At 33.7% G+C, this 128,832-nt stretch overlaps 9 protein-coding genes across 15 annotated transcripts; 6 read left to right on the top strand and 3 right to left on the bottom strand.

Moving 5' to 3' along the window:
• Positions 1 to 4,071: 4,071 nt before the first annotated feature.
• On the top strand, positions 4,072 to 8,505 carry LOC128190110 (leucine-rich repeat-containing protein 47-like). The gene is made up of 6 exons (XM_052862020.1): positions 4,072 to 5,088; positions 5,194 to 5,310; positions 6,410 to 6,528; positions 7,533 to 7,635; positions 7,926 to 8,052; positions 8,295 to 8,505. Exons 1-6 carry the CDS (start codon positions 4,108 to 4,110, stop codon positions 8,444 to 8,446), a joined length of 1,599 nt encoding a protein of 532 aa, XP_052717980.1. The 5' UTR covers positions 4,072 to 4,107; the 3' UTR covers positions 8,447 to 8,505.
• A 3,534-nt stretch (positions 8,506 to 12,039) lies between these two features.
• LOC128190012 (TWiK family of potassium channels protein 7-like) lies at positions 12,040 to 34,204 on the top strand. Of its 2 annotated transcripts, none has more exons than XM_052861866.1 (3): positions 12,040 to 12,261; positions 25,733 to 27,092; positions 33,176 to 34,204. In XM_052861866.1, the coding sequence occupies exons 2-3, from the start codon at positions 26,327 to 26,329 to the stop codon at positions 33,856 to 33,858; spliced, it is 1,449 nt and encodes a 482-aa protein (XP_052717826.1). In that variant the 5' UTR covers positions 12,040 to 12,261; positions 25,733 to 26,326; the 3' UTR covers positions 33,859 to 34,204. The 2 variants fall into 2 exon arrangements, with proteins under 2 accessions (XP_052717826.1, XP_052717827.1); XM_052861867.1 differs by lacking the exon at positions 12,040 to 12,261 and adding an exon at positions 18,803 to 19,016.
• Positions 34,205 to 39,176: 4,972 nt separating this feature from the next.
• Positions 39,177 to 52,177, top strand: LOC128188868 (golgin subfamily A member 3-like). 2 transcript variants are annotated; one of them, XM_052860173.1, is made up of 13 exons: positions 39,177 to 39,277; positions 39,768 to 39,989; positions 41,301 to 41,554; positions 43,506 to 43,644; positions 43,991 to 44,283; positions 44,700 to 47,279; positions 47,487 to 47,718; positions 48,100 to 48,314; positions 48,653 to 48,931; positions 49,337 to 49,579; positions 49,965 to 50,116; positions 50,340 to 50,453; positions 50,949 to 52,177. In XM_052860173.1, exons 2-13 carry the CDS (start codon positions 39,812 to 39,814, stop codon positions 51,061 to 51,063), a joined length of 4,794 nt encoding a protein of 1,597 aa, XP_052716133.1. In that variant the 5' UTR covers positions 39,177 to 39,277; positions 39,768 to 39,811; the 3' UTR covers positions 51,064 to 52,177. The 2 variants fall into 2 exon arrangements, with proteins under 2 accessions (XP_052716133.1, XP_052716134.1); XM_052860174.1 differs by lacking the exon at positions 39,177 to 39,277 and adding an exon at positions 40,163 to 40,189 and having other exon boundaries at positions 39,849 to 39,989.
• An 879-nt stretch (positions 52,178 to 53,056) lies between these two features.
• On the bottom strand, positions 53,057 to 64,873 carry LOC128189882 (DIS3-like exonuclease 2). The gene is made up of 24 exons (XM_052861669.1): positions 64,766 to 64,873; positions 63,859 to 64,144; positions 62,850 to 63,630; positions 62,355 to 62,398; positions 61,913 to 61,981; positions 61,462 to 61,515; positions 61,109 to 61,210; positions 60,493 to 60,783; positions 60,097 to 60,244; positions 59,916 to 60,000; positions 59,576 to 59,675; positions 59,261 to 59,417; positions 58,996 to 59,108; positions 58,588 to 58,695; positions 58,243 to 58,419; positions 57,993 to 58,129; positions 57,407 to 57,530; positions 57,114 to 57,173; positions 56,892 to 56,978; positions 56,602 to 56,749; positions 56,188 to 56,318; positions 55,946 to 56,050; positions 55,503 to 55,670; positions 53,057 to 53,218 (listed from the first exon to the last, which is right to left on the bottom strand). Exons 2-24 carry the CDS (start codon positions 64,057 to 64,059, stop codon positions 53,132 to 53,134), a joined length of 3,477 nt encoding a protein of 1,158 aa, XP_052717629.1. The 5' UTR covers positions 64,060 to 64,144; positions 64,766 to 64,873; the 3' UTR covers positions 53,057 to 53,131.
• Positions 64,874 to 67,923: 3,050 nt separating this feature from the next.
• Positions 67,924 to 74,307, bottom strand: LOC128189778 (vacuole membrane protein 1-like). 4 transcript variants are annotated; one of them, XM_052861534.1, is made up of 12 exons: positions 74,226 to 74,307; positions 73,428 to 73,672; positions 73,212 to 73,302; positions 72,883 to 72,993; positions 72,586 to 72,665; positions 72,279 to 72,366; positions 71,746 to 71,886; positions 70,935 to 71,015; positions 70,558 to 70,674; positions 70,362 to 70,423; positions 70,069 to 70,171; positions 67,924 to 69,835 (listed from the first exon to the last, which is right to left on the bottom strand). In XM_052861534.1, exons 2-12 carry the CDS (start codon positions 73,634 to 73,636, stop codon positions 69,695 to 69,697), a joined length of 1,224 nt encoding a protein of 407 aa, XP_052717494.1. In that variant the 5' UTR covers positions 73,637 to 73,672; positions 74,226 to 74,307; the 3' UTR covers positions 67,924 to 69,694. The 4 variants fall into 4 exon arrangements, with proteins under 4 accessions (XP_052717494.1, XP_052717495.1, XP_052717493.1 ...); XM_052861535.1 differs by having other exon boundaries at positions 74,104 to 74,236; XM_052861533.1 differs by lacking the exon at positions 74,226 to 74,307 and adding an exon at positions 73,986 to 74,088.
• A 2,501-nt stretch (positions 74,308 to 76,808) lies between these two features.
• Positions 76,809 to 85,625, bottom strand: LOC128188871 (forkhead box protein J3-like). Its single transcript, XM_052860178.1, has 9 exons — positions 85,271 to 85,625; positions 83,747 to 83,821; positions 83,555 to 83,638; positions 83,077 to 83,199; positions 82,657 to 82,789; positions 81,845 to 81,967; positions 80,879 to 81,019; positions 80,350 to 80,468; positions 76,809 to 80,056 (listed from the first exon to the last, which is right to left on the bottom strand). The coding sequence occupies exons 1-9, from the start codon at positions 85,616 to 85,618 to the stop codon at positions 79,937 to 79,939; spliced, it is 1,266 nt and encodes a 421-aa protein (XP_052716138.1). The 5' UTR covers positions 85,619 to 85,625; the 3' UTR covers positions 76,809 to 79,936.
• Positions 85,626 to 92,809: 7,184 nt separating this feature from the next.
• LOC128189178 (uncharacterized) lies at positions 92,810 to 96,096 on the top strand. The gene is made up of 3 exons (XM_052860676.1): positions 92,810 to 92,920; positions 93,131 to 93,280; positions 94,849 to 96,096. The coding sequence occupies exons 2-3, from the start codon at positions 93,182 to 93,184 to the stop codon at positions 95,200 to 95,202; spliced, it is 453 nt and encodes a 150-aa protein (XP_052716636.1). The 5' UTR covers positions 92,810 to 92,920; positions 93,131 to 93,181; the 3' UTR covers positions 95,203 to 96,096.
• Positions 96,097 to 112,381: 16,285 nt separating this feature from the next.
• On the top strand, positions 112,382 to 116,625 carry LOC128189179 (uncharacterized). Of its 2 annotated transcripts, none has more exons than XM_052860677.1 (3): positions 112,382 to 112,494; positions 113,504 to 113,615; positions 114,671 to 116,625. In XM_052860677.1, exons 2-3 carry the CDS (start codon positions 113,523 to 113,525, stop codon positions 115,022 to 115,024), a joined length of 447 nt encoding a protein of 148 aa, XP_052716637.1. In that variant the 5' UTR covers positions 112,382 to 112,494; positions 113,504 to 113,522; the 3' UTR covers positions 115,025 to 116,625. The 2 variants fall into 2 exon arrangements, with proteins under 2 accessions (XP_052716637.1, XP_052716638.1); XM_052860678.1 differs by having other exon boundaries at positions 112,399 to 112,494; positions 113,474 to 113,615.
• Positions 116,626 to 120,272: 3,647 nt separating this feature from the next.
• Positions 120,273 to 121,106, top strand: LOC128187465 (uncharacterized). The gene is made up of 2 exons (XM_052857898.1): positions 120,273 to 120,303; positions 120,391 to 121,106. The coding sequence occupies exons 1-2, from the start codon at positions 120,273 to 120,275 to the stop codon at positions 121,104 to 121,106; spliced, it is 747 nt and encodes a 248-aa protein (XP_052713858.1).
• The last annotated feature ends 7,726 nt before the right edge of the window (positions 121,107 to 128,832 follow it).

The following is a 128,832-nucleotide window of genomic DNA, read 5'->3' on the forward strand; positions in this document are numbered from 1 at the left end:
CACTAACAGTTTCTGTTCATTTTCTTTGCAGAGGATGAACTTATTGAAATGAAATTTGGTATACAGGTTTATCATGATAATATCTAGGTCAAGTTCGATATTGGGTACGATCGAGCAATTTTCGGCAGAGTTATGGCCCTTGGACGTAGAAAAATTCCAGTTATTTGCAGTTTCTGCTCATTTTCTTCGCAGAAGATGAACATATTGAAATGAAATTTGGTATACAGATTTATCATGATAATATCTTGGTCAAGATCGATATTGGCTACGATCGAGCAATTTTTGACAGAGTTATGGCTCTTGGACGTAGACAAATTCCAGTTATTTGCAGTTTCCGCTCATTTTCTTTGCAAAGGATGAACTTATTGAAATGAAATTTGGTATACAGATTTATCATGATAATATCTAGGTCAAGTTCGATATTGGGAACGATCGAGCAATTTTCGACAGAGTTAGAGCCCTTGGACGTAGAAAAATTCCAGTTATTTGCAGTTTCTGCTCATTTTCTTCGCAAAGATAAACATATTGAAATAAAATTTGGTATACAGGTTTATCATGATAATATCTAGGTCAAGTTCGATATTGGCTACGATCGAGCAATTTTTGACAGAGTTATGGCTCTTGGACGTAGAAAAATTTCAGTTATTTGCAGTTTCCGCTCATTTTCTTCGCAGAGAGTGCACATATTATGAAATTCAGTATACAGGTTTATCTTAATAATATCCAGGTCAAGATTAATTTTGGGAATGATAGATCAACTTTCGACAGAGTTATGCCCCTTGGACTTCGAAAAATTCCAAATATTCGCAGTTTACGTTCATTTTCTTTGTGGATGTTCCAAGGGAGGGGGCATAAGTGTTTCACAAACATCTCTTGTTGTACTTGGTTGACATACCTATCGTAATTTTGTAGTTGATCTCGAATCCTCCACAGCCATCTCTCTTTCCACTTGTAATTTTTTTTTTCTGGTGGTGTTGCAAGAACGGCACGATAGCGTAAACACGCTTGCCAATCCATACAGTTTTTCGGAAAAATGTCCCGGATATGAAGCGATGTTCCACACTTTTGACATACCATTTGGTCAGTCATATGTTGAATTTCAAAGACACGACGGCCCAATGTGCATTTATTATTGTCGTTTATTTTTGTTTCCGAGTTGGCCACCAGAAAGTTCTCTTGAATTTTCTCTTCGTTTTCTAATTTATCTACGTGTTTTGAATAACTGTGATCTGTAATTTTATCTTTTTCCTGATTTTTAACGTTAAATGAATAAAATTTATGAAAGTCTTGAAGTTTCTTAGCCTTTTAGTAATGAATTTACCGTTTTTGTCACGTTGGATGACGTCTGCCATTATTCTAAGCGTCGGGCACGGACTGACGTAATAACGTGACGCATGAATAACGTTAGGCAGCGTGGTATGGATCATTACCTTAAATACCCATTGACATTAAGACTTTAAACATAGAACATATGTAGATGGTATTGAGAAGGAGTGCACGCAACCAAAATTTTTGACCTTGACCTAATTTCGTTCTTCAAGGTCAAGCGTTTTATAAAAAAAATTGTCCGAACCATAACACAAGACGCCTTCAACATACAGACTTTTAATTTGTATCGTAGATAGATGGTATATAATCTATCTGAATTCTAGCAAATTTTGGACCTTGACCTAAAATTTTTATTTCAAGGTCAAATTAGAAAAAACTTCGTTGTTCATCTCTTGAATATACTTTTACAGAATAACTTCAAACTTTAAACAAAAAACAATAATAATACACTGAGATGTACTATTGATTAATATTTGACCTTGACCTTGTTTTTACTCAATGTAGAATTATGAAAAAAATAATATTATTTTGTCACGTGTACAAAAACAAAACAAAAAACAATACCCACTTGTTTAATATTTGCGAAGTTTCAAGAAAGTCTACCATCTGGTTCTTTTTAGGGGCCATCTCAAAATACAGGTACATTTACTATAGGAATATCTTTAAGTTTTTTCCGCACTTCGAAGCAAATTCTAAAAAATACAATAGCGATTTTCCTGAAATTGCAACATGTGATTGGTAATATCATTTTCTACCTTATCTGTAAGAAATACTCAATTCTATCGTCTGGTTTTTAGTGGATACCATCTCAAACCATCGAAATGTGGCAATTTTTGCTATGTTTTCGGAGTTTTACAAATATATATAGGAACAATGTTAAAAAATTAAATACAATAACCCTAAGGATAGCATTTAATTTGTATATAAAATTTCAAAGGCGTACGATTTTAATTTTTATGTTATTTTTTTATAACGTATTCATACCATTAGTCATTAAAGCACAATTACAACGTTCGTGTATCGTACAACGGAAAAAACACATCGTTTGAAATATAAAATTTTCTTTTAAGAAATTAAAAAAGTGTTATCTGTATTTGGCTTTATATTGTGTTCAAGTTAATAAATGGTATTGAAAAAAAAATCATAAAAGGTGTAAATACAATTGTATTTTACTTGAATGTGCAAAGACAGAACGGTGTAACCAAGAACGCAGATTGACTGTTTAAAAAATGATATATTTAGCGTCTTGGCAAAAAGTGTAGGACGAGTTCATCGTGCATCGTGAGCAGATACCTTTGATCTAACATCTTCGGTTAATACAAAAGGTGAATAAATGGAATGGAACAATATGATGCGATTTTAGTTTTGATGTGAATAACTATCCGGAATGGGGTGCCAAGGAACGCGGTTTAACTATAATTTAACGTCATGGCGAAAATGTAGGGCGAATTTAATGAGATACTTTGGCTCTGGCAGCTTTTGCTTAAAATGTGCAAATAAATATATTTACATCTACCACGTATTATTTCCTCTATTTCTTACGGAAACTTATATAGTTCATTCATAGCTTTATAGAAACAGCCAGACTGAATTCTACACGCCCCTTTTATCGATTGGTCGAAATCTACAGCGGCTGAAACTGACAGGACTGAAATTGACACGCCCTTTTTATCGATTGGTCGAAACCTACAGAGACCTAAGAAAAATTCCGGACTGCACGAAATAATCATGATGATGTCAGACTCAAAGTCTCACATGAGACGATTTGACTGTTTCTTTTAGCCAACGTACTTATTAATATTAATTTAGTGAATTTTACTGACTTTTCATAATCAATTTGTTCGTTAGTTAAAAGAAAAATGTTGATATGCTTCCTATGATGATTCATGCGGGTTATGAAAGTAGCGATTATTGCAGAAAAAGAGCTTTACATAACCCGCTAACGTGGGTTATATGTATTTTTGTCTGCAATGATCGCCACCTTCATATCCCGAATGAATTATCAAAGAAAGCATTTTATTGTTTAAATGAATACACTAGCGCTTTTTAATTTCAAAAATTTACATTTTTAAACCACGACTGATTGGGTATAGTAAACTGTATACATTAATTTGTAAAAATGAATGTATATTAATTGTGCCCTGCGTCTATATATGAGTAAATGATGTATTAATGTATACATAAATGAAACTAGAAACAGTGATGTGGAATGGGGGCTGACAACCTTTTTACAAACAGTCTTTTATCTTTAAATCTTTAACATTTTTTGGAACAAATTACCAACTCACTGGTTTGAAGTAAAACAGTTTAATTCTTATATTTTCCCAGTCATTTGCAACCAAAAAAAATCAGGTCACTTACATGTATCATCCATTTCAGTTTAGATTTTTCAACTCTGTCCGCTGCTATGCAGTTGGATGTGGTTTTTTTTTTAGTTTTCAAGAATATGTTAAGAAAGCAATGCGAAAATACGGACAAAGCACATGTATATACAAAAATTAACAACAAATTGAAAAGTTTTTAAAAAAAATAGAAAATCACATTATCTAAGAAAAGACAAACAAGTCTTTCTACACAATTCTTTCAATATACATGTGCATGTATATATGCCGGCATATTTTTTGCATTCATTTTTTAAATTTTTTTTATTTTCACGAATTTTCCCCAGAAAATGTTTAAAAAAAAAAAATTAATGATTGAAATCGTGAACGACTTATCTCTCTTTCGACCATGCCTACTTTCGATTTATACGTACAAGCTAACAATTTAAAAAACAAGATGGAGGAAGTTCGGAAAGCTGCGGAGGAAAAAAGACGGGAATTGGTGATTAGTGGCCAAACGGCCAGTAAATTCATTGAGGAGAATGGATTAGACGATGAACTTTATCACTTGACTTGTCTAAATTATCTGAGTATATCAAAGACATGTTTAAGACAACTGTCGCCAAAATTAGGAAACCTGGTAAATTTGACCAACTTGGTATTGCACAACAACCAACTTACGGCACTACCTGGGGAGATACAGGCCTTGTCAAAGCTAAAGTTCTTTGATGTATCTAACAACCAAATAGAAGAGATGCCAGAATCTATCAGTAATCTCTCAGAATTGGAGTCTCTAAATGTTAGTGTGAATAAGCTTAGTTCTTTTCCACCTGTTGGGAACTTGAAATCTCTCCATATATTTAATGTTGCTCACAACAGTTTAACAGAATTACCAGAGGGAATATTCAATCCTAAACTTGTTCATCTTAGTCAGATTATTGCAGGAAATAATGAAATTGAATTGTTGTCCCCAAATGTAACGGAATTGCCGCATTTAAATATGTTGGATATGTCTAACAATAAACTAAAAGAAGTTCCCGCTGAGCTTAGTGAGTGTCCCAAGCTCAAAGAACTCAATTTAAAAGGAAACAAATTCTCAGATCGGAGATTTGGAAAACTGGTCGAGCAATGTGCCACCAAGTCTGTCATGGAATACCTAAGTAATAATTTGAAGAAAGAGAGAGCAAAGAATTCTGACAAGAAAGGCAAAGGAAAGAGTAAAGAGAAAAAAAAGAAAGGACAGAAGGCCGACGATGATGATGTAGAATTCTTGACGGACACCATTGATGTTTTGCACTTCCCCGATGACGACGATGGCTTGGTTGTATCAATTACCCCTGCAGTTCTGTCTGTGAGACCATACATTGTGTGCTGTATTGTCAAAAATCTAGACTTGCAGAAAACGGCCAATAGTTTCAAGCAATTCATCACATTGCAGGTTTCAAAACCATTTGATACTATTTCTCTTTTTCTTTATTTGCCATTTATGTTTATGTTAATACTTTAATATGATTGTCTATTAATGTTTATTTTTTTTTGGCAGACCAAACTTCATGACACTCTTTGTAATAAAAGACAAGCAGCGACCATTGCTACGCATGATTTGAGCAGTGTGAAGGGTCCATTGAAGTTTGATGCCCAATTCCCTCCTCTACTGATGGTATGTACATTGAACGTTGATCAATTGTACAAGTCCTTGAAAAATATGCGGCAACCAACTTATTTATTAATCAAAAGCATTAGATCATTAAAGAATTCAATACTCAGAGATAAACAATGAGCAGAATAAGAGGTAGAAAAACATTGAGATAGAATCGAAATACTAACAATGTCTTACAACTAGGCAGTCCCAAACCTTTAGGTTGTTTTGCACCGAAAAATATTGAATGCTTGGTATCAGGCCTATGGTATACATACATTTATAAAAACATTTTAAAAATCGGCTTATGTTAAATAGACAACGATTGAAAAGCCTAAGATATTGGTTCTGGAAGGAATGTAGCATGTATAGATTAATTACTTTGGGTGCAGATGAACTTTAAATCTCGTTCTCATTATAATCCTGTATTGATTGCTAGACAAATTTATTGCCAATAAATCAACCATGAATGGGTGAAGGTCTTTGAATATTGCCTTTATACTTCAAAATAATGATGCTTTTTAGAGAGATCAGAAGCTACCAGTATATGCTGTTATCAATTTTTTTCATGAACGACCTCTTAAATAGATCCAAAAAACATATTGTCAAACTGATAAAATGTACATAATAAAGTATTAAAAAATTATTTTTTGCTTTTATGTTTTCATTAAAGTAATGTCATGAAATAATTTTTTTCTTTCAATGGTTTACTCAGTTGAAGCAAGGCATCGGTTCTCTCTTTCAACCATTCTTTGAAGTGGATGATAATTTGATATTAGAAGTGTAATAATTTAAAAGTATGGTATGACAGGCTCTTATCAATAGTTGCAATTAGAAGATGAATGGGTAATCAAATGTAATCACAAACAGTTATTAACTTTCATGTCTATTGTATTTACCTGTATCTATCATATAAGCGTTTAAGTTTTGATTACTTATCAAGCTGGAAGTAATTGAACTAGTAATAATTACAGGTTAAGTTATGTAGGCATCTCAAGAATTAATCTGTTTTGTAATAAGATAAGCACTTTATAATATGAACCTTTAGATTTTATTTGGCATCATAAACAGTAAAATCATTGATTAGTTAGACACTAGTGTGATTTTTTGTACTATTCAGATTGTACCACTGTCCAAACAAAAGGAGGTATCAGGAGAAACACTTGTGGACGATCTGATGAAAGAGGCAGAGCAGATACGCAGGGAGAAGAAACGGAATGCTGTATCAGGGATACACAAGTAAGTCCGTGCCTCAACCCCGCCAACTCGGGCAGGAACTTAAAATAATGATCACTTCTGTTTAGGGAAAATACCTATCTCGCTAGATATTTGGCTTGGCTGGATATTTGAACTATCACTTTTGCTTTAACTGATACAATCAACTGAAGATTGGGCTGAGTGTCCAGACAGATTTGTGATCCAGAAAGACTGTCCTAAGATTTGGTGAAGGGTTCTGTCCAAATATCAAGCCGGGCTGAATCTCTGTTGAGAAAAATACAATGTGCCAGTGACATAATTCTCAAACCTTTAGAATATCAATACACAAAACTTCAAATTTTATATTTAATTTCAATTGTTTGTTTTTATATATGACATTTTATAATATTATCTATTTTGATGAATATCAAGTAAAATTTAAATGAATTCAATACTTGGACACTGTCTTTGTATTAAATACATATAGTCTTTCCAGTGGACAGTGTTGATGCAAGGATTTACCACACACTTTGCAATTCAGTGTTCAATTAATGCATATTAACACACCAGTGTATTAAAGACATATTAAAGTGTAAAATGATGCATTAGTCTGAGATGAAATGCTTCAAACTTAAGATTAATAAATAAGAATTCCAAATGATATGCCAGCCGGACCAGTGGTCTGCCTGACACATGTGGCCCCCAAACAAATTTATTGGCCCCTTTTCTTATATGAATTTTATAAAGCACATGTCAAGTGCTAACATGAAAAGTGTTGCATGAAAAATACAATTGCAATGATATTCTTTCTTATTTTAGTTTCAAGAATCAAACATTTACTTCTATTGAAAAATTTTGTAATAAAGTTAAGGTTAAAACACAATAAAAAATATTTTTCAATATATTACAAATGTGTGACTTTGAAAGTATGTACAATTCCACCAGACTTCCTGATATTTTATTTTCACTGACATGGCCTTGTTGCTGGCCTCAGTTTTCAGACCACCGAGTTTTCATGAAGACTGTGAAATGTTTTATTTCTCTAGGTATCTCGACTTGCTGAAGGACAAGACACAGTACCCCTGCCTAATAGACTCAGCAGGAACTGTTATTTCTTTCCCACCCATAACCAACAGCAATAACACCAAGGTACTAAATATATCAGATCAACTATACAGGGAGATAACGATAACTAACAATGGAGAGAGAGAGAGAGAGAGAGAGAGGAGAGATTCTAATCAATATTAAACTCAAATCCACTTCTCTATTACATACTTTACAATTCTAAAGCATAGTGGAGAGAAGCTAATTTAAAAGTTTTTTGGGGGGGGGGGGGAGAAAGTGGGAGGAGGAAGAGGTTTTGAATTTGATTTAATTTTATACTTTGTTACATTTGTACCTTTAATTCCGAAATCCCTAAAATTTCCCATTTTCCCTAGATATCCAAGGAAACTAGTTCCATCTTGATTGAGGTGACCAGTTCTACTAGTCTAGATGTCTGCAAGAAGGTTTGTGATGAACTCCTGGTGAAAATGCTGGAGATGGGTCTAGGCAAAGATTCTGCAGGTAAATAGAAAGAAACCTTACAAAAATAAATGAAGAAAAAAACCTTCTCGAAAAGAGTTAATGTTGAAAGTTGAAAATCAATAATGGAATCCTGTCCGTTCAAAAGATGAATAAAAAAGATAACAGATTTAAGAGAGACAGCTGTTGCATTTTGAAACAATTTTGTACAAAAAAAAACAGAAGGGGGGAAACTGACAAATTTTAATATACATGTACATGTATGTGATATTTTGAACCTATAGATGAGGCGTCACCACCTGCTGGACAGAAGACCTTGACTGTGGAACAGGTCAAGGTCACAGATGAGGAGGGAAATCTCAGAGTTGTCTACCCTTCAAGAACCGACCTGTCTGTGAGCAATCCTGGAATAACTGTCAACAGAAATTATGAATAACATTAAATTGTTAGGGACTTTCTAAATTATGAAGACATGTATTAGATATTTTGGTCTCAGTGTTTTTTTTTTTTAATTTTTTTTTATTGTACAATAGTAGAAGATACTGAGAGGTTTAACATAAGATGTGAATGGACAACAAAAGGGACAAACTTACAACGTCACAGTTTATAAAACTAACACTATCCCAAATCCCTTTGTACATGTATTCTATAAACTTGGTTGCTATCAATATGATTATTTTGATTGAACCTAAACATCGTTTTAGGGCCGTTTCGCTGGTTTGGTGTATAACAGTAATAAGGTATTTTATTTAAGAACTGAAGATAAGCTAGTGTAAATTCGAGGAGTGTTCCAGAATAATGTCATTTTACCTTCGCGTAAAGATGGTGTAAATATCGTACTGAAACCACTTTGACACGATTGATTGCTGACCCGTAGCCAAAGAAAATGTCGTGGTTCACAATTTCACTGAGCTAAAGTATACATTGCTTTATAGTGCAATATTGACATTTTTTCAGTGTCTTTGTGATAACACTACGAATCGATTTTGTAATGTACAGTCCAATAAATTCAAATAATGTATGGTTGGCGTACAAGAGAGGTTTGCATAATTAAAAGAATTGAAAATCACATAAATAATTCAATATTGTAATAATTAATCGTTCAATTGTTGAAAGTTATATATGTAACAAGAAGTCATTCTTTGAATATATTGAAGTGATAATTTCAGTCGGGGCGTGATCAAATCTATCATAAAGCCTTCCGGGCTTTATTGAATTTGACTACGCCCCGACAAAAATTATCACCTTATCACCTTACAATACTCAAAGAATCCTTAATCCTTTATTACAAACACCTCAAAGATGCTGTTCGCCAAGGTTGCCCTGCAACAGTTACAACCAAAAATAACATCGTAAAAATTCACCAATTCTTACAGAAAGACGCAAAATATGCCCTGAGACAATTGGCTAGGATGACAAACTTGTGTTGATATTTTGAGAAAAAAAAAATCTGATGCTTAGAAAGATAAACGCTAGGTGGATACTTCATTTGCTTAGCGTTGAATAAAAGAGATGCCGTGTTGTAAAGAATCTTTCCTAGAAAAAAATATGTTTTAAAATTGTATCCAAAATATACTAAAGAGACTTTTGATATTTAGTTACTGGCGATGAGACCTGGGTACTAGTATACTATATTGAGCCAAAACGCTATAACAGGAATCTGGGCGTCAAAGAATGCAAAACGTCTTTGCATTGCTAAAAGTTTACAAACCATGGAAAAGGTTTGATAATTTTATGATATGCTATTTTTCTTTGACAATCAAGACTCTGTCATGCAAATTCCTGTGCCAAAGGGCAAAACTTCTATAAAATGTTATTATTAGAAAACTGAAGATACATGTATATTACGAAGCCGTCGCCCCAATTCAAAACGGGTATGAAGTACCCCCCATACCCTGTTTTCTCCAGATTTAAGCCCCGTGCGACTTCATTGTGTTCCCCCAAACTTAAATTCCACCTATCTGAAAAAAAAATACAAATTGCGAAATGCTTTTGAGTCTGCAATTTAACAGTATACGATGGATGTCCCTATTGAGGATACGAAAAATGTTTCCAGAAGTGTATTGATCGTCTAAAACAGTGTATCCAGGCCAATGGTGGGTGCTTTGAAGGACAGGGACGAAAAAAAGGATCAAATATTAATGAATGTGGGTGATAAAAGGCAAGTGTCATTATTTTTGGAACATCCCTCATTTCAATGCTAATTGGACATAATGGTTTCACCCTTCTGCTGTTTGGTACTAGTATTCCATATTATCTCTTAGTCTCTACAAATATGATTTGAAGTATGAAATTTAAATTATAAAAAAAAAAAAAATTCTATATTTAGGGGATAAATTTTGTTATATTTATTATAAGCACGCCAATATTTAGTTTGCTTCTTTCTTTTTTTTTTACTGTTGATTAAATATTCAGTTCATATGGTTGACAAATTTGTTGCATGATCGCACGTTATATTGAAAAGAATATATGGAATATTTTTTTCAAACTCGTGCACATTTACCAAATGCCATAAATCAAGGAAATTCTGCAGCAAACTATGCCTATTTCATCCCTTGGGCTGGATGCGGAAACTTCAAGTAAAGGAAAGCATTATTCACTTCTGATCCAGGTAACAGGAAAACATGTTGCATAATCATTTAGAAGAGTGATCAAAAGACAATTAATAAGTATGCTGTATTTAATTGATTTTTGTTTAATTCATATAAATATCATACATTTGTCACTTTAAAAAAGTTCCCTTTAAAAACTTGAATCGTGAAACACTTTCAATTAAACATGTAACATGGGTGAGTATTTATTTGTATGTCCATAAAACTTTTTTTACTCTTTCGTAATGATCAAATCGATAATAAAAGTCTAGTACAAGTATCATTTCTTTGCCCTGCACAATTCATCTCGAACGGAATCAGTTGAGTGCAAATGAAAACTCTTTGCAACGTATAACTAAAAAAATAAAAATTCTAACCGCACAATCATATTAAACTAAGCGTAAATACTGTAAATTTGGTTATTAACGCCTCGAATTTATTTCGCCACCATGTCAACTCTTTAGCCTTTTAATTTCGCACAGACCAAGTTATGAGGTTTGTTCACCAACAAGGATTAATCAAAGTACTGAAGTACTGACGGGAGTAGATTTTATCGATTATCATTTATTCAAAATCAACGATATGTGATTTTGCATGACAAGAAGTATCAGTAATCGAAATATTTCTGAGAGATTGTATGGATCCAGGCAAGATTGAACTCTTGTCTTGTTCAACCAAACACTCGGCTGTCTCCGTTCATCTCCGACAAGCAAGAGAGACTCTGTTTTGTTGGATATTAACGGAGACAGCCAAGCATCTGGTTGAACGAGACTTCATTGAACTCTAGCGTAGGAATACATACGACTTTAAAAAATATCTAAACTGTTTGTACAATTTATAATCTTACTATTTATATGGTATTAATAGATAAGTTTTCTTGAAAACAATGCTTCAGAATACATAGCATCGAATTTATCGATTATTTTCAAGAACTAAGTGTTGTCAGCGGTATTGATTTGTGCTTAGGTCCAAACACTGTTTCACTTTCGCTTTGCCCGAGTAACTGCATAGGAGAGTTGATTAAAACCAACTCCCAATAAATGGAATGCTATATGTAAATACTGGTATTTCCAAGTGTACGTTAGAGTATGGACAACGATTTGATGACCGAATCAAATTTGAATATTTGATATGCCCCAGCAAACTTACTACATAATGTATATGATGTAACAGTAGTACATGTTTTCGAGTCCATATATATAATATACATTATGATACAATATACTTCTGAATAGTAAAATACCCATCAAACTAATGATATCTGACAACCTTACTAAAAATAGCTTACACCAATACGCATAACTATCAAACAAGAATTTGACAATCAAATAACGCACGTGAGTGCCACTTTATTGGTAGCCATGGGGGTGGACTGACATTAAAAGAGCACGACTCGCCCTCACCCTCACAACAAGACAGCCAAGCACACAGACTCGGTAGCACCGAGCGTCGTGAACGCGGAAGCGCATTCTTGGCAGGATCTAAGAGCGCCTGGTATGCAACTGTTTATTGGATGCGCACAGAGATCTCTTGAAAGTTTTTTTTATATTATTAATAAGCTATTGATTTAATGCAATTATATGGTGAAGAACTTTATATATGTGTATAGACCATTTTGAAAAACCTCGACTTCAAGCTGTGGCATTGAAAAATCGTTCTGGTAAGTTATCTTGTTTATGTTTTTTTGGATTTTCGTAAATAAAGGTATAAATATAATTTTTTTACCCAAAGTCAAGAACCGTTTAATAAAAAAAATTAATAATAAAATGACAATATTAAAAATAGAAATAGGCACTGAAACTTGCGTTTTCGATATAATTATTGTTTCAGATCTCCGGAGTTAAATTTTGCTATTTCAACGTAACATACGTAATTGTATATGATGTCCAGATAAAAGTCATTATAAATATACTGGCATAGGCTAATAACAATTTCTCACCAGTGCATTGTAACACAACTATTACTCATAAAATAACGTGCTGGAGTGAACCTATACAACCTAAATACAAACAAAAACTAACTGTACATGTAACCATGTGGTATAAGATCAGTCTGATCCCCTTCTCCTACATGCGACTATACATGTATAGGTGAAGGACTGATCCAAGGCCAGTATATAGTTTTAAAAAGTATGCTTCGAGATCGTAAAAATAATATAGAATTAGTAAACATAGCTTAATCAAAGCTCACGTTGTAAGTAACAGCATTCATTTAAAATGAAATGCATAGTCAAGACGGCAATGAATGCACTGTGCAAAACATGACAGATATCATATAACTTATAAGCAACATTACAAATTACATGTGAATCGCGTAAATTGAGGTGGGATAACATACATCTTATATATTATTTCAAAAGCAAATAATAAGAAAAGATGTTATTTTATTGATTGCGCGTTGGATTTCACGCTAATAATACATAAAACAATTATGTGTAACTTATCTTTTTGCGTTTGGGACTTCAAAGAAATTTCCCTGTTTATAAATTACTTCTCCCCTAATCGAACTTTCGGTTTCAGAATACCGGTCTTGCGCAGTGTTCACTTTATAGCAGTTCGAGCACGGATAATGGCTGCATGACGAGTTAGTTTTTATAAACTAATAAACATGTGGAAATTGTTTAGGAATAGTGTCGGAAACACTTCTTACTTACTTTGTATCGTATTCGGGTGCTGCAACTATACTCGCTATCTTCTGTATCGCCAGGAATCCACTCAATGTACTTTCTTCTATAATTCGTCTATACCTGTGAACGTACGCGACCGTGTTCGAAAGAAAGAGAAATGGCCAGTGTATCTCTTTATATACACTATGTCTGCACGAAATTCATGTTATTTTGTGGATAAGAGTGGTACTTGTTTATTTTTTTTGCTATTCAGTTCGGAATTCCCGTTTCTTTACTTTTGACACGTACTCCCCGAGATGTTTACATCTCGACCACACTCGCCTAAAATCAGTCACGCATAGCGAACCTTTAGAGTAACCCCCGATTTTAGGACTCTAAGCGGTATTGAATGTTCTAACTGGCTATTTAAATCGCGGCGCTTCAGCTTTAAGACATTGATATTTTGTTTCACAAAAGTATATTGTAACAAATATGTTCGACAATTACAGGTATTTGCAATGTTTGTAGTATGGTGAGGATGATGATGATTGTGGTGGTATTGATGATGATGATGATGATGATGATGATGATGATGATGATGATGATGATGATGATGATTATATTATTATTATTACATGTATTATTATTATTGTTGTGGTGGTATTGATGATGATGATGATGATGATGATGATGATGATGATGATGATGATGATGATGGTAATCGTCCTGATCATCATCGTCGTCGTCATCAGCATCATCGCACTGTTGGGGTTTTCTTAATGGCTGTTGATAGGTCAATACTGATGATGATGATGATGATGATGATGATGATCACATGTTTGCTCTCCCAAACCAGACAAAACTGGAATAGAAAAAATATTCCTTCCCCATACCGTGGTTCGGGAATTGGCATGATGGTAATACACGAAATTGCAAAAGGTCATTTACTTGTCTCGATCACAGTTTGGTTATAGTTGTTCGAACTAATATCAAATGCTGTCTTTCATCAGACTTTCTCAAACTTCTATCTTGCAAAAAAATAACCTACCATGATATATGCATATACTTGTAATTTTGAACTAATTATTTAAAATTTAAGGGCAACAAAGCAAGTTCTGAAACCTTATCATCTGATAAACTTCTTAGGTTTGCTAAAATTCAAACTTATTGTAAATATCAAATATCCTTTTGCGCACCATCCCAAAAATGCCATCTGTTCGATCCACATTGCGAATATTAATTACCACGCCAGCTTCCTATTGAGATGACATTTTTGCATCACAAGGGTGCTAGAATATTGCAAGTTTATGCCGCTCGCACAGACACAAGTAAATTGATGAGACAATAGCACGTGATTTGATAATCCAACATTAGAGTACAAATATTGATGAGATAATGAGGGGTGAAATTATAGAGGATCATCCCTGACGACCTCCAGAGAGTGCCTCGGAGTGCGTTTTTATTACGTTATAAAAAGATATGACTCCCATTAGGAAACGTAATCTTAATTTCATTACTCCATTTTAAAAGCTTTGTCCATTTTTATTTTCGCCCCCTTAAAATTTCCTTCCAGACGAAAATTAGCGAATTTCGCTGACTAAGAACAGCACCAATTTTCTAACATTTTCTTTCCAAATGTTTACAAGCCTTTTTATTTTATATAAATTTCGCGCATTATTCATTATTGTTTAAAGGCATTTCAAGATAAGTTATCGGTTATGCCTGCATGTTAGAAACCCAGAATAATGGAAACTGCATAAATCAAAGTAAATGGTACAAAAATTGGAAAAAGAATATTAAAAATGAGAAAATGTGTTATTTTAAAAGAAATAAGTACACTCTCATTTATTATGCAATGAAAACTTTGACAAAATATATAGCTGTTCTGGGATTTTCAATGACGTAACAGGGTGTATTTCATTACCGTTTCCTGTATTCTAGTAATTTGGATGTCGTAATATGTGGAAATGTTCTGTAACCAGAAAACAGCGATCATTTACTGTATCATTTTTTGACCCGATTTTTCCTGCAAATTTTGTAGATCATGTTTTTTTTTTCTCCGGAATGTCGAGGGGAAAAAAATCGGTCATTCAACGTGCGGAAATAGCTAAACTTATTCACCATTATAAACAACAAAGAACCCATTACAAATGTCCTGTCCTTGGCAATACGAATTAATTCAAATGAATTTTTTATCTCTTAGCTTTGTGCTATCCTGATCTATAGGAAATGAACCCTCTTTTTTTTGTCAAGGGGTTAAGTTTGGAATTCACATTGCAAACCATTATTATCCACACCGACCGCAAGACGAGGGGAGAGGGCTTCTTCAAATTTATTTTGGGGGTTTTCGCCAGTGTTTATCTTTGTGAAGGAGATTTTCCACACCACGGCCAATTACTCAAAAACAAAAACCTGTAAAAGTGTTTCATCCATCGATCAGCGCACGATAAAACCAGACAGAACAGTGTCTAATTATAAAAGGACCTGTCCCGCAATCTTAAAGAGCAGACCAACCTGCAAAGTTAGCAAAACGTATTGAATGTTTCTTTTGATAAGCAGAAAGGAGATAAAATTCAACATGCAATTACCCCATCATCATCATCATATCAACGTGTATTTCTTTGTCATCATTTTCATTTTTCTGTTATTGGTTTAGTTATAATCTTTATCAGAAAAAAAATCCTAGCTGTAGATGTTATTGTCATTACGTCGCCGTCTTCTTCATGTCATTAACATTACGTCGCCGTCTTCTTCATGTCATTAACATTACGTCGCCGTCTTCTTCTTGTCATTAACATTACGTCGCCGTCTTCTTCATGTCATTAACATCACATCGCCGTCTTCTTTATGTCATTAACATTACGTCGCCGTCTTCTTCATGTCATTAACATCACGTCGCCGTCTTCTTTATGTCATTAACATTACGTCACCGTCTTCTTTATGTCATTAACATTACGTTGCCTTGTCATCTTCATTATTTTGAAAATTTCCTCCTCCTCGTCGTTTTAGTTGTTATCGTCACCGTATTCATAATCATTTTCTTTACTAGTTTTCATTTTCATCATCTCCACCAACATTATCATCTTCATCATCAACGTCATCATCATCATTTCTTCTTCTTATACCGCCCGCCCTATTCTATTCCAGTTTCAGATAATTATCTGACCATCTTATCAAGTAGAAGTGCTAACCCGTGTCCACAGATATTACCCACATTCTTTGGGAATCGCCATAAGACGATAGTTATGTCTGCACATTGCCTTCCTATCTGGTCTAAAATAAATCAGCAATTTTCATCATTACAGATGGTCCGCGTTGGAATCAATGAAATTGCTTTGATTTACATCTACGCAGTATATTTCCCCAAGAAAGAAAATAAATAAGCCTACCAAATTGTGTCTGTTTTTAGAAAATGTGGTAGGTAAATTAAATACACGTAGACTTGTATTTCCCACTTTCTGATTTATTAGATTATCTGTTACTGTATTATGGGAGGAATATTTCTGAAACTTATCCTATCGAACAACATGTATGGGTCTTTGATATTTTCGTATAAGTACCAATTCAATGGATAATTATCTCACTTTGCTATAATCTAGATAACAATAATTTCGTATAGTTCACGTTTCAATTTCGAGTATTACTTCAATGAATATAGGACAGCAAATGAAGTGCCCATTTGAGCCCAATTCAACTATTATTTCATAGAGGCTACTCGTCTATCGAATTCTAATGAAGTAAAACTTCATGTACACAGAACCAAAAAAAATGTCAAATTTTCTGACAGTGAAAGGGCGCAAAGAATTCTTGTCCAACTTTTATTTCAGTTGGAAAATTATTTTAATTAGTCACAAAGATTTAAGAACCGTAAAATTTAAAAAAAAAAAAAAAAAAAACCATGCGGTCCAATCAGAAATTGCTCTTGTATGGTAAGTTTGGCTTTCAGCAACAGCCTTTTTAAAGCAGTAAATAATCCGTTTTAACAATTCACACTCCAAAAGTCTATTATATTTCGTGCAGCAAGCTGGTCTTTTTTTTTTTTTTTTGTTTAAATATTATCCTTTCATCATTGCAGGTTATAAATATTGTTATTAGCAAGAGAGGCGCGAACCGCACTTTTCTGCATTCCATTCAATAGTCAACAAACAATGTTTCTTAATCGTGCTTCATCAAGCCGTCTTATAGAAATAATCACATAATTGCATTTATTCGCCATTATTGTCAGTTCGTAGATTATTTTATAGAAAGTGATTCATGCACATCCTCTTCTATCCATTAATCTCCTTGTTCTCGCTGCTGTTTCTACTGCCGATGGCTGGTATTCGTTGTTTGTGCTTTTTCCAATTGCCCATGTCATCCTCGTCCTTTATTTTTTTTTTCTCTCTCTCAATCTCCCTTATTTATCTTTCTAATCAATAGTATACTACCGTCTGCACCCAATGTAACTGAATTCAAAGTAGACTGAAGTCTTTAAAGTTAAATACGCATGGATTCGGTAAATCATAAAGAGTGTCATTGGCAATTCACAATTTAAAAAAAAAAGGAAGCAATGAAATTCGGATAAGTGGTATGGAGACAGAATTAGTAATCATTTGCATTTTATTTATTTATTTTTTGTGTAATATTAGATTGATTATTTTTCTCGTTGTAAATTCAGACACCGTATGTTTGATCAATGATGTACATTTAAATAATTGTGAATTTGCATAACAATACACATCCTGATTTCAAAGGTACCTACAAGTCAACTCTGAACGCATATTTATATCGAAAGCAAGGTTAATTTTGCCCTGTTTACGAAAAAAAATTATATCATAGATGCGTTTTCTAAAACTAAATTTATTACAACAACAAATATAAATGGCTTTTTTGATATTATGGTCTTATTATCTGTCTAATATTTGAGAACATTTTACGTGTTCATTTGAAAAGATTAATGTCCTTAAAATTGCATCATATTTTGCTGTCGTCCCAGATCTTAACACATCTTATTAATGCAAATAGTAAGAATTTGTTCGTCATTTTTTTAAAAGAAATATTTGTCAATGAGTCATAACTATTTAGTGTAGGCATGAGCTCGACCGTTTCAAAAAATACTTAGTATTATATTTCGAATATCTTTACGTCGCGCGCCACTGAAATAGAACGTTAGGCATCATTTGCAAACATTCAGATGCAGGTTATAAATGAATATTGTGTCATATAACCAAAAACCATATATTGTAAATATATTTCTATTCATAATATAAACATATTTATTTTCCCGTAAACATTTCACAACCGGTTTCTGAAGGGGTTCTTCTTTTAAAAATTGGCTAAGTGAGAAGTTTATCAAAAAAAAATCTTGGCTGATTAAAACGTTAAGATAAAGTTGAATACAGGAAATTACCAAAAAAAAAAAACCAAGACTTTCGGTAGATTTGACGGAACCGGAAAAATTTCTCACCACATGTAGGTCACCTGATAAATAAAACAGAACCCCATTTATTTCCAAAGTTTTAATTTTATGACCCTCTATCAAGTATCCGATTACCAAAAATTAGATAAACTTACTTTTTCTCGATTTACTAGTTTTTACCTATATATTTGGCGGAAGCTCTGTCTATATGTAGTGATAAAAATAACTTGATAAAAATTGATCGAGTAATTTTTAAACTGCAACGACGGTGAGAAAATCTTGATTGTGATGAGTAAATTGGCAAGATTATGACGGTACACATCAATGCACTGTGAGAGTTGGAGGAGGGCGAACTCTTTTAGTGATTATAATTAATTTTTCCTATCGGCATTATTGTTTAATCTTCAGACAGGTAAGTGGGCAAAATCATATTTATGCATCGAAGAAATGCAGGTATTCGTGCACCGTGAGATGGAATTTTTGATTCGATTGTATTGCGGTCTTTCGGTGCCCTCCTTTATACACCAAATGGGTTGTTTATAAAACTTATATGATGTAACAAAAACTAACAAAAACATTATGCAGAAATGCCCTGCTTGCACTATTGCAACGAGCGAATTTTGCAGGAAAATCAAACTATTTTGTTTACCGATAAGTTTCTATAAAGAAACCCTCAATCTTAAACTAAATTTTTCACCATCTTTGCAATTATCTTCTTTTTAAGATCTATTTTGTTTCTTGATCTTGTAAGAAATGAAAAATGAGTCAAGGTAATGATAATGTCATAATTTTAAACCCTGCGTAATGGAAATAGCCGTTTCTCCAGACAAGGGTCTCACCCGGGTGTGTCGTCAAAATAAATTTGAATATTTTTAGATTTTGATTGTAAGTTTATTGCTTTGCACTACTTGATTAACTTTTGGCAAATGCAAATGATATTTACACCCCTCAACGCAGATTTCTATATCGGTTGTATATCGAGAGCAAGAATGCTGTAATAATCTAAAAAATTAAGTCATAAAGCTGCACTGTTTTATACCATATGTCTGTTCTTTTGAAGCAGGGAAATGAGTATATTCTAATTAAATAAGGCATTTTTTCTTTTATCGAATATATCTTTTTTATCTTACCAAAAGAAATAAATGCTAGCATCTGATTTGATTTTTATTTGATCGGAAGAATAAATTATATGTAAACATCATTAAGATGATTGTGGCTGTTTGAATTTCAAGTATCGTTCGCTTAATTAGTCAGTTAATTGACAACCAGAGGATAGCCAACAAAACAATTCTCTTGGGTGTCTGCAAGGAAAGACTCATCCAGCGAGAGGACGGATGCCCCTGCTATTTGATACCTTTTTCTGTTTCCTTTCTCAGCATTTCTTGAAGGGGGGTCTTGAAATACTACGCTCACTGGCGCTGCAGGTTGCTCGCATACACTTTAAACACCCGGCGAAGATGTGATGGATACATGTATTCAACTTCAAGTAATTCGGTAAACAGAGTTGCTAAAACAATCGTGAGTCACCTTTAGCAAGCGGAGAATTCCCAATAATAACAAGACTTCCAGGAACTGGCCGAAATTAAATTTTGCAGAAACTTTCTCCATCGACTATATGTAGGAGGGCTCCTAAATAGAAAGTGTCAGTAGAATGTAGTAACGCGTACCGCAGTAGAGTGTTGGGGCTTACTCTTGGGTGGAATGACCATTGAGAAACAAGAGAGTGCGTGAATAATATTTTGAATACTAGTAATGTTTGGTCATAATTGAATTGAAATCTTAATCGACTAAAAGGTCTGAACATTCTGTCATGTTGTAAATTTTGAATTTACTGGGTGGCAGTGAATACAAAATTTACAACATGACAACTTGTCATGTTGTAAATTTTGTATTTACTGCCACCCAGTAGTATTTACTGCCACCCGGCAAATTCAAAATATAAAACAAGACAATTCTTAAGTAATTTACGTAAGATAGCATAGAACATATAATCAATCAATGTTAATCATAATGAGAGAGATATATATTACTGTAGTACAATGTATAAGGTTACAAACATAGATTAGTGTTCTCTATATTAAATCAATTGGCTAAGCGTAATATAGTGCATAATGTGCCCAGTTTTTATGTGTGATTTTGTATCACATACTGTTCAATATTCATTGAAATTTTCTTCGTTTTTTTCTTAAGAAAATCCAATCTGATTAAAATCAGCCGTTCTGATACGCTATCGCTCTCGAAGAGTGGTGGCGTATCAAAACGGCAGATAGAAGAAAATCAGTTGTCGTTTATAATGGCCATAATATATATCAGTAAAACTGGTACCATACAACTGAACTTGAGTTCTCTGCAAATTCTAAATAAAAAGCAAAATTAAGTTCATGTGTTTATTGCGTCCATAGTCTTAATGAGAGAGAGAGAGAGAGAGAGAGAGAGAGAGAGAGAGAGAGAGAGAGAGAGAGAGAGAGAGAGAGAGATTTCAGTTGAGAAAAAATAAGTATACGAATTAAACTTCACAAACACAGTATATCAATCTTTAAATTAAACATCACAAACAGTGTATAATACTTCATTGTAAAGAGTGCTTCCTTTCTCTTTACTTGAAATCAAAATTCACAAACAGTGTAGAATACATGTACTTCATTGTTAGACATACTTTTTTTCTCTTTACTAGAAATCAAAACATCACAAACAGTGTAGAATACTTTATTGTTAGGTATACTTCGGTTTTCCTTACTTGAAATGAAAACTTAGAACGACCCTTTTTACGTAAAATTACGCCTAAAACGCTCTCTCTCTCTCTCTCTCTCTCTCTCTCTCTCTCTCTCAAATATCTGGATCGACGACACTCATTAATCAAGAAACCCCTTCTTCAAGATAGAAAAGGAAGGGGGGGGGGGTGGTGTTGTACAGTTAGACAAAGTAGTTTGCAATTTAGAGGTTATCTTTTGTCTTGAACAGGTGTGGAAACCTCTTGGATATGCCGTTTTCTACCTTGGGTTTGCAAATCACTATACACAGGAAATAATATCAACTTAAACTAAATATACACAAGAAAAGAAATGTGTAAATAGTTTGCATTGTATTTTTCGAGTTCGAGTTGTATGCATTTAATAACATGTACAGTTTCCCATGTTTTGTTATGCAAAATAATTTCCTCCTTCCTTTTTTATAAAGAATAAACACATTTAAGTAGTAATATATTAACAAGCTTAAAAGGTTAAGATAAGAGAACAACACTAATTATTTTAATATTATCTACCTAACTCTGATGTTAACCTGAAAAATATCCTCGCGACCTTAAATTGCCATGATAAGCGGTAAGCGCGCTGTTTTTCCTTAAATAAAAAAAGTCATATATTGTCATTAGTTTAATTTCCTCCAAAATGATGCCTCCGTCTATCAGTACTTTCAGTATTTTGATTAAGTATCATTAACGATACGGAGTGCACGAAATGACATCAAAGAGTTCTAAGTTTAGTTGATGTAAATTCGATATGGAAAAAATTGCTCGAGATCTTCTTTCCATATAACGTACCGATCTGCAATGTCGAAAATTAAAGAACATTTACTTAGTTTATAATGCTGTCAACAAAACCCACCAAATACTTATTTCATAATGCTGCCAAGTTAATGATTTAAGCAAAGAAAATATTTTATTGCTGAATTAACGGGACAGAAATGTGCTCATATATGATTTTCCATTTTCTAAGAACGTTTATATCCAAAAATATCACTTTATAATAGTATTTCTTATAGAGCAGCATGTATTTATTCTGTATGGTAGGAGTATACAAGCATCGCAGTAAAAAAAACCACCTTAGGCATACGAAGTTTTAATGGATGTTCAGAATGACAAACAATATTCAGAGTTTGTTAAAAAAGGGCGTAACTGACATTTGAATATAATTATTCAGTTGGAACATTGTATTGCAAGTATACACTATGTTCGTTATTCATGCAATTAAAAGCATTCCGTTGTTCAGACTGAATAATCAGGCTCTGCTTCAATGAAAGCCATCTATGGTTTGAATCATTTTCGGATTTTTTTTTCCATAAAAATACGGGACAGCTTTTGAAGTTCGAAATATTAAGTGAAAATGTTTTCTATTCGTAAGGAAATATCTGATTTGAATGATTAGCCATTAATTGATTTTTCAGAGTGACGAATTCACTCTAATTCAATGGGAATTCAAAGAGTTTGCGAAGGATTTATCTGTTTTCTATGGGCATCTTTTTGTCCTTAATGCAAGTTGTTTTCTACAGCATCAAAACGTATACATATTAACAAGCAAATTAACCTAAAAATCTAACGCATTTGAAATATATCGGGTTTTATCAACTTAATTGAAGTTAAAAACACACTGCTTGCAAAAATAAATATCGGAGAAGAATTCGCTAAAACATGTCCAAATCTTATATTTTGATCTCTTAATAAGCAAGCTGCTTTTAGAGGCTGTTATATAATTACGTCATATGCGCAGAGGTTTTATTTTTAGAAAGAAACAGAAGGTACATCTTTGTTCTCTTTTCTTTCCTCCGTCCAAACAATCGTTTTTTCCTCCAACTGTTTAAAAAATATAATTCTTTTCCTCCGTCATTTATCTCTCGTCATGCAATATTTGTATGCAGTTTAGCTTGATACAGATGCTTAAAGTTCATGCATACCGATAATTTACCTAATCTAGATAGATGAACGGCTTAGTATTACAAACAAACATTACGTGATGACGCACGTTACGTTGGTGTCAAATGGTGATTGTTTTCAGTATGATGCCTAATCACGAGATCGTCTGCTTCTGTGATCAAACGTAAAGATGGCGCGAAAGTGTCGCCGTTGCAAAGAGTTCGTGAACGTTCAACTTTTTGTACAAATTCCCATGGTGCCCCACTAATACTGAGCCTTTTTTCCCTTTTCTTTCATTCCATTCTCTTTCTCTTTTATTTTTCAATTACAATGTGATCGATATATATGTATATGCAGATAATGATCGAGTGTAATGCATGACCGACGGAAATGATGATGATGATGATGATGAAATACAGTGTGAATTATAAATGATGAATTTATTACGGTCATGCATTCGCTAACATCGTAAAATATGTATTATATTACAGAACTAAAATATTTGTTTATATATTCCGTTTACGGTTTCTGAACAATTGAATTTTCCATAAGAATTTACGACGTTTGAATTTTGACAATATTCTGTGAAATATGATATCCCAGAGTTTTGTTTTGATAGTGATAAAACATAATGTTGAATTGTTTTTGCTCAAAGTGCGTAACACACAACCTCTTATTACTACAGAAGCGTTGCTTTTTATGCGTGGTATAAAGTATCATATGAAGCCAATAGAGGAAAAACTTCAAAAGTTACAGAGATAATAAAGACAAGAGATGTGTAAATATTTCATATTTATATTGAATTTCAGAAGGTTGCATGGTGTGATAACACTGCCTATCTTTTCATTCGAAATCATAAATTGTTCTTTATTATCGTCAGAATAGGACACAAGCATGTATATGAAGCAGATCAATATGTGATGAAAACTGAAATAACGAGATGTTAACGTTACGCGAGAGGTTTTCAAACTCTCATGCAACGTTATTCAATTAAGGTATCTTTCATGTTTAGAATGTATGAAATACTGCGATTTAATTGATACCGCTCAACAGTGATCAGGTCAGTTTTATTGGCGATTGGCAAGAGAAGTCAAATCACATAAAACTTCGTTCTTGCTGTCGGAATTTGAAAAGCTGGCGAAGGTGTTTGTTTAAAAAAAATTGTTAATCTATAAACCGATTGAGAGTTGGCCAAAACAATTAAGTAATTAATGAGTGTTCGTTGACTTGTTGTCCCACAGATATTGAACCTAGCTCTTTGAGATTGTAGTGTTTTTCTTTAATGATCGAGTTCCTGGCTGGGTTCTAGACCGTGAAGGCTTGGTTACACCGTATAGCCTGTTTACGGCTTCGATCTGTAGATCACTGCTGTCTCTTGTTTACATCGATACGCTTCTAAACTCAATAAATGCAAAAAAATTATTGCAGAAATACTTTAGATTAGATTCATCCTTGGTCAACGCTTTTCAAATTGCTGCTATACATGTAGTATGAATATTTGAGCATTTTGACCATATATACATGTACATGTTTGTCCCAGCGATCTTCTGTGTTGCAATTTACTCTATTCTTTGTGTCCCAACTCAAGAATCCTATCCATATAAAACTAATGTAATGATGATTTTTTTTAGGGGGGGGGGGGGGGTGGGAGGGTGGTGAGGGCGACTTCATTTAATTGGCATAGAAGACGTAATATTAATATGTAGATTCGAAGTCAAACAATTCTATCGTTCTCAACTTTAAACACTTCTTCAATTTATATGTGTGTAGGGTACGTAGTAATTATATAAAAAGAATGGGTAGCCGAAATAAAGGAATTACACACATTGTGCCATCTCCTTCCTAACCCTTGCGAAATATGTACGTTAATTGATATAACATTGTTTCTGTTCCATATTCATTAAACATACTGGAACCTATAACTGCATTTCTCATTTATTAATATTGCATGTTAATCTGGTGCTGTCTGTCATCAAAACCGATTTTGTTTTTTGTGTCTGTGAATAATAGATAAAAAAAATCCTTTAATTACTGCACAATTAAGCATTCAATCAGTCATATAGGCATGTAATGTATCTATACATTAATGACGCAGGCATCTGCTGGGGCTAATGAGCCATGTGCCTAAATAATTTGTACGATATACTTTAAGTCCTCTGATCATGCCAATAAAATTGATGGATTTTCGTCAGAAAATGCATTAGATAAACAATCTACAATGATTAAGCCCTTAAATATATAATCCCATTCTGCTAACTGTGTATTCATATAAATAAAAATACATGCCTCCGAAGTTGATCGCATTTCGTTCATGGGAGGCATTTATGAAGAAAATAAACTATGACCATTACTCATAATTCAACGACATTCTAGATCTGTAATTGACCATACGTCGTAAATATTATCATTATTTTCTTGTTTTGCATCTCTGGATTTCAATATTTTATTGCTATCAATAAAATGTCTACTTAACTTTTATTTCCATCTCTCACATTTTTCAGATATCTATCTGAGGGGCTCGGGGATATGCAGGCACATGCTTGTGAACATCCATCAGTGTATTTACCACGCTCAGCACCATCAGTCCATTTCAACGATAAAAACTTTTTAACTTCTACTAAAGCTCAAGGCAATCTTCTGCTTTAACTTACTCATAAATCAGTTGGCTTAATTGGCGGTGCTATTTAAGCGCGCATCCCATGTCATGAGCGGGTTAAAGTTCCTTGCTCCATTCTTCAGTGTCGGAGGGAATTAAAGATTACTCTTCAAGAAGTAGTGGTCGAGGCGGCGAGGATCTGAAACTATCGGAACGACCCGTACAGTCAGTTATTGGAGGTTTATTGAAATAGTTTTCATTACTGGTATATTTACCGAGTACTGGGCCACCATCGATCATCCGAGGTACGGAATTCAAATAAAGTAGTTGTCACAATTACAATAAATGGTTAATTGGAATTGAAAATGAAAGGTTCTACTGATGTCTGAACAGCGTTACACTCGGAGCATGCGGAGATTAGGGTCCCAGGAAGTGGCTTGTGTATAGTTTGAGTTTAGTGTATCGACGAGATTTTTGGTGTGGCCCCGCAGTGGGAAGTATGGCGGGAACCAGCGATGAGAACGAGCGAAGACTGTCAGCGGACGAAGAGGAAGAGAAAGAAGTGGGAGAGGAGGAGGATGACAACTCAGACGACATTGTCGATGACGTCGAATCAGTGAAATTCAACAATGGTGGGAGATATTCTATTGGCGGGGAAGCCGAAATAATTCTGGTGGGTGATCATGATGAAAAGACGAACAATGAAGAAAAAACTGAGAGACGTCGTCGCCCCTCTTGTCATTGTTGTCTGTTTTGCTATAACTGTTGCAGATGTAAGAAAGGAAAAGATGGTAACGATAAAAGTAAAAAGTCGAAGAATGACAAGAAAGTTAAAAAACAGCCTTCACAAGTCCGAAATATGTCTAAAAGCCAGCGGCGGAAGGAATTGTGCTGGATGTGTTGCAAGAAGTTCACGGCTTTCCTCTTCTCCCACATCGGACTCTGTGGACTTGTGATCGCCTATTCCATTATGGGTGGCTTCATTTTCATGTCTCTGGAATCAAGTCAGGAAATGCTGGAACGAAAGAGTGTGGATCTCTCTCGAAAACTGCAGCTGGAAAGAATGTGGAACATTACCGTGGACACTCTAATTCTTGGAAAGCAAAACTGGACTTACGAAATGGAGCGGGTTTTGAAAGAGTTCCAGACAGAGATTTATGAGGCGACCAAACTGAGGGGTTGGGACGGGCAAAGCGACACTGCTGAGGCTCAGTGGTCATTCCCCAATTCCCTTCTGTATTCCATCACCGTCATTACCACAATAGGTAAGCCGTTTTCATGATCTAGTTTATTTCTATAAAGAATCTTTTTTTTTTTTGGTTTCTTTCAATCAATCAACTCTAAGCATAATAAAATATCATCTATATTTGAATACTTATAATGCGTTTTTTCTAAAGTAAAAAAAAAATACTTGAGGCTTTATTTGTTTCATCCGAAAGTTTTATGTCTTGGACGATGTGCATGTACATGTATTCGACTAGGTTTCTTGTGCGTTATGTATCATTCTGCAAGTGTACTGTATATAAAGACACGTGTTAGCTGTAAAGTAAGACATGCATTAATCTTTGTAAAAATTTGACAATATAATTAGCGATTCAAGCCTTCAAAAGCTGTTTGTTATCAGTGACCCATTCCATGTGTTCTAATCCAGTTAGAGATCAATCTGTCAGTAGCATCACGATCGGGAGTTAATGTCTAAGGCGAGGAGGAACCATTTCAAAGAACGCTTTTACTTCACGTAACGCTTTTTAAAAAGAAATCTGAAATGAAATTGACACGCCTAATTTTCTGCTTAGCACGAGGGAAAAATTATCGTGGGTAGAAATCAGTTTTGTTTACATTAGAAAATAATTATACGTATATCTAAAGAGTGGCTTATCTTTCGAATTTCCTCTGTAACTGATATATCTGATAGCTTGTCAAAAATGGCACACAGTCTGCTTGGTTCAAATAGTGTACGAGTTAGGTATAGGTATAAGGAACAAAGGCGGAGTATAAGAAAATCATTCTTCTAAGAGATCGCCCTGGCTGCATTATCGTGGAAAGAAAATCAAGTGGTGATTGACAAGTTGTAATTAACAGATAATTATCGCTCTTGTCAGACCAGAGATCACACGTTAAAATCATTTAAACAATGCTGTAACCGAAGTTATAAAATCCTTGTTACAATTCACGTTTCAGACAAGGATGGAACATTTCTAATTAAAACTTAACCACCGTGCTCACTTTTAATTAAAAATGAAAACTTTTTTCTGAAAATATTTCTTTGAAAAAAATAAAAGCACACAGGACTTTTTGAAGTGTGTAGAACAAATATGAAACGGAAAGTCATAATACAATATGTTATGTCTAATCTGTTGTTATGCTCATGACCTAAATTTCAATTTAGAATCGAATTGTAGAAATAAAGTTAACCCTCGTAATTATGAGAAACGTTTGAAGAATTTATATTTTTTTTCTACAGGACGAGGTTACCTTTATCAATGTATTTGGAGAGTTAAAATGCGTTTCCACTTCGATTGAAATGCACATCAATCAAGATTTTCATTGTCAATAATGGAATATGCCAAGAAAAACAGTATCTGAGGCTTTTTAATTTTTTAAGTTCCCAAGCTTAGATATTTTTTCCCTATGAGCTAGAGAACAAGTTCACATTTCCAGGCGATTTACACCGATATTAGGTCAGTTAAAGATCTTTCTAGTTAAGACATCCCCCCGCCATATTTATTAAGAAACGTTAACCTGATTGTGTTCATACAGCAAAAAACGAATCAGGAGAGAATAGTTTATTAATAAGTAAATCTTTTCGCTTGAATTCCTTCAAACGCAATGCTGTTTTAATAGTGACAACGATTGTTGGGTAGGCTTATGATATGTTTGTTGTTGTAACTTTACTTCTACGGAAGAATGTCATTTCAAAATTATTACAACAATTACAACAACGTAGTGATAACAGCTATAACATAGTTACATGTATCAAAATAACAGCAAATATTCCATGATAGTAATTCCATGTTCAATAACAACATTGGCTATAACAATAAAGTAGTTACAACAACAGCAATTAACAAATACAGCAATACAGTAGCTATAACAACAACACTGTTATAACAATATAGTAACTGCTACAACGACTAGATCAAAGAACATCAACGATCAAAACAAGTTAGAGAACAACAATGATTACTACAAGACAGTTTTAATGACCACTTTTTCAACAAAATACTAATTTCAACTACGACATTAATTGCGTAAAAGTAGCAATTTCAATAAAAACTCCGTTTATTACAATCTAGTGAAAGTAACAACGTAACAGCAGTAATTACAGCAAGCTATGAATTATAACAACATTGTTAACAAATACATTGACTATTACAATTGCAACAGCGATTACAAATTATTAATAATGATTACAATAACAACAACCGTTTTAACAACAACAATAACAATTTTAACGATGAAATAATAACAAACTCAAATGATTGAAAGGGCAATTTCGAGTACAACAAATTACAAGATGCTTTGATTAAGTCCTTTTTCTCTAAAAACCCGCTACGTTTGTTACCGTCCTTGATTAACTTTTTTTACTGATATGGTGCACAAAACAATATTTATCACGTTTGGGTCTTTATTATGAATTTTTAACATCGCACGGGTCTTATTCATTCGCATGTGGCGAATTATTGCCGAGCTTGATGATACTCAATTGTGTTACGATGAATGATGAAAAGTTCAAAGAAACTGATACTTATTTATTATTCAACGAGTTATTTGATGCTTTCTGTGTATTTTACACAAATTTTCAATGAAGCGAATCAAGCGATCAAGCCAAAGGCTCAAGTGAGCTTTTCTGATCACAATTTTTCCGTTGTCTGTCGTTGTCGTAGTCATCGTCGTCGTCGTTGTAAACTTTTCACATTTTCATCTTCTTCTCAGGAACCACAGGGCAGATTTCAACCAAATTTGGCACAAAGCACCACTAGGTGAAGTGGATTCAAGTTTGTTCAAATGAAGGGCCACGCCCTCTTTTAAGGGGAGATAATTGAGAATCATTAAAAATTTGTTGGTATTTTTCAAAAATCTTCTTCTCAAAAACTATTCGGCCTGAAAAGCTTAAACTTGTGTGGAGGCATCCTTAGGTAGTGTAGATTCAAGTTTTTTCAAATCATGGTCCCCGGGGGTAGGGAGGGGCCATAAGAGGGGTATCAAGTTTTACATAGGAATATATAGAGAAAATCTTTAAAAATCTTCTTCTCAAAAACTATCAGGCCAGAAAAGCTCAAATTAAAATCGGAGCATCCTCAGATAGTGAAGATTCAAGTTTTTTCAAATCATGGTCCCCGGGGGTAGGGTGGGGCCACAATTGGGGGATCAAGTTTTACATAGGAATATATAGAGAAAATCTTTAAAAGTCTTCTTCTCAAAAACTATTAGGCCAAAAAAGCTCAAATTAAAGTGGAAGCATTCTCAGGTAGTGTAGATTCAAGTTTGTTCAAATCATAGTCCCTAGTGATATGGTGGGGCCACAATTAGGGAATGGATTTTTTAATAGGAATATATAGAAGAAATCTTTAAAAATCTTTAAAAATCTTCTTCTCAAAAACTATTAGGGCAGAAAAGCTCAAATTAAAGTGAAGGCATTCTCAGGTAGTGTAGATTCAAGTTTGTTCAAATCATAGTCCCTGGTGGTATGGTGGAGCCACAATTAGGGAATGGATATTTACATAGGAATATATAGAGAAAATCTTTAAAAATCTTCTTCTCAAAAAAATATTAGGCCAAAAAAGCTCAAATTAAAGTGGAAGCATTCTCAGGTAGTGTAGATTCAAGTTTGTTCAAATCATAGTCCCTAGTGGTATGGTGGGGCCACAATTAGGGAATGGATTTTTTAATAGGAATATATAGAAGAAATCTTTAAAAATCTTTAAAAATCTTCTTCTCAAAAACTATTAGGGCAGAAAAGCTCAAATTAAAGTGAAGGCATTCTCAGGTAGTGTAGATTCAAGTTTGTTCAAATCATAGTCCCTGGTGGTATGGTGGGGCCACAATTAGGGAATGGATATTTACATAGGAATATATAGAGAAAATATTTAAAAATCTTCTCAAAAACTATTAGGCCAGAAAAGCTCAAATTTGAGTGGAAGCATCCTCAGGTAGTGTAGATTCAAGTTTGTTCAAATCATGGTCCCTGGGGGTAGGGTGGGGCTACAATAGGGGGATCAAGTTTTACATAGGAATATATATAGAAAATCTAAAAAAAATCTTCTTCTCAAAAAGTATTAGGCCAGGAAAGCTCAAATTTAAGTGGAATCATCCTCAGATAGTGTAGATTCAAGTTTGTTCAAATCATAGTCCCTGGGCGTAGGGTGGGGCCACAATTGGGGGATAAATTTTTATACAGGAATATATAGAGAAAATCTTTAAAAAAAATTCTTTTAAAAACTATTTGGCCAAGAAAGCTCAAATTGGTGTGTAACTATCCTCAAATAATGTAGATTCAAGTTTGTTCAAATCTTGGTCCCTGGGGGTAGGGTGGGGCCACAATGGGGGATAAATTTTTATAAAGAGAGAAAATCTTTAAAAATCTTCTTCTCAAAACTGTTAGGCCAGGAAAGCCGAAATTTGAGTAGAAGCATCCCCAAATCGTATAGATTCAATTTTGTTTAAATAATAGTCCAGGGTAGGGTGATATTTAAGATATTTTGATACTGTAATGCTAATTTGATCAGAATTGAGGCAATTGTTGCTCAGGTGAGCGATGTGGCCCCTGGGCCTCTTGTTTTTCCTTTTTTTCACTTTGCTCCACAAGACTTCTTACCATTTGCAAAAAAAATGTCACTTGTTTCAAAATTAAGATGTACATAAGTGTTATCTTTGATTTTTATGCTTAAAATCTTACCCTAATGTGTGCTTCATTATAATTATTTACAGGGTTTTTTTTTTCACTCTCTCCATTTACGAACAATATCAATAAATAGATATAAAATTGGACAATTTCAACATAGTATATATATATTGCGTTATTTATAATTCAGTATTAGTATATCTGTAAGTGTTTCAAATTTAGCACGAAGCTTTTTAAGTGAAACTTGCTCGTACAATATAGTACATATATGTAAGACCATTTACAAAAGTTCCACCTCAGCGTTATTGCGTTAACTCGATATGTTGTACAAACATCGCTATGTCAGCTAGATCTTTATCTTCCTATCTCCAGACTTTTACAGAGTAAGAACCCCCAAAGATCTCAATTTCAGGAAGCGTCTTGAGATTTTTTTTTTTTTTTGCCGAAGCGAGCTAACTTTGATAAATGAGTTGGGGGGTCTCTGATATTAGGTTATGGACTAAAGGGATTTCTGGATAATTCAAGTCATCACCAATTATCGCCGGGAGCGCTGGCTTGTTGAAGCAATTTCTCTTGCATTTTCTTAAATTTCAAAACCGTACTTATTTGCTGTATCAAATCTCAAGTTTTTAATTGAGGAAATTCTCATGTAGATCTTGGTCGTAAATCATTAGGTTTTTTTTTATATTTGAGTATTTCCAAGTGTTTTGGCTAGCCATATTCTTTTGAGGAAATGATTGTAAAATATTGTTTTACATTGAAAACCCTATTTCATGGATTACGTATTGCAGACTTAGTACACGTACGTACGTAGGTGAAACTGTAACTGAAGCGTTGAATTTTGACTTTCATACTGAAACATATGTATTTTGAAATTGTTTTGATATTTTTAAGTCCGACACGATGTACCAGTCAGTCGCGAAAATAGTCCAACAAGTGTAAACATTACTGAGTATTTTTACTTAAAAAAAAAACATTTCGCAATTCGTATTAATTTAATAATAGTTTTGTGAAGTATTATAAAGAGTTGAGTTTATAAGCATTCATATTTGACCCGATAAATTTAAATACTTCATAGTTAAAATGTTGTTGTATTACAGCTACATGTATATAGAAATTTTTTCAATAAGAAATATAGACAGTGTTGTCATGTTGTAAATTTTGTATTTACACTCACCCTTTAAATTCATAGTTTAAAAAATGACAATGATATTCCTTTTCGTGTATGTAGTAAAACTCGTTTAGTATGGACACAGCTATTATAAAATAACGAATATAGCAAAATTATCGAAGTAAGTAAAAGTTCTCTTTCATAATCAACTCGAATATTACGAATTCCTATCATTTTTTGTCCCAAGGATAATAGGAAATTGTTCATACAATTCATTTCATTCATACATGTATGTATACAGGTCAATCATTGCGATATCAATGTAGCCTACCCTTTTATAGTGTTTTTAAAGTTAGCAAATATTTAATGTGATTTTTTTTTATAATCGTCAGGATATGGTCACATCGCCCCGAAGACCGACCAAGGAAAATTTGTAACGATAGTCTACGCTCTGGTGGGAATTCCAATAACACTGCTGTGTCTGACAAATCTCGGGGGTTTTCTCGGAGACTGTTTCCGGTGGTTTTACAAACACGTCTGCCTGTTGACGATATGGCTGTGTTGTCCGTCACAGGCAAAATGGACGTCGGAAAGAAAGCGCATGAGCCGAACTTTGACCAAAGGTTCTCACCTTCCCCAAACACTACCAAAAAAGGGAAAAAATGACGAGAGTTTGGAGAAAGGAGAGCTGACAGGAAGCCATGAGGACATAACAATGGCTATGAACGCCAAACTTCCCAAAGAACAAGTGCGTGTTCCGATTTTTGTCAGTTTAATGCTGATCGCACTGTATATTTTCGGAGGCGCCATTTTGTTCTCGGAATGGGAGAATTGGCCATGGTTGGATGGCGCCTATTTCTGCTTTATTACACTCAGTACGATTGGGTTCGGAGATCTGGTTCCCGGAATGAGGTCCGATTCCGTGGCAAATCAAGAAAAACTTATCCTATGCTCATTTTACTTGATCTTTGGACTTGCTATAATCGCCATGTGTTTTGACTTGATGCAGGAGGAGGTACGAGCCAAATTCAGGTGGTTAGGTCAAAAACTTGGTCTGATCGAATCCAAAAAGTAATTCCAAATATACACGAACATGTACTTGAATTTTATAGATATTAGTTCATCAAATATCGATTTGTCGTTTTACTATCACTGTGTCTGACAATAATCATCAACACTTTAGAAATAAGATATTTTTTTTCGACTGTGCACATTATTTAATGAATGTTATTGTCACTGGCACTTGGTATATCTCAGAAAAGAAGAGAGGTCATGAACTTTTACAATCATTTCTATGATATTGTAATATCACTGCACAATTACCACTACATATATTTATTTATCATAATAGTTGTACCTATTGCCTCACTGATAAAAAAGATCACATGTTTTATCCAATGTTCAATAAATTCCAACATAGAGATTTCTTCCATTCTTCCAAGAATAGATGTTCCCGGCATCGTGTGTATTGACGTTATTCTTCAATATTTTACACTATATACATTCTACATGGTACATTGGATTACCTGGACATAAGTCTATCAGTTTTATAACGTTTTCGTTTTTATAGAAGTCTCGATTCATTAGGAATAATAAAAAAGCACAGATGTATTTTTGTTCAAATTGGAATGTATTTGATATAGCAAAAACATTGCTTCAAAAAAGTGGAACACGTGACACTGATTCGAATTTTACGACTGACTATATGTAATTTACACGGGAGAGGTAGTGTTAGTCATCATATTTCCTCCTCTTGGCCACGTATCTTACCGTGCATACGTGCACGTTGGATGGTTTATGTAGGTTTACAGAATGAATTTAGAAATGAACTACCAGTATATCAATTTATATATACATCTACCGAGTATGATTCCCTCTATTTCTAACGGAAACCTATAGTTAATTCATTTAAACAATAAAATGCTTTCTTTGATGATTCATTCGGGATATGAAGGTAGCGACATTGCAGAAAAAATACATAACCCACATTAGCGGATTACTAGTATGTAATTTTTTCTTGCAATGATCGCTACCTTCATAACCCGCATGAATCAACAAAGAAAGCAGTTTATTGTTTATATTAACATCTTTCTTTTAACTAATAAATAAATTGATTACGAAAAGTAAGTAAAATTCACTAAATTACTGTTGATGTACATAAAAAAAACAGCCAAATCGTCTCCTGTGAGACTTTGAGTCTGACATCATCATGATTATTTCGTGCAGTGCGTGATATTTCTGAGGTCGCTGTAGGTTTTGATCAATCGATAAACAGGGCGTGTCAATTTCAGTCCTGTTAGTTTCTCGTCAATTTCAACCGCTATAAGATTTCGACCAATCGATAAACGGGGCGTGTAGATATACGTCTGGCTGTATAGAGCTATGAATTGACTATAAGTTTCCGTAAGAAATAGAGGGAATTATACTTGGTAGATGTAAATATAGCTCTATAGAAGCCTGCAGGACTGAAATCTACACGCCCCGTTTATCGATTGGTCAAAACCTACAGCGGCCTAAGAAAAATCACGAACTGCACGAAATAATCATGATGACTTTATACTCAAATTCTGGCCTATAGGAGACGATTTGGCTGATTCTGATAGCTAACGTACTGGTGTACATTAACAGCAATTTAAGTTGGTGAATATTACTTACTTTTTAGAATTAATTTATTAATTTCTTATTAGAAAAGTGTAAATATAAACAATAAAATGATTTCTTTGATAATTTATGCGGGTTATGAAGGTAGCGATCATTGCAGAAAAAAAATACATAACCCGCTTATGCAGATTGTGTATTTTTTTCTGCAATGTCGCTACCTTCATAACCTGCAGGAATCACCAAAGAAAGCATTTTATTGATTAAATATTTATATTTATCGGGCATTTTCTATACTTGTTAAAAAACGATTCTGATTCAAACCTTTATAGAAAATCTACACGATCTAGTTTCAACCAGTTTATCGATCGGTTGAAACTTTATAGCTACATACAAAATCAAGGAATGCACGAAATGACGTCAGACTCAAATTCCCATAGATGAAGAGTTCGGTATTTCTTTTATCTAACGTACCGACATTAACATTAATTTAGTTACTTTTACTTACTCTTTATGATTAATTCAATAATTTACAAAAGGAAAAATGTACGGGTTATGGTTTTTTTTTTCTTTTCTTAAATGCCTTCATACCCAATGAATAACCAAAGAAAGTATTTCTAAGTACCCTAATGTAGCAGTGGTAATTAATGCACTATTTATGCTTATCTTCTTGATTTTTTATCCTAAAGCAGATTAGTTAAATAGATATAGATATTTTTTCAATAAACAATGAAAGTCATATATGAGAGAGAGAGAGAGAGACAGAGAGACAGAGAGAAAAAATTTGTGTTTAGATCCATCTATATGTATATGACAACTCAAAAAATTTATGTATGGTAATATAAATGGCTCCAAGTCCATTTGATGTGAGTCCTTAAAAATTGATGACAAATTAATTCACAGAGTCAAATTGAAGACGCCTCCACTTTGAACTGGGAAAACTCAACAAATCTTCAGGTCTTCAAAAAGGATTTGAAACAAAAATATACTTGAATTGCGTAAAACCAACAAAAAATATACTTGAATTGCGTAAAATCAACAAAACTTCTCAGAAAGGAATGAAAAATTTGGATTGGATAAAATTAAGTGCATTTGGAAAGTCTATGCCAACTCTTTGCAAAATCAACCGTCTTTAGGCCATCATGACTTTCAATGGCTTCATTAAGTAAGACAAAATGAATTGATACTTCGAATCAATCTTACCATAAATCAACCGATGAATAGTTTGTTGACGAAGCCCTGCCAAGTGTTCGAATGAATCGATATCGATGTTTGTGTAATGATGGCTTATAGACAGATATAAATGGGTCAACATGAGCAATATACATAGGCAATTTCGCCACATATGATTCTCATATGTATTGCCTTTCATATGAGAATCATATGATAATCATATGTGCATCATATGCATATTGAATGATATGAGTATCATATGTGGCAGATCATATGAGAATCATATGAACACTCATATGTGGATCATATGAAACAATATCCATATGATTCACATATGAAAATTCCTTCATATGTGAATCATTTGTGGCGAAGTTGCCTGTATATTGCTATTATTTTCGATTTAGAAATATATTGCTATTATTTTCGATTGAGAAAAATGATAACAATCAATATGTCCATGAACATTCTTCCAATGCATGCGGCCAATCAGTGCTAGTTGTACAACTAATGTTGTTTGGGGTAATATGTTTGATGCTTTATACTTGTATTTAGTGATTTGGAAGAGGTTGTTAAGTTCAGTATCATATAAAATTGGGAGGGTAAACAAGTAATAGATTTGAAACAGGCGCGGATATAGTACTATCAACGGTAAACTTAAAATGATACAATGTGAATCTACAACTATGTGTGGCAATTGCAATTATGTTTTTAATTCATTAACAATTTTTAATTGTCAAAATGTTCCTAAACTCAGTGGAAACCGTTCATTAGTAAACGACAGTTATGACATTAAGGTGGCTGAATGGTCGTGGCTACCTTAGTAAATTGATTTCATTGAGAAGAGGAGCTCTGTAATAAAATGTAGAATATTTTTCAAATTTTAAAGCAAAAATATATGAAATTTTCTTTCTTAAATGAAAGTAAATGGCCAAAATATCATGTATAAAGGTTGAAGGCAAAGGTGGTCAATTTGTTGACCATTCAGCATCCTTAAGGGGGATGTGCGGTCATCTTGTACATTTGAAGATAAAAATGTAAACAGTTCTTGATCTGGCTTGTGTCTGCCCACAAATGGCCAAAACTGTTGTCAAAAACCAATAAATAAAAGGTTCTACATGTTGTTTTGTATGCAAATTACGCATACAAGAACAGAACAACGCCTTTTTAAACACTTAGAACAGCTGTAGAACTGCGCATATGCAAACTTAATCTGGAAAAAAAAAATACGAAAGGACTTGGTCCGGTTTTATGTCAAATTTTGTGTACGCTTTTAAACGATGATTATGCTAAGTATGTGTATAATAATAGACATTGCAGTAGTTCATACATTTTATATAAAGAGAATAATCAATGAAACGCGCCATTTCAAATAGATCTTTTCTCGTATTAACGAGAAAGTTAACTCGTTATAACGAGAAAAGATCTCGTTATTTCGAGATCTTTTCTTGCAGTTACGAGATATTTTCTCGTTATTACGAGATCTTTTCTCGTAATTACGACATATTAGAAACTCGTAATAATGAGATCTTTTCTCGTAATAACGAGACCTTTTCTCGTAATTACGAGATACCTAACTCGTAGTAACGAGATCTTTTCTCGTTATTACGAGATAATTAACTCGTAATAACGAGATCTTTTTTCGTAATTACGAGATACTTAACTCGTAACCTTCTAACCTTTTTTTTTGCTTATCAAGATTTTTTGGATGAGTCTGCCCCCCTCCCTCCCCCACTTTAAAAAACGAGGCTACGTGCCTGATGTAGATCGCCATATTTATTGCATTTTTATCCTTTGACAACAGTATTATATAGTTAGTTTTGGGCAGAAACAAGCTAGTTCAAGAAATGTTGACATTTTCATTCTAAAATGTAGAAGATGGCCGCACACCCCCTTAACTAATATTACTTGCCTCTAAATTATTGAGCAGAGTGGTATATTTACTATTTGTCAATAAATTCACAAGGGTTTTATCGCATACATAGAAGAGGTACTCAATAATTTTTAGATAGTACAATAATTCAAATCTCATAAGTCATTGAAATATTCAGTGTAGTAGGGTATGTTTTTTTTGTACTTTGAGCTGAGAGAAAGTTTAGTCTCAGCGAAAGGTCTTATAAATTAAGTTTATTTTATTTTGATTTCTAATAGTTCACGTATCACACAAGATTTGTTTAACCAACTTTAAATGAAACATAAATGCTAACCATTTTAGTCTCAATTTTACATAAGGAATTTATAATGGCTGAAAAGTGATACTGAGGTCAAAAGTAAGCTCGTCTAACTTTTATGGCAGCGTGGCCAGCTGTACCCTCAAGTGCAATTTGTAATCAGGGGTATTTCCACAATTTTACCAAGTCAAATACATGGTTGAATAGTAAATCACTATCTTATCCAACTGTTCTGCACAGTACATAATTTGCATGATATGGCAAGAGGCAAAAAACTAACGTTACATTCATACCTTTTTATCAATACCCTCCCATTGAAATATTCCAATTATATTAACATTATTACATTACATAAATTTGTGAGACTCATCCTAACTATTTAAAACTGCTCATTAGTCGCACATTTTATCATTTATAGAACGTCCCGAATATTCTACAGATTAAACTAACAAGTATCCTTCACACCGGAAGTTAGATGCATGTCAACATTCTAACACGTCGTCAGGATGTGACTTGCCGATAAATGCTCCTCTGTAAAGAAACCAGCGCATAATGGTTTGTTTCTCGTGCAAAAATATAAAATACAATTACTCTACTCGCTGAATTGTCAGACCAAAACAATAAATTGTCATTATAAATTTTCAACATCAAAATGTGTAAAAGCCCATATTCACGAGTGAATAAACAGGATACACATATATTGAATATTTATTATTATCATTAGATATCATGTTCTCTGTATATATGATTTTTATGTTTTGAGTTATGTTGTTGCAGTTGTTGTTGCAGTTCGAATGTCCTCGATTGTGTTGAAGGCATTGCAAAACTGCATTTTGAATACCTACTTGCTTCAAGTGATGCAACCGATCCTTACTTACAGCTGGAAAATCAGTCGTTCATATTGTCATGATTTTAAGTGCTTTGTCATTTGAAGAGTTTTGGGCTTGAAAAATCCTGGTATTTTGTACCATGACATAAAAATATGAAATATGATATGTACTGAGGAATAGCAGTTCTTTATTTTTCCATGAAATTTCATTTTCAGTTGTGGATGGCCTTGGATACAGAGGAAAAATTATCTGATCTTAGATGGAGCCCTTTGACCTCACCCTCCATCAAGTAACCTACGAAGAAGGTTCTGATTCACCCGATGAATTGGATTCATTCGGCACTGTTGTCAACTACGACTCTCACTTCAGTCAAGTAGACACTGTGCCCACAACTTGCTCAACCCCTCTTACGTTTACTGCAGCTACTGAAAACAGAGGTAAATAAATTCTATTTAATTCAACCATTTCAGACACATATGTTAAGGGATGATACATACAATTTAACAAGCTTGATGTAGAATTTAAAACATTTTTTTTCTTTCCCAATTTTCCCCTAGTTATGGTATTTGACTTTACAGCATGTAAACTCTGAAGTTTGCTTTCTCTACAGAGACTGGTTGATAACAAATGGTAAATGGTGTGTGTGACACTTACTATATATGTGTATCTGTATTGTGTACTATTTTTCATACACTGTGTAGGCTCTATTACCTAGAAAAATTAACATCTTATATAAATCCCCAGGGAACATTTCTTATTTCAATTTCTCAATAATTACGGATAGACTTAGTACTTTAATTTTAGGTTTCTTTTAAATTAAGATTTTACATTAATATTTTAGTTTAATTAACAATTGTATGTATCCAGTCATATTTTGTGACACATATAGGTAGTGATAGAGAAAATGAAAACTAGTAACATTATTTGCTTACTTATGTTTCAATGTTTTTTGTTATTTTCTTTCATTCAATTATTTTTATGTATAATACTCTTGAATTGATTTTTTTTTTTTTTGCAACTTTATACAACAAATCACCATTTTAAGATTTTTTCAATACCTTATTCATTATACATACTAACCTGAAAAGGGAGAGGGTTTCAGCACCATGCAAATATATGTACTTGATACATGCAATGTATATCTCTACCAATCTAATTAAAATTAGACGTTCTGAATCAGCTATCGATTCAGTAAGTCTAATTTTAATTAGATTGCATATCTACATGTTTAAGTTCCCTTCCCATGTACTAGTATGTGTAGGTGAAAGTTTTTTTGAAACTCTGCCTAAAAATGACCAAAATGCAAACTAACAGAAACAGTTTTGCTTCTAAGTAATGCTTCAAATATACGGTAATCACATATACATGTAAATAGTAGTAGAGTTAAAAATCATTATTTGTGAACCATGTGTATGAAGCCAATTCAGAATATTTAGAGTTTTTATGCAGGGATTTTTATTTTTACATCTTTAAGTACAAATTTTAAGAGTATACAGAATTGTGACCAGAAATTAGAAAAATATAGTAACTGGTATGCAGAGACAATACCAAACTGAAAGAATTATTATAATAGATGTCTAGAAAATTCAGAATAAATTTTGTTAGAAGAATTAAGATATCATAAGTTTTAACAAAATGTTTGTCAGATAATGGTTTTATGAGAAGAAATTTCCAATATTTAAATTTTTTTTACCATTTTTGAATCTAGAACTCTAAACAAAAAATGATTCCCTTGTTTTTTCTCTCAGTTAAACCAAGAAAACTAAGGAAACTACCACAGGGATTTGCCCAGCCTAGCCGTCTGAAATCCACACAGATTTATTCCAAATCTATCTCTTCCGTATCTCCTCCAAAGGGTCACTTGGAGTCTGGATCTTTTGCATACAGCACTCCTCAAGACTCGCTCATCAACCCGCAATATAGCCTTATTGAATCACAAAGTTTCTTCACTCGCCGAGAACCTGTGCACATCTCCCAAACAGACATACGCACACTTTTTCAGGTAAAGGTGTATGGTGTTGACAGACTTCAATAGAGAAATTAAAAGCTTGTTTGATAAAAATCATATCCCATCAAAAATCAAGGAAAGCTAAATTTAGTACATGTAATATGTATAAATAAATTTTTCTGTGCCTCTTTATTGTACTGATACATTTATTTATCCATCTTTTGAAAATTTTAAATCTGTTTGTTATATGTGTACTTACAATGATTCTGTTTTTCGATGATTCGTATCAAAGGGTAACAAAATAAAGATTAGGCCAAAAAAAATTAATCATTAGTTTCTCGGGCCAAAATTTTGAAATTTTGATGAGGCAGGCAGGTTTTTTTTTTTTTTTTTTTTTTTTTTTTTTTTTGTTGTTGGAGACAAAATTTACAATGACTGTAACCCATACTTTATGATTTATTTGTGTACTCATCAGCAGATATTCATCAAGCTCATACATTGGCAAAGTTTTTAAACATTTTTTTTAATTTGTTCTTTTTAGTTTAAACTGTTTCTGTTTCCTTTTCAAAGGTTGAGTTTTTGCAGATGAACAAAAATGACTAATGGTTTGTGCCCCTGCTTCATTTTGCGCCCATTTTTTCCCTTCACAGTAATAACAGAAGTCTAAACTGAAATAGGGGACTTCTTATGGCATTTTAAAGTTGAATTTGCCATATAAAAATTTATCAAATAAAGCATTCATTTGGGGTGTTTTCTTATCAATCGTCAGTGCCTTGAGGACAGAAATCAAGAAAAAGTAAATTAGTCATCATAAAATTCTCAAATAATACAATTGTCCTTTAATCCTGCTTCTATGCAATATCACAGAGGCTTCAATTTCTGAAGATTACAGAGGAATCTCAGTGGTTGTGTTAACAGGGACCAAGAGCAAACTTAGTTTAGGGAGACTTCACTTCTGAAGTTCTCCCTCAAAGAAATATAGGGAGAAATTTGAGAAATCAGGTAGACTTCCATTCTTTGACAATGGCATAATGCTAATGATGATACATTTATACACAGATTCAACCTTAATTTGAATTTGATTAGAAGCAAGTCAATTAGAAATAAAACAACTCCTAAAAAATTTAAAATCTTATCCAATTTTTAAAATTTAATTTATTATGTGTATTCATATATTTTGTAGCTTAAATTTTTCGTATTTGTGTTGGTTAAATGACAAATAAAATCAGTCTATGTGTTTAAGTGTATTTTGGAGGTATTAGTCCGACCCTTTGACCCAATTCCTACTGTCATACAGTGGGTTGTACAGAATAGATAACTGTTGACAAACGGTTTTATGATTATTTTAGCACTAACTAGGAAGAGTTATTTATTAATTACAAGTTACCAACTAATAGTAATACCAACACCTAAAGTTATAACGTTAAACATCAGTTGTAATTTCCAGTGCACAGTATGTGGTTGCATCAACCGAATCTATAACCTCTAAAGATAAGACAGTTGCTAGTTATTAATCAAAACAGGGGTTAACTAAGGCTATGAAATGTCTTTTGAATTAGATTATTATCATTTTATTGCACTTGGGGTTAAGTTTCACGATCGTGAACTCAGAATACAGTGCAACTTCAACCTCTCTTTCTGAGGAAATTCTGGCGAAGTTACCGACCACAAAGCGAGTAATTACAATTACATTAACTTGTATTAAGCCCAGGTAGCCCCCTAGGTTGGTCACTGGGTAGATGTTTCAGATAAAATAACGTTTTTCACTGACAGAGACAAGCATTTGTTCTGAGCGTTTGTTTACATGGATTCCATAACAGAGAAAACCGACAATGATAAGATATGAAAAATCCGGAAAAATAACGATAAAAAAGTTTGATGCGGCGATGATTTTACTGATGCGGCGGTGCCTGAGAAACAAATCATTAATTTTTTTTGGCCTTATTAAAATTTTTGAGAATTTAATGTGTAAAAAAAATTTTCAATTGGCATTTGTGTTTGTCAGGTTACCTCTAACAGTTCTTCCACTAAGAAGTTTCCCAGAAAACCAACCATGTCTGAACAACAGAAACCTGACAAAGTTGATGGAGCTGTAGCATTTCAAACAATGGCTGATGCACTTCATCTTCAGAAGTCTGTCATTGGTAAGAGAGTACTGAAAAACATAAATTTTGATTTTTGTGTAAACAGTTACCATTTTAATTATTCATTATTATAAATATAATGTAATCTAAAGGATTTGGAATGTGACCATTTCATTTACCTGTCAAATTAAAACACAAAGACAATAACCATTTCATTTACTCATCAATTTAAAACACAAATACACTAACCATTTCATTCACCCATCAATTTAAAACATACCCGGTAAATACAATTACTATTCAGATCTTTCACATATCTTGGAGACCATTCCATTGTTGGTATGCATCATGTAATTAAGAGAAATGTTTATCAGAAAAGTGATAAAGGGATCTTAATCTGTTTAAGGTGAAAAGAAAATAACACCAGCCTCACCAGAGGAGGTTGCTCGGATTATAGCGGAGACTCAAAAGAAACTGAGTCAATCCTCTGCCAGTGAAGGTTCACCAACTGTTCCTATGGCATCGCCAGAGGCAATAGCAAAAGCCATAGCAGAGACTCAGAAGAAGATGCAGAGCCAGACCACAAGCACTGCTGCTAGTTATCTTCCCAGTGAATTCACAGTGCCTATGGCAAGTCCTGAGGAAATCAATCAAGTGATTGCAGCAACACAAAGGAAGTTAAAAGAACAATCAATGAAGGTGATTTACATCAACTATTTCTATATTCTTGATCCTTATGAATTAATGATTCTGAATGCAGAAGCTATAGAATGATACTTTTCTTAGTTACTTTAAGGCAAATTAATTGAAATTCAGAAATTGAGATACTATAGATCTGCTCTACATTGATTAAATTTTGGAGGCATTTGTTAGACTATGTTTAAAAAAAAGTAAAGAAGGATTAAGTAGAAGAAAATGTGGATTTTGAAACTCATATTTTAAAACGGACTTTAAATCATGATATTTTATGCAGATGTTTGTTTATAAGCATGTTTATTTGTAAATATAATTGAGTACGATTTGAAGCTAAATGAAGATACAAGTTGGTGATTTTACCTTTTTTCATTTGATAAATAAAAAATTTAATCAATTGCTGATATTTCATTTATGAACAGAGTCCAGGTTCTGCCTCAGATAGTTCCCTCCCTATCTCATACCCCAGCAGTGTTCATTATCCGGCTCACACACCGGACATATCCGCAAGAGAACTCGTCAGGATTCCCGCAGCAGATCTCCAAACCTCCACGGAAAAATCAACATCCTGGTTCAAAGGTCAATCAGCTCCTGACCTACAGTTATCTGCCCCTGACTTGAACAAATCGGAGAGTATGGTTAGTGAGGCTACTACAGCCAGCGACACAGCTTCTGTAGCATCCACAGACTCATTCTCACAGTCGGACATGGACAAATTTCTCAGTACATTGCCGCCATCCAAGACCATTGATATCAGTGAGGTTATACCGAAAACGTCCAGTAATTATTCAGGTTTCATGGCAGCCAAGAGAGACACATCATATAAACCAGTTCTGGATCAGTTCATACCTTTCCGAAGTATTGAGAGTGAGAGGCCAGTAGTAGAGAGGCAGGCTAATTCTCTGCCGCAAATGGCTGATTCAGGGATTAGTGTAGATTTTGAAAATTCCAAGCCACAAATGTTGTCCCCAGAGCGATCAAGCACACCCAAGTCTTATTTACCAGCAGAGACGAGGGCATCACAAGCAACCAACATACATATATCAAGTAAAGCTACCTCTGATATGCAATTTAATTCAGCACAGAAGTTGAACGAAGCACTGAGAGAGAAGGCAAAATTGGAAGGGCAGTTAGAAATGTTGACTTATGAGGCCAAAAACTCTTTGACCGAAAGAAGTGAACTACAGTCCCAGATTGCAATGTTAAAACAGAAATTGAAATCACAGCGTGATCAAGCAAATGATGCAGAGAAAGTTGAGTTGAAGTCAGAGGTGGAGAAAATGCAGCGCAATCGCTCAGTACTAGAGAAATCCTTAGTGTCTGCTCAGAAAATTCTAGAGGAGAAGCTAGCAGAAGTGAAGGCCATTGAGGCAGATTTACAGCTTACTCAGGAGGAGAACACCAAGCTACAAATCCGCCTGAAGGGGATCCGGGACGACACAAGAACAAAAGACATGACAATACAAGCTCTCAAGAACAAGATTGCTGAACTGTATGTGGAAGTCCAGACTCAGATGCAGGCCAAGATAGATTCTGATAATGAGCACCGAGCAGCTAAGACAGACATGTCTTCTTTGATCAGTGCCAAGCAGTGGTACCAGCAGCAACTGAGGCTGGCAAACGACAGCAAGTTACAGTTGCAGCAGGAATTGACTACTCTCCAGGGTCAGGCCTTGTCCCAGGGGGAAATCATCGAGAGGATGAAGACTGAGAGCAACAAACTCCGACATCAGATGAAGGAAATCCAGCAGAAGGCTCTGAGAGACAAGGAGCAGCTAGCCCGACAGTTGGAGAGAATCGAGAAAGACATGATGGATAGGGAAGTCGCGTTCCAGGAGGTTCAAAGGGAGAGAACTCTGTTGGAGGGGACTTTTGATTCAAAGCTTCAGTCAGTTGAAGATGAGAGGGAGAGGTACCAGTCTCTTGTGAGAATTACCAATGATCTGGAGTCTCGCCTTGATAAAGCTCATGGTGATTTGCAGAAAAAGCAATCTCAAATTATTCTTTTAGAAAATGAGCAAATTGAGCTCAACAAGCAACTCGCTCTTTCTCAGGAGATGGTTATAGAAAAGGATCAAGTGGTAGAGGAACTGCAACAAAAGTTATTAAGTGTGGAGGCAGAACTGAAACAGTTCCAGAAGAGAGTGTCGCAAATGGATTCAGAAATCTGGAAATTGAAAGAGGAAAAGGCAGCCACTGAAATATCTTTACAATCTGCCATGGAAGAAAAGAAGTGTGTTGATTCTGCTTTAGACGATCTCAAGAGGAACATGGGGAAAGTAGAGAAGACATTCAAACAAATGAAGCAAGATCTGACCAGCAAGTCGTCTGAATGTAACCAAGCACTGCAGGAGAAGTCTGAACTACAGGACAGGCTGGAGAAATGTATCACAGAGTTTGAAAAGGAGAAACGAGAAATGTTAACCACTGGGGTTCAGTCTGATGAAAAACAACAGATAATTGATGAGCTTCAACAGGCAAAGGTCAAATTGGAGTCCGAAGTCAAGTGTTTGCAAAATGAAATAGCAGTTCTTGGTTCAACTAACAGTTCAACTGTAAAAGAAAACCAAGAACTGCAGCAGCAGTTAATGGAGTTGAAATCGAAGTTGAATGAGGTTGAGACCAAACTTAGTGAGGCAAAGGTTCAGGTTCAAGAAGTGCACCAACAAACTGCAGCAGTTCCACAGGAAACAGGTGAAAGTGAAATCAGAGAGGAAAATGAAAACCTGAAGGTGAAAATCTCTTCCATGGAGAAACAGCATCAGAAAGATTTGATGAAGCAGAAGGCTAGAGCAACAAAGCTGAGTTCTGATGTGAAGGTTCTACAGGGTGAGTTAACCGAGAGACAGACTACTTTTGATTCCAATGTGGAGTTACTGACCAATAAGATTAGAGAGATTTCTGATGAGAAGACTCGTTTGGAGACTGAGCTGGATTCAGCACAGAGAAAGTTTGAAGTTGGAGTGGTTGAACAACAGGACCAAATGAAAACCATGCTTCAGGTAAGGAAACTACCTTAATGACAATGGTATAGTGTAAAATCTTATTCAATTTTTCTATATATCAGGTAGGATTTTTTTTATCAATTGAATGATTTTATTAAAACAAAATGAACATTTGGTCGAAAGATTTTTTTTTTAATGCTTAAAAATGAGACTTTAGAGGTGAAAGATACATGGAAGATAAAGTCTTTCTCTCATTGTTGACAGCAAATGATTGATGAAGTGGAGGCACTTAAGATGGAGAAGCAATCCCTGGAGAGCCAGCTTTATCATTTACAACATGAAAAGGATCTTGAGATACAGGAGTACCAGCAAAGGTTGTCTGCCCTTGATTCACAGATCAGCCAGCTCCTAGAGGTCGCTGCTCTAGCAGAGCAAAGGGAAGAAGTCAACCAACAACTGGCCTTTGAATTGGAAAAAGAGAAAGGAAAAGTTGAAGGTCAATATCTGCAAGAAAATTAAAGTCGTGTAAAGCAAGAAATTACCATTATATATGTATCGCTACATTGAATTTGGGCTTGAATACATGTATATTACCAGTTAGCTTAATTTCATCAAAGCTACAAAGCAGTTACTGTTCCATCTGTAGCATATGATATAAATTGTTGTAATCATAATAGATATTGCTAAATCTTTTTAGATATATTCCTCAGTCACAAAATTAAGTCCCTTCATCAAAAATCTGCCATAGAAGTCAGTAAATATCATCATGAAGTCAAACAATATAAGCTATATATACACAGTATATTCAAAGGACATGGAATTTTTAATTTGTAAAATGTCTTCATGAATATTTGTAAAAAGTATGCTGTTATTACAGGTCTGATTCAGACCAACAGTTCCCTGAAGAATCACGTTCAACAACTGGAGGGATCATTGGTCGAAAAGGAAACCAGCCTGGAGGATGTGGAGTCAGAGATGGAGAGCCTGAAGAGAGAATCTGGGGAGAAAGAGAGGGAGTTTGTAGTCAAGATTCAACAGCTGGAGGAGGAGCAGACGACAGAAAAAGATGCTCAAAGAGAGCTCAGAAAACAGGTCAGTCATGGGGTACCTCTCAAAAGCTTTAAAAAAATGTATAGGTTCTTATTTCTGATATAATGTTAGATTTATTTTTTCATTAATGATTTATCTTTTACTATGAAGTTCATATGAAATATAAGCAAGTTTAACAGTAGTAGAAGTGTAACTAGTGTGTGTGTCTGTACATAAAGGAAACAGAAGGTACAATGTACATGTACCATATACATGTAGATGTACATGTAACTTACCATTGCATAAACACTGTATTAGCTACAGTATGTTATGTGTCCATAATTGGTGTTCTAATGAGATACAAGATTGGGATGATTAATATGATTTGTAAAAATTTTCAGATTGGATTAAAAATCACAGAAAACAAAAGGCTGAAGAGAAACCTCGATTCCCTGAAAAATGAAAAGGAGCTGTTGCAGCAGGACTTGGAGCACAAGACTCGGGAATCTGAGGACATCCAGTCCAAGTTGGACAGCAGCAACAACCTCCAGCTCGCCAAGTCCAACCAGATCAACCAGCTGGAAGCAGAAAACAAAAACCTACACCGGGATCTGGAAAAAGCCAAACTAGAACTTGCCGACAATCTTGCCAAAGAACCAATTCTTCAAGAGCAAATTCAGGTAAAGGTTGCTCAAGGCCTCATTTTCCTTGGAGTTTCTGTCATGAATTTTGAATGGGTGAAAATTGACAAATTTTATGAATAAGATCATTGTCCATGAATTTTTGTAACCTCAGAACATTGATCTATGAACACGAAAACTATGAAAACCGATGCCAAAGAATATCAATGCAACAAAATGTGTGTAATTTCACTTTTTCTCTCCAATAGATTTTTAAAACAGAAGGAACAAACCCAGTTGCCTTACTTAACATCTTCAATACTAAGGGAAAAGATTGTCTTTTTGTGTTTTGTAGTTATTTTTGCCATTTTAGATCAAACCCAGATAACAGGACCTACATATGTACATATTCCAGATAATTTTTAAGGTTTTTTTTTCTGATAAAATGACTATTTCCATTTGTAGAGTTTACAGTGGCAGATCAGCCAAAAGAATAAAGAAGTGGCAGCCATTCAACAGAAGATGGAGCTATCAGAACAGAGACAGCAAGGCGAGATTGATGATTTAAAGAGGACAATCGAAGAAAACCAGGCGGAGCTAGAGGGTCTGAGGGAGGAACTCGGAACGGCCCTCAAGGAGAAGGCGGAACAGCAGACACAGGTCACAGAACTTAGGACCACACTGAAAGCCTCAGTACAGCATCACAAGGTAGCAACTAATGAATATTCTAACTAATTAGCATAATGTGCAATCTGATAAAATACTTAGTACAGCATCATTTCAACGTACCTGTAAAAATATATGTACATTGTTTATTTAAATTTCAAATACCATATTTGAATTAGCAAGTTCACTTAAAAACATTATACAGGACAAAGTTTGACAGAAATTACTCATTCAAATTAATGAGAGGGAATGGTTTAAACTCACAATTCTATCCAAAATGCTACTAAATGGTGTTTTTTTGTCAATGGATACTGACCCTCTATTTAACGGTATATGCTCTAAACACTCCCGATACTTAATATTTTAAGTGATGGAGGTACAGAATTACAAAGTATATCGTTTTTACCAGAATGCTGTTCTCTTGCAGCTAACAAAGAGAATCAATGAAAATTCTGATCCCACAAAGGATACTGGAACGCAAGTTGAGAACCGTGACATCATTATCCCACCTTTGCCCTTTGACCTTGAAGCAGTAGAAAGGCTCCTTCAGGAAACATCGGCGAGAGCTTTAGCTAGCAAGTAAGTGCCAATTCTTTATTTGATCAAATGAATGCTATCAATTTTAAAATCTAGCTGTCAGTTATGAAACTTCTTTTAACAAGTGTTATTCAGTGCAATTAGATAAGTTTCACCCTCTTTTAAACTCTGATAAAATGTTAACCAATTTATTTGGAGGAAGTTTGAATCCTGTTGCATCTGTTGCATTCCAGTTCAATTTGATAAATTGGTATTTGTCTTTCAGGCCATTAGACAATCTACAAAACTGTTTAAGTTCCCTGAGGTCAGAGATCAGCGGTCTCCAGAAACAAATAGAGATCCACACCACTACAGTGGCTGAATCAGCACAGAACTGGGGGTAAGAGAGAGAGAGAGAGAGAGAGAGAGAGAGAGAGAGAGAGAGAGATTGATTGCTAAAATAGGTAAAACTACTACAAAACTACCGGTATGTGTACTAAGTACAACATCTCGTAATAATACTTTATACATGTACATGTACCTGGTACATGTATGCGTGATACTCTTGCTGAAATAATGTCACTTTCTTCTATTCCTTGTTTGATTGTTTGCAAAACAGTGACTTCATGGTGGGCCAATGATCGAAGAATCAGGTCATGGCCACACTTAGCATGGTTAAGAACAAATCTAGGCTTTTGAAAGAAAATGTTTACAATTTATTTGTACATGTAAATGTACACAGTTTACATGTACACAGTATTTACACTGTGCTACATATTGAATCTGCAGGCAGTCAGATGCTAATTTTTGTAAATAACAATTGCTTCTATGAGTGTGAATTTTAAATAGAGGTGGAATGGCTGTTTTCTTTAAATTTACTTTTCTTATTTAACAGCTCGGTGGAGGTGACAGTCAATGAGGTCCTACATGCAGTCAAAACAATGAGCTCCACTCAGAATGGATCTGTGGGCATCAACTCCATTTCTGCAGCTGGGGTCATGGACATTTAAATCCAAGAGCCGATTATATGCAATGACCTTGACCTTCATCAAGGACGAAAACTATTATTCAGTGATGCCTTCATCATTGGCCATGGACATTACTACAGTGATATCATGCAACCATTAAGAATTTTATAACACCTTATAAAAATCCAAGATGTGATGTGAACACTTTGATTTATTTATGCTTAATGTATATCCTTCAAAAGGATATTAACTTTGTCTTGAATTTGCTAGTCTTTCATCTAGTGTGGTAAAATGGGTGTCAAACCTAATGAGAAGTTTTTGCATCTTTTATTTTTGTTTGTTGAACACTGTATTTATAATTTTCCAAGTACATGTACATACATGTAAATGAATTTTGTTAGCGGTCAAATTAGGAGTGATGCAATATCAAGTAAATGATATGTTTGTGTGCTTGCTTATGATTTACAAAACTGCTATTTTTCTATAAAATATCTGTTTTATTTTACTGATGACAAAAAAAATCCTTTCCCTTTGTACTACATGTTTAAGTATCAGCATTTGTGTTCCAATTCATTGCCATAAATATTCAGATCTGACGGACAAGTTTACATAATGATCTTATTGTGAATTCTAAGTATTTACATGTACCCTGGCTCTCAGTATACTTGAATGCATGTGTACAACACGTAAAACTGCTGTCTCAGTTAACATGTGGTACATGTGTACACTTGTTAGACATTTTAAAAGAGTAATCCAAATATTTTACATAATTAAGTTTCAGTTTGGACAATTCTACGTCATCCTCACAACTTCGGGGTCCTGAGTCCACTTGTGGCTGTGGGGCATTGTGAGAACCATTCTATGAATGATTTTAAGTTTAAAGTTGTGCAATATAAATGAAGACAAAAAATATTTTGTTTCAACATACCCTTCATGTCATTCATGGTGAATTTGTCATGATTTTTTTGGAGAAATTAATGCTTTGAATGACTATCATTTTATTCTGTCATAATAATTTAATGTATCTGCACTATTTATTTATTTGCTGTATTGACAGTACTGTAATAAGTATTAATTCTTTTGTTGTTGGTTTTCAATGTACATGTCAGAAAGGCAATCAACTATGAATTACAAATAAACCAGACTTACACTTGTTGGATATCACTTTTTTTGATGGTTACTGTAAGGCTTATATTTCCGTTTAAATAATTATACAATTATATTCAGCGTCAATAAACTCTTGAATATCACTTGGCTAGTTTCTGAAAAAAAAGTTTCATCTACCATCTATTATGATACCAATGCAAAATTATATTGGTCTTAGAAACATCAAGTTTCACAGAAAGGCAGCTTGCTCACATTATATGCCATACTGCAGTGTTTACATACCCCTGTGTTTGTGTGGCAATAAAGCAAAAGGGTAACTCAATATCTATGTGTTGGCCCAATGAATAATTCCGTTTTCTTTTTTTAAATCTGATAATTTACTATTGAACGCTGTAGTTTTTCAAAAGTTCATCTTTTCATATGATATGATATGTGAACATTGTGTAAAAATTGGATATTTGGTAAATCATGGGTTTGTGTGTCACTAAATTGTGTGTCTTTTTAAATACTCAAAGGGCTACGTAATATATACTAAATTTGTATTTAACTTTAAGTACACTGCAATAGAATTTTTCAGTATGATTAAAATCAAACATTCCACTAGCTCCTTTGTTTTGATGGTCGCGTGGAAGCTCCTTCCACGCGACCATTAAAATAAAGGAGCTAGTAGAATGTTTGATTTTAATCAGACTAGAATTTTTTCATCTTAAAAAAAAAAAAAAAATTTAGTTAAAATTCATAAAATGATTTAGATTTTATTCACACATTTAAATGTCATATAAATAGCAATAAATATGTACCTTGTACAAATATATTTTATCACATTCACAGTATTCAATGTTCATCTGAATTCCTAGAATGACACACACACACACACACATATATATATATATATATATATATATATATATATATATATATATATATATATATATATATATATATATATATATATATATATATATTCATGGTTCAGTTACATTGCACTATGTCTGTTTAAAGATTAGCTGAGATCCAGATTGTCCATTTGAGTACTTAATTCTGCTTCTGGCTGCTGCTTCTTTCTCTTGTGGGGTGGTTTGATTGTGACCTAAAACAGGAAAAATTAAGAGGGTTCAATGTCTATTACATGTACACATAGTTTCAGACTAATCCTTAAATAAGTACTGTACATAAAATACAGTAACATATTACATGTACAGTCATGTACATGTGTACATGTACTTCATATTTTTGTCTTTTCATCTGTAAAACTAATACCGTATATAAGGTCAATATTCTTGTATTCATCCACTTGCACTTTCCATTGTTAGGCCAAAAAAAATTAATGATTTGTTTCTCAGGCACCGCCGCATCAGTAAAATCATCGCCGCATCAAACTTTTTTATCGTTATTTTTCCGGATTTTTCATATCTTATCAATATCGGTTTTCTCTTTTATAAAATCAATGTAAACAAACGCTCAGAATAAAGGCTTGACTATGTCAGTAAAAACGTTATTTTATCTGACACATCTACCTATTGACCAACCTAGGGGGCTACTTGGGCTAAATACAAGTTTATGTAAATATAAGTACTCGTTTTGTGGTCGGTAACTTCGCCAGAATTTCCTCAGAAAGAGAGGTTGAAGTTGCCCTGTATTCTGAGTTTACGATCGTGAAAGTTAACCCCAAAAGCAATAAAATGATAATCATCTAATTCAAAAGACATTTTCATAGCCTAATTTAAATCTTGTTGTGATTAATAACTAGCGACTGGCTTATTTTTAGAGGTTATAACTACGGTTGATGCATTCTCATACTGTGCACTGAAAATTACAACCGATGTTTATAACTTTAGGTGCTGATATTACAATTAGTTAGTAACATGTAATTAGTTAATAACTCTGCCAAGCTCGTGCTAAAATAATCTTAAAACCGTTTGTCTACAGTTATCTTTAAAATAAAACAGATCAAACTATATGACGGTTGTAATTGGGTCAAAGGGTTGGACTAATACCTCCAAAATACACTGAAACACATAGACTGATTTCGTTTGTCATTTAGCCAACACAATTACGAAACATTTCATCTACAAAATGTATGAATACATATAATGAATTAAATTTTAAAAAATGGATAAGATTTTAATTTTTTAAGGGGTTGTTTTATTTTTAATTGACTTGCTTTTAATCCAATTTAAATTAAGGTTGAATCTGTATATTCTATACATGTATTATCATTAGCATTATGCCATTTTCAAAGAATGGAAGTCTACCTGATTTCTCAAATTCCTCCCTACTTTTCTGTGAGGGAGAATTTCAGAAATGAAGTCTTCCTAAACTAAGTTTGCTCTAGGTAAATTGGTCCCTGTTAACACTACCACTGAAATTTCTCTGTTATCTTAAGAAATTGAAGCCTCTGTGATATTGCCTAATAGCAGGAATAAAGGACAATTGTATTGTTTGAGAATTTTATGATGACTAATTTACTTTTGCTTGATTTCTGGCCTCAAGGCACTGGAGATTGAAAAGAAAACACCCCAAATGAATGCTTTACTTGATAAATTTTTATATGGCAAATTCAACTAGTGAAATGCCATAGAAATTCCCCTATTTCAGTTCAGACTTGTGTTGTTATGTGGAGGGGAAAGATGGGCTGCAAAATGAAGCAGGGGCACAAACCATTTGTCATGTTTGTTCAATTGCAAAAACTCAACCTTTGATAAGGAAACAGAAACAGCTAAAAAGAACAAATTAAAACAAATATTTAAACTTTGCCAATGTATCAGCTTGATGAATATCTGCTGATGAGTACACAAATAAATCATAAAATATGGGTTAACGTCATTGTAAATTTTGTCTTTAAAAAAAAAAAAAAAAAAAAAAAAAAACCCTGCCTGCCTCATCAAATTTTCAAAATTTTGGCCCGAGAAACTAATGATTAATTTTTTTTGGCCTTACATAAAAGTCGGTTTTGAAATACATCTATGTTATGAATTTACCAGTACCCAGTTTCAAAATCTACCTTGGAGGGTAAAGGGAAATGGAGCAAACCAATCCAAATTGCATGTGTAGGGGAAGTTCATATTCTCAAAGACTTAAGTTTCATGGAAAAGTAATATTCCTTGTTTTAGGGATTTATTATAATTATAGACTTACCATGCACTGTAACTAAAAAATTCATAAAGACATTAAAACCTCTTAGTCAAGTACCTTCTGTAGGGCTATCAGTAACTGTTATAAACTCAAGACTTACAGCTGTGAAAATCTCTTGTAGGTCCAGTACCTATAGACTTACCATCCACTGAAGTGGAAGCTCTCTTAGGCCTAATATCTATAGACTTACTATTCACTGTAGTGTAGATCTCTTGTGAGCCTAATACCTATAGACTTACCATCCACTGTAGTGGGAGTTCCCCTGCTGCCATCACACAGTCGACCAGAGAGAAGATGGTGACCTGTTCCTGCACACTTTCCCCGCCCTCCTTCTCCGGATTCCAGATTAAGGTCAACACTGACTCCTTCTGTTCTTTTAAAAAGGTCTTGTCCTTTATGTCCAGTTTCTGAAGGGGAGAAAAAGGATATAGCAATTATGGCATGTTTGTCTTGCATTTTTCATTTCAGTCTTGGGTGTGAAAGAGTATATCTAGATCATTTTTCAAACATACACGTACATGTGAAGTTGCTTATTATGCATAAAAATGCAAATAGAAACATTTTCCATCAGTTGGTTCCAGAATCAAGTTAATGGTTGTGTATCAAATTGATATGCATATACATATGTATTTAAATGTGAAACCATGTAGCAAGACAAGTGCATATTTGAATAAAAACTTACATCAGTGTAAACTCTTTTACTGACTCCAAATTTCAGAATGAAGATGTCAAATGACTTGTCATATACACCCATCACCATAGCTCTCTCTTCAAAGGGACCAGCTTCCTGCAACAGTGATTCAAATTATTCACTCAAAAACATAATATTCTTTGGATTCATAAACCTCTCAAATCTTCACCATAGTGTAAATATCCATATTACATGGTTTACCTTAATGACACATTTGGATTGAAAAGAATTACCTTGACAAACACCGAGAAGTAGAGGTCCACAGACATTTCTTGGACTCGCTTGGAGTTGGTCTTTTTCTCATTACACTGCAGGGCCTGTTTGTTTATCTCTACTGGAGAAAGTTTGATTTCTGGAGTATACCCTGCAAACAAACAGAAAAGCCCTGTTGAGCTACATGTACCATGGTACATAAATAATGTTTAAATGCTGGAATAATTACTGATCAGTACAATATCATACGATGCATTACATTTATTTCCAAATGAGGTCTTCCAATTTCTGTTTTCACATGTTTATATACCAAATTCTCCCCAATGAAATTTAAATGTATGATCATATTTGCAAAATATGGACAAGGACAACTTCCTGTTCAGATTATTTCCTTGGCTAACCTCTGCTACAACAATTAAAAATGCACAAAGTACCTAGGACAGCTGAAAGTGTTCTGTGTACCAGGACATCGGCGTATCGTCGGATGGGGCTGGTGAAGTGGGTGTACAGAGGGACGTTCAGGGCATAATGTCTGTATAGTTCCTCATCCTCCAGGCAACCGGTGCAAAAATACAGAGCGTTCTGAAACAGACACATCCTCTTATCTCTGTTTTACTGATAAGCATATTAACCAATAGTAGCAGACCAAGTGCCATCTCAATCATATAATAAATTCTTCTGTCAGTAAGATTTGAAATTCAGTAGATTTATCCAAATGTCTTACCTGCATTGGTTTGGAGCACATACTGACAAGCACCTGCATCCTGGCCCCTGAGAATTCATCATTCCCTAAGTAACTCCATAAAGACCTCTGTCAATATTGAAACAACAATGAATAAATACATGTACATGTACATGCAAAATGTCATTATCTGTCTAACATATGATACATGTACAATGTGTAAATACATATTGTCCGATGAACAAAAGATTTCAATTGTTTTACCTGAAGAGTCTGTGAGCTGGTGATGTCAATGGGGACCCCAAGGCATTTACAAAGGTCTCTCTACAAGAAATGCATTATTAAATGAATTATAGTTCAAGCAGAGTATTTCTGAAAAAGTTTAGTCGAGAACGATACAGATGCCTGTTCAGCAGAGCAGGTACTTGAAAGCACTTGCCAAAATTCTATATTTCTGTTACACAAATTTTGGCAAGCGCTCATAAGCAGCCGCTTTTTTAAACAAGCTTTGGGATACATAAAGAAGAAATCAATTCTTTGATTGTGAAACTATTTACCAGATCCTCCATCATCTTGGATTTGGGGGGAGGGTGACGCCTCAGTAAAGCCTTCTGGGGGAAAGTTTTGTATGTCTTGTGGGCCACTGCCATGTTGGCCAGCAACATGAATTCTTCCACCAGTCTGTAAAGAAACAGTATACAATGTGAAGGGGTAAAGAGATTGAAATGAGTTGGAAGTCTCATCCATCCTTTCCTTAATAATGTGTTTTAACCTTGATTCCTGGAATATTTCAATGTTTTGACTTGGTCCAATGAAGTTAAAGATAATAAGGTTTGACTAAATTTACCTGTATAACCATCAGCTCATGGTACTTTGATTTCAATATTTTAAATACAAGAAGCTCTGAAACTTGTACATGTACATGTAACTGTTGGTAAGTTTGATGTAATTTATAAATCAAACATACAATTCAAGTGATCTTACCATCTTCTACAGGAGTCAAATTATGGTTCAGCAGAAGATACAAAATGTTTTATAAGTTACAACATCACTTAATTCTCATTTACAGTGTTTTTTGTAGTTACATGTACCAAGTACATGCACAATAAATATGTACTGACTACAGCCACAATGAGATCAGACCTGTTGCTGTCCTTCTGCTGGTAGATACTGTAGCCATTGGGAAGCCCTGTCTCATCGTTCAGACAAAACTGTAGCTTGACCTGATCCAGCCTCAGAGCCCCACTGTCTGCTCGATTCTTCCTTAATTTCTGTGCGATCTATTTTAAAGGGAACAAAAATTCAATGGTAAAATCTAATATTTTTTTAAACATATACAGTATCAGTATGGTATATGAATCTAGTTTTTGGGGGGAAACTAATGAAGGCATACCTTGTGTAGATTTAGAGTTCTCTCCTTAATCTGCTGCACAGAGAACTTTTCGGATATGGGTGGTAACTCTTCAATAGTCCATTCCTTGTCTGGCTGCTCTATGAATCCCTGAGCATGCTCGTAAGCCAATTTACAACAAGACTTTATCACAGAACGACCGAACCACTCCTCATAAATCTATACCATACAGAAACAAAATACTGTAACTGAGAAATAAAGCTACTTATTGTCATTTTCTTGAATTTTTTTATGATATTAAAACCAAACAAATTTTAATTAAAGTAATGTAACATAGCTTGTTTACATCTTAAATAACTTCTAATTAATTTATTTTCAGTGACCTACCTCCCCTTTCTCTGACATTTTCCAAACTACAGAAAATGTTAGTCGATCTTCATCAGGATTCAAACTGCATAGTTCCTCACAAAGAATTCTGGGTAACATGGGAATTACCTGAAAATGATATCAATTTCAATTTCTCTGTAAAATTATCCCCATATATCTGTTTCCAATGTATGTACAGTAAAACTCGTTTAGTACGAACACAGATATTGCAAATTCACTGATATGCGAAGTCATCATGGATCCCCAGCTATGTAAATTTAATGAATTTCTTATACGGTTATAACAAATTACGGATATAACGAAGTAATTTCTTAGGTCCCAGTGATTTCGTTATAACCGAGTTTTGCTGTACATGTTTATGCATGTGTAGTATTCCTAAAACAAAGATTTACAATCATTATCACAAACCTTTTGTACTAAGTAGACACTAGTGGCTCTGTGACCTGCAATTTTATCCAAAATTGTTCCTTCCTTCAAGAAGTAACTAACATCAGCAATGTGGACACCAACCTCAAAATTACCTGGTGAGTACAGAGTAAAGAGATCATAACATAAGCCTTTGATTTGTTTATAACTGAAGGAGCTAAAAATACATGTTTACATACAGAAAATCAGAGAGAATGACACAGATTACTCAAATCAAGAAATATTTAAATTCATAATGCCTCCTTACCATCAGGTAACTGTTCACATGAGAGAGCATCGTCCAAATCCCTTGCTGTGGAGGGATCAATGGTAAATACACATTGGGATCGGAAATCCCGTCTGTATTCATATTCTTCCGCTGGAATTCTCCAAGGTAATTGCTGGACAGGCAGACTGTCTATGGCCTGATTAAGTAGAAATATATATTACATTCTTAACTCAGTGCACAAGTAAGTGTTAAATGAGTTATATATTAGTTCCAGCACAGTAATAATTAGATGCTTTCTCATTCTACTTTGATGCCTATAATATGTAGCATCTCTAGAAATCTACAAAAATGTACCTCCTGTGGAAATTCTGAAAAGTCCACATCATTTTCGATCAGCATTCCTTCTGTCTCTGGCTCTATCTCTCCTGCCTCTCCCAGGCTCTTCATCAGGGACCTAAAACAATCAAGAAACAGGTTTCCAAATGTAAAAATTGTGTATATATTTATTTGAAACTTATTTTTGTAAATTTAATCTGAATATCACTATCAAATACTTAACATGAAATAAACTGTGATGAATGTCACTTTCAAATTTGTGATATTTATTTCACAAAGAGAGATATAAAAACAGTCTTCCATTGTAAACTGCATGTGTACATAAAAGTCATTTTCTCTTTCTATCTAATGAACCTACCCAAAAGCCTGCATATTGTCCTTCCAATCTACAATCCTACAGATGAACAGAGTGTTCTTGTGGTCATCCGGCCGTTCATAAAAATCTGCAGAAAACAGTCAGTAAAGATGGAAACGTACATAATTTCAAAACATTGCATTCTAAAAAATATATATGTAAGAAAATGTAGGTTTTTAGCGACCTTTGGGACACTCCGACATTGGTACCCTCATGCGAGGCATTCTGGAGTCGATGGGTCTGAAGAACGCCCAGTCCCTGCTTTTGTCTGTCATCAGCATTATGTTTCCTGTGCATGCTCGATTGTTTCTCTTCTCTATAATTGCTACAACCTGCAAAAAATTTACATGTTTCAAGATGAAAATTTTTAAAAAGAAAGGGTCGGAGAGAAAAAAACTCTTTGAGATATTCGAAGATTCAAGATGGCACATTTAAATACATTGAAATAACTATTTCTTAGGTCGCCCAACTCTACGTGTGATCCCACAGTATACGAGATATCAATTATCTAAACTGTACATATAATTGCATCTAAAAATGATTAAATTACAGGTGATTCCAAATCAAGCTCCTCTCTTACCCTGGCTGTTGGTTGCAAAAGCTTGTTTTCCAGGTCATCATCTTTTTCTTCAGAGTGAAACAGAGATTTGACCACAGGGCTGTTGTTGGTGAGAGCTCCCTGCACGGACAAGTACTTTTTCTTGGGGGTGTTCATTTTGCTGTCAGATTTTCTGCCATCATTGTTTACATTTGTGCTGTTCCCAGTCGCACCTGTGGCAACGTCACCTGATTTCATGGAGCTTGACACTTCTTCCTCACCGTTCCTTTGTCGATGTTCTTCATCTAGATCCGTCAGATGTTTCTCATGAACCTTTAAAATACACAGGTAAAATGTGCTTTGAAAATACATACCAGAATAATGCAGGTTTCACCATACTGATACAGAAATATTTCGATGTAAATTCTTTTTTTATGAACCTTATAATTCCAATACAAAAAATGCTTTCATATCAGTAACATTTGTGATTAGCTGCACTGATACATAAATACAAGGAAGTGAATTCAATTCTTACTTCATTAACCTTAAAATTCCTGAGGAGAAAAACTTTACATTGTTTACCACACTGATACAAGGGTGTGTACAATTCTTTTTTTTATGAAATCGCATAGCAGAAGATTAAAGTAGGTAGATTTACCCTCCACTCCATCTTATCCTTCAGCTGGATGGCCACAATATCTCCGTGAAAGGCTCTGTTCCTGTCTTTGGTCCCATGAATAAGGACATCCCTGGTACCATCCTACACAAGACAACAAAATATAAATCAAAACATCAAAAACATCATAAAGTGTGACTTCAGTCAAAAAGCTTGACATTCTATAAACTTAATAAAAAACGACAATTAACCAGATTTTATCATTAGTAAGTTCCTACATTAAAGTTGTATTGATAATTAATTTACAAATAATTGGTCAAAATGAAAGATTAATTTAGATGAAAAAACATTGTCTTTAAACTTTAACCTTGGAGTTCTACAGATCTATGACTCACTGGGTGATCAATGAAGCACTCTTCATAATTCTTCACATTAATCCTAAATTGTCCCTGTAAAATACACAATGATAAATAGTAATCCAAATTCCTATGCAAGCCAAACCAAAAAAATATGAATTTAAAGTGGCTAACTTGTTTTCATTACACATGTTTTTGCACAATCTAGTAAAATTAGTGTATTTATACCTACTAAGAAATTGTTTTTAAAATACAATAATATTTATGATATTGAACACAATAAACAAAATACAGATAAAGATATTTAGAATTCATAAGGAAAATCTAATTTTTTAAACAATTTTTATGCAAAAAAATCATAAAATCGGCCTCTTTAAGTAAAATCATTGATAAAAAGCATACATAGAGTAGGCCTATTAGTAATTAAAATATCTTTTATATAATCCTATTAAAATTAAGTTAGAGTTTTTAGAGCTGAACTGATTTTCACCTGTAGCAGTTCTCCTCGCTTGAGTCCAGCAGAAACCTCCTCTTTTGACCAGTATGGTTCAAACGCTGGCTAAAAACAATCAATAAATATATTGATAGTATAAATCAATACTTATATATTATTATATACATACAATAAATGCATACACATATACAATGTACATATTTAAATAAATTCTTGGGGTTTTTTCTCACTTAGTTTGATTGGCTAAAATTCATTATGCATCTACATGTAGTATTTAGTGGGTACATGTATTTTACAATGCATATTACATATGCATGTATAAATCAGTTCTTATTTGATGTAAAACACAATTTGGCTGGTTGAGGCAATAACTTTATATTATTTACAGCATATGAAACGAGCTGCAAATGCCACATTGATATCAATAAAAGTCAAATTTTTAAAGAGAACAATCTGCATGCTATAAGTCTGTATATACCTGGAATTTGGAGGATTGTCCTCTGTTGTTGTTTTGCTGCTGGCCTAAAGTAATTAAGACATTTTGGTTAAAATCCATGTACCCAAACATATACAGATTTTTTTAACACAAGTTTCAGAATCTTCAGGGTCTGATTTTTGTCACTAATACATGTAAATATGAATCCATGTCCTTGCAATGAAGTTCAAAGCAAGAAGTTTAGTTCTATAACAATAACTTCACATAAAAGTGAAACAGTGAAATTATGCATTCATCAAATTTGTAACAATTAAAAATTTCCGTTCTCCTTTCACTTGCAAGTAAAGATAAGGGGTGGTTTTTATAGTAAAATTACAATGTACATGTACTTTTACATAAGAATAATCTTTTTGAGTTAGCTTTCCAAATCTATATTTAGTAATTCTTATTTTTATTCAGATGTATAAATTTCAAAATATTTTCTGAAGATTACATAGGTTAACTCATAAAAATAAAAAATACATTTTAAAAACAAACCTTTCATGTTCTGTTTCCCTCTATTATGTCCCCTTCTCTGTGAATTGTTGTCCAGTTTCTCACTTAATTCTTTCTTAGGACCTCCTTGTGGATTTCTGCCCTTAGTGGACTTTCCACTTCTTGGTCTACAGTCTCCACTTTTCTCTGCTTCTGGCTCATTGTGTTTACTTTCATTTTCATTTCCACTTGTAGATCTACTTTCACTTTCCTTTCCATCTTGTTTATATTTGTTTCTTTTCATTTTCTTTCCACTGGATTCTTCCTCTCTACTTTCTAATACATTGTCTACGAATTCTTCATTCCTTCTATTATTTTGTCTACTTTTCCCACTTTTGGGCCTATCAGTTTTGTCCAGCAGTTCTTTCCTTTTATCTCCTTTCATGCCTCCCTTTTCATTTTTCTGCCTCTCCCCTGAGCTTTCAGCACCTTGAGGATTCTGTTTAGATTTTCCACTATCTGGCCTTTTCTCCGACTTACTTTTGGCACTCTTTTCTCCATCTTTGAATTCAGCCTGTGATCCAGCAACCAAATGGCTGTCATTTTTGCCAACATTTACACTTAATGAACTTAGTTCACTTTTTACATCTGGGTATGTTTCATTAGAAGATTTAGAACCATCACTTATGGGAGTACTAGAGGCAATGTTTCCTGTCGGAGTGGTATCGTCCATTCCACTACATTTTCGTCCCTCGTTCTCTACAGATCTCTGTGTGGATTCCACAATCATCTCACAAACCTTTTTCTTCGCTGCTTTTGAAGACTTCTTCTGTTCTGGATCCTCCTGCAAAACATAACGTCTTAACATATCTTTTTACAAAACTATAACATTGAGGGGAAAAGCCCTCCAAGAAGACACATTCTTTGAGGATTTCATGTGCAAAACTGAAATGCATTTCAATGCATGTTTTTGGGGGGGTCTTAAGCTTTTTTCAAAAGAAAGCAATTTGACAAAACATGTATATATTCATGGCGTCAGGATTCAGGACTTGTTTTATATCAGAATACATACCATATTTCTTGGTGATTTCTTCTGATGCTGTCTTAACAACTGTGTATAACTGCCTACTTTCTCCTTGGGTTTGCTGGTTTTTGCTTTTGTATTATCTGCAGATGGGGCAACTGTCTTTGCATTGTTCTGGGAATCTACTACTCTGCAGTTATCAATTTCATCTTTTCCAAGAAGTTGACTATTTGTATCCTTGGATGCCATTTTCTTTCTTTTCTTTTGACCTGAGTAAGAATACTCGGCACTTAATGTTGCTTTAACACCAGAATTCAACCCTAAAAAAATCAACCTGAAAAATAGTCCATTAAATTTTTGAACAGGAATGCATAACTAAATTCATTACTGTGAACCAACTTTTATTCATGTCAACTTTTTTATTTTTTGGCTTGCTGTGTTTTATTATGAATCGTAAAGTCTTGTCTATACCTGTGTTGTTATATACATTGACACACCAAGGACTGGTTTGCGGCAAAAAATATTTGCAACAATGAGGCTGCCGAGAACCCAACAAAAATTTCTCGCACACAAATTAAAGATGGTTTACAGCATACTTGTATGAAGTGCTTACATTGTAGTCAAAAAACTAATATAAAAATGTTTGGGTGCATTGGTAATATAATATTAGAGTTTAAATCAATATCAATTTTGATGAAATGGATATCCTCACATTTTTGTTGATGTATTGACCCTAACAAAGTGAACAGGTCATGCGGAGCTACATTACTATATGTTAGGGGGAACCTTAAATTATTGACAATGTGGGGAAAAGTGACTTAGAGTGTTGATTGTAGGCTTTTCAAATTCAATGATGACAACGGTCATTTGTCAGAATGCAACAATTTAAATGTTTCGAAGTTCAACACGCTAATAATATAGAAATAAAAATCAAAATTATCAATTTTATAACTACCTGTTATTGGATTACGGTGATTGTGTATGGAATACACGGCACAAAATGCTGCCTTACACAACGTTGCAACATCTGATTTATCAAACCATATTGTAGCAGACGAGCACCTCGAACCCGATCTTAATTGAACACCCCCCCCCCCCCAAAAAAAAATAAACAGCCCAATAACGGCAAAAAACAACTTCATGCTTCATAAACCGTATCAAGAGAGAGAGAAAGACAGAGAGAGAGAGAGAGAGAGAGAGAGAGAGAGAGAGAGAGAGAGAGAGAGAGAGAGAGAGAGAGAGAGAGAGAGAGAGAGCCTGAGAGAGAGTACATATATAATTTTTGGGTTTGTTTTCTCGTGTAAATGACAACCAGACATGCTACCAAACAAGGATCCCCCCCCCCCCCCCCAAAAAAAAAAAAAATTGTGTTATTCTCGGGGAGTGTTTTGGTATTGATCACGTACATGTACACCCACGCACCAAAATGTTTATCTTTTTTTTTTCTTTTTTCTTTTTTCCCTTCATATCTTATTGAAAACAACAGGCACGTAGCATCGGGGGGGGGGGGGGCCCACTTTTTCTCGCAGCAACAAATTTTTTGAAATTTACATATAAAAAATGGAATTATCATTGAGTTGGCCCCCCCACTTTTTTGGGAGTATGTAAAAAATTGATATGAAAATAAGGAAATGAGTAGTGAAATTGAAGTTATATAGTAAGCCAGCCCCCCCCCCCCCCCCCCCCCCCCCGGATTAGGATTTTGAAGATTTTGGGAAACATAGCATTTTCCTTTTTTTTTTTTTTTTTTTTTTTTTTGCTTGTCAAGATTTTTTGGATGAGTCTGGCCCCCCCACTTTCAAAAACGATGCTACGTGCCTGAACAAGACTTAGTTTTAAAGGTTTCTTTTCAGTTCTGATGTTTTTTTGGGTTTCGTTTTGGGAGGGGGGGTTGTGGTCCGATTTTGAAGAAATTGATATCAAAGTAGATTTTGACATACATTGAAAAAGTTTTTTGATCTCTCATTTTTATTAGAATTTAGATTATTTAGAATTTAATTCATTATAATTTGATATTTCAAACACAACAGTAAGATATTTTTAAGAGCTCAACTATTTATCTTTTGAAATATGCGAGCCGAAAAATCTTACTTTGGATTGTTAATATCAACTTTCAGGAACAAGAAGGTTGGAAAAATATATAGTAAATATGATGCTTAAAATCGAGAGAAATTCTAAATTTATCAAGCCAGGTCTTTTAAAAATTGGTCAAGGGGTTACTTTCCTGAGTTAATGTACAAACCATTAACTGTGGAAAGTAAATTGAGTCATGCCATCGGATTAAAAGAAGAATTTGATAGAATTACTCATATACACGTGACGTAATGAACTTTTTTTTAAATCAAGATATTCAATAAATATAATTCAAGTGAATTTGAAAACAAAGTTTTTCTCACGACAAAATAAAATGTTAATTAGTAAGGGACAATTTTTAATAATTCATTCAAAAAATATTGGTTTTCAATGAAATATATAGTGAACAGAACAAAAAATGACATACTTTTGGCACCCGAGGGTATACATGTATGTTTTCATGGTAACCACACGCAATGATAAGGGTTGTTGTAAATATTTCCTTGCATTCATATATGTACATGCATTGTGATAGTATTTTAATTATGCAAAGACTGTATGTGTATATAGTTTGTAGTTATGAAAGCATTGTTTTGACATCTCAATTTTCATCATATCGTGTTCTGTACCGCCACGATCCGGATTTTTTTTTTTTTTTTTGGACAGAATATCCTGAAAAAGCTCGGTCTACTTCTTTTTATAAAATGAAATTTGATTTTCTTTGATATTTTGAGCAGTGCTATCGGTATATTGTTAAAGTTGTACTTTAGAGATGTTTTCTTTAAGACTGCTTTTTAAATTGACCGACCACGGTGCACTATGTAGGAGCCCAGAATTTGGAATCCATTAGTGTGTTTGATGTAGAAACAAAAGCTCATATAAGCGCATCTCTTAAATTCTACTACTTGTCACTCATCAATGGCACCTGACTAATTTTGTTTAGAGTTCCGTGTTTGCTCTGCTCCTGTTTTTGTATTTCTCCTTAAGACTTTTGATTTTGAATACTATTCGTTAACACCACATGTCAATTTTTTTTTTACAGAAATTTCTTTATCTTCGCTAGCCAGTGTCTAGTTTATATGATAATGCATGCAACAGTTTCATAGCTACACCGAAGCATTGTAAATCTATTCTTATACATGTAGTACATGTAATACACTTTTCGAAATATTGACTGCGCTTCAATCCGTATCAAAGTGAAAGAAGCAAAACTGCGTTTGGGTAAGCATCTCTCCTCCAGTTTTGGAGAGAGAAAATCCAACTCCCAAAAACGGAGTTTAGCCAGACCTGATAATTGTTAAAGTAGATTGCCATAATGCTATGAATTTAAAAACTGACACTAAATACGTTTGTGTTGTCATATGGTAAACGTAAATTACAACTTTTATTCCCTTATTATACAAGTATACCAAATATGTAAAATGCTTAAGAAATAATGCAACTAGTAATCTAAAAAAAATATAGACTCAGGTCGATCGTTAGTCCCGCATTTACCGTCAGTCGTGGTTGTCTCAAATAATAACTTTGACATATTTTTTTTTAATGTATTTTCTTGAATCTTTGGTATCTGTTGGTGTGTGTTTTTCAGTTTCTTAGATTTTTGCAGTATTAAATATATTTGATATTATGTAGACAAAAGAGAAAAAGAACAAAATGAGTATCTAAATGAGCCCTTTCTCTGAGAAAATTTAAAATATCATGGCTGAAGTATTAAATCTTAAAACATTCTTTTAGAATAAAAATACTGCCACCGTATTTTAAAAATGGGCCTACCTTCTGATATTCTTTCATCAAGAGAGAAAAAATATATAACGCCAGGTGCATGTGTGTGCAGAGTACCTACAGCTATGAGCAGAAAACCTTTACTTTAAATAGAGTTTCAAAACATCAGATTAAGAAAATGGTCTATGAATGAATTACATTCTCATTGACTTATCATTTTGCATCTCAATCCATATTTGAAATTAAATATGATCTATGAATATTTCAATATTTTTTGTTGGGGGGGGGGGGGGTTAAAGATGAAAATCAAACAACCTCTACTCACAGATGAAATTTATTTGTATATATTCTGATAAATGTACAAATTATTTAAAACTTAAAATAAATGCTTCCCAACACAATTTTTTTATTTAAAAAAAAACAAAACAATACAGACTTTACAAAGGCCTTTGAAATCACCCCAGTGAAGCACCATACACATAAGGACACCACAGTACATACACAAAGCATATGTTTACCTCCCTACACTGCCAGTTCACATGTACTGAGAATCAGAATCGCTGGTACCTTAGCCTTCCCTTTAATTTATTTACCCTGTGCAGGATTTTTACATACATCAAATTAATTGCATACAATACTTCCTAAGTATGTACTATATCTTCGTTGGATTTCAAAACAAAAATTTGTAAAAAAAAAAAAAAAAAAAAAAAAATGTGTTTTTCTGATTACATAGTATCTGCAATTCAATAATGCAATTTTTGTTGTGTTCTTGGATGTATCAAATAGAAATAACTAGAAAGTATAAAATACTTATCAATAAATGTGTTATTATCAAAATCTTTATTTTGTTCCCCCACAAGTTCAAACTTTCACAAAACCATATTAAGATGCAAGAAGCACACAAACAATTATAAAAAATATGACTTACATGTAACACATATTCATATTATTATTTCAGAGACTAAGTGAATATCATGATACTTTCAGGGATGGCAGATAATATGAATTTAATACAATGCATTAAACAGCACTGCAATTGTGTCCAAAAAGTGTTATTTCAAAGTACATGTATCATTAATTTGAAATAAAAATAAAATACCTCGATATAACAAAACTCACTGAAATTGTTAAAATATACATCATACATGTTTTATCTACACTGAAAAGACTGTTATCTTTGAACATCTATTGAAAAATACAAATTAGACAGGTGAAGCTTAATCTTGGTGTTATACAACCTGCATTATAAAAAAAACTTTCTTTATACCATAGATTCACACACTAACTTTAACCTGGATAACTATAGACTACAGCATTTACATGTAATACTCAGCGTTCATTTGAAATGTAAAAATTTTGCAGACGACAGAAACATGAAGTACCTGGTAACATGAACTTTTAAAATTTGATTTCTATGTATCTATCTGATTTCAATCACAACCTAGGTGTATGTTGCCAGTTAAACTGGTTTATATGTCTTATAAACTATTAACACTGGTCTACCGATCTGAACTTTACAGTTTTGGGAACACATAAATGACAGTGACTTACATTTATTGTTAGTACATTTAATTCAAAATAGCTGAGTGAACTTGTTTTCGCAGGTTGCGATCATGAAGACAATCAAATGAACTATTGAGTATAGCAGATATACAAAAATCTACAGTACTTTTGTATTTAATATCTGTTTAAACTGCGACATGATATTGCAATTTCCAAGTTTTTGGTCCACATATTTCTTCAATATAAACACACATCAAAATACCATTTAAAAAGAAATCTAAATCAAACTTGATACAAAGGAAAAGTATATTGCATGAACTTTTTTTTAAATAATACATCAAACTTAAACTATATGAAAATACATGTACACCCCACATATACACATATATGTATATACATATATGTATAACTAATAACATAATATTACATTTACCTGAGACAAAAAACATGAGCAGCAATTAAAAAAAAAAGAGAAAAAGAAAGATGATGTGGTTGACTACTAACAGAATAAATTATTTTTCTAAAAGTCTGAAAAAGGCATATGGCTTGCTGAACATTTACTGGCGAGGTCTCTCTCTCTCTATAGCTAGTGCATGTATTTTTTGTGCTGTGTCTTGCAGAGTCTTTTGTGGTATTTTTGGGCCATTGAGTTTAGGATGGAAAGAAGGAAGTAGACCACCATTACTATGACCACCTTCTCAAATATCCAGCTCAGAAGATTGGCCTCCTGTAACATATGCAGACATCAAATAACAGAGGTCAAGGATGAAAATATAACTCTTTATAATTGTGAGTCATCAAAGCAAGAACAAACTTAAAGTAGTTATCAAATGTTGAAATCTATTTTCAAGTTGTCAACTGAGCTTTGCATGTTTATGAAAAATATGTTATTCTAACTTGAGCTTTCAGCTCAGGTGAGCTAAAAACTCAGTAATTATTGTTAAGTTTTTTTTAACTTACTCCTGGAATGTTAGAGCCAGCTTTGTGGTGAAGTTTCTTTTTCTGCGCCTCTAAATATGTTTTGAATGGCGTCTGGAGAGATTCCCCAAAACTTGGAATAGCCCTTTAATGTAAAAGTAAACATCATGATGCTCTAGTTTTACATTAGAGTTTGAAAATCTTCACCTTTTTTTGTTACACTTCATACAAAAACATCATATTGTAAATTTATTTAACAATCTGAATTATTACTTTTGTGAATTTTATTAGTAAATCTATTTGACAGAATAATATTCCAAAGAAAAGTTCCTTACCCTATAAGTCTAACAAGTTGTTCTACATGATGATGACTAAAGATGAAAATAACAAAGAATTTCTGGAAAATAAAACAAAGTGCACAATGAGGTTGTGTACTTCAAAATTTTTATTACACACACAGATGCATTTAACTAAAAAAAAAGAAAAAAGAACCTGTTCTGGTAGTTTGTGTGGAACTTTTAGATAGCATACCTGTATATGCATTTTAATAATTGCCTTTCCTATTAAAGTTGCACCAAAGAAAGTCCAGAATGGAATGAGGAAATGTCCACAGGTAATGCCAGCTAAATCAAATAGTGGGTTGGGAATCTATTGAAAAGAAAGGCCAGCCACATGTGATCATTAACTAGACTGTCATGCATCTTTGTATACATGTACATATAACCAACTCGAAATGAAAAAAAATTTACTTTTAAATATCATTCACGTATACAAGAAAACTTGAGGGTTTGGTTTTAATGAACTGCAATTACACTGAAAATATATATATATATATATATATAAAATTTTTTTTTTAAATTATAGTATTACATGTGTTTTGGCTTTGCATTAAATTTCATTCAACTTACTGATGCGCAAGCTAAAATTCCAAAGAAGCCAACTTTTTGGACAAGGTTGTGCACACCAATTTTGGCTCGCTCCAAGAAACCCTAATAAGAGAGATTTACCAAAATAAATAAATGTATGTAAAAATGAATGTCATCTGCTTAATGAATCTATATGGCATCTATTAACTTAACATTCACAAGATACATGTATTTTGTGTGATTGTTTCTGTGATAAAATTAACAATAAAGGTTTATTTCAAACCGTTTCATATAATTTCTCATTTCCTTTTGTGTATAAAATAATACAAAAAAAGTTTTACTTAAGTTTAAACATGTGAAATTTCCATAAAAAAGTAAACTCATGCTGCTATTAAAAAAAATAAAATTAGGCTATCTGATCTACCAGAGATAAAACTAATTCATTTTAATAAGCATTTTATGCAAAGGGAAAAATAGGGACAAGGGACAGTGATGCTAATACAAGACAGTAGTTTTGACAACTTGTTCATTGAGTGAACACGGATTTCAACAATAAAAACTGCACACTCATGCTTTTACTGGTACCTTTCTGTAACTTTTAGCCTAGGAAATTTTATTCTACACAGGTCATGAATTCAGTACCGGTAATTCAATGAAGGCTTTCTCAAACAAGAACCCTTCTTCCAATTTATTTTAAATACATCAAAAGTTAAAACGTCTATAAGAATATAGGAATGAAATTTAAGAGATGTCCTCCCTTTTATATGACAATTAAAGTATTCATGGACAACATAAAATAATATTAACCCTAAAAATATAATCAAGATAATAAATGATATGAAAGTTGACTTACTATTTCTTCTGGATGGCTTTGCTTTTCATGTAAAAGTTCCTCGATTTCCTCAAAGTCATCACTGTCCAAGTCTGCCCCAGACAAGCGGGCTGCGCGGGCCATGAAGTAAGGAGGGAGTTCACCGATTGCAGTCCCTGCGCCCTGTCAAAATAGAAGATTTAAATACGTGTAATCTATTTAAACTGTGGATACTACAGTCTATAAACAGCATACAAATAAATGTAAAAATTCAAAATATCTGGGAGGAAGATGTCCTCTGATTCATGCAATCTTCTCAATTTTTTCATATCAAAGAGGGTAAGACAGAGATGCAGTTAGAATCTGCATGTACATGCATTTCAAATCAAAAATGGTAAATCATGTAGTGTAAATATACTTGCATGGTCGTGGGTTTTAAATTTTTTTCTAAAGCCAAACGAGCTCATGCTTTTATTGTTTTTTCTTTTATCAACATACAATCTTTAGCTGGTGAAATTCATTATTAAGAAATTACATGCTACACAAACTGACAGACAGGACTGTGTAACACCTACCCACATGATGGCCTCAATTCTAACTTTACTGATGATGGTCCACATGGTAATGATATTTTTACTTGTATCTCCATCAGGACACACAATACTGAGATGAAAAAATCCAACACAATTAAAGAACAGAAAAATTAACAAAAGCGCTATTACAACCACATTAATCTTTTTAGAAACAGAATAAAATTTATCATATGCTAAAGTATCTTATAAGAAATCCATTAATAAATAAATTATTAGTCAATATTTCGAGAGTTTATTTTTAAAAAAATTTCATAACAAATCATGCATTTCAGAACCAAAAGTTACATACTCGTTAGGATATGGTGGTTCTGGAAAGTCAATTGAATTGCACTCATAGGCTGCTAATGTAACAGCTGCTATATGTGGACCCTAAAAATTCAAAATGTCAACAATCAATGTACACTTTCATAATAGTTATATGTAAAAATACAAAGCCTTCTTCTTTTCATCTTCAGAAATGTATGAAGGCTTGTGTTATCATGAAACAACAGATCTTGATAAACAAATGTTTTTCATGTATTGATTGAAAAATTACTAATAGAATATGAAGATCAATCAAATTTTTACAAAAATCAATAAATCTTACCAGATATAAGAGAAATGTATGTAAGCCTGTCCCCAGACCCACTGAGGACAGGATCCCCAGTCCCACCCAGTAACCCCACCACAGCAGGGTCTTCTGGAGTGTACCGATCCCCTGTATCAAAGAAAAACTTTCTGTCTTAAGTGAACATTATACAAGAATGCAAGCAAAAAATACAACTAGGGCATGTGGTTCTATTGTTCTCAGTACAACTTGTATTATATAAAAATAAGCATGTATTGGAGAGCTGGAATAATGCATAGACATACTAGTACATGTATTAAATCTTGAGTGATTCATGCTAAATTTAACTGAGTGAAAATGAAGATTACCTGCTGATGTGGGCCTTCAGTTTTATAGGCTAATGCTGCTAGTATGAATAAAGCTAAGCAAATCACCACTGTCTTTTTCCATTTCAGTAACCTACAAGAATAAAAGAAATAAACACTGTCACTTATCACTTTACAATTACCGGCATCAAGTTGTTTCATGCATTATTTTATATCAAAGTAATGAAATTTCTTCAATAAAATGGAGAACGCCCGCACCTTTGTGAAAATTCAGACGTTAGACATACAGATTCTCTGACAAAATAATGCAGTGTTGTGACTGGTTGTCGCCATAACACAATCTTTTCTCTCTCCTTCCTCTCTTCATGCAACAAATCTAACATCTTCTCCTCTTGGCTCTCCTGTCTCAAAGTTGCTCCATTTACATCATTAGATTGACTGCGCTTCTTTGCAGTTGACTTAGTCATACCTTTTGTGTTATATTAGGAAACTAGTACATGTATCTGTTAAAAAGAATCATACAATTATTACAAGTTGACAATGGAATAAATCACATCAAAATGTTCTAATCTTCAACCTGAATTTTTAAAGTATTTAAGATGAAATCATAGATCTTACGATCATTAAATGGCCATCATTTTATAATCACCAAAATGAATGATATACACCAAGTTTCACTGTTAACAAACATTCCTTTTAAAGACATTACAAGGCCCCCTGAATTCCCTCAAAACTACCACACATATATCCCGAATTTTCTCTACAAACATCTTCATTTTAAGTATTTTCCCTTACTTCATCGCTATAATCACTTACGTGTACTCATCGCATTACATTGATCATGGTTAAATCCTCGTTATGTATAAATATCTTGATCATGTTAGATAGTACAGTACTGTAGAGCGTAAAAATATAACTGATTTGTAAATCAAACCTTTATAAGGGACATGATGTAATAATCGACTCAAACACCTATCACTCTTAACAAATAAAGTAAACTTTGGACTATGATACCAATTATATGTCACTTAGAAGCTAACATACACGAAATACAACCTTGCTCAGTGCTCCCGGAAGTTGTCACATCTACTGAAAGTGACGGAATGTCGATCCCGGCCTTACAAACAAGAGGCCTAAGGACATAATTGCTCACCTGAGCAACAAGCGCAATAACTCTGATCACTGAAAATCATTTTAGGATATTAATAACAAAATATCATATTTTAGTACAGTAGATTTTATTTCCATAGAATTTTAAATTTTGATAAGTAAAACATTGAGTCCCTTTTGTGTTACATGTATTTCAGTTTTTAAAAAAAAATTTTCTCCATTCAAAGGACTATGTGTGGTATTATGCATTTTTTGCCCCAAAAATTAAAATTTTTTAAAGAGCTTTAAATATAAGGTGAAAGATAGTTAAAATCATATTGAAAGTAAGGGTGTAAAAAGTTATTCCTATATTGATTTTTATACGATACTATTTAAAAATTGGTTGAATCCAGGGGCAGATATTTCACCATACCGCACATAGTCCTTTACCCCCCCCCCCCCCCCCCTCCCCCCATTGCTGCCCAAGCCTTATCCACTGGATCACGGTTTAAATAAACTTAAATCTACATTATGTAAGGATGCTTTCACTCAGCTTACCTAGCTGGTAAAATGGTTTTTGAGAACATTTCAAAATATGTCTTTTTTTGGTTTATATCTAGGTAAAAGAATAAATCACATGCCCCACCCCTTTTGTGGCCTAAACTTACCATGAGGATCATGGTTTGAACAAACTTGAAACTACACTGTCTGAGAATGCCTTCACACTAGATTAGGCATTTCTGGCGAAATGGTATTAGACACGAATTAATTCGAAGAATTCAAAAAATGTCCACAAAATTCAATAGTTTTTAATTATCTCCCCTTCATTTTCACAAACTTCAATCAATTATTTTTACCAAGGTTGTTTAAAATTTGCCCAGTGGTTGTGGAGAAGAAGTTAAAAATGTGAAAGTTTAGAGACACACTAAGACGATTGCATGACATGGGACAAAAATGATCAGAGAAGCAAGTTTGAGCTTTCAGCTCAGGTGCTCTAAAGAGTAATAGTTAAGTAATGATATTGAACCAAGGACGTATTATACTTAGTATACTGTGTATGTCCCTGATTAAATTTTCAACCACCCCTACACCCCCCTCCTCTACCGCCCTTCTCCCAAACTCAAGAAGCCCATGGGCCTATTGCTCACCAATGTCCTCTACTGTAACAATGCAAGTAAAATGTACTATATCTCAGGTTCCTGTTCTATCAATTTTTTTTCAATACTTGTATAATTGGTTCTCATCCATAATATTCATCATGCAAGATAAAAGACATTGATTTCTGTGCTGAAACACCAACTCTATCTTGCCTCCAGGCCTTTTAGCTCACCTGTAATTAGGCACTATACACCCATCAATTTTCGATATAGTGCCTACAGTTTGTGGTATTGATTTTTAAAGCGTTGAAATGCATGAAACCCCATAAGCATGTATTAAAATATTTAAAAAAAAAAAAAGTTCAAAATGTGTTTAAACATACATGTATTTCGTTCATAAACTTGCCATTCAGACTATCCATCAATCTCCTTAATTATACATCGGGAGCATTTCCGATTTCTTCTATCGGAAGTACAGTGTATAATACTTGTGAAGTTTTTATTCCTGGCTATAAACATTTTCTTACCTTTCAAATACTATAATGTCAGTTTCTGTACATATGAAAACAACAAATGATGGCATAAAAGTCAGTCTTTAGTGGCTACTTTCCATTAGATAAGAAAGCTAGGCCTATATCTTATCACATTACTCCTTTTTATTTTAACCTCAAGAGTAACACTGTTAGAAATTCTGAGCACTAGCTGACAGAGTTTATGAAACATATATCTGGACTGAACTACACGAGTGCTAGAAACAAAAGCTTTAGTACAGATAACCATCAAATTCCAACAGAAAGCCACATATGGCTTTCTTTTTAACCACCTTCCATTCAATATGTCAAACACCTGACCAGGTTTGTTTGAGCAACGCCTTCATAGTTCAAGATGCTTTGAATATGTCGAGGTATAAAATTACAAAATAAGGCCACACAGTATTCCCATGTATCATATCCATCACTAAGCTGCGTGACCAAGTCTGATTGTTCTAGACTTCCCATTGATCAGGAGGTTGCACAAGTTGAGAATTTATCCATTCATAAATCATAAAACTTCAAAATGAACTATGACCTTTTTTTTTGGGGGGGGGGGTTCAGTGCACAACTTTATTCCTCCTCTGATGTATCAGCTAACCAAGATTGATGTTCCTAGTATTATAACAATCCTCATGGTACATGTATAAGCTGTACACAATGTGTGTATAGCCGAAAGGGGGCAACAGTGACCAATTTTGGGGTCATGACCCACTTTCCCCATCAAATGCATCAGCTGACATAGTTTGATTTCAAAGTACTAAACTTGATACATTTAAGAAAATGATTTTTTTTTTTCATTTCTAGTACATGTATGCAAAGTCTATTCTCATGCATCAACAAAACCTTAGTTTGTTTTACTGACATTACAATGTTCACAAAAAAAATAATTAAAAAAAATAATGAACAAGTTTTTTCCATAACTTGATATTCAACAATTTTATTGATGAAAGTTGCAATGACAACTCATTTGCCATATAAGAATAGAACTACTCTATCCCTTAAAACACTCCGACATGCACAACATACAATGAATGTGTAAACTTGATTCAGGTGGCAAACATGAAAACTTGTCTTCATCTTATAACAACTAAGGGATATTGATAAAATCATCTCCAAGAATGCATAGTCTTTTAAAATCATATCCAAAACTTCTGACATTATAAAAAAAAATATTATTGGTCAAGGAAGGAAACACACTGCAAATAAAGAAAAATTGTATTGTAAATAAATGTATTTTGTTTGCTATGAATAAATAAAGCATCTCCCAATTTACAAAGCAGAAAAACTACTTCATAGATTTAAATATTAATATCTATGCATAAAAGTATTTTCTTTTCATATGTACATGTACATGTATTCAAGATTTAAAAAGAAAACCAACATAATTCTCACACATAATAGGATTACTTGTATCACATTTCGAAACCAGTAAAAGATTTATACTATATAACACCTTAATTTCAATCAAAGGAGAAAAAAAAACCTTTTTCAAATAAATTTGCATTTTTCAATTCTCAAGAAATGGTTTATTAATTAGAGCACAAACATAAACGTTCCATAAAAAGAACTTAAGACACGTGACATGCAGTTTTGCAAACACTGCAAATACATGTTGCATTTCAGAGAAAAATATATGATATGGACGGCCATAAACCTGAATAAAAGTGCCTTTAAAAAAGCAATAAACGGACATTCTACACATAGAACATTCCATACAGAAAGATAGGAAAATAGTTCCTTTATATATCAAAGGCGATCCTATAAATAGCTTTTCTGGGGGAAAAAATAGTAACAAAATTTACAAATCTTATGTAAATACAGCAAACATTCAATTTCTGTCATCCTCAAATTTGAAGCACATTCAGGTGCTACAATACCAAAAATAAACAATACACAAATTCATGACCAATTCTCTTATCTGATCGGTTACTTCTAAGCTGCCAACTCGCTCAAATTCTAACTAAACATGCATTTTTCCTAAGAAAGCAACAAATGTGTACAACTGTCAGATTATATGTCAGATAGATGCACAAAACATTCCATACAAAAACAACCAGCAAGCAGATTTGTTATTTACACATGTAAACATAGATTTGAAGTCACACCACAAATTGCACATTTTTGTCATTAATTTCTACTTCACTAAAAGAAATCATCTGTCATTCATACAAACATGAAAACCTTTCCCTTTCTTTCCTAAGCACACAGCACAATAATATGTCCGATTCTTTAATAAAAATGAATACAATTCTATAAAACAAGCTTAAACTTGAAAGAAGGGAATTTTGATTTCACCTTTTGCTCAAAATAGATCTGAATAGAGAGAGAGAGAGAGAGCAATAGATTGTTTGTGCAATTACATGCCCATTTTATAATGCTAGCAACAGTATGTTACACAATGCACATAAAAGAAAGAAAACAAGAAAAAAATATTAAAATAAAAGGTAGCATTGATACTCTGAGCAAGTGAAGTCACATTATAATAACTAATGAGCAAATATAGAGGTAAACCTAATAGCACTAATTTAATTTACAAATAAATGTACATATCAATGTCAAATCTATCTATCAATTCATCTGAAGAAATTCACTTCCATACGTAATTGTTTGTTTTCTTATACAAAGTAATACTCCATGTTACTGCTTGAACCAAATGGTTTTGTAAATATTACAATTGATTAAAAGCAGGAATAATACATGTACATATTTATTGAGTGTGTAGATTGGATCAATGAAAATGAGAATACTTTAATCTGAAATGAAGGATTATTGCTGTATTGTTCTAATTTAGGGTAAACATTCAACATATGACCAGCATTAAATCAATATATAACGTATAAAAATTTTTTTTATCAAAATATGATAATGTACACTTTACAAAACAATTCAAGGTTTTATTCTTTGCATGATTGTTAGAAAATTACATAAGATATTTACTAATGTATAATTATGATTTTTCATCATTTTACTTGCTGGGAAAAAAAAGAATAATTAAAAGAAGAAAGAAAACAAATTCAATGTTCCTGTAGAGTAAAAGTACATCTACCCTTGATTTTCAACAATTTTTGGGGTTTCATAATTTTCAAAGACAGTTTTTATTACTTAAAATTGCAATTTCAAACCTCTAAAGACTAGGAGAATCTGAGCCTGCAGTTCAATACATCAAATAAATACAGTAAATCAACAGCAGATACACATAGGGAAAGAAATAAACAAAAAAAAAGAGTCACCCTGCATCAAACAATATATAAAACAGTCTAACAACAACTCTCAAAAATATAATAATCATATATAAAATAACAATATTGCCATCAGCATCCAATGAGATAATGAAGTTAGTAATCATTACATTATAGTATAGTGCACAGGTTCTTTTCTACAAAGATAAAGAAGCTAAAAGCAAAACCGTCATGAAAACAAAGTGAAAGTGAAAGTTGATTTTTGTTTTTTTTTACACAACAGAACCACCCCATGGTTATTCACACTGTCGCTTGATTGTCTCTTATCAACATAACTGGATTTATTTTTTATACTGGTTTTCAAGAGAAAAAATGATAATTTCGACCCCCCCCCCCCCCCAAAAAAAAATAAAATAAATTCACCCATAAATCTATGAAAAATCCCCCAGCAAAACAAGATAATAATACTGTAAGTGGATTTGACAGAAAAAATCAGCATTTTGTGAATCACAGGAAAATAAATAAGGGATTTATGATAGATCTCTTCATATATATAAGAAATATACAGAACATTGCCACATTTGAATGCAATGATGAGTATTCACTACACTGCATGCCAACAAGGAGGTTTTGTTGTCATGAAAACTACATAACAATTCATATACATATATAAGCATTTTTTGTTCTTTCTGATTCAGAAAAATAATAATCTTCCAAACATGATATATAACTCTTATGCAAAACACAATCCGCAACATTCGAAACCACTCAACTTTCATCACATAATTCAACTGGTGTGCTTGGACAATACATAGTTGCCACAATGATGGATGATGATGATGATGATGGGTTTTGCTGCTGGTGGATGACTATAGAATCCGCTCCCAGTTGAATTCCTCGTCGTCATCTTCCACATCATTTAGGATGTATGAAGCAGTTTGTGTGGGTTGAACAATGACATTCTGGGTTGGCTGTGGACTGAATCCACCCTACAACACACATCAGAAATATTAAACATTCCTTGACTAATCATTTTTCACTTTTTCTTCATATTAAAGCAATTATATTTAACCAATACCAGTAGATAGTATTTTCAGCTTAAAGCAAAAATGAGTTTAAAATCAATGGTTGTAATGATGAGAGTTTTCACAATATTTGAAAGAAACATACGGTACTGCAGTGGGTTGTTATAAAATGACAATTGACAACAACCAAGTCAAATACAGTTTTCTTAAAGCTTTTCTTTATTTGCTATAATATTTTCAATCTCGGTAGAACTTACTACTGTTGATGTGGGACTCAGGGAGGGGCTGATGGAAGATTGGGGGACTGTTAAATGTGATGTGTTGTTGCTCAATGTGGTCAAAGTGCTTGCACTTGTTGATGAATAACCAGTGTTGGCTGAAAAAAAGTGAAAAATCTCTATCATTACAAATGAACTCTGTTTAAATATGTGAATGTACATGTTGCAAAATCTCTGCAAAATTGTCCCCTTCTTTCAAACATCATTCTTTCCATCTCCCACCAGCTTTCCATTTGTTTCCAGAGTATTATTTTTTATTTATATAGAAACTTAAGTTTCCATCTATAAAATCATGCATATGGCAGTGCAAATCTTTCTCAAATGGTGATGTTTTTCAACCATACAATGACAAATAAATTTGTACATACTTTTCTACGATAAGGAACGGTACAATACAATACTCAACAAAGACAGTAAAATTTGTTTAAAAAAAATTTCATTCATTTTCTACATTTTTCAGTTTGACATGAATTACAATTTAGAAGAGAGTTAAATCGAGGGGCCTTACTTGTGGTGGTGGGAGGGGTGATGGAGGGTACGAGGCCTGACTGGTTGAAGAATGTGCTGAGGGAGGAGGCCAGGTCAGCAAACTGCTCCTGGTTCAGGCACCAATTCGCCTGGTCAGCATTCTTCATCGTGTCCATCAGACCTGCTCATCAACATATTTAATTCAATTTATTTACCAATTAATTGCCCACAACAAGCAACAGGATGTTACATAACGCTCATACAATGCCATAAACATACAAGAGTGAGGAATGTTTCATAATTGAAAGAGACTTACACTGAAATGTCACAGATATTCCATGATAAAAGATGAATCAATTCAGAAGATAGCAGTAGGAGGTATTCAAGTAATTTATCTTAATATCATGGCAAAATATTTGCTAACCTTTACATGCTCCTAATTTATATGGTATATATGAAAGAATTTTTTAAAATAATTCAATGATGCAAATAAGAGAGAGAGAGAGAGAGAGAGAGAGAGAGAGAGAGAGAGAGAGAGAGAGAGAGAGAGAGAGAGAGAATGATAAGTACAAATAAGAGACTTGATGAACGATAATATAGATCTTTGTAAAATATTTTTGCAATGAGGAAAGTAAGCAGATTGGCTGTTCTTCGACAAATTCATGATATGAAACAGTACCATTCAATTTTATGTACCAGTACCTCAGTAAAATAATTTTTCTTAAAAAAACTGTTATCTCTGTAAATTTGCAACAAGTCTCTTGGGCAAAATTGAATAATTTTCCCTTTTATTACTTCTGATATGCCTATCCTACCTAATCATAACTACCAGTTTAACACTCAGTTGTGATTTTCCATTATTAGTACATGTACTAGGCATGCAAGAAATGTAGAACCAAAATAACAAGAATCCCTATATTCTCTAAATATCAGTGTCAGAGCCAGTTGAGAAAAGTAGCAAGTCAACCAATTATATGCCTTGTTATGTACACACTGAAGCTTGTACCTTGAAACTGCGCCATGTCCACACTGTTCAGATCTATGCTGCCAGAGCCCGCCAATCTCAGACTCTCTTTTAATGTCTCTACATTCTGTAACCAGTCTGTGCCTGGTAAACTGGGGGCGGGTCCTAAAAAATAATGCAGGCCTTTACTTCTCTCAGTCAAAAGCAAAGATAACATAGGAAGTAATCATCTTTAGAAAAAGAAAATTTCAAATGTTATACTGCAACTGAAATTGTGGGAACAAAGCGTTTGTTTTATTCATTTGAAGACCTAATAGCAAGAACTTGTACTCCTATCTTGATACATTCATTAAAACATCTTTGCAGACAGAAGGCTGTATGTTTTGTTCGTGAATTCATCACTAAAAGATTTACGGTACTTGTTCATAAGCATTTTAACCAGATATTGTTACTTTGAGTTAACGTCATATAAAACCAATTCATTTATCAAAACTACAGTTCTAAACTGTGCACCAATAAACAGCAATACTGCATCTACTCCCAAATCATTTATGAATTTCGAAAAACAGAAAACCTCTTAAACGATACGCGCAGTCATGAATATGATTTCTACTCATTATACGGCTAATCAGGAGATCATGGAGCAAAAAGGTTTGTAAGAGGGTTAAAGAAAATTATTTTTTTTTTCAAATTTTCAGAAAGAAAAGTTTCTTAACCCCCCCCCCTTTTTTTTTTAACCAACGTAAACAAATAAAATCATTTGGTTTTTTTTGTGTTTTGTTTTTTAAATATTAATCAAGAAACTTTTGTTTTTAATTCGATTTCTTTGGTCATTGCTGAGAAATCTGACGGACCTGCTGGATTGGTTTCAAACATGTTCTTGTAAATGGTTCTAAATGAAGCACTGAGATCGTCGATTCCTATGTTGTTGTCAATAAACGAGTTTCCAGGCTGCTGGGTGTGCTGGGTTGGCATCTGGATCTGAATCTGCAGTTAAAGAAAATATAAAATTAAAATTGACCAACCATATCAAAATTTACCTACACAATGATAAAAAAATTGAAAAATATAATTAAGTTAAAGTTTTCTAATTACTTAAAAAAATTAAAAGAGTTTTATATACCAATATAATAATACACCAGTACCAATAACTTATTCCTTCTCTCATCCCCCTGCCAACTGTAATGGTTTCTGCCATTAATTTAATTGCAATCACATCAGAAGAACATTTATTTCATGGTCATAAATCAATAAATATTACAGATGACAATGACCTGATTTGCTGGCTGGGCTTGAACAGGGGACACCTGGACAGTGACTGATGAAAGAGGGGGGTTACTTAGACTGTTGGAGTTGTTCAGGTTCAAGCCAGACTCCGGACTATAGGGTGATGTTGCCTGAAGGAAAACAAAATAGCATGTAGAATATAATATCATTATAATTATAAATACCATAATTCTTAAATTTTTTTGGACAGGGTGCTATTTTTTGCTTAATTCAGTGGTACATGTATCATCTCATGTACCATACAAAAAACTTAATTACCAAAACAACTTTATACCGATTCAGATATTTCAAAAATAAAATGGTGAAATATATTTATGTTTGAACTGAAAAGCTTCAAGTTTGTCCCACCCCTTCCAAAAAAAACCCCCAGTTACATATACATGTATATGGCAGAGTATACATTAATTAAATGTTGTTGGCATTATGGATTATAAGACATGTTTGAATGACAGTGTTTAGTCTTACAAATTCCCCGATCAGCTTCCGCTTCTTGTGTCTAGATGGCAAGGAATCATCCGGCGGATTATTGTCTATGGCCCAATATGACCCCTGAAAAACAGATACATGTAATTATGCCCCAACCAAAAATTAAACAAGTTTTGTTCAATACAGGTTGTCATGAAAAGGTAAGTAGCTTGCATATGTGGAAAGTCTTACCTTTCCAGGGTCATCTTTTGATCTTGGTACTTTTAGAAAACATTTGTTCAGAGATAAATTGTGTCGTATTGAATTCTGAAATAAAAACAAAAGCTGTTGTGAGCTAACTATCACAATTTTCTTTAAAGACCTTCATGTACCACACATTTATAAATTTTTTTTAATCAATTATAGAGCAGCAGACTGGATGGTTTTGGCCATTTCCAAACTATATTAATCTCATTGAAAAGAAAAGCTCTGTTTCTAAACTGATAAAAAAAATAAATTTACATCTGTATTGGCAGTATATCAATAAAATAAACAACACATTGCCTTATTGGACGACTCAGAGATTAAACCTGATCATTGCAGCAATGCTACTTCAATGTCATATTTACAGGTCCTTGAGACTCCATGACTTTTACTTGTTATGACAGTACATTGCAGCATAGCAGTTTCAATTTATCATGTAAATGCTTACATCGCCATAAATGATCATTGGTTGTCCAACTCAGTAGCACAATGGGTATAGATTCGGACTACTGACCTTTAGGTCCTGAGTTTGATTACAGCAGTGACTTTTGTTTTTATAAATAGCAACACATTTTCAATAATAGTTTATTCCAAATTAAAATAAAAAATAAAATCGAAATTAAACTGAAAAAGACAATATTAGAAATAATGGTTCGCTTATTTTTTTCAAAGTGACAATCAATTTCTGAAAATTTATGGCAGCAGTTCATGTTATTAATAAGCAGGTTGAGACCAATCACCATAATAGGTCATAGAACCATTTTAGCAAGAGCTTGGAGTTTCAGTGGGATGTTACATGTAGTTTGCTCATCAAAACAAACTGTCAAATATTGAGTACCTTCTTTCTGATTTGTAAAAAAAGTTATTTATTCATAAAATACTCATGCATGTATACTGTAAAAACTGGAAAGTTTTTTTTTTTCAAAGTCTGCTCTACTGAGTGAAATTGACACTATTTTAACTGAAAGATACATCCCTGTACAAAGTGAAACATGTATTGTTGCATTGACTGTATTCATATCTGTACGCGATTGACTGGACAGTTAAAGACCTTCATCAAATTGGAATTTGACAAGAACTGTTCAAAATATATATACATGTGTTTACCCATTTATCCATAATAAAAATTCGATAATTACCATGATTACCCTGATTTATCTGTACACAAGAACAAAAATGATATAAACATGGCTTAGAATGTTCAACACATAGATGAGCAACTTTTATTACAACAAAACCATTTGAATTATCCTGGTAGCCTTCTAAGTAAGATATGCCCTAAAGCGTGGGAGGGGGTCCCAAAGGGGTAAATTTGCAATAAAACAATATGATACAAATCTTCGTGCAGATTTTTTTATAGAGAATATAATAAATATTGCAATTAAAATATTAATGTATCTACACTGTATAATATTACGTTCTTTATGTACTCTAGGTAAATGAATGTAACATCGAAATGTGATCAGAGGAATCTCGGACGGTGTGTATTGCACCAAATTGCACACTCCATACCTTCCAGCCGTTTCCTGCATCTTTGTAGTAGGGAAACTCATTACAAATCCACTGATATATCTCACTTAACGTCATTTTCTTGTTTTTCGAACTGTTTATGGCAAATGTTATTAGATTAGCGTAACTGTAAGGGGGTTTTCCATCTCTGTGATTCGACGCTTCTTCTTTATCGAGGGTTGCACTCGTGTCTAAGGGTGAATTCGGGGCTTTTCTCATTGGCACTTGACCCCCGTGAGCTTTCGAAATCTGATTTCCATCTTTATTAGCGTTTCCTCCTGCCATAGCCCCTCCAACGGACAATTCATGCAGCCATTTCATATCTGTCAACGAAGCCCCGAGCTCCGCCATCTTGAATTTTCTGTTGAAACTTAATATAATGCGGAGTAATATATCAGCTAATATGAGTATTCTTAATATTTTCATATATTCTGGTCGATTTTTGTCATCATTCGAAAAATATGATGAGTAAAATGATTAAGATCGAATTTGAAGTTAATTAACCAAAAATCAAGGATACCTGTTAAAAATTATTGCAGATCTATTTTGTTTTGGTGTAGTCTTAAAATCATAGCACTCGGTCCAGGCTTCTTTACCCCCAACGAAGTCGCATAGCAGCAAAACAGTGCCCCAACAAGGCTTTTTGCCGCGAAATTTAAAATCTTGTAACACCGACCGGGTTGCTCAAAACACTGGTTACCTTTAACCACTCTTCTCGTGGTTAAATTTTGACCAGTAGATAAACTCTGTTGCCCAATAGTTAAACACTTTAGGTATCCCACTCCAATCCACACTTTGCAAAAGTTGTTTCCCTTTGCGGGGTCAACCCAAAGGTCAAAAGGGAAAAACCAACGGCGTCCTGTGATAAAATCTTTTGGAATTTAATTTATTCCTTCGAAATGTGTGTTGCCCCATTTTGGGGCAATCAAAATACAGAAAAAACGAATTTTTAATGTCAAATGACAAAGTTATAAACTTTTAAACTACAATTTTAAAGGCTACTGTGAGAAATCAATGGATTTTCCCCCATGGGACGGTGGGATGGTGGCCATGGGACATAATTTTTTTAAAGTGTGGATTGGTCTTCGTTGTTTTATCAAGACCTTATTGAAAAACGTCGGAAGCAAATTTGAAAGGGGGGGGGGGGGGCTAGACTAATCCTCAGAAATCTTAACAAGCAAAAAAAAAAAACTAATTCCCAAAATCATGAAAATCCTAATCCGTGGGGGGAGGGGGGGGGGAGGAGCTACCTATAGTTCCAAAAAAATTCTTACCTACCAAAAATTTTTTTTCGTAATCTTGAAATTCCTAATCCGTCGGGGGGGGGGGGGGGGGGAGGAGGGGGGGGGGGGGCTAGTATACCTATGACTCCAACTTCTCAATATTTCAATCTTTTCAACGTAAATTTAGGAACAATTTTGTTTGCTGCGACAAAAAGGGGGGGGGGCTGAACCCTCTCTTATGCTATGTGCCTAATGGTTAGGTCTAACTTTGCACAAAAAACCCCGGTTCCGACGCCTATAGGAAGTATATAATAAAAATAAACGTGGTTAATGTTTCTACTCGAAAATTATACGGTTATTAGCTGAAAAATTTGCCGAAATAGTAAGTATTTTTTCTTCGCACACTGAACAAATGCTCATTTATTCAAATACTTTAGCTAACTCGTGTAGTTTGCAACCCATACGGGAAAAACACAAATTTTAACACTAAAATATCAGTCTTTTTTCTTAAAAAATAAGGAATTAATTATCGAATAACTATCGTTGATTTGGGCACATGTCCAACCCAACTAGTCTTTTGAACTTGATTGTGCCATATTTAAAGCCAATTCGCAAAAATCTGATGCGACAGGTTACTTGATATTAGTACTCTGTATTTGCTGGTCAGAATTTCCCATTTTAATCGTTTGTTAATGAAATATAAAGATTTTACTTTCAAGAACTTATATTACTGCTTCTATTAGACAAAAACACCGGTTTCTATCGGAAATTTGCAGTTCCTTCTTTTAATGAAGTTAAATTACATCTCTGTAATGCATTGAATAATTAATCATGTTCAGTGTTTCTATATTCTATTGAATATATGATCTATAAATTATGTATCAATAGATTTCTAAACTATTAAAACTTACATCTACCATACAAATTGTATGTATATGTATTTGCTCTCATTGTTAACGATTACCTTGTTCAATATTTCCATTGTTTAGTAAATTTTCCTTTTTAAGGAAATAAAATGGTTTGACAAGAAGTTGGTTCATTAGTTTTTTTCATTAAAATTCAGTGTATCGGATTTCAATTTTCAGATATATTATCTTTGTTGCAAAACTCAAGAGTTATTTTTTTCAATTTAAAGCTATATTTTAAATTCGAATAAAATGAAATGCCGTAGTATTTATCAGACCATAAAAAATCTAAATAATTGAAAGCGTCATAATATTTTGTGTGCGATGATATTAGTCTGTATAGCTGAAACTACTTTAATTAATTGCAATTTGTGTTCAAAATAGCTTATAATGCCCAATTTTCAATATTTTGTTTCCATGGTAACCCGTCCCCATAGAAACCGTTTAAGGTGGTATTAGATCTTTATGAACCAAAAGATATCAAAACACGAAATATGAAAAAAATCTCTGACTATGCGTGGTCACCGAATTTGATATTTACAGAAAATTAATCTTTAAAAACATGCGGGATTAAAAAAATCAAAGTACTGAAGAACTGATGGGAGTTGATATTGTCGATGTTTTTTATTTTAAAATCAATGATATGTTATTTTGCATGACAAGTACAGGTAGTTTCTAATTTGAATTACGCACATTTTTATAATATGAATTTTTGGACTTTTTCGACAAGAATGTCGAGAAACTATGAATAATGTTAAAAAATATTTAAAGATAAAATTAATTGAATCAAACTATGTATCCGTGATAGAAATATTTCTCGAAAATTGTATGGATCCAAGCAATATTGAACTCTAGTCTCGTTCAACCAAATGCTCGGCTGACACCGTAAATCTCCGACAAGGATTTACGGAGACAGCCGAGCGTCGAGTTGAACGAGACTATATTGAACTCTGGCGTAGGAATACATACGAATACAAAAATATTTAAATTGTTTACCATTTCAAATCTGACTATTTTCAAGGTATTTATAAAAAAGTTTCCTTGAAAAACAATGCTTTAGCATACATTACATCGAATTCATCAATTATTTTCAAGAACTAAGTCTTGTCAACGGCATTGATTTGTGCTGAGGTCCAAACACTGTTTCACTTTCGGTTTGTCTGAGTAACTACATAGGAGAGTTGATTAAAATCAACTCCCAATTAAATTTGAACTAATGATTAGGGATCTTAGTTTTTTTATTGTGTTTATTAATGGATTTTCCACACAAAAAGAATTTTGCTATCTTTTGTTATACTCAATCTGTGAACACATTTAAGTAAAAAAAAAATCACTAAAGTCTGGAGGATTTTTTCCTGTCTTATTCAATGGTCAGTATCATGTAAACGTCTTATATTTAGCGTGTGCAATATTTGGCGGAAAATTTTTTTTCTACAGGTTAGCGTGGGTTTTAATTGGCGTTTTTCTGAATGTTCCAACTAATACATATACATATGAATGGCATTTAGCAATATACTTGACTTACCGGAAGTAGCTTTCGCCAAAAACGCTTAAAAGATAACAATTTATGAATAGCACCTAATTGGGATGGTAACAGTTGAAATTGACACCCCGAGAAAACCATTGTCAATCGACGCGAAGCTGTTTTCGAGGGGTGTCAGATAACAGTACTGGTGAGACAAGATTAGACACATCTCCTTGCACGTAGCTTGGATATCTTTATACTGTGCACCTGTCAAGTGTATGGTATGGTATGGTATAGTATAGTATAGTATAGTATAGTATAGTATAGTATAGTATAGTATAGTATAGTATAGTTTATTAGCTCAAAACCACATGGTTTATAGGCATTGTATAAATACATTATCATTGTGAACAATTTTTTTTTTGCAGTACATAAACACATCTTCCATTATGAGATATTACCACAAATGTACAATGTAATAATTACATAAAAAATAGAAAAGAAACATGTACATATATGTATTTTATAATACAATGTACTTAGATTATCACATTAGGACGATAATATACATATTAACTAAATTATTTTTATACCCTGTTCCTTTCTTAAGAAAAAAAAACCAGTTTGTTCAATTGTTTCTTATTTCTCGAACTCAGCAACTGAACAAGCTTGAAGCAAGAAGGATTTTACATGTAATAATTTTTGACATACACCATAAATGACTGTACTTTGGACATTCTAGAATTAAGTGATATTCATCTTCAATCCTGTTAAGAGTACAAAATCTACAAATGCTACGCGAGCGTACAGTTTGATTATACCGACATTGTTCTATTGCTAGTCAATGTGCAGACAATCTAGCTATATTTTGTCAAATAGTGAACAATATTTTCTGATATACATTTTTTAAGATAATACTGGAGACCAAAAGGGTCGAACAAATATTTATATACGTAACATTTAGAGGAACATGCAAAGAAAGCGTCTCTTTCCTGGATAAAGACATCACATAGTTTTGCTTAATATCTAAAAACAGTTTCTTTGATTTGGAACAATTTGTGCATGCATACCAAACATTGCTAAAACCAGCAGAGCACAATAAATCTTTTACCATAAAATCCAAGAATTTTCACATTGGGTGAAATGCATATCCTCATATATGTTTTTTAATATACAATTTTGCGTATTTAAAATATTTTCATCCAATATTTCAGTATTATTAACTTTTTAAAAATAATCAAGGGCAAACGACCCAGTTCCGCCAAGTGTAATCATCTTTAAAATGCCCATCTATTTCAAAGGAAGACTGTGCTTGATAAATTAGGAAATTTTTGCAAAGCTTTGTGTTATTCATATTCAAAATAGTAATTTTAAATGAAGTGTCTCGCGAATTTCTTTTGAGATCAATTCAAAAACGAAAGTATAGGAAGAAAACAATAAGGAAACCATGTCGACTGGTCGGAAGTGCGTTGATGGAATATTGACGTGACTAGATATAGATTGGGCCTAAAAAAAAAGTTGTGTGTTTAGGGTAACCCGACCTAACCTAGAAAAATGCCCCGTTCCTACCATTTTTAGATGTCTGTTTTTATCCAATTATGAATTTTATATTATTTCTAATAAAAAATCTGTTTTTAAATATGACACAAACAAACATTCTTAGGATTCATGCAGAAAAAAATATGATAAAATAAAAAAAAAATCCCTACCTACCTAACCTAATTTTTTCATCAGTGTTACCCTAAACACACAACTTTTTTTTATAGGCCTTGTTAAAAACATAACGTAAATAGGCTCATTCCACACTTGAACACAATGTGTTAATATTGGCTATCAATATAGTTTGGTTAACATTTCCTGACTCAATAAAAATGTAATGCAGGGTTTCTCGAATTAAAAACAGGTGAATTTCAAAAGACAACTCTAATTTGTTGCTGTTTAGTATGAAAGGCAAAGAAAACAGCATCAACACCCATTATAAACAAATAAATTATCGTTTATGACTAAAAGAGACAGATTTCTGAATCAGATATTTGGACACCTCACCAATCCGGACGACTGGACTTGGAAACAAAAGCGTCCGGATAACTGAGGCTCCACTGTATATTGCATCTGACAAATAACGAAATGTGAAATACAAATTATCTCTGAACTGAACTCTGTCAGATACATGTAAACTATTTACTAGCTTGAGCGTGCAAGTTAAATATTCCTATTAGTGTCTATCATAGCAATGCAAAAACATTTATACTAGATGATACTAGTAATAATTAATGAAACAGTGCAGTTTTATACTACCTTTAAAGGGATGATAGATTCTCCCGAAAAATAAAAAAAAATTGAAGAAAATGGGAAAGGAGGACAAAAATATATATATTGTAACATACATGTACTATAACTTCCAAAATTTAAATTATTTTAAGTAAGTTGGTGGGGTGATAAGGTAAGAATTAATGCTAAACGAGAATTGTTCAGCGACAGCAGTAAAGGTTGTGGAAAAATATTGTAATCCTTTTTTGTGATCTAATCATTTACACATGCTTTCACAGGTTGAGTAAAATGGACATGATTTGAGAACATGAGTTAAGAAACTCAAAACAATGCGATCTTGAAACAGAAGTATGTTTATGATTTGCATACTTAATAGGAAATATATATCAATGAAAAGTGTTATGAATACGTATATGATATTCATTTTTGTACATGTAATATACTCAGTATACGAATTCATTTCTACCATTTCCCCTCAATCTGGGAATCTTGTCTCGGAATATTAAACTGATGGCCTGATGGTCTAGTACAATTTTCTTTAACTTTTTAAAGGGAACATCTGCCCCTTCGGCCATGCGGCTTTTTAAATGTTTACTCCTTATATGTTGGTACTTTGTTAAAACTATTTTCAATGGTTTCCCCTTACGTCACTACATATTGTTTTGAATAACCTGATATATATATATATATTTATATATATATATATATATATATATATATATATATATATATATATATATATATATATATATATATATATATATATATATATATATTATTTTCAATATTACCGGTGTCATATAATATTTTAATACCACGAAATATTGAACCCGGGTTCAATATATTATGCAATACTATGAACCCGGGTTCAATATATCGCTGCGAAATATTGACCCCCCTCCCCCCCCCCCCCCCCCCACCAAATATTGAATCCCGGGTTCAATATATTATGGCCGCGATATGTTGAACGCCCTCTAATTTTCATTGCTGTTGAAGAGAGGGTTCAAAATGTTATGGTTGCGAAATATTGAACTACCTAGATGATTTTCATTGCTATTAGATAGGGGGTTCAAAATATTATGGCTGCAATATATTGGACCCCCATCCCATTTTAAATTTCATTGGAAAGGGGGTTCAAAATATATTGAGCCCTCCCCCCTTCTTCTTCCAATTTCCATTGAAAAGGGGGTTCAAATTATCATGGCTGCGATATTTTGAACCCCCCTTGTCATTGCTATTGGATAGGAACTTCAAAATTTTACGGCTGCGATATATTGAACCCCGTTCAAACTTCGTTTGCGTCACTGATGAACTGTATTGAACTATACGTTACCGATTTGATTCGTACTGTACTGTACTATAAGAAAAAAAAACCCCCAAAACTAAATGAATGATAAAGGTGAGCAAAGAGACTTCTACGAACATGTATATATGTTGAACCACCGTACGCCTCCGGAAAGGATAGGACCTTAATCAGCTATTCACATATCTAAAATAAAACAGAGAGAGAAAAAAAACTATAATAGTACATGTGTAGAAACATTTTTGTTTTGGTTATGACTTTCATATTAATACGTACTATATATACACTGTACAGTAAGTGATGAAATGTAAACCTGCATGCGTTTCTCAGCTGATTTGTACGAGGAAGAAAATGTTTAATCCTTACATCTTTGGCGTTTATTTTAAGTTAGACAAGGATCCGTTTCCTTGTTTAAAAAAAGATCCTTTGAAAACGAATTGAATAATTCTTATATCGTTTAAAAGACTGCATTTACTGCAACACAAGGTAATACATATCGTTATTTACTATTTCTGGATGGTCTATAAATCTCTCTCTCTCTCTCTCTCTCTCTCTCTCTCTCTCTCTCTCTCTCTGAGAGACACACATTCCCGATGGTATGTTATTGGGAGCAATGCCAAATTTGATTTAATTTCGAATAAAACATGAAAATAAAATTCTGTGTATGATTATCTCATTTCTTTCATTTTAAATAAAAAAAAGAGATCTCAATATTTTTGGTGTGAAGTCCACCTGTAGAGCTTTCCCATGGCCTCCGACAAGACCGAGCTAGTTCAGGATGAGATTCCGGTGCCAATGCCGGCGGAAGATGAACCAAATACCGTGCAGACACCCGCCGAAAAAGAGGTGAAAAGAATTTAGTTTCGTGTTTTCCAAAATCAATATATTTTTCCTTTTACAAATCTGACTTTACATGTACACATAAATTTGGTAATTGTGATAATTTTTTTCAACCGAATTCTTCACGGGTGTTTGGTTGCATGTATAGCTTTATTTAGTTCTACAGAATTAGAGGTTGGGATGATGGTCATAGAAGTTCCATGGCAGATTCTTTTAAAAATAAACAGCAATTTCAAAAGTTCACTGGGATATGAACCAATCAAGTTCATATCCTGGTGAACTTTTTAACATTGCTGTTTATTACTTACATTTACGTTGGAGAAAGACAAATCGTTCAGAGTTGTTTTAAATTAAAAATTACTGAGATTTTATGTTTAAAATATTCCAAGCGATAAGCGTGTGCTATGATCATTGTGACGTCTAAAAAAGTTCATACAGAATTGAACGTTTTCGCTATTCTATAGGTTCATATAATAAGGAAACATATTTGCAAATGTAAATTTTTGGTTTTAAACATATTTTATTGATTGCTCAGATCAGATCAGAAACAAGTTCAAACAACTTACTAGTTCTTCTCCTTAAATATAACATCCCAACTTCTATAAAGCTATACATGCAGCATTTCTTGTGGTGTAAGATGAAGGGGTGGAAGGGTTTGATGGTATTTTTTTTAAATTATGTAGATCTTCGTGAAGATAGTGAATTTATATTCCTTAAGATTTAAAAAAAAATAATTAAGGAATTAATCTTAGACGTGGAATCTATTTTTACCTCAGGGAGATAAATTTCTGCAACTGATAATTCATTTTTCAAATATAAATACATACAATACATTCATATTCACCCATACCGCTATTACAAATGACTTGAAAATTTAGCTGTAAGATCTAAAATTTGGTTTATCAAAGATGCTTTATTTTTTTTTCCTGATTCAATGTAAAACATTTACTTCCTTTGGTGATTGAATTAACATCTTGATAAATGAATATAAATTTAATTTATATTTGCAAAATTAATCACCGGTATGATATGATATGGTATGAAGAGAAATTCATCTTTAATATATGAAGACGAATAGTGTAAAATGTAGACGATAGAATATTTAATTCATTAATGATTAAATTTTCAGTCATTCTGTATAAGAAATCATATCAAACATTGATTAATTCAAGAATACATTGATTAAATGTTGGAAATTCTTCGGTCATTATACATAAATTGAATTTATTTAATTCATTAATACAGCGATGTAAATGTGGTAAAGTATAAATATTAGAGCTTTTTGTAGTTTGGTGAGGATAATCCAAATTGTCCATTTTTGATCAGCTTGCTTATATAATCAAAAGGTTTAGATCAATAAGTTCCAATTTTAGCACATCATGACACATACAAATACTCGTATTTAAAAATATATATATTTTTTTACATCTTTATATCAGCCTTTTCTTCACTATATTTTCACAAACTTACTCATAGTAATAAGTAAACAATTCTAGATAAATGGTAAAACTGTATTTAAACAATTTTTCTACCTAATTAGATTTCTCGTTAAATGATTGACAATTGCTTTGTAGGATACCACTGTGGAAGTACGAAGAAAATCGACAGGCATTTATTCCCAGGGACTGATCAACATCTCCTTGCTGTCTGCTAACGCCACTCAGTTACGTAGTGCCCAGTCCGATGACAAGTACGAGTACCAGACGACAGTTATCGCTCTGATTGCAACCTCCATCTTTATCCAACTTCTCATCCTGTTGTGTTTGGTCGCTCTCAGCATCATGCCGCGAAGAAAACTGCACCATAATGAACCGTACTTTGTTTTTAAGTGGATACTCAAGAAGAGAGTTAAATCCGTCATTTTATTGCTGGTATCAGTGCTTACAGCGGTTAATATTTTCATTTCGACCTATCATCAAGCGGGTTAGATTATTTGCAAGATGGTGGCATGTACACGCCCAGTAGCAAAACTATTGTCATTTTGACATTTTTTCGTATCAAAAATAGTAACTGCAATATGGCTTATTATGGCAAAATTTAACATATCACAATTTTGAAGAATCTTATATAGGATGCATGAAAAAATTACTTCTACCTGCGATGAAAAGCTATGTCGGCATCTTCGCTGGCAAAGTTCCTTCTGAGGAGCGGCATGGATAAGAAACCCTTAATTCGCGAGGTGCTGTGTCGGCGGGAAAGAGTTCAACTATTCGAAAATGGTTTTTCCGAAAAGATGTCATTAACATAGACTTGTCTTTGTTATTCTATTGTTTCTTTTATAAAAATTATACTTTAAAATTATTACGTGTATTTTTCTTAAATATTAGAATTACGATATATAAAATATCAGATAACCTGTTACTTTTAGATTATTAGTTTACCCATTGTAAATGATGAATCAAATTAGTTTATAGTATTTTCTACCCATAATAACTTTTCAAATTTTGTATCTCCATTTTCAATGTGAAGAATGCTGAATTTACATAAGCTTATGTTTGACTAAAATATAAATTTCAGAAGTTGAAAATAAACACGTGTAATTTTAGTTACCTGGGTAATATATTCATTTGGTAAAATTATTGCTTTTAAATCATATTATACACGTATTATCTTCAAAGTTTATTGTACACAGGGTTTAATAATACCATGTACCAAAGAAAACTCTGAATTGCTTGAAAAAGTGCAAATAGAAGCAGCCAGAATAATAACAGGGTTGAGAGTTAACTCATCTAGAAGTATTTTATATAGCGAACTTGGTTGGGAAACCCTTCAATCTCGAAGGGATAACCATAAGCTTATTCTTTTCTACAAAATAATCAATGGTTTAGCACCGCAGTACTTGTTAGACTTAATTCAACCATACTTTCCAACTGAACATGCATATAATCTTAGGTCTAATGGCAATTTTTACTCTCTGCCACTATGTCGGACTACTTCTTATTACAATAGCTTTATTCCGTCTACAATCAAATTATGGAATAATCTTGATGCAGAAATAAAACATTCATCATCTTTGTCTATTTTTAAGTCAAAACTCAAAAACCAAAATATACCCAAAAACATGCAAACACTACAGCTTTGGCAATAGGAAAGAAAATATTATTTTATGTCAATTACGTAATAAAGCTAGCAATTTAAATGCTCATTTATTTAAGGATTTTTTAATTGCTGATAGTCAATGTACAAACTGTGGGTCTGAATCTGAAGGTAATATACATTTTTTTCTTGAGTGTCCAAGATACACTCAACAAAGAGTTAAACTTTTTAATCAATTTAATGATATTAGTGTCCCTTTTCATATTAACTATATTCTTTATGGTAGTTCTGAATTTTCATACAACTTAAATTGTAAAATTGTTTCTTATGTTCATAGTTATATTATAGCTTCTAAGCGTTTTTGAATTTTTTTTTTCTTCAAATGGGCTGGATCATGACTCCAATATTCTGTCTGTCTGTCGGTATGAATGAATGAGGTGATGGGTTTATAAATGTAGGAATGAATGTGTTCGTGTACAGTTGTGTATATGTTAAACAACAAGTTAATTTATCATCATATGACAAAAGTCAAGCTTATTATTTATTATCCAATTATCCTTTTTCTTGTATACAAATATATCAATAATATATCACTCTGTAAACTGGTAAATTATACTACATACTATATACTATATTCTATGATTATTTTATAACACCACTTCTTGACTTTGTATTTTGGAGAGGGTTTATATAGGCTTTGCCTGTTGCCCAATCCATTTGATTACTCAATAAAATATGTTTAAAAAAATAAAAAAATAATACCATCCTATCCAGTAAAGGAAAAAAAAACCCGAATTTGATCGATATTCACGCAGATCCAATCTCATAATATCATTATCAGTTCCTTTTAGATTATCTTCCTTATTTTGTAAGGAAAAAAATACAGCAACATTATGAAACGTTCTATTTTTTTATGGATGCGGTTTCTATATAAAAAAAAATTACGCATTTTTTCTTGTACTTATAGTACCATCAAGTTGTGTTAGTGTGTGTGTATTCAGTTCTTTATTAACTTTAAGCTATACAGCTTATCAGTTTAATAAATATAAACAATATACACGTACAGGTAGATTAACAGTGTATTCATAAAATCTTTTGATTGAAAGTGAAACTTTAATTGTTCATTCGATGAGTACATGACAGTAATGACAGGTGGGAATAAAACCTAACAACAATAAACTGACCATCGCAAGCGACGGATTAATCTCACAATTCCCAGTAATTGGTAATTAGATAGATGTCATTTGCCTAAGGCAATTAAACAATTTAAAAAATCAAACAAACATCAAAGTTATTTAGATAAACAATAAGGGGATAATTATTTTCGGAGTTAATTGAAAGTAATTACTAATTGTCACTCAAAACTGGGTAAAAAGTGACAAGATTATATAAGACCTACAGAGGGCAATGGTAGTTCCGAGCATTCTTCTTTGAGTACAATGCGCATGCGTGGGATTGAAATGGACGTAAGAAAGATTTCAACTCTAAGTTATTTGAGTATTTAACGTGAATTTTGTATATGCAACCTCCATAGCAGATGGGAGTTACTTTTTTGAAGTTCCTGGGTACCATTGATGTCAAAACCAGACAAAAACGACGGGAAACGGCGACGTTCCTCTGACGGAAAAACTCCAAGACCGTCAACAATGACTGTAAAAATGGCGGACAACGAGACCGGTTCGAGTAGTGGTGCGGGTGCGGGTAGCGGTCTGGTGGACAAAATGACAGTGATCGCTGAAGCAGTTCAAGAATTACAGAAAGGCCAACAATCCTTGCAGTCAATGGTCGAAAGTAAGTTGGATAAGTTTAAGAATGAATTTCTTGCCAATATCGACAACAAATTCAAAGCTATGAAGTCAGATATAGACCTTGAACTTGGTATACATAAGAAAGAAATAGACTCTCTCTCAGAATCTATAAAGTCCATTCTCACACGCTTGGAAAGTTTAGAAAACAAAGAGAGGGTTCAACATATAGAACGAACTCGTACGACAGGTGTCAGTGATGAGGTATCGTCCCATATCAACAAACTGGAAGAGACACAAAAGGATATTGAAAAAACAATGATTGATCTTCAGTGTCGCAGTATGCGTGATAACCTGTTGTTTTTTGGTTTAGCTGAACCTGATGGTAACAGAAAAGAAAACTGTGTGAGTATTGTGGATGAATTCTGTGAGGATTATCTCGGAATTAGGAACATCAGCCAGGATATCGAAAGAGCACATAGGATTGGAAGGAGGAGATCCGGTGAATTCAGACCAGTGGTTGTTAAATTTTCATCATTCAGGATCAGAGAGAAAGTCCGCTGGAACGCTTCCAGATTAGGAGGAACAAGATTCGGAATCCAAGAACAATTCCCTAGACAAATACAGGAACAGAGAAAGCAATTGTATCCTATATTAAAAGATGCCAGAAAACGGGGGAAAAGGGCTACACTTGTCGTAAATAAGCTCTACATTGATGGTGTTGAATATCGAGGACTGGAGACGCTAGATACTAGTATTCGGGGCACAAAGGATGGAGACGAGGGTGCCACACATATGGAGGGATAGGATGACGTGGAGAATGTTAGAAACTCAACTCAACATCACTGTGAAAGACTGAAAATCATTTGTTGGAACATCAATGGTGGGTTCTCGACAAAAATTAATGACCAATGTTTTCAAAATTTCTTATTAACCTATGACATTGTTCTATTAACTGAATGTTGGGTGCAAAAGGACTTAGATGTCAATTTGGATAAGTTTGACACTTACATTTTCCCGAGACTTAAGAGCAGAAGCACGCAAGGGGGTGGAATTGTTGTTTTGATTCGTAAAAAATTTCATAATTTTATATCGGTTGTAAAAAATCAGCATGATACTGTTATCTGGCTAAAGATTCTGAATCTTCTGAAAAATATTGACAAAGACTTATACGTAGGTTGTGCTTATATCCCACCTAGCAATTCCACGTTTTACCGTCTGTATGATTGTGACTTGTTCAGTGATCTGGAAACCCAAATATCCACATTCCAAAACGAAGGAAAAGTTATGTTATTAGGTGATCTGAATGCACGGACTTCAAATAGAGAAGACTTTATAGTGAATGATGTGATGCATGAAAGCAACTTAAATTATATGGAAACCATTGGTTATGAAATGGACTCTGATTTACCGTCCCGGGTTAACCCAGACAATAATATAAACGATAATGGTATAAAATTATTAACAATGTGTAAATCATCGGGGATCAGGATACTGAATGGTCGGCATAATGACAAAATGGACAGGGACTTTACATTTATGGGGTCCAGGGGACTTAGTGTAGTGGACTACTGTGTCTCAACGCCAGATATTTTCGGCTTGATTGAAAAATTTCAGGTTGCGAATTTTACAACGTATTCTGATCACGCTCCGCTACACTTACAGATCTTGACCTGTCCTGTTGTTACCGAACCAAAAGGAGAAAACAACGTTGCAGATAATAGCTTTAAACCAACAAAATCATGTAAATGGAAACCAGAGTGTCTGGATGAAGCGCGAACTGCACTAGCTACATGTTACGAAACTTTAATGTCAGCCACAAAGACACCTACACACGAGACTCAGGATTCTATTGACTCGTCTGTCGACCTATTTACAACACAGATTACAAAAGCCATGATGCCTTTATTTGAAGTCGAACACTCTTTGAAACCACCTTACCGTAAAAAAACTTACTCAAGCAGAACGCCAATTGATAAACCATGGGTTACTCCACAGTTAAAAGAAAAATACAACAAATACAGATATTATCTTAACTTGTTCAACCGGGATAAAGGGAGCGGTAATCACAGCAATCTGATGCAGTCAAAGAAAGAATATAAAACCCTTGCTGCTAAACTGAAGCGACAGTACATGCGTGCCGAGGGAAACATGCTTAATCAAATTCGTAGACAAAATCCCAAGTTATTTTATAAATATTTCCAAAATAAGAAATCTCATAAATCGGATGTCGACTCAAGTACATTTTTTAACCATTTTAAAGAGTTATCGTTAAATCGAAACGTGATGACGACGGCAACGGAAAACGTAAGGAGTGATAATTCGGCTGTGTTTGATGAACTTGACCAGGAAATAACAGAGAAGGAAATAGAGACGGCAATATCAAACCTTAAAAGAGACAAAAGCCATGGAACAGACTTGCTAATTAATGAATATTTCATTGAATTTAAACACAACCTCCTCCCTATTGTGCACAATTTATTAAATAGAATTTTACAATCTGGTATTTTTCCTAAAATGTGGGCAAAATCAGTAATTGTTCCAGTTTTTAAGAAAGGTGACTCGACAGATCCAAATAATTATAGGGGTATAAGCCTAATAAGCTGTTTTTGTAAACTTTTTACTTCAATTTTAAATAACAGGCTTATAAATTGGGCTAATGAATACAATGTTATTACAGACGCTCAATTCGGGTTTCAACCCAACATAGGAACTGCAGAGGCTATTTTTTGTTTGTCTTCAATCATTAATATGTCTCTACGAAATAAAAAAAGATTATATTGCTGTTTTATCGACTTCAAAAAAGCATTTGATACTGTAGAGCGTCTTAAACTTTGGCAAAAACTTGATATGTATGGTATCAGAGGAAAGTTATTAAATGTTATACGTTCTATGTATGAAAATATGAAATCATGTATTAAGACACCAAGAATGTTATCTGATGTTTTTGAAAACTCACTTGGTCTTCTTCAAGGGGAGGTATTGTCCCCCATTCTTTTCTCATTTTATGTTAATGATTTAGAAATGGAGTTCATTAAGAATGGTAATGTCCCTTTGCAAGTACAAGAGTTAAATCTTTTTACGTTAATGTATGCTGATGACATGGTGTGTTTTGCAGAATCTGTATATGAACTTCAACTAATGTTGAACACGTTATATGATTACACTTTAAAATGGGACTTGGCCATTAATACAGATAAAACAAAAGTTGTAGTATTTAGAAATGGAGGTAAAATCCATGAAAACGAAAAATGGCATATACATACTGACCATATAGAAGTTGTAGATAAATTTATGTACCTTGGTGTTTTATTGAATTATAATGGGAATTTTAATGTAACACAAAAACAATTAGCCAGTCAAGGTAGAAAAGCAATGTTCTGTCTAAGATCTAAGGTTAGGCAATTGAATTTAAATGTGGAAACTATGTTCTCTCTTTTTGACACTTATGTAAGTAGTATATTGAATTACGGATGTGAAGTCTGGGGAAACCACAGTGCGGGTGACATTGAGAAAATACATTTAGAATTCATAAAAAATGTTCTGTGTGTTAGAAAAAATACAAATACGTCTATGGTGTATTTTGAAACTGGCAGGTTGCCTTTGAAGATTGTACGCTATTTTCGGATTTTTAAGTTTTGGTTTAAATTATTACAAAGTAAAAATTGCATTTTGAGGTCATGTTATGATAAAATGTTAGAAGAGTGTGAACACAAATTGAAAAATGTATCAAACTGGGTGTCAAATATCAAAGACAAATTGTTTGAAATTGGTTTAGGCTACATCTGGGCTGACCAACACAAAATATGTTATAAAAGCCATTTTTTAATTATTAAGCAAAGAATAGTTGATACTTTTGTACAAACTCTTTTTGCAGATATGAATAGTTCATCTAGATGTATTTTATATAAAAATATTATTGACCATTTTTCACTGCAATATTATTTGGTGAAACCCATTCCTTGTATTTACAAAAAACAACTCAGTAAAATCAGAATGTCTTCACATAATTTATCCATAGAAAGTGGACGCCACAGAAATATTGTGCGAAATAACAGAATATGTGAATTTTGTAAATCCGACATTGAAGATGAATATCACTTTGTCTTAATATGTCCACGATACCAGCAATTAAGAGCCAAATATATAAAAAATTACTATTGGAAAAAACCATCAATGTATAAATTTATACAGCTATTATGTGTAAACAATGTTAGAGAACTCTGTAACTTAGGAAAATTCTTGCATCATGCCTTCAAACTACATGTTGACTAATATACTATTTTTTAAACAATTGTAATTAAATTGATGTGTTGAATTGACATTCTCCAATGTTATCATCACTGTATTACATATTCATTGCTATTACCATTTGTTAGAAAATCCATGCAATGTGCTGCACATATTATTTATAAAAATTTCATATGCAATAAGATGTATGTCTTACGCAATAAAGAAAGTTGAAAGTTGAGTACATACCACGTAAGTATATGTTTACCTTTGTTCACGATCTAATATTGAATCAAATTTAGATACTGTGTATTTTTTCAGGGTACTGTTTATTACCAAGAACCATGCGATTATTAATGTAAATTGATGTGTAAATTCGAGCTTTCTCAATATAGAAGATACGCCATATATATACTCTGGACAATAATTTTTAGTTGTTAAGGGGAAAATACAAATATTGATTATGTATTTATAAAATAATTGGTCTCTCTCTCTCTCTCTCTCTCTCTCTCTCTCTCTCTCTCTCTCTCTCTATGTTTACATGTTAAAATATAAAGTATTTAACTACAAATATCACAGAATAAAAAAGAACCCTAGATAGTTGCTTCGTACCTGTTAATTGGTTTGCATATAAACATTCCTTAATTCTTTTCGTATTACCCGAAAAAAGTGTGAAGGGGGAGGGGGTGGTCGTAAAATTTTTTTAATACATGCATGTGATTATACGAAAAAATGTAGCCCCCCCCCATCCTGCCCGTGGGTACGTGTCTGTTTATGATGTGCCCGTTAATATTTTTAAAGTATTGGATGTAATCATGGAAATATCGTATTATCTACTCTGTCATATTGAGATTCTTTTGATTTACTTACATCAGATTTTTCCTGAGGAAAATGAAAAATCCCTCATGTATATATTAATTCGTTTTGCTTAAATGAGTTGGTTCGATTGGCTTGGGTATTTTATGTTTTGAAAAAATATATAAACTTTTCGGATTCCGAGAAAACAGTCTTCTATTTTAACTCAATAGACAATTTAAGTTGTATGAAAAGTCAGAAATTTTCTCATTTATATATTAATGCGTTTTATTTGAATGAACATAACGGTATCAGTTGGTTCGATTGGCCGGGGTTTTTATGTTTTGAAATAAACTTTCAGATTCCGAGAAGACAATCTTCCATTTTAACTCAACAGACAAAAGTTCATTCAATGACAACAATTAATGCAGTGCATTGTCATTAGAATTATTTTTTAAGTCAGACAAGTTAACCCGGAAAATAACCAATTTTATTTAAAAAAGTCAATTCTATGAAATTAGATCATGGCATTGTATCTCCATATCACTTACATATAGTTTTCTAAATACTAGTATTTTTATTATTTTGGGGTTTCACACATAGTAGGAAACCACAGTCAATATGTAAAAACCTCTCTAATCTTGGAGAAAGCTATGCTGAGTCCTGACCGTGACTTGAGAGCAGGCTTGGGGCGAATTATATTGTAAAGTAATACATTAAATTACCATTATGCATTACATTATCATTACGTCATGAATTTTGGCATTGAATTACCATTACCATTACTTAATTTTCTTGAAGTAATGCATTACATTACCATTACATGAGTAAAGTAATGCATTACCATTACTCTGTGAAAAGTCAATAAGTTGAGAGTCAGACGATGCATTTTTTATCTTGAGCGTTGTTGCCGGGACCAGAAAATGTTCAACACAACGAAAAACCTTTTCATGTAATTACATGCTTTGTAGTGAGAATGGCAATGGCATCCAGTAGTGATGTAAAAATAGCAATAGCCGAGACGGAAGAAAACAATGCGAACAAAAAAGACTGCAAAGTAGTGAGTATGATTTATTATTAGAACGTGTTTATTCGAATAGACAATGTAAGTTTCAAATCGTCAGAAAAAACTATACAATATTGGCCTTATATGGCCCCCCAAAAATGAATATCATCAATTACATGTAACTGTAATTCTTTAATTTAATTTAATAAGTATTTTATTCAAGTATATAAATACATTGAATTGGATTGAACAGCAGGCACAATGCCTATTTATGTTCTCTCCTGTAGTCAAGGTATAATATGAGTAATTATATAAATATATATAATATATATATATATATATATACATATATATTGCCATGGAATTTTGTATAATAGATTAATATTGTAAATAGTATTGGAAGGAGGTACAGTGCAAAAAAATAAACAAAACAAATAGCTCATGATAGGAAAATGAAAATAAAAAAAATAGAAAAATAATGGTTAATTGCTAAGGTTGGAAATAAAAAAGTATATGTAATGTAGGGAAAAAATGAGAAAGAAAAGAAAAAACATGTAATAAAAACAAAACAAAAATTAATAACAGAGTAGAAAAAAATGGAAAGTTTGGGGGATGGGGTGGGAGGGGGAGGGGGAGAACAAATAAGCAATAAAAAATGAAAAGAAAGGAGTGTAAGGAAAGTCAGTGGTACCCATTTTGATACATTTTTTATACAATGTGTACATTTTTACCTATGCATTTACTTAAATCTGTTTGTACTTTTTATGTAAAAATGAATTTTATCAAATAATAGTAAGTTATTTTGAAATGTTAGTTTATCACTTCCAAAAAGTAGATTCTTAATTGTGATTGGTATGGAATTGTCATTCATATAATCAAATAGAGATTTTCTCTGGGAGGCATATGATGGACAGTGTAAGAAATAATGTTTAGAGCCTTCCACTTCAAGAAAGCACTTCTGACATAGTGGAGAAGCAATAAGGTGGTGAGAATAAAGGTCAGTATTTAAGTTACTACTGTTATTTCTCAACTGACAATGCCAAATATTTTCTAATCTTTTGCCATGGTTAAATAATTTATGCATATACAGTTTTTTACTATTAATATTTTTGAGGCTGTTCTTAAATGCTGAAACTGTAGTTATATTTTTTGTATTTTGAGGTAGATTGTTCCATAATATAATTGTAGATGGTATAAAACTATTGTAGTAAGATGTTGTTCTTGCAACAGGTGTGCGATAGATGAAATTGTTTCGAAGATTGTAGGTATTATGTGGGGGGAAACATTCACCAACAATATTAGATAAGTATTCAGGGGTATAATTGTTTAATATTTTGAACAATAATATTAATTTATGGTTACTTCTACGTTTCTTAAGTGTTTCCCAGCCTAATTCCTGATATAGGTATTGTTTAGATGAGTTTCGTCTAAGACCAGTAATTATTCGTGCAGCTTCAATCTGTATACTTTCCAATAAATTACTTTGTTCATCTGTACAATTGTCCCAGACTACATCACCATACTCTAACACAGGGCGAATAAATGCAAAGTAAATTTTAATCAAAGATTCCCTATTTATTTTATATTTGAGTATGCGTAGCATGTTCAATCTTTGGCATGCTTTTTCGTAGATATTTGATATATGATGTGACCATCCCCCATTTGATTGCAAAGTAAGTCCTAAATGACAATGATTATTTTTTTGGATAATATTGTTTATAGTGTTACCAAAAGAGACCTGGGGATGGGTTTTTTTCTTTCTGGAAAAGTTAACATTTATTGTTTTGCTTGGATTAAAATCCACCAGCCATTGATTAGACCACTGTTTGATTTTTTCAAGATCAGCTGTTAATGATTTAGCTGAATTATTATCATTATCATCAACTACTACAAAAAGTGATGTGTCATCTGCAAAGAGTCTTATTTGGTTGCATATATTTTCAAGTAAATAAGAAAGAGGAAGGGTCCTAACACTGACCTCTGGGGTACTCCTGCATTAGTGGTTTCAATTCCTGAGGAATAGCCCTCGATGACAACCTTTTGTGTTCTATCAGTAATATAGTTTTCTATCCATCCAAGGATTTCTCCTCTGATTCCATATTTTTGTAATTTATAGATGAGACCTTTATGCCAGACCTTATCGAAAGCTTTTGATATATCACAAAATATGAACATAATATCTTTACCTTTATCAAGGTTAGATATTATAATATTATAAATTTCAGTAAGCTGATTAATAGTGGAATCAGAGGGCTGAAATCCTGATTGGTTTTTAAATAAAAGATTGTGGTCCTTCATATAATTGTGCAGGGTTTTTAAAAGAATTTTTTCCAGTATTTTACATAAGGTGCATGTGAGTGCAATTGGTCTATAGTTTGAGGGGTCCTCTGGGTTGCCCTTGTTCTTATATACAGGTGTAATATGTGACAATTTCCATATAAAAGGTAATTCTTGATGTTGAAGTGTAAGGTTAAATAATTTAGCGATTGGATGTTTGATTGAAGGTATGATATTTTTAAGAATCTTAGGTGAGATACCGTCTGGGCCTGGAGGTTTGGTGATATTTAGATTTGATAATTGATCAACAACATCTTGGGCTGTGATGTTAATTCTTTCTATGCTGTGAGGGGGCCCTGGGCCCTGAGGTGGAAGCCTGGGTTCATTAGTTGTTTCTATATGTGATATGCTTGCAAAATGTTTGTTAAGTTCTGATGCTTTATCTACTTGGTGTATATGTATTTTACCATTAGAATTTATTGGAGGAGGTACTTTTTTTTTATTGTTACACTTTGATAATGATTTCACTATTCGCCACCATTTACCAGGAGGAATTGAATTTATCTAGTATTTGTGATGTAAGCTTTTGTTTATACTTGTTTTTTTCAGTACGAACCATGTCAATAACCTGATTTCTTAATCAACAATATTTGCTCCATTGGTAGTCACTATTAGTTTTTTTTGCTTTATAATGGATCCTATTACGTTGGCGCATTTTACGTCTTATGGCATTGGTCATGAATGGTTTATCAGAAGGGCGAATGACAACTACTTTTTTAGGAATGTGTTGGTTCACATGCTGTGTGTATACAAAAAGTCGGATGCAGACTGAAAATCTGCTAGAAAACCAGAAAAAACAGCCAGACAGGATGACAAGCAGCTCGGTGTCATCTGGACTTGTGTTCAACAGTTTATCTTTTTTCAATAGACTTTCATATTTTGGACTTGTACATGTAACTTTTTCTTGTCGCATCACATTTTTAGGGGGGATGGGGACTGGGGAGTCCGCAGTGGTATGTGTTGACACTTTCTGCTCCAAAACCTGGGTGTCTCCCCCCACTTGCTTTCAAAGCTAGGGGATAGTATATAAATTAAATCATTCAATATGGTTTATAAAAGGCAAAGTTATTACAGTTAACTGTGCCATGTGGTTACAATGTAAAATTGGGATTTTTTTGTATAGTGGGGCCTACACTGGGTATAGGTGGGGCCACATCCACCTCACTCCAGTGAGGGGATGCTACAGGCTGGTGCATGTAATAATTGGTTGATAAAGTAGCCTTTGTCATGCAAAGTTCTAAACCAGGTAGCACTGCAGGAGACAGGGTGAGAAGGGCAGGTCTCACTACCCTCCTTAGAACGCTGGGGATCGTTCAGGTTCGGGCACTGATGTTTCATACTCGGGCCCTCAGTGTGTCCCTACATGGGTAGTTAAACTGGCACACTGGTCGGCTCCCCAGTTACCCCACAAAAAATCATTATGCGGCCAACATCCACCAATTGTTTGTTATAGCGGAGTAATAAATATTTCTCATACTATTTATTGTTAAGTTCTATTTCATAATTGCTGAATGTTGCCAGGCTCTGTGTCTTTCAAGCAATATAATGTATAGTGCTGGGTTAGCTTGGTGAATTCAATAACTAATGGATCCTATTACGTTGGCGCATTTTACGTCTTATGGCATTGGTCATGAATGGTTTATCAGAAGGGCGAATGACAACTACTTTTTTAGGAATGTGTTGGTTCACATGCTGTGTGTATACATCTGTGAAGTTTTTATAGACATCATTAATATTTGTAGAGTTAAATACATCCCTGTCCCAATTGACCTGAAGTAGATCACTATTTAGTGAGGTGTAGTCAGCATGTGCGTAGTCTGTAAGTATTCTTCTATATGCCCTTTGTTTGTAAGTTTTAAAGTGAATTTCAAGAGTTACTGGACTGTGTGTACTACAAAATGGGGTTAATACATCTATGTTCTCTATTCTTTCTACAGCGTTAGTAATAATTAGATCTATACAAGTACCCCTTGTGGTGGTATAATTAGTTGGTTGAGTTATAACATTTGTAAGGGAAAAATTTTGGAGCATATGCTTAAATATATGGTTACCATCAGCTAACATATCAATGTTAAAATCACCCATCAAAAATATGGGTAAGCCAGTGTCTATAGCATTTTCTAGTGTGATATTGCTAAGTTGTCAAGTACATCAGCCCTGGAATTTGGAGGTCTATACATAACCCCAGTTAAAAATTTGTTATTAACACAATGAATTTCTAACCATATGATTTCAATATTTGGATTACTCAGGTCGTTGCGTATCAAAAACTGCAAGTTGTTCTTAACATAAATTATAACTCCACCTCCAAATCTATTACGGTCTAATCTGACAGGCTTGTGAAATCCCTCAAATTTAATTTCCTCATCAGAAATGGTTCTATCTAGATGACTCTCAGATATTCCTATTACATCAAAATCACAAAGTTCGTTAAAAATAATATCTACCCTCGACTTAAGACTACAAACATTATTATGTACTATTTTGACATTTGACAATAATGAACCTTGAACGGGATCAGGATTGAATTCTATCCCACCAATTAATAGTAAAACAGTAAGTACCAATAAAGCGTAAGACAATAACGTATCATGTAATTCTTTGCTTCCTTTGAACGGATATGCAGTGTACATGTGCATTTTTTTTCCATAATTTTCATTTTGAAATATGACATCTAAAAGTTATTACATTGTATAATAACCTTTTTCCCATCATTTTCGCATTTTAAGCTTAAATCGGTTTTTTTCCAAGCAGTTTTTCTTTCAGAAAAAAATTGAGCCATTTTAAAGCAAACAAGTAATATAAAGATTCATTCTTGAAATCATGCATATGAATCGATGCTTCATATAGAAAATTGTCATATTGTAAATTTTGAATTTACTGGTGGGTTGTAAATACATAATTTGCAACAAGACAAAGTTTTCATTTTGTTTTTTTTTTGTATTAAATTCAAATTTTACAACACGACAAATGACGGTGTTTAGAAAAACCCATAGAAAATAAGTCCTTTATATATCATTCATTAGGAACTTCCGGAGAAAGGTGAACAAAATGCTACTGAATTCACCGATGCCAACAAAACGTCAAAGGGAATTTACTCTCAGGGCTTAATCAACATCTCCTTGCTGTCTGCTAACGCCACTCAATTACGTAGTGCCCAGTCCAACACGACTTACCAGTACCGAACCACGGTCATCAGTCTTATCGTAGTCTCCATCGTTCTCCAAGTTGTCATTCTTGTGCTGTTGACAGCTTTAACCATTGCACCTCGAAAAGGAAACAATAAAGACACCAATTGCTTCGTCTGGAGATGGTTGGAGAAAAAATGATTAAAGTCCATGCTTTTGTTCTTGGTATCTGTACTGACAGCTGTGAATGTTTTTATTTCTGCGTACCATAATGAATGAAATCAGAAACATGCTCTGTGTGTGTGTGTGTGTGTGTGTGTGTGTGTGTGTGTGTGTGTGAGAGAGAGATTTATTTATTTATTTTGTCATCATGTTAATGACGTTTTTATAACGCGTCACAAACCATTTTCCTGTGCTAGCAAACAAATCACAGAGCAGGGAGATGTATAACAGAAGATGCAGAGAGTTTACAACGATGGCAAGTACCAATAATGAAAAATAAATACATCAATTTCTTTAACTTCCAACTAATAAGAGATTATTTAGATCCCCAGAAGAATTAGTGGCGAATCATAATAGATTATAGATTGTATGATACCGGTATGTACATGTGACATTTTTCTTTTAAATTTCAGACTCCTTCCAAAGAAAACAAGCTAGCTTGGCCTGCGGTTTCTGAGATAACTAGGACTCAGAAACACAACTTTTTAATACATTTTGCTGGAAAATAAAAAAAACTCCCATCTTCCTCGATTTCAAAACGAATTTTATTTTTGCGCTTTATTCTGTTAATTTCAACGCATTGCTTACTGGGAATTCTCAAAAATTGTCCATTTTTATCGTTATAATCTTTTGGTTTTAATTTAATATTTTTCGGTCACCTGAGTCACTCGTGTAATAACTTATGTAAATTTATCAATATTATTAATAAAAGAGAGTCAACTCTCCAGGTTGATGTGTACTGTATACACTCCTGCTTTTTGTATAATATTGTATGAATTGTATATTTTCTCTATGTTGTTTTATACAATATGAGAATAAATAAAATGAAATGGAATCTAACAATTTATTTTATGTGACACAAGCAAGCTTTGTTTCAAATTTTACCTTCTAATCATTTCAATTAATTCAAGACATAACACCAACAGGAATTAAGCAATTTTTAAACATTGACCTTGAACTTGTCGAAATGACCTTGGGTCTAGGTCATGTCACACCCTCAGATCATAAGCAATCTTTGTGTGAAGTAAGAACTTCCAATGTTTCTCCACAAGAAAGGTATAATTATTATTAATTAAATTTTTAATCTAACTTGAGTCATTTTGCTTTAATACAGAGATGTGAAAGACCAGCAAGTTTCGAGAATATCAATTCCAAACAGTACTTACATAATAAAACAAGAACTTAATGATGAGCATATGACAATTTATGTTCTTAAAGAGCAGCTTCAAAATAGAAACAACAGCATTTCGATAGATTTTTAAAGCTGGAGCAAACTTGGGAGGAACATTTTAAAAGAACATTATATTTAGTGTAAGGTCAATGACAGCAATACTTAGTAAACTCCGATTTTCATTTAATACTTCTACACAAACACATAGAAAAGTAAACTTTGGAACCAGATGGTAAAAAAAAAATTGATCTTCCCAATCACACTATTTAATATTTTAATATTCTCCCTGGAAAAAAGATTATGGATCCGCGCTTGAAAAGGATACCTTTTCTCCAGTTTCGTTTCCTGCATGGTACGATTTCTCCAATCTCGGGCCTTTCCGGCAGAGCTCGGAATTACCGGAAAGGCCCGAGAAGTTGCGATTGACGATTTCTCTTGATACCTCTTTGCACGCCATCTAGCGTTTATTCAGTGCATGACTGTTGGTTTTGCATCGGTGATCGTTTCTCTTGCATCGGTGTCTGTTGATTTGCAAAAGAGGCTGTTGTTTAACTTTTTTTTAAGCTGGTCCGTTTCGTATATTAGTATGTTTGTAAAAATAAGTTGTTCGTTTTGCATAAACGTCTTTTTTACCCCTTCCACCGCCCATACAGCTGTATTATTGACATTTTTAGGTTATATTTTCATTTTGTATAATTATGCAAAATTATGCTCGCGCCCCAACACTTCGTCATTTGCGTCACTAATGAACTGTCTTGAACTATAAGTTACAAATTTGATTCGTACTGTACTATACGCAAAAAAAGAAAACAAAACAAAAAACAAAAAACAACACCCCCCCCCCCCCCAAAAAAAAAACACCCCCTCCTTAAAAAGAACCAAAATAAACCCTGAGTGGATGGTAAAGCTGAGCAAAGAGACATCTACAAATACGGTGAAATACGATACTAAGTTTAAGAGGATCTACTGCAAGAGTGGATCTCTGTAAGTGTTGTTATTATAGTATGTAACTTGAAAGTCGACATCCAAATTTGGGTTACTCATTAGAAATGTTTTCAAATTCCATTACAAAATTGTCACGAGCTTAATTTTAGCATATCAAAAAAGAATATATATGTTGAATCATCGAAAAAGATAGGCCCTTAATCTACTACTTATATATTTGATATAAACAGAGAAAAAAGCTATGATATATCATAAGTAGAAACATTTATTAGTTGACTTCCATACATATTTATACTTACTATATATACACTGTACGGTAAGTGTTGATTTACTATATATACACTGTACGGTAAGTGTTGATTTATATATAATTAAAAGGAGTATAAAATATCTTTGAATAAATCTTCATGTGCATGCGTTTCCCGACTGAGATCTGGTACGACTATATCAAGCTGATTCGTACGGAAGAAAATGTTTTATCCCTAAATCTTTTGCATTTTGTAAAAGTCACACAAGGGCCCGTTTCCTTGTTAAAAAAACTTTTAAAAAACCCGAATAAAATAATTTTTATATATTTTAAAAGACTGCGTTAACTGCAACACAAGGTAATGCATATTGTTATTTACAACTATTTTTGGATGGTCAAAATCTCTCTCTCTCTCTCTCTCTCTCTCTCTCTCTCTCTCTCTCTCTCTCTCTCTCTCTCTGAGAGACACACATTCTCGGTCTTATATTATAATTGGGAGCTTCAGGCATCATGCCAAAGAAGATGGGGGAATAAGATGGCGCAAATGCCCATTCGGTTTAGTAGTGAAATACAATTTTGAATTTATTTTCCCCAATTAAATCTATTCAAATATATCATAATAAAACTTTGCAAAAGCAAAATTTCTGACTATAGTCAGTTTTTAATATATTTAACAAAAAATAAGAAAAAAAAAATATTGTCGGAAATTTTGGTGGTATCGAACCCTAACATAAAACCCTAGATTTATAGGGTTAGCTTATGCCAGGTGCTCTAACCACTGGGCCATTTCAGACACAAGAAAGTGGGCTTTTTAAATATTATGTGTGACTAAGGCCACGAACTACTGGACTTGTATTATTTTTTCAAAACGTTCAATTGTTGGGATACAAAATGATATTTTTAATGTATAGTGGGTCATCTCTCCACGTTTTTGTTGATTGAAATCGGTTTGTTTTCCAATAAACCTTAATTAGACTATGAGAAAAATATGGAGCACAGACCCACTCTATAAAAGAAAATGCCCTGAAGTTCTAAAAAATGACAGTATTTGCAGATTTTGATACGTACACGCCTGTTTGGGTCAACATATTCCAAGTATTGAGCATACCTACAGGTTAAAAATCAATGATTCGTTAAATATATATTGTTTTTAATGATTTTTTAAAAAACCATCAGATTTATTGATACTTTAGTTTTTCAGTAGCCTGTCCGACCGCGTATGGGCATTTTACACGCCTTATTCACCCATCTTCTTTGATTTAATTTTAAATACTAGTAAAACCTGAAAATAAATTTCCGATTATGATTATATCATTTTTTTTTAAATTTTCTATAAGAAAAAGAGATCGTTATATTTTTTGGTGAAGTCCCCCGTAGACCTCCCTTATGTCGTCTGACAAATCCGAGCTAGTTCTGAATGAGATGCCAGTGGCGGTGGAAGATGAACCAAATGCCAAACGGACACCCACTGAAAAAGAGGTAAAAAAGAATTTAGTTTCGTGTTTTCCTAAATCAACATCTTTTTCCCTTTAAAAACCTGACTTTACATGTACACATAAATTTGGCAATTGTGATAATCCATTTCAACCTAATTCCTTACGTGTGAAGTCTCTTTGTTGCATTGCACAGCTTTATATTTACATCTACATATATTACATTACATGTAATATATGTACTTATAGTATATCCTCGATATTTTTAGAAAAGAAATCTTTATTGAGGGGCTGACTTTATTAAATAGCGAGCACGTACAGAAAAAAGAGTATTGTCTTAATTATTTCTTTAAATGATCAAATCATTAAGGATTGTCAAAGGTTGTATTACAAATGGAAAATTATAGCATGGAGTGCATTAAAAAAAATGATAAGAAAAACCAAAAATAGTGGATATTGAATGAGAGTTGTTGGTTTGGCAATAAGAAAGCCTGTATAAAAGATTTTAAAGAAGTGACCCGAAACGGCGACGAAATTTTCATTAAAACGTAGAGTTATGCCCAATTGAGCGCTAGAATTGAAAACAAGATGAATGCAAACCACAGCTATGATCGTGGGACCCACCATGAGTGCTAAAAACTTCTCTTGTTTACGAAATTATAAATATGTCTATATGTAATGTTTCAAACGCCACCCGAGCGAATAGAACTTGTAATAGCTTATACCAAATATCAACCTTTGTTTGAAGATTATATAGTATTTAGATTTAATTACTATATACAATACTCAACTAAATTTGCAAAATCGATTACCGGTATGATTTTTGTTCTATTCATGATATTACGTATACATACATACGTTGACAGATTTAAATAAGGGTATAATGGTTGAATCAACAAACAGTTGATCAATCTTCAAACTGATTGATTTTTTTCTTCCAGAATTTTTGCTCACACGATCGATCTTCTCAAAAAGCTTTTCTACATAAATACGTGGAAAAAAATCTGACTTGGGGGGAGGGGTAACCATAAAGCCATTGCCAACCAATGAAAAGATCCCTCGTTAAATGATGTAGTATAGTTATTGACAATTTCTTTGTAGGATACCATTGTAGAAGTAAAAAAAAATTTGACAGGCGTTTATTCCCAGGGACTGGTCAACATCTCCTTGCTGTCTGCTAACGCCACTCAGTTACGTAGTGCCCAGTCCGATGACAAGTACGAGTACCAGACGACAGTTATCGCTCTGATTGCAACCTCCATCTTTATCCAACTTCTCATCCTGGTGTGTTTGGTCGCTCTCAGCATCATGCCACGAAGAAAACTGGACCATAATGAACCGTATTTTGTTTTTAAGTGGATACTCAAAAAGAGAATTAAATCCGTCATTTTATTTCTGGTCTCAGTGCTGACAGCGGTCAATATTTTCATTTCGACTTATCACAGCATGGTTTAGTTTGTTTGCAAAATGGTGGCATGTAGCCTTGAACACGCCCAGTAGCAAAACCATTGTCCTTTTTTATATATTTTGTTTCTAGAATAAGAACTGCAATATGGTTAATTGCAAGATTTAATATATCACAGCTTTGAAGAACCGTATATGTAGGTTTGAAAAATTTACTCCTACAAATGATAAAAAAATATGTCGGCGGAAAAGATACTTTCTTATCCAATTACTCGAACACAGTGTACAGTGTTTCCGATAATATGTCTCTGACATAGACTTGTCTTTATTATTTTCTGGTTTCTTTAATAAAATTCTACTTTAAAATTAATATGTGTTTTCCCCTCAGATATTAGAATAAAGATATAAATTATCAAATAACTTATTATTATTATTAGCTTATTACTTTACCATATTTAAATGGAGGGGGGGGGGGGGGGTCATAACAAGTGGCCCATGGGGCCACATCGCTCACCTGAACAACAATGGGCGTTCAAAAGATATTGTGCCATATGGCCCCTCGGTAGAATAACAAAAATAAAATATTGTAAATTAAAATATTCGAATTTTAAACTTATTTTTGCATACACGTAATCTTTGACATTGTACCTTTATTGAATACTATTTTAACCCAGAATAAGAAAATCCTACGCAAGATATAAAACTTAACATTTGGTAGGGGTACACTGTTAACTTCCAATTCCCCATATTTTCATTCTGCCCCCCCCCCTTTTTATAAAGCGATCAAAATATATGAGAGCATATAGGTGTATTTTCTTTCTCAACTAGTTACTTTTTTTAAAAATATAATATAATATAATAGTAATTGTATTTTACAGTCGTTTTACCGGTAACGAATATTTGTCGGTATCGAATAATTTTTACAAAATGTGTTAAAGAAAAATAAAGTAAGATTTAAAAATACCTATCTATGTTATTATTATACATGAATGAATATTCTATCCGTGTGTTATGTTGCTTCACATTTGCACCTTTATTTCCCACATTGTTGAAAAAGTTAAAAATGTAACCTAGATCATAGCGGTCGGAAATGCAAGGCAGCGAAAACGAAAGTGGAAAAACAATTAATTTAAAATAAAAAAAACATGTGTGTTATCAAACCTGATTTAGTAGGTAAGTAGTATTTATGATATATACTTTAGGATTAAACATCATAATTTACGATATTTGAGGTTTGGATGAAATTACGACTACCCAACGGAACACGTGTACTGGTTCAGTTCGAAAGACGTGTCATTTGGCGGGGTGTATGAAAGAATGCGGACATTATAAACTTTAAGGTGATTTGTAAATTATTGACCTTAAACTATGCATATGTTAATTATAATTAGTAGATTGTCTTTATTTATTGAATATATTATATTGTAATTTGTGTTATAATAGGGCTAAAGCAATCGAAATCAATATTGAAAGGATGGTAATTTTGTTATACAGTGAATGATATTTATACAGCATTGTAGACCTACACGAATGACATGCTATACAATATATCTGTGCTGAAAACAACTTACTTTTTACAGTATTAAATCATCTAGAGTACCTATATTTCAATTTTAATAAAGGGAATTTGTAAAGGGAAGTAATATATATATATATATATATATATATATATATATATATATATATATATATATTATATGAAGGAAAACAATTTCATAACTTATGTACATTCACCTGAAGAAGGATGTAAATCCAGAAAGCGCTAATGAATAGAAACTTTGGAACTGTTCATTTTCTTTTTTGATTATTTATACTGAGTGATATCACCTTTCACTCATTTTGGATTTGTTTTAATTATTTGTGTGTTGTTGTGACTTACTTGTTTTATTTACATGGTTTAATAAATCTTTTTATTCTATTAGAATACAGACTTGTTTACTTTCGTTCGGACTAACCGCCATGCTTGCGGTATATTACGGAATTTGAGCCCGATGTTTAAAACTATTTAAACTCTTTATAACAAAATAATGACAATCGAAATGAACAATAATAATTGATGTTATTTAACTTTATTAATGGTAATTTTGTATTATAATGTTAAAATGTTAAATGTCATGTATTTTATGTCGGTACAACATTAACATATAATTATTATGAGATAAATGCGCCAAGTTAGTTGACGCTTATGACGTTGTCAACGTCTCAGCATCAACATAACAAGTTAGGGCATAAAAAAACGGTGTTTTGAAAGCAAAGTTCAGTTGACGGTGAAGAGCAACTCGCTTGACAGTGGTATGTATTGACATTACCAATTCTTTTTGCTATCACAAATGTAATACAACTTTTGTATTAGGGCGTCCTGGATTGGTTTGTTGCTTTACTTATAGGAGTTAATAATGTTGTACCAACCGTACTGTATAATAGTAATAATTATATGTGTTTTATTTATATGGAACCATTCGTTCGTTGCAATAAATGCTAAAAACTTTATACGGAGTATTTATATTAGTTTCGGCGAAATGAATATAATAAGTGAATCAACGATTTCTATAAACTGTGACCAAAGTTAATTCTTTTTGAACCTTGACGCAAGATAATAATTAAACAGCGACCCATAATTAAGTTTAAGCGTTTACCCGTACCCTCGGTTCGTTACATTGGTGGCAGCGGTGGGATCAGCTGTTTAAAAACTGCAGCACTTTTACAATCACGACGATGTTAAGGAACGAAGAAGTTATGGAGGAAAACGATCATATTGAAGAACCTCATCAAGGACAATTTATTGATGGTACACCAAGTAGAGAAGTTCTTTTACGGGTCAATAACAAAAACGACCACAGCATAATGGGCGATAGTACCAGTGTAAACCCATGTACGCAAAATAGTTTGAGCGTGATTCTCGACGAAATAACAATAGGATTTAACAAATAAAATCTTTGAGATTACAAATGAACTTGTTACAAAATCAAGTAAAACCAACAAGTGATGACAAGCTATCGACAGACCAAAATAATGTGCGTTTTGGCATCAATACCATGTACGAGGATGAACATACGCACAACGCATACCAGCCGTACAGAACCACATCTATGCCGAATTCGTACGATGAACCTCATAATTATAATTATTCAAGAACAAGTTCGTCATATCCAATGACATCAAGAAGTTCTATTAATCACGGCGACGAATTTCGCCCAATCATGCGTCCATTTGAAACTATTCAAGAGAGAACGCACGATCGTTATGGACACGACGTACCTTACGATGGCTACTCAAGACGAGCACCGGAACCTGAATTCAGACGAACACAGGAACCGAGAGGAAGAAAACCGGAAACATTTGATCGTACTATGAATTGGAATGATTACATAGTGCATTTTGACATGATCGCTGAACTCAACTACTGGAACGACGAAACTAAAGCACTAGAGTTAGCTACGAGTCTACGGGGACCGGCATTAAGCATTCTGAGTGATCTAAGACCAGAGTATCGATATAGTTTTCGTCACCTCGTTTCTGCACTATTGGCAAGATTTGAACCATGCAGAAAATCAGAAAAAGATTTACAAGACACAATTAAAGAGCCGAGTACGGAGGAAAAATGAATCTATCACAGAATTGATGCAAGATACCAAGCGACTTGTAAGGATGGCTTACCAAAACGCACCCCTAGATTTCCGCGATCAGATTACCAAGGATTCGTTCATTGAAAGTTTAAATGAGCAAGAGATGGAATGGTCAGTATTCCAAGGGAGACCTAGGAATTTAGAAGAAGCAGTACGACTAGCATTAGAATATGAGGCATTTTAACAAGCAAGTGGAAGACGAAACAGAGTCGCGGTACGGATGCAGAGAGAAGAACCGATGGATGCAAATATCAGAAATGATGCACACCAAATAGCTCTCATCAGCCAGAGCACAGAAGTTCAACAAGAAAGGTCCATGTTTCTACTGCAAGAAAGATGGCCACATCAAGAGTGAATGTAGGTTACATGTACTACAACGACACCAGGAAGCAGAGAAAAACAAGAATCAAAGAAAATCGGGTCACACCAACAGCGTAATGACCAAAGTACCAGAGAACCAGGAAAACGTTCAGTAGTTGACGCCAGCGGCCTAACGTCAACTACACAACAAAAAGGGCCACACGTTTTAGAAATAAAGGGATCAAGTAATAACTAATTAACACTTGATGTCTTTGTTTACAACTAGACTTTTACCCGTCGTGCACGGGTTGACATTGCATATCGGACATTTACGAAATAGGTACATCGACCCACCTTATTATTGACATTTACAAAACAAAGCTATAAGCCTACAATAATGCTATTATTTTCACTACACTTTCCTTAGTTAGAATAATCTAACTGTGTCTCGGGAAAGGCCCTCACCACAGTTAGAATGCCTCCCTTATACCCGTAATGTAGCAGAAAATTGCAGAATGGCTCCGGAACGATTTTGGAGAAAGTTAATGAAGTTGCCTTGAAAATAACAGTCAAATTCATCACAACAAACCTTTTTGAGGCTGCAAGTACCTTTCATCTAAAAATTTTAATCCATAGAATGGAAAAATTCAACACTTTTTCACCAACGTACACATATTTTCTTTTTAAAACTGGGTCCGTAGGACATTATTCATTTTTACGATAAAACATATTCTATCTTCGCTCTCCTAACAAATATAATGTAACTTTTTTGCATGGAATCAAATATTTTTTGTCATCACGAAGACAAAAGTAAGTACTTAGTTGAAATGTATATTTGTTATCTTATACTTTCTCTCATAAGAAATCATATATATATATATGAACAGAATATATAGCAAAAGTCCAATGAAAAATAACCCGTATTTGTATAATCATTTCTGAGTTTATTCATGCAGATGTGATATTGTGGAAACACAAACTAAAGATCCCGATAGCGTGAATGTGTTGCGCAAGCGCAAGATTGTAAAATCCAAAAAATCCAGGTGATTTCCGGGATTTCTTGAGGAATTTTCGTTGATTATTAATTAGCAAAGCTTAACTGAGAAAAAATAAAAACAAATTGGTAATCTTCAAGTACTAATGATGTTAATATAATATATAAAAATATATAAAACAAAAGACAGTATTCTTCCGATTTCTCGGTATTAAAGACCAAAAATTCAAGTCTATTATTTTGATATAGTAGTATAGATTTGAAAATAAACTCTATCATTGACACTGGTTCGTCTATCACAGTCATTCATCCAAAGAAATTTTATGAAATAGACAGATGTATGAGACCAAAGTTAGAACCAAATTATAGTAATTTTAGAATGGCAAATGGTGACCATGTTGTCCCAGAAGGTAAGACTGTACTACAATTCAAAATAAAAGGGAAAATAATCGAACACAGAGCAATAGTTGCTGACATTGATGCCCAAATGATACTAGGCTTTGATTTCTTCAGAGAGCATAATTGTCAGTTACATCTAGGGGAAGGAACTCGTACACTTGGTGACCAGAAGCTAGTATGCGACACTGCCAGTGATCAAAGTAGTGTGTTCAAAATTTCTATTCAAGAGACTTTATCTATTCCCCAAAGAAGTGAGATGATAAGTGAAAGGAAAGTTCACCCAAATCTAAATGATAAAGAACTCCTCATAGATGGAACGAAACGTGACCTTCAACAATCCGGATTATTAGTTGCAAGATGTCTAATAAAACCCAAAGAATGTAAGGTACCCATTCGTGTCAAAAATGTTAGTGACCAAGAGCTGAGAATTTACAAAGATACTTCTGCAGCTATAGCTGAAATAGAACCAAATGTAAGTGAAGTACAAACCAAGAATGACACCACCATAGAGCCAGCCGTAGACACAAGCTTTACAAGTTACATGAAACCATTATGGGACTCTTGTACCAAGAACCTTTCTAAGGAACAACAAAGATTGGTAAGGGATCTTTTGCAGAAGCACATTAAAGTATTCGCAAAATCAAAGACAGACCTAGGGAAGACAAATATTGTGTCTCACAAAATTAACACAGGAGACGCAAGACCAATCAAGCAACAGCCTAGACGGATACCTCTTCATAAGAAAGAAGCAGCAAGAGAGGAGGTGCAGAGAATGCTTAAAGCAGGAATTATAGAACCATCATCTAGCGCTTGAAGTGCACCAATCGTTATTAATAACCAAAAAGGATGGTAGCATTCGATAGTGTATCGACTACCGGAAACTCAACGAAGTAACGCAAAAAGATTCAAATCCTCTACCAGGTATAGATGACTCACTTGATGCATTAAGAGGATCACAATGGTTTAGTTGTTTAGACCTAGAAAGCGGTTACTGGCAGGTAACAATGGACTCTAAAGATAAAGAAAAGACAGCATTTGTTACCACACATGGTTTTTACCAATTCAAAGTCATGCAATTCGGCTTATGTAATGCGGCAGCCACATTTGAGAGACTAATGGAAAATGTATTAGCCGGTCTGAACTATGAAATTTGTCCCTTATATATCGACGATATAATTGTTTATTCCAAAGATTTCCACAGCCATGTAAGTCATCTACATGCAGTACTGCAACGATTACAAGGAGCTGAATTAAAAGTTTCTCCCAAGAAGTATGATTTCTTCAAAGACCAGGTAGCTTTCCTTGGTCACATAGTTAGTCAAGAAGGGATAACAACCTCTCCAGATAAAGTGAGCGCAATTAAGGAATGGCCTGTACCAAAGAAAGAAATAAATTACCAGAGCATAGAACCTGAAAGTAATCCAATACTGAAGTTAAGAGAAGATCAAACGAGCACTTTAAATTTGGTACATGACGAAGTCACCAGAAGATCTACAAAAAGAGCAGAACACAGACCCATCTTTAGCCAAAATCATCAAGTGGAAGTTGGAAGATAGAAGACCAACATGGCAGATTGTTGCAAAAGGGTCGACAGAAGTTAAAACATACTGGTCGCAATGGCCATGGAAACGCCTAATTATAAGAAACGGCGTGCTTTACAGGACATGGGAAGAAAACGAGCAAACCTATCACCGGATAGTGGTACCAAGGGCCTGCGTCACTGAAGTAATGAAGTTAGTGCATGACAACCCCACAGGTGGACACTTGGGATTAGCCAAAACCACCGAGAAAATCCGAGAGAGATTCTACTGGGCATCCTTTAAAGAGGATGTGGTGAAGTATATCAGATGCTGTACTATATGTGAGGCACGGAAGAATCCGTCAAGAGCAGCAAGAGGAAAACTTGGTCAGTATCTAGTTTGTGAACGTCTGGAGAGGGTAGCCATAGACATCCTTGGTCTTTTACCACGGACTGAGAAGGGTAACGAGTACATTGTTATCATATCTGACTACTTCACAAGATGGATAGAGGCATATCCGGTAAAAAACCAGGAGGCAATAGCCATTGCAAGGGTTTTTACAGAAAAATTTATCTTGAGGTATAGAGTTCCACTCCAGGTCCACACTGATCAGGGCAGGCAATTTGAGTCAACATTATTTCAAGATTTATGCAAGATGTTGCGAATAGAGAAAACAAGAACTACACCATACAACCCTAAGAGTGATGGATTGGTCGAGCGATTTAATCGTACCCTGGAAGATATGATTAGCAAGTACGTTCAACCGAACCAAAAGAAGTTTTACCTTTGGTGATGCTCGCATACAGATCCTCTGTGCACCAGACCACAGGATACAGTCAAGCCAAATTAAATCTGAGAAGAGAGTTGAAACTGCCAGTTGATCTTGTGTATGGCCGTCATCCAGGGGAAGACCAGATATGTAAAAATTACCACGTCTTTGTTGAGAAAATGAAAACCAATATAGGAGTCATCCACAAAAAGGCTAGGCAAAAATTGATTGAAGTAAATGAAAATCAGAAAAGAACATATGACACCAATACATACACCTGGACAACATGTATGGATCGCGTCTAAAGCCAGAACCAAAGGGAGAAGTCCCAATCTTCAAAACCATTGGACAGGACCTTACAGGGTACTAGGCGCTGTATCCGACCTCGTGTACAAAGTCAAAAGGTCAAAACGGAAAAACCAAAATATATTCACCATGATCAGTTGAAATTATTCCGAAGCGATATAAATGAAAATAGATCCCAATAAAGCGCGTTCGTTAAAAACAGTTATAATTTACTTTTGTTAAAACCAATCCAGTGACCTTTGTTTCTAATAACATTTCATAATATAACCAACGAAGAAAAAAAGTGATGACTGTGAAGTGACAATAACTTTATTTTATTTCAGTACCAATGATGTTGTCTTGTGACCTGCTTCACGATGTACCCTACATGGCTCCAACTTAGCAGACACATCAGATATAAGCATGACAGCCAACCAGTATTGTGCAAATACTCCCAGTATGGATATGTTTTGGCCATGTCAAGATCAAGAAAGAGACAATTACTTGCTCATGAAGCAAAATGCAAGTATCACCCAGTCAATGGTGGACCGACTAGAAACCGTAGGATCCATCAACAAGTTGAGAGAGAGATGCCAGGGACACCGGTCCAGGATGAGCGGCCTGCAACACAACCTACTGAGCTACCTACCACTCCGTCACCGAGGTCCTGCATAGCATTTTTCAAGACTACCTCACCACTGCTTTCCTCCCTAGCTAAATCACCGCAACCAACATGTGCTAACATTATTCAGGAACAGGAAAGGCAGGAAAGTGACGCACCAGCAACTATGATCAGGTCCATGGATATGAACAGCGAGATGAATGAAGAATGGAGAGATACGCAACCTATGGATAAGGAACAGGAAGGAAAAAATGTCTATGACTACCTCATCTGGACCCAAGATTTTTCTTCTTGGGGGCTCCATCCAGTCACAGAAAAGAACATTGTGCTGAAGAGCTTATTAAGGTTAGGGAGAGATCCATTCTCACGGGGACCAGAGCAGTGTCATTTTCCCCACCAACCCTGGATCACAGCAGGAAGGAGGAAACAGCCACCATACCTGATGGAACCACCTACCAATTGCGTTCCTTCTGGTATCGTACATCGACCACAGCTAAATGTACAGCAACTCAGACGGAGGAAACTATCAACCCATCTTCAACTGTAAAACGTGATGCACAAACTCAGTGTTCTGTCTATTTGCAACTTGCTGATTGAGTGAATCACGTGGAAACGAGGACGTTTCATTTAGAAGGGGGGGGGGGGTAATGTTACGATTCCTGGGTTGAAACTAAATCATCATTTGTTTTAAATATTTATGTGTTGTTGTGACTTACTTGTTTTATTTACATGGTTATATTAATCCTTTTATTCCATTAAAATACAGACTTGTTTACTTTCGTTCCGACTAACCGCCATGCTTGCGGTATATTACGGACTTTGAGCCCGATTTTTAAAACTATTCAAAATAATGACAATCGAAATGATCAATAATAATTGATGTTATTTAACTTTATAAATGGTAATTTTGTATTATAATGTAAAAATGTTAAATGTCATGTATTTTATGTCGGTACAACGTTATCATATAATTATTATGAGATAAAATGCGCCAAGTTAGTTGACGCTTATGACGAAGACAACGTCTTAGCATTAACATAACAAGTTAGGGCATAAAAAGACGGTGTTTTGAAAGCAAAGTTCAGTTGACGATGAAGAGCAACTCGCTTGACAGTGGTATGTATTGACATTACCAATTCTTTTTGCTATTACTAAAGTAATGCAACTTTTGTATTAGGGCGTCCTGGATTGGTTCGTCGCTATACTTATAGGAGTTAATAACGTTGTACCAACCGTACTGTATAATAGTAATAATTATACGTGTTTTTTTTAAATGGAACCATTCGTTCGTTGCAATAAATGGTAAAAACTTTATACGGAGTATTTATATTAGTTTCGGCAAATTGAATATAATAAGTGAATCAACGATTTCTATAAACTGTGACCAAAGTTAATTCTTTTTGAACCTTGACGCAAGATAATAATTAAACAGCGACCCATGATTAAGTTTAAGCGTTTACTCGTACCCTCGGTTCGTTACAATATATATATATATATATATATATATATATATATATATATATATATATATATATATATATATATATATATATATATATTCTAGAATGAAGCCAAAAAGCTCCAAAATCACTAGCACAAAAAACTGCATTAAGAAGAGAATGTGAAAACACCTACGAAAGTACAATGGGCAAAGCGAGCCTTATTTGAGGTAACAGAAGGTCTTGCATTACATAAAGATTCTGAAAAATATGACTTAAGCTATTGCTACTTGCAGCGACGAGCTAGTGGTTCTGTGCTCATTACTGCTAGAAAAGGTCCATCATCCTTTCTTTCTCATGAGGAAGAAAATGGCAAAGGAGAGGTTAACTGTTCTTTACTCAGCAAATGCTGAAGGATCTATGATGCCCCCTTTTTTGTGTACCCAGAGCCGAAACCAAGATAAAATGATCCCATGATAGGAGCAAGAAGAGGTTGTTTACACAAAGAGAGGGTGGATGAATTCTGATGCACTTTGTGAATTTTACGATAATTTTGACAAGTATGCAGGTCAAGAGCGCCCAGTAGTTCTGTTGATGGACAGTGTCTCCTGGATATATATATATGGATATATTATCAAAAGCAATCTCTTTACAGATAGACATTGATAGGTTGGTTCCAAATGCAACTCATTTAATTCAACCCCTTGACAAATGTGTATTTGGCCCTTTAAATAAGCAGTGGTATTCAACAGTAAGAGAAAATACAAAAAAAACCCAGACACTCCCATAAACAAGAAAAATTTTGCTGCTATATTAGCTGAAACACACATGAAGTTCTACAAACCTAGCATTATTGGTGGGAGTTTCAAAGGAGCAGGGATTTCCCCACTTAATAGAAATGCTGTCTCTATAACCTCATTAAAGCACTCTCTTACCTTCATAAACTCTCCAGTAACATCTTGTAAGAACAATGTGAGAGTAGATTCAAACTCAACTGAGATGCAAAAGAATGGTTTTCAGATTGCTTTTCAGACCTATAACTCCACAATTTCAACACCTGTAAGAGAGAGGTATGAGAAAAGATGCTGAGGGATATGATATTGAGGGGGCATTCCCTGGGTATGATGTTTACAAGAAGCTAAAGAGAAACCTTCAAAAGATGTAAATTCTCAGACTGATGCCCATTATAGTAAAATGAGATCAAACGAAACAGACACTAAAAATGCGGAGGGATCTAATGAACATATATATGGCAATGAAATAAGTAGTCTGCAGGTTAGAGCCGATGCTGCAGTGTGCGTTTCGCACAATGAGAGCTTTTCTTCCGAAGCAAGCACAGTGAGCACTGCTGAGTCAAGCACACCTGAGTCAAGCAAACATACCAGCATTTCACCTAATCTTTCCAGCCTCATTCTACCACCCAAGACACTATCATCAAACAGAAAGTCAGTAAGAGCAACAAATTCGTTACCTGATCATGTGACATCACCAGATATGTGATAGACGATTTGGCTTCACATTCAGGTCACATAGTTTTGGGCCTACCTCCATATCATTGTGAGCTTAATCCTATCGAGTTGGTCTTGGCTTAACTGCAAAGAATCGTCGCCAGGAGCAATGCCACATTTAAGAAAGATAAAGAGACGGAACTCTTTATTCAGGCTAGGTGAACTTATGGGGTTGAAAAGTGGCGCATGATAAGAGGGTTGAAGAAAAACTTAATGAAAAGCATATATGAGACTCCTCGATAAGTTTGTGTACGGGTACTCATGCAGGTGACCGTTCAGGCCTATTGACCTCTTATTTTAAATACTTATTTTTTCATTGCAAATCCCTCATTAGTTGCAGAACTTTAAATGGAGCATTCTAAACTAGTTCTTATACATGGTTAATACACTTTTCGAAATATAAACAAATGGCACGAATTCACAAACACGCGACTACCATTACAATCGACTGATCAGCGCTTCAATCCGTATCAAAATAAAAAGAGCAAAGCTGCTTTTTTTCAGAAGACAGCTTGGGTAAAGTAGAAAGTAAATTTTACTACCATATTAGACATATGCCATGAATAAAACTGCTTGAGAAATGCTGCACATAAATGCAGTCAAAAGTACCTCTTAAACCGTATTGTCAGGCGTGTTTGCCTCTTGTAAAGATTTTGATTTAGATTTTAGGATGTATTTTCTTGATTTTTTGGTACTATTATCTGCTGATTTGTGTTTTGGTTTTTAAATGTCTTTGATTTTATTGCCCAAGATATTTGAATTTATGTAGACATAAAATAAACAAGAGGCCAATAGGCCTTAACGGTCACCTCAGAAGTCTATATACAAACTTGTCGCGGAGTCTCATATATGCATTTAATTAGGTTTCATTCTGGAGTATAAAAATTATAAATTTGTTACGACGACCACCTCACTGCCTGAAATCTTTCAAAAAGAACTATGAAACCTACAATTATGGAAAAAATAACTTAAAGATCTGGTCTACAAAACCATGTATTCAGTATTCATTTCAGGTGTGTGGGAGTAAAGAAGATAATATTTAAACATTATGTACATTAACACCTATACATCCATTTTGGCCCTGCCCTAGAGTCAAAACCCATACTACAGGGGTCATAAGATTTAAAATGTTAGTAGAGGACTTCCTGGTAAACATAATTATGAATTCAGTTTTTCATACAGATGTGTGAGAATAGAGAAGAAGATTTTTAAACATTATATGCCTTAACACTATATTGCCATATTGCCCCCCACCCATGTCCTGAACCCCTGACCCAGGGGCCATGAATTTCACAATTTAGGTAAAGGAGTTAGAGGACATTATAACCATGTATTCAGTTATTTTGCCCACATGTGTGGAAGTAAAGAAGAAGACTTTTAAAAGATTTAATACATTTTAACTATATGGCCATATTGGCCCCACCCTAGAGCCAGAACCCCTGACCCAGGGGCCATGAATTTCACAATTTTGGTAGAAGGCTTCATGGACATCGTAACTATGCAACCAGTTTTTCCTCACATTAAGAAGATTTTTGAAAATTTGGCGCTTTTTTTTGCATATTTGGTCCCACCTGTGTCGTACGGCCATGAATTTCACAATTTAGATTCCTCTTACCATAGAGATGCTTAACACCAAAAGTAGTTTTTAAGAAGTTAAAAATGTAAAACGACGACGGACGAAAACGGATAACAATAATGTAAAATTCAACAAATTCCCATAGAGTCCCATGGTAAATATTGATATTTTTCGAGACGACCCACAAGGATATCGGGGAAATTTTGATATAGTAGTATGTGTTTTGTCATCAAAACATCTAGGTTGAAAGTTAAATAAAAGAGAAAGTGTGCATGACGTCAATCGACTGACTGAATGACTTCATTGTGACGTCATCCCGTATTCCAAAATATCTCATATGAGCAAGCAAAAATAATGATGATTGTTACAGGTTTGTTTTCGTACCAGATATCCGTATGGGCAGCGAAAAAATAATAATTGCAGTTTAAGTTAATTCTTCCTTTTTGCCACCCCTTTTCAAATTTCAATATTTTGTTCTAAATAGAAAATAAAAAGTGTCTTTATTTTTAGCTGTTGCCAAATCGTAAAATCCAACGACCTATAATGGACAACCCCCGCATCCCCAGCCCCACGACTAGCTCAAGGGGCCATAATTAACTCTTGGGATACTAAGAGTTTAGTGGATCCACTGGGATATCCCAAACCCTCAGGACCACAGGGCGATCATGACCTTTCATAATGTTCAGCTGACGTTTTAACGGTCCCTAGCTGCTTCTTGAGCTAGGTCAATTCGTGCGGATCATCATCACGTCGGAGGCCTGTAGATTTACTGCTATACATGTATATTCTTTGAACTGCAGCCAAATTAGGGACATACAAAG

This window comes from Crassostrea angulata, chromosome 6, assembly GCF_025612915.1.
Source record: "Crassostrea angulata isolate pt1a10 chromosome 6, ASM2561291v2, whole genome shotgun sequence".
NCBI lineage: Eukaryota > Metazoa > Mollusca > Bivalvia > Ostreida > Ostreidae > Magallana > Magallana angulata.

What these genes read in the sequence shown, in the direction of transcription:
- LOC128190110 (XM_052862020.1), top strand. Translation starts at nt 4,108, where the DNA reads ATGGAGGAAGTTCGGAAAGCTGCGGAGGAAAAAAGACGGGAATTGGTG. An exon ending in AGCAATTCATCACATTGCAG is followed by an intron (nt 5,089 to 5,193) that starts GTTTCAAAACCA and finishes TTTTTTTGGCAG; the next exon opens with ACCAAACTTCATGACACTCT. An exon ending in CCAACAGCAATAACACCAAG is followed by an intron (nt 7,636 to 7,925) that starts GTACTAAATATA and finishes CATTTTCCCTAG; the next exon opens with ATATCCAAGGAAACTAGTTC.
- LOC128190012 (XM_052861866.1), top strand. Translation starts at nt 26,327, where the DNA reads ATGGCGGGAACCAGCGATGAGAACGAGCGAAGACTGTCAGCGGACGAA. An exon ending in CACCGTCATTACCACAATAG is followed by an intron (nt 27,093 to 33,175) that starts GTAAGCCGTTTT and finishes TATAATCGTCAG; the next exon opens with GATATGGTCACATCGCCCCG.
- LOC128188868 (XM_052860173.1), top strand. Translation starts at nt 39,812, where the DNA reads ATGGAGCCCTTTGACCTCACCCTCCATCAAGTAACCTACGAAGAAGGT. An exon ending in TGCAGCTACTGAAAACAGAG is followed by an intron (nt 39,990 to 41,300) that starts GTAAATAAATTC and finishes TTTTTCTCTCAG; the next exon opens with TTAAACCAAGAAAACTAAGG. An exon ending in GAATCAGCACAGAACTGGGG is followed by an intron (nt 50,454 to 50,948) that starts GTAAGAGAGAGA and finishes CTTATTTAACAG; the next exon opens with CTCGGTGGAGGTGACAGTCA.
- LOC128189882 (XM_052861669.1), bottom strand. Translation starts at nt 64,059, where the DNA reads ATGGCATCCAAGGATACAAATAGTCAACTTCTTGGAAAAGATGAAATT. An exon ending in AACACTTTCAGCTGTCCTAG is followed by an intron (nt 56,319 to 56,601) that starts GTACTTTGTGCA and finishes GTTTGTTTGCAG; the next exon opens with GGTATACTCCAGAAATCAAA. An exon ending in ACTTCTCGGTGTTTGTCAAG is followed by an intron (nt 56,051 to 56,187) that starts GTAATTCTTTTC and finishes TCACTGTTGCAG; the next exon opens with GAAGCTGGTCCCTTTGAAGA.
- LOC128189778 (XM_052861534.1), bottom strand. Translation starts at nt 73,636, where the DNA reads ATGACTAAGTCAACTGCAAAGAAGCGCAGTCAATCTAATGATGTAAAT. An exon ending in GAACCACCATATCCTAACGA is followed by an intron (nt 72,367 to 72,585) that starts GTATGTAACTTT and finishes TTTTCATCTCAG; the next exon opens with TATTGTGTGTCCTGATGGAG. An exon ending in CAACTTGTTAGACTTATAGG is followed by an intron (nt 70,172 to 70,361) that starts GTAAGGAACTTT and finishes TTTACATTAAAG; the next exon opens with GGCTATTCCAAGTTTTGGGG.
- LOC128188871 (XM_052860178.1), bottom strand. Translation starts at nt 85,618, where the DNA reads ATGGCGGAGCTCGGGGCTTCGTTGACAGATATGAAATGGCTGCATGAA. An exon ending in CACCCCTCCCACCACCACAA is followed by an intron (nt 80,469 to 80,878) that starts GTAAGGCCCCTC and finishes ACTTTTTTTCAG; the next exon opens with CCAACACTGGTTATTCATCA. An exon ending in TGAGTCCCACATCAACAGTA is followed by an intron (nt 80,057 to 80,349) that starts GTAAGTTCTACC and finishes TGTGTGTTGTAG; the next exon opens with GGTGGATTCAGTCCACAGCC.
- LOC128189178 (XM_052860676.1), top strand. Translation starts at nt 93,182, where the DNA reads ATGGCCTCCGACAAGACCGAGCTAGTTCAGGATGAGATTCCGGTGCCA. An exon ending in AGACACCCGCCGAAAAAGAG is followed by an intron (nt 93,281 to 94,848) that starts GTGAAAAGAATT and finishes ATTGCTTTGTAG; the next exon opens with GATACCACTGTGGAAGTACG.
- LOC128189179 (XM_052860677.1), top strand. Translation starts at nt 113,523, where the DNA reads ATGTCGTCTGACAAATCCGAGCTAGTTCTGAATGAGATGCCAGTGGCG. An exon ending in GGACACCCACTGAAAAAGAG is followed by an intron (nt 113,616 to 114,670) that starts GTAAAAAAGAAT and finishes ATTTCTTTGTAG; the next exon opens with GATACCATTGTAGAAGTAAA.
- LOC128187465 (XM_052857898.1), top strand. Translation starts at nt 120,273, where the DNA reads ATGGCAAATGGTGACCATGTTGTCCCAGAAG. An exon ending in TGACCATGTTGTCCCAGAAG is followed by an intron (nt 120,304 to 120,390) that starts GTAAGACTGTAC and finishes AAATGATACTAG; the next exon opens with GCTTTGATTTCTTCAGAGAG.